This window comes from Homalodisca vitripennis, unplaced genomic scaffold, assembly GCF_021130785.1.
Source record: "Homalodisca vitripennis isolate AUS2020 unplaced genomic scaffold, UT_GWSS_2.1 ScUCBcl_2328;HRSCAF=6962, whole genome shotgun sequence".
Taxonomy (NCBI): Eukaryota; Metazoa; Arthropoda; class Insecta; order Hemiptera; family Cicadellidae; genus Homalodisca; species Homalodisca vitripennis.
Genome location: NW_025778451.1, coordinates 2614 through 127235, shown reverse-complemented (window position 1 = coordinate 127235; position 124622 = coordinate 2614). Strand labels below are relative to the sequence as shown.

The following is a 124622-nucleotide window of genomic DNA, read 5'->3' as shown; positions in this document are numbered from 1 at the left end:
TAACAGTAGTCCAATTATATAATCTTCATATTTATTTTGTTTTTTCCCAAAAAAATATGTTCACTAGCCCTATTTATATAAAGGCATACAAAGTCAAGCAATTTATTTGCATATGTTTCGAAGGGGTAAAACAACAATTTAGGAAACTACACCCCATGGTAGCCTTCTCCACATGAATAACGTATTGTATTTCTAGTGTGAAATGTGTTTTTAAAGAATATGGGATGTAAAACATATTAATTAAATTTACAGTAACAATCAGCACATTTCGCATAATTAGCTGGTGATGACGAATCGTTGGCCTGGCATTTTCCACACAGTTACATAGTGATGAAACATCGTCACTGTGGCACCCAAAGGGTTAAATTATTACATAATTTATATTTACATTATTTTTGTCTTTTTAATTTTTTCAAGGTGGAGGCATTGACATATTATGTTGTTATAAAACAGTATTTCCGCATACTGCTAATTTTCTTTTAGCCAAATAAACAAGAAATATTCATTACAACAACAAAAATAAATAAAAATAAAGTAAAGCATAGATAAAAATTTTTAACAGGTTTTATGCTTGTAAAACATTAATTTTATGATTTTGTCTCAGAATTTTAAATAAAATTATGCTAGAACAAAAATCTCATTGTTAGCCCACGATTTGTCCCTGTATTTTTTGCTTGAATATTAATATAAATAAATAGCTGTACTACACTTAATAAAAATCAAATGCCTGTACTTTTTTTGTTTCTCTTTTTGATTGTATACGTATACTAAAAAAATTATTAATACCATCACGAATAATAAATACAGGGACAATATACATGTATGTCCTTAATTTAGACAAAAATTTATTAAACATTACTACTACTACCTTCTATGTTTTTGTTTGTTTAAGTAACGTTTTATAATCATTAATTCTCCTTTAGATTACTGTAATTGCTTTTTTCTAGACAGAAAAACAAATATTGATATAGAAAGCTTTTATGGATGATTGTATCTGGAATAGAACAAAAGTGGTTACATTTGGATTGATTATCTAACTGATTAGAGTGGATGAAATGGTTACACTTGATAAGATTCTTATCTATCTGGATGTGGTCAAGGAAGATGTATGTGGACTATTAATATGAGTCTAGTTAGAATAGTTTGAGTAGTACAAATACTTTCAAACTGTTCCATTTATTTTATAAATACAAAATTAACTTTGAGTGATAACTAGCCTTTATGCCTTAAAGGAATGTTTATATTTAAGTTTATAAACCACAACAGTATTTTAGTTAAGATTGTTAATTTTTGAATGCCAATCAGCTAAAACTGCTGCAATATGAGACTTTTGAATTTTCAAAGTTAAAAAATCATGTTTACTACTGATTATTATTGACCCAAACCATTGTTCATTCTTATCAACTTACTTGAATTTCAGATGACTAATTTGTGAGAAAGTATGAATTTGTAACATCTTTTTATGCTCTACTTCGTGTGAGATAATACACCACAAGTTATTCATAGCAGTTGTTTGTGTTCAGATAATCTTTATTTTTTATTGCTTTTAATAGTCTGTTTGATATATTGCATTTGATTCGTAAATTTAGAACAGATGCAAACAAATTTCGAACAGAATGTAAATTTAGGTTAGATTTGAAAATTCATAACCTTAACGTTTGAATTTTTATGAGATATTTGAAATTAACTTTACCGATAGAAAATATGTAGTATTTATTATTTAAAACACTATTGAAGGAAACAGCATTTTCTGGACAGTTGCCATTGTTCAGTGGTACAAAAAAAATCAGTTAATACTTAATCACTGAGTTAGTATGTATGGAGGTTTTGGTTCCTGACTGTATGTTATAAAACTTTGGTATGATTTGTTTATTATTTAACCTAGATTGTGTTTATGTGTTGGGTTAAATATTCACCTGGGGAAAAGATCAGATTGCACATATCGAAATTTAATGTAACTGATTGTTTTAAAAATCCTGTTTCCTTCACAACCCTTGCATCGTCAAAAACAAACTTCAAATTGAAAATGCTAGTTTGATAGTCATTCTGATATAACAAACCTATTGAAGGAGGAATAATACTACTGTGATAATTTTGTATCTTTGATGCGTACCATGGGTACTTGATGGAAATCAAGAAGTGTATATATTTTATGAACATTGTTAACAAATTGTTAATTATGTCTGCATAGAATATTCATAATACTGCAAATTTGTTCTTATTATTTTTTTAAATGAATTTCTATCGTTAAAGTGTACTTAAGTTTAGTATACTATAATAATTTATAATAATGAAATTAGTGAAAGAGTGGAGCATGATGCTCAGTAGTGATGACTTGTGCATTTGGTGAAGTACTCTCCACTTCTCATCGGGTGAAATCACTGTGACCTGGCTTCTGACCTATGCCCAGTCTATTTCATTTTAAAAACTGTGGTTATATGTATTTAAAAAAATCAACTTTTTGAAAAAAACTGCTAATGTTTTCATTAAATTTTTATCATTAGATACATAACACAAATAAAGAAACCACAATGTTATAAAAAATTATTCTTTTAGCCGTTTTATTTCCAAATATATTGGGCAGGTCACGTCACATAATGCCAGAGTTCAGTTGAGCGTCTGCAGGCTTAGCCGCTGAGTACATGTTGCAGTAGTGCCGGAGCAACTTTAAGAGCAATTAAGAGGAGCAATTATGTTATGACACCATAGACATAAATTGTTCTCATTTTGTTATCTTTTATGATAAAATAATAATTTTGGTTTCATTTTGTTATTGTTAATAGGAGAACAATCACATGCAGTGGAATTGATGAAATGTTAATCTTAAAAACTTTTATACGTTTAAATATTTTTTTATTTTATAATTTAAAGCTTATAAATACTGAACAAATTTTTGTATTGCATTGTAATATATTCAATTGGTAAAGTCCTGTGTAAAATAGGTAAAATAATACTAACAATTTACAGATTTATGCATTTGTTAGTAAAAAAAGTACAAAACCGACTGACCATGAAAACACAAATGTTGTTAGATAAAACATTTTAGTGTATATTATTATTTTGTTTGAATGTAATACCTGTATGAATGTCAATACAATGCTGTTTGCTATAATACATTTTATATAAAATCAGAAAATAAACAACTTTATTTATTGATCAAGATTGAAATAAAATCAAATTTTTATGTTTTAAATGTTCAAAGTGTTAAACTTAGGTTGGAAAAACAATATCTAAGTATTTTATCCGAAATAAAAGAAAGTACAGTATTGGATGACACCTTTTTTAGAAGCTTTAAAAGTATAGTTAGTGTGTAAGATAAGATTACAACAATACTAATGGCTGTGGGTGGTTATCATTTAACCTGAAAAACCACTGCCTTAGGAATAATGCAACTTTATTAAACATTAAAAATATTATTAAAATGGCATAAATATAACAAGTTATGTTGTATTATTGAAGCAAATATAGTTCTGAATAAATCAGTACTAATTTTATTGATATTGATCAATAATTTCTATATATATAGGCTCTTGGGGGTTTTCATCACCAACCTTAGCTTGAGTCTATATATAGGATCTTGGTTTTAAAAAGGGTTAAAAGTTAACAGATTGAATTTTAGTGTTGTTTTGAAGAGGTTATACTGTCAAAACAAGACTTAAATCAATTTAAATAGTTAACCATCAAATAAAAATGTAGCAAATCATAATAAAAGCGGAGGTATGAAAATAATGTATGTATGTTTTAGTCAGGTTCTAGTTTTAAATTTTAGGTTTTTAAAGTAGATACACAAAATAGTCTAAAAATATAAATATTGTAATTTAATGTTTTATCAGGATTTTGAGGACTGGGACGATGTAGGACTGAACATCCCTAAGCCAGCCGAGCTGCTGCAGCTGTACAGGGACGCGATGAGACAGCCGGGACACAGCGCGCCCATGCGCGACTGTGGGAGTCAGGTCACGCTGGCGACAGACGAGGAACTGGCACTGAAGCAGCAGGTTATGTCCCTAGTGAGTGTTTACCCACTTTGTTGTACTGGAGCAGTATCGGCATATCAGACACGGTTTAAAATTTCATAAATTGCCGCCATTGATTGGCACGACGATCAGTATTTAGACGATATTTAATATACTACACAGTTGAGATACTCTAGGAACTATATATCTGCATTTAATATGTTTCAATGTATTGATTAATACCTGTTTTACTCCTCGTAAGTCTTTGGAGTGATAATTAACTATATGTTGGTTATGGTCTGTCAGCTGATGAATTCTTTAGACGTGAATTATGCATTGAATTATTAAATTATGTTTTGATGTAAAAACAAATCATAAAGCAGTGTTAAATATACATTTATTAGTGTAATAATATCAATACTGAGTTTGGATTTTTCCACAGTAATGAGATTTTGTTTGTTTGATTTTCTTGCAGTATTGATGGCAAGTGCATTAAATTTTGACAATCTGTTGTTGTCAGTAGTTTATATCGCAGTAAAATATAGTGCTCTACATGAATTTTGTTTACAATTTCATGTACTTCACGTGGTATAGCTAAACAAGTCCAAAAAATAATACATATAGACAATTTTGAAAGAAATTTAAAAACATTTTGTACTAACACATATTAAAAATATATTTTATTTTATTTTTACCATAAAAATATACATTTTATTCTGTAATTTATTGCCAAAAGTAAAAAATAATAATGAAAGTTTATCAAGTGGCTATTGAACAATAATTTTTTTAAACTTGCATTGTACAAAAATCAAGCCGGCAATTTTAGGGAGTAACATAGCAAAGTAGCTATGGCATTCAAAGGGCCAATGTAAGGTTAATAGATTTTTACAGATAAACAAGTTAACCCATAAAGTTGTGGCCTCAAATGTATTTGCAGGTCATATTAAAAAACCAGATGTTAAAATGGCCATCAGGTATCTGAAGCATGGCATTTCCCTATTCTGAAATGTGCATGAATAAACCTGTTCTTCAGAAACAAACAATGATCAATAACCAGCCACTATTGTTTTGTTTGGTTCACATCACTGATACTGTGTGTTGTCTAATTGGATGTATCTTCTATGACTCCCAACTAGTCATGCATTGTTTACTAATGTTCACTATCCATTCTGATGAGTAATGTGTTATTTATAGATTCTGTTATCATAAGTTTGTTTATCTATTTTAAAATCTGTGACCTTTACCCTTGGTTTCATCTGAGTAACTCAATGGCAAATTTCAAGACTTGCTTTTACTTGAGACAATGTATTTTGGCCAACTACTAATTTATTGTAATACAAATTCTCAATACGTGACAAAAACGTTTTTCCTTATATGATATAGAGTGTATTTTGCTGTTTCTTCACAATACGATTAATGGATACGAAAAGTCTGATTGCATTGATAAAGATTAATCTGTATGTAACCATTTTAATGGTCCACTAAATATGGATTTTAAACTAAGAAAAGTTATTAATGTAAAAATAATAATATATTGTGTTCCTTTGTGAAGAAAAACATCAGCACAAAAAGTCAATAATATATTATAATTTAATTTATATAAGCAACCAGTATTGACAATATGGGCATCAGCTGTTCACCTACAGACTTAATCAGGTTAATTTAGAACAAACCTAGAGGACCAAATTGAAATAAAACAAAACCCAACAAAGCTGTTACTGATGTATAGGTTAATTTTCCCATCTCTTTTATAAAAAGCATTTTTCATTTTCATATGTATTTGCAGGAGATTGGAGAAATTACGCTTTTACAAGTCGCGTAAATAGGCACATACAACATTCGTGCCCATGTAAATGCGGCGTGCTCACTTACGTGACGACTTTCATGCATCATGTCACTTATAATTTTTTCAAAAAAAGAACTGTATAGGGGAAAACCGTGAATGGCAGTCTAATCTCAATTTTTGTCCACATCAAACCTTCCTTTTCGCGCTTATTCTGTTTCATCTGTGCTTGTATTTGTTTTTAAATATATATTATGTTAAGTATGTGTCTATACCTCACCCACTTAGGTGTGCACAATCGTTTTATGTCCATTTCATTAAACTCCAATAGGAACAAGAACCAGCAATAAGAATCATTTGATTAAAGAAGGCATTTTAACCAGTAAATTTTATTCAGCAGGGATCACTTCTGGCTGATTTATACCTTCTGATGTGTCACTTAAATCTGGACAACCTTATGGATGTTCAGGAGCAGCACATCACTAACCGCAAATGTCGATATTCTGGGGTGCAAGGGTAGTTCAAGGATAAGTCTAGGCTACTGCGGGATATGACTGTTGGAAGTTGATGAGGTTCGTTCCCTAAGTGTCAGAGGTTCTTGCTAGCCTCAACAAGGGTGTGCCACCCCCTTGCCTGCTTTCACTGGAGAGGCTGGTTTAGAGCTAACATCCCCTTCTTTCAGGGGGACATGACTGAGATTAGTGCCCTAATTCTTCCTCATGGATCTTGATGAGAGACAGCCCCTACCCCACAACCTTACCCATCCTGAATATCCTGTCACTCCGGAAGCAGTTCTAAGGTTCTTACAGGACTAAGTGCAATTTATAAGCTTCTTGTCCTGAGAGAACAAATAAAAAAAAGTAAATTTGTTTAACAAAAATTTCTTTACGATTACAAATGTTTATTCATGGATCTTTTACAGACAGTGGAGTTAGAGGAAGTCAGAACTCAGTTGGTAAACCTGGAGAGAGAAAAGGCTGCTGAACTTACTGCTAACATTGAGAGGTATGTGTCTTTCTTGTACAGTAGTTTTAACCCTTACGGACATTTTACACGCTATCTTTCTGCCATGTAGAGTATACAGTTCAAACTGGCCATACGACAATCTGGACAGCTTGTGATCATTGTACTGTGATGAGCTAGCTGGCTATGATACGATACTCTTACGTAATATTCTTGCTATATGGTTTTTAATAATCAGTAATTGCATGTTCAATCATAATATATCCAGCAAGTATTTTTTGTTGATTTAGATTTGATTTAACATTAAAAATAGCTTATTGGCTGAGCATTAGTGAAAACTATCACCTGTGGGGTTGAAAATATTTAATTTCTGTCTGTCTGTTCGTATGATATCTGGAAAACGTACTGATGCATAGACTTGAAATTGTGCATGAAGCCTCATTTCTATATTAGGAACTCTGAGTTTGATGATGGTGCATGTGATGATGAGTGTTAGCGAGTGTTTTTACATCAGGGTATGGGTAACCATGATGGCAACGAGAAAATATCAGAATAAATAAATTTGTAAACAAACTCAATACACCCAGCTGCATCGCTGGCCATCTCACCAACCATCCGTTTTATACGCCGAAGTCGTTTTTCTGTTGGAATATCGTATTCTTCTGATTTTTTGTTGCAATTTCTATTGCCTCTTCCACAATGTGATCCCGTTTTTCTTCGATATAGAAACGAAGTGCATCTATTTTTGTAGCAGTTTCGTCAACAGTCGGAAATCCCCGAATTATACATAGCTCAGCTCTATGTGAGAAAAGTGGAGGAACTCTAGTGCTAGTGGAGGAATCCCCGTAAAAGAAGTTTTGTGCTAGCGATTTATTTTTGTTTTGTTTGTACATTGAGACACTGATATGCAACCCAATTTAACCCTTTGAGTGCCACGCGAAGTGGTGGAGGTCATCGTTTGTGACAGGCCATTCCCCTCAGTGCCAAGCTCTATTTTTATGTTACTGCAGTATTTTACTAAAAAATTAACACCTTCCTTAAAGATTAACATAATGGGACACTTTTTGCTTTATTATTTAGGGCAAGATACAGGCTACAAATTGCTATATATATATTTTGACCAAAAATTAAAAAACAATATTTATATATGTGTAAACAAAAATACAAAAACAAAAAAAACCACATTTTTTTGTTTAAGATATAAAAAGTATTTATTTATTTTTGTTTTATGTGCCAATTTTATGTTCCCCATGTTAGTTGGAATACATGTACCAAGTTTCATAAAAATACATGTATATATAACTGAGTTTTGAATTTTTTTTATATATTGCTGCAAAATGCTGAAAACCTGCCCCAACATGCACGCTTACTCTTGTTCTCTTGTTCATGTAAAATATATTTTACTAGTTTTAAGAAATTAAATAAAGGTAGATTATACAACTGTTATTTATTTATTAATAACATACTTAAATTAATTACTTGGGGCTTATTTCATTAGGCCTATTATACTAAATCCTTCAGATGAAATAACTGAGTGAGTGTTTTTATCATAAGAATGAATTAATGTATTTTAATGTATTTTCGCGGTCAGATTCCGTTATATGCCCCAAACGCTTAAACTTTTTCAATGAACTTAGAACGTTATAAAACAATAGTTGAGTAACAGAACTAACATTTCATCAATCAACAAGCATTTCCAGGTATTGCGATCGGTATTGTTGTCGCTGTTATCTTATCTTTCTCGAGAATCCCGATTACGGCAGGCCGCGCAGCACCAATTGTATTGGCTAGTAACCAATTGTAATTCATTATAATCATCCGTAAATGAAAAATTAGCGTTGGGGGCATAATGTTAGTTCTGTTACTCAACTACATTGTGTTATAACGTTCTAAGTTCATTGAATAAAGTTTAAGCGTTGAGGGCATATAACGGAATCTGACCTATTTTCGCTTAAGGGCGATCTGTTTCCTTTTCGGCAAACTATACCTTATTCAATAATGAAATTGAACTGAAGTAATAAAAGTAGGAAACTTTTAAAACATTAACCAAAATGTCAACACAGCCACACTAGACAGCTAGCAAAAAACAACTGAACGTAAACAAAACGACTGCAGCGTGACAACAGACGGTTCGCGAAACAGCCTTCTAGATTTTTAAGGAACAGTTTGGAAAGCCTTTGTGCTGCCTTTCCCATCACTTATCACGTCAAAAGTTACAAAATGGTGCTACAATATATGGACTGATCACTAAACCTAAGTATTACAATAAACCTACTATAGAAGACTATAGTTTTAGCATTTCAACATCTGACAGAAGACTTCATCAGAAGAGGATTGAAATACCTTATATGCCCACCTATGGGTTGTACTAAAGACAAAATTTCGCCAAGTGTTTTTGCTGCAAACATAATAAAATTTCAACAACTTACTGGAGCTTCTATTCGAATAATCACATATAATGAACATTCTAAACAAGAACTAAGAAATGGACTTCCATACCTTGACTTTGTGAAGACTCTGAACAATTTCATTCCTCACAACTTACAGAGTAAGATACCTGCCGGCATTGTTGACCAGCCAGCCAACTTCTCATCCATGATGGAGTTTTCCACCCTTACTTCCCTCGAAGGAAATGTCTACCAGCTACAACCAGAGTGTGAAATCAAGTTTCAGTGAGAGTGTCAATGTGAGTGAGGTGGTTAATCAGAGCCAGAGTGAAGTTGTGCCTCATTTTTTATTCCAAACCCCTCCGCAAAGGAATCATGTATAGACTTAACAACAACCCAAGAATCGTTTCCAGAGAGCATTTTGCACAATGCTACATGTTGTAATAAGCTAAACAATGTTACTGGTACTGAGATCAGTATTAAGAATACTCCTATTGCCTTAAAATTATTCCACCAAAACATACATTTTTTATCCGCAAAAATTGACCCGTTGGAAGTTACTCTAGATGATATAAAACCAGACATACTAATCGTTATAGAACATAAAATGAAAAAAAAGATGAAATTATCAGGCTTAATATTCTAAATTATAGCACTCACTTCTACTATGCTAGGTGCAGTATTAATGGTGGAGGTGTAATTATTTTGGCAAAAAACACCATTAACCCTTTGCGATCGGATGCAGTATGTAATAGTATGTCCTCTACGATCGCGTGGCCAGTGTGACGGGCCACAGCCATCTGCGCATCAAGTCGTATTAGTTTTCACTTGAGTTGTCCCGGCGGCGCTCGGATGGCCAGTGAGACTGGCCAACATAGAATTCCTTCAATGGTCGGATGGCCAGTGCCACTGACCAAGAAATACATTCTGCATTTAGAAATACTTTATCAGCGTTAAGATGGCTATAAAGTGCTGAAACCTATCGAGTAAACATTGAACTAAATGAAACATCTGTTTCATTACATTTAACCATCTTGGATTTGAGGAATACTAGAAATAAACAGGTGTTTGTCCAGTACCATTTGACAGTGGGAGCATTTCAGATTTGTTGAAGTGTCGTAAATATTGTGATTAACCTAGTTTACTTGTTATTGTGTTAGATATCGTGCAGTTATTTATATTTAGATAAATGCAATTTATTAACAGTTGTCAATATGGATAAACCTTTAGTCCCTGACGATTTTGAAGAGATACTGTTTAATGAAAATAGTGATGTTGACTCAAATCATGACAGTGATGTACAGTCTAATTTCAGTGGTGATTTTGATAACTATGTAACTGTTGAAGAACTATTTGAAGAAGATTCAGATTATATTGAACATAATGATGATGTAGACCAGACAGACAATGCAAATATAGTAGGCCTAGACGAGACAGACAATGGAAATATAGTAGGCCTAGACGTGGCTAGAGAATGGAAAGAATGGTCTGAAGGTGATGGAAACTTTTACAAATTTATTTGGACACAGGTTAGTGGTTTTCAACTTGCAGGTAATGAGAAACCTTCAACCCCTTTAGAGTTTTTTCAGCTTTTCTTTACTGATAGCCTATTGATAGAAATCGTAAAAGAAACAAACAGATATGCTATTGAAAAAATTCAGAAAAACACACCTTTACAAAAGAAATCAGTATGGTGGTCATGGGTAGAACTAACACTTTCAGAATTGAAAGCTTTCCTTGGAGTTATTATAAATATGGGAATGAACGGCAAACCAGAAATGGCTGACTACTTTTCCACAAATTGGGTAGACTACCAACCATTTTTTAAGGATGTTTTTAAGTAAGGAAAGATTCTTACAAATATTCTGGAATTTGCACATATGCCCACCTCCTTCTGGTCCTGTCGCTGGGACATTGACTCGTTCCGGTAAGGTAAGAAATGTTTCTGCGTATCTGGATAAAAAGTTCAGAGAATATTATGTCCCACAAAAAGAAGTCAGTGTTGATGAAAGCACCATAGGCTTCAAAGGACGTATAGTCTTTAAAGTCTACAATAAAGACAAGCCAATTAAATGGGGGATTAAGGTGTTTGTGTTGTCTGAGTCCTCAACTGGATATATCTGCGCTATTGAGCCATACTTTGGTAAAACAACAACTGACCGCTTGAATAGGCCAGATTTAGGAGTTACAAGCCGCATTGTCCTACATCTTGTAGCTAAGCTTAAGGAATCTTATGGCAACATTGAGGGCCTCCACGTCTTCACTGACAGGTGGTATACAAATATGGATCTGGCAGCAGAACTTCTAGAGTGGAATGTTTATCTAACAGGTACTGTAATGTTAAACAGAAATGGCCTACCCGCAATTGTGAAACCACAAAGAAAAAATGCCAAAAAACAGACTCAAAAGCTTAAACTGAAACAAGGGGACATAAAAACCTTCAGGAAAGATGAAAAGTTTTCTCTGTTACTGTGGAAAGACAAAAAGGTAGTGTCAATACTAAGTACACTGTATGGTGATAACACTACCGTGGCAGTTTAGGCGACAGCAAAAAGATAACGTAGTACAAGAGGTGAAAAAACCGACTGTAGTTTGCAATTATAATAAGTACATGGGGGGAGTTGATCTTGCGGACCACTACATATCATCATACTCTTTTACCAGGAAGTCGATCAAGTGGTGGAGGAAAGTTTTCTTCTGGTTGTTGGAAACCGCCATCGTCAACTCATTTGTACTTTACAATGCCAATCAAGACCAACAACATCAAGTTAGACAGAGAAGTTACAGAAAAATGTTGATCACAGAATTAGTCGGGGAAGTGCGGAATATGAAGAAAAGAGGAAGACCGTCTAACAGTGTAGATGATGAAAGACTTAACGGAAAATTACATTTACCCTATCCTCTACAGACTGGCAAAACCAAGGACTGCTCTGTTTGCAGTGACAGAAGGCCGGGGATGCAAAGAAAACGAACAAATTTCTTTTGCAAAACATGCTCCAACAATCCAGGGCTCCATATCGGCGAGTGTTTTGAGAAATACCACTCAAGCAAAAAGTTAAAAGAACAATGAAACTAAAGTCGGCCACAGTGATAGCATAAGTAGCAATATAAAGTTTTAATTTCTTTCATTATTCAATAAGTATCTAATTCCAATTTCAAATTAATGTAAACCAAATGTATATTTTAATTCCATTAATGTGTGTCTGTATAAGCAATAAAACAATTGCAGTAAAGTAATATTAGTTTTTAAAAGAACAATGAAATAAAAGTCGGCCATAGTGATTGTATAAGTAGCAATATAAAGTTTTAATTTCATTATTCTATAAGTATGTAATTTATTGCACTTTCAAATTACTGTAAACTAAATGTATATTATAATTCCATTAATGTGTGTCTGTATAAGCAATAAAACAATTGCAGTAAAGTAAATATTAGTTTTTAAAAGAACAATGAAATCAAAGTCGGCCATAGTGATTGTATTAGTAGCATTATAAGGTTTTAATTTTATTATTCTATAAGTATGTAATTTATTGCACTTTCAAATGTAAACCAAATGTATATTATAATTCCATTATTGTGTGTCTGTATAAGCAATAAAACAATTGCTATAAAGTAGTTGGTTTTTAATTATTTAAATTTTAAATCCCACATGTAAACATTGCAGGTTTTACTACGAAATAATTCCGAGTTGGAGGAGGAAGGCCGCTACGATGAATAACAGCTGACGCAGAGATCGCCGTGGGCAGTGACACTGGCCACCCGAGCGGCGAGGACAACTCATGTAGTAGTCATTCTGAGCTGTCTTAGAGTAAAACTTGGCCAGTCTGACTGGCCATCCGATCGCAAAGGGTTAAAATTAAAGAAATAATGTTTCCTGCAATAAAAAATTTATTATGTGATCAAATTTTTGAGCTATGTTTGGTTGAGGTTTATTGGGGTAATTTAAAAATATTATTAGGCGGTATCTACAGGTCTCCAATCAATGTAAATGTGAATATATTCCTGGAAAATCTGAATTCTGTTTTTAGCATTCTAACCAATAGGTACAAGTATATAGTGATATGTGGAGATATTAACATCAACACCTTGACAAATAATTCTTATGTGAAAAATCTAAAACACCTATTAAAACAATACAATATGAAATACTTAATAGACTTCCCCACTAGATCAACCGGCACTACTCAGTCAGCAATAGACAATATTATAACCAATCTCAAACAATCACAAATTCAAGTTGAGTGTGTGAATACAATGTTGTCAGATCATGATGGCCAGTTAGTTACAATATTCGATTATGTATCTAACTCAGTGCAACAACAAAATTATAAATTCAAGTATTTCAGGGTTTTTCTGATGAAAATATGAGAAATTTTAATCTAGCATTAAGTTTAGAAACATGGACACAGCTTTATAAAGCTCCAGATCATTTAAAATATGACACCTTTATCCAAATCTTTTTATATTACTTTAATACTTATTTTCCAATTGTAAAGGTCAGAAATTACTTAGGTAAAAAACCTTGGGTTAGCGAAGATCTAAAACTAGAAAAAAAGAAACTAATTACTGAAAGTAATGCTGCCCGAAGAACAAAATCGCAAAGAGACATTGACAACGTAAAACTTAAATATAATACTTTTAAAAATAAAATTATTCAAGAAAAACAAAATTTACTATGCTAACAAAATTAAAAGATCTAAAAATTGTCAAAGAGACACTTGGAAAATCATTAACTATGAAACAGGTATTACTAAACCAAATACAAAAAATATATACATCAGGCACAATAATAAAATAGTATCAGATCCTGGTAAAGTTAGTGACATTTTTTATAATTACTATGTAACTTCAATTGAGGATAAAGCAAAATTTAACACATCTCAAAAAAATCTTAGTTTTAATGCTTTTAATAATTTTTCAGATATTAATTTTCAATGCAAACTAATTGATAGAGATGATATTATTAGAATCATCAGAAGTCTAAAAAGTAGTTATAGCACTGGATATGATGACATACCAGTGCCAATATTAAAATATGCAATGGAATTTCTAACTGACCCACTGCTTCATATAGTTAATTCATCTTTCCTCTCTGGGCAATTCCCTGAAAAACTAAAAATTACAAAAATAAAACCTCTATTTAAAAAAGGCGATCAGTTTGATGCAGCAAATTATCGGCCACTTGCATTGCTCCCAGTTATATCCAAAATATATGAACATGCAATGTCTAACCAGCTGGTTGACTATTTAGAAAGAAACAAATTACTTGATAGCATACAACATGGGTTTAGAAAAAGTAAATCTGTAGTTACAGCTGCCACTGATTTCATTGAGTCAGTGATTGATTCTGTGGATAGAGGGGAAAAGGTAATAGGAGTATTTATGGATCTCCATAAAGCATTTGACAGTGTTAGTCATGCTAAGTTACTAACTAAGTTATCGCAGTTTGGTATCCATGGGAAGGAGTACAACTGGCTAAAATCATATATACAAAACAGACAGCAGTTTGTGGAAATACATAATCTGAATAACAAGAACAATTTAACTAGTAAATATAATTCTATTTTAAAACAAACTTCTTATGGTGTTCCTCAAGGATCCATTTTGGGGCCACTTCTATTCCTCTGCTACCTAAAAGGAATTCCAGAGCTAGATAAATTATGTTTATACGCTGATGATGCCACTCTAAGAATTACTGCTTCATCTAAAGAGGAAATAGAGGAGTTTGCTTTTCTCAGCGTATCAAAAGTAAATAAGTTTTTCAAAGAAAACAACTTAATTTTAAATCCAACAAAAACAAGCTATATGGAATTTTGTACCAACCAATGCAGAAATAAAATTAATCCTCATATAGAAATAGATGACGTGGCTATAGTTAAAGAAGAAGAAGTAAAGTTTATGGGTTTAACGTTAGACAGTTCACTGACATGGAATAAACATTCAGAAAAAATAGTTTCACAAATTAACTCTGGTTTATATGCTCTTCGCAGAATGTCAAAATTATGCTCACAAGAAATTCTAAAAATGATTTATTTTTCACATATCCATTCACATATTATATTTGGTATCTCATTATATGGATCCACATCAATAAAAAATTTAAATTCAATTTTAGTGATACAAAAAAAAGCAATTCGTGTCATTTTAAAACTTAAATGGAATGAAAGTGTGAAGGATCACTTTCCTCAACTGGGTATCATGACGGTTTACAGTGCATATACAGTAAAAGCCCGCTAATTCGGCACTTTCGGGGATTGAAGTGTTCCGGATTATTGAAAATTCCAGATTACCGAGCGTCATATGAAAATGCCGGAAAATTCGGTTTTTAGCCGCTAAAATCGTATCACACTAAAGTAAAAGGAGTGACATCAAGTGATATTAACTCAGAAAAGCTGAAAACCCAGCCCAAATACTATCACTCTTTAAAAATAGTGGCTGGGTTTTCAGTCCCAAAGAGATAATGTACAGTAGCTTAATTTTACTTTTTCTACTTTAGCGATGATAGCGGGCTAAAAATCGTCGTCTAAGTTTCAGAGTGTGGCTTTAAAAAAAAAATCACTCTTTACGTGTAAACAATTAAAGAATTACTAAGGAGATCAATAAAATTAAACAAACATTAGTTTGAACACAAAATGAACATTTAATGCCTAGAAAAACATTTCTAAACTTAGGTTAACTTAGATGTAGGCTAACTAGTGCGTACATTATGTAATAAATATTATGGTAAACATAATTTTTGTGTACAGTATTTTATTTGGAAAAAGACCTAATGTCTGTTTGTTTTTTTGTATCATGTTTCTTCTTTAAAAAGTCATTTCTCAGAACATATAAATTTACAAGCTCTGAAGCATTGTAGGAGCTGCTGCGTTCGGCAAATCGTATAAACGTGTCGATAGTGGCACTTGCTTCACTCCACGTAGGCACGGGTGTTGGATCATCATCTGCTCCCTCTTCATCATCTGATTCGGACTCCACAGGATGAGGCTCTGACTGAGGTCCAAGTACACTTTTGATGAGCAGTTCAACCGTAATTTCTTCTTCAACTGGCTCGTCGCAATCAATGTATATCCACTCCAAGATTTCTTCTTGTGGCACTTTCCTTATTTCGTCTTGGGAACTGTGGGCCACCAAGTCCAGTATTGCTTCATTGTCGACTGAAACAGCAATGTCCTCTTCTTGGTAGGCAGCTGGCCATAGTTTTCGCCAAGATTTCTGTAGAGTGGTGGGCTTGACCTTTTTCCATGCCAAGGCGATTCCGAAAATTACATTTTTTATTTAGATTTTTTTCTGAAAATCAACCACCATACACTCTGAGTTTATCAGGCCTTGAAGAAAGGACGCTCTGTAAAAACATTTAAAGTTCTGAATCACTCCTTGATCCATTGGCTGAATCAAGGACGTGACATTTGCCGGGAGGTATGCAGTAAAAATGTTTCCCGATATCAACTCAGACGCTGCAGGGTGAGCTCTGCAATTGTCTAGGATGAGCACAACCTTGCTGTCTTCAGGTAAGCCACGGTTTTTCAGATTGTCTTTTACAGATGGGACGAAGTGGTGGAAAAACCAATTTCTAAATAAATCAGAGTTCATCCACGCATTGGATTGAGCATCGTATATTACGGGTAGGTGGGTAATGCCTTTCAGAGGTCTTGGCTTTTTTGCTTTTCCGATGACGAAAGGCGTGAACATGTGGTCCCCTGAGGCATTGCCACAGAGCAAAATTGTCAAACGGTCTTTGTTTTTTTAAAGCCTTTGGCACATTTCCCATCCCCTGCTGCCAAAGTCGAATTAGGCAAACAACACCAAAGTAGGCCAGTTTCAACAGCGTTGTAAATCCGGCATGCTGACAAATCGTAGTCTTCAACTAGATTTTCAAATTCAGCTTCATATTCTTCAGCCGCATTTTGGTCGGCTGATCGGAGCTCCCCAGCTACATCAAGCTTCCGTATTCCGTGTTGATTTTTAAATCGGTGCAGCCAACCATCAGAAAAGGCACATTCTTTCTCATCTATTTTTAATTCCTCACGGAACTGTTTAGCTTTTTCCATGATCATGGGCCCAGTCACAGGCTTCCCTTCAGACCGCTTAGCGCTAAACCATTTGAATAAAATTTCGTCAAGTTTAGTTTTTTTTTTAATGTTTGTCGAGACTGCATGTCTTTGACATTTGTAGTTTGAGACTTAAATTTAAGTAACTTTTCTTTATTCTTCTTGATGTCATACATTGTTGATGAACCAATGGTGAATTCTTCCATTAGCTTCATTCTACTCTCACCTTTTTCTACACGTCTTATCATTTCTAGCTTTTGTTGAATGGTAAGTGTGACATGCTTACGTTTATTTCCAACTTTGCTGGTGGATGAGCCGGGCTTGGAAAACATAGGGCACAACTTTGAGAAAGTTAAAGCACAATATGAACGAGCACAACACTCACGACTGCATTCGAGTACGAACTGACAGTGACTGAGACTGAGGCAGACGCTAGACAAACACGTAACAGCGGACACTCGGAAAGTGGCCCTGAACCCCCTCACACACAGCTTCTGCGTCACATACGATCCCTTCCGACTGAGCGCGAACCTTTCCGAGCGCTCTTGCGAACTGTACGTTTCACAGTGCGGTTAAAATATGAAGATGCCGGATGAATGAAAGTGCCGAACCATTGGATGCCGGATTAGCGGGCTTTTACTGTATATATGAAACTATAATGTCAGTGATGAACCGTACTCATAGCTTAGGCAAGAGTGGTGAGACCCATAATTATAATACAAGAAATAGAAATAATATGGCAGTAACTCAACATAACTTACACTTTTTCTGTAAAAAACCAATATACATAGGAGCTAAATTTTTTAATTTGCTGCCAAGCAATATAAAATTAATAGAAAATAATAAATTATTTAAAAATAAACTTAAAAGCTATCTGACTGAAATGCCGTTGTACCCCTTTTCTGAATTTTATACAATTCACAATAGTTTTTACAATCATTAAAATTACATTGTATTATATTTGGTTAGATACTAATGTAAATCATATTTAGTAAACGTAACCATTTACTTTCTTAATCATGTGACGCCATTCATGTACACCATGTGTAACAATCGAATAAAGATTTTTCTGATTCTGATTCTGATATCAGCTACATAAAAATGTTGTATACTATATATACAAACTATCACTACGTGAATTATGTTGTACATTTCTTGGGCTTTAATTTGATACGTTTTACGATATCATACGTCAATATTTAGCAACAGGATGACCAATATTGGAAAGGCCGATCTAGTCAGTCCTTGGCAATTTTCGTCAATACGATCGGGCCGATTACATTGTTTGTGACAGGCCATTCCCCTCAGTGCCAAGCTCTATTTTTATGTTACTGTAGTATTTTACTAAAAAATTAACACCTTCCTTAAAGATTAACATAATGGGAAACTTTTTGCTTTATTATTTAGGGCAAGATACAGGCATGTATTTTCCTTGGCACTATGTGGAAACGTTGCTAGGCCGATTAAATCGGCCCTTGGCACTTAAAGGGTTAACCCATTGGGAAACTTGCCTGAGCATCTCTCGTTGCGGCCGAGCGGGATTGAATAATCTTGCCTGAGCGGCACTTGTTGTGCTCTTTCTAGACGCTAATGATCACGTATTTCTTTGTTTTTTCCTCTAGATCGCAGTTTTGTAACCTCCTGCATCTCCATGAGCAATCATTCCGTTTTAATTCATTATGTTTGCACACTGGTACCACAACTAAAAGCTTGTTTTGTTATTGTTTACATTTTGCCATACACTAATTTTCATCACTTCAATGTTTTTCTTACATTCAATGTATCATGGTGTTTAGTGTTTAACTGTTTATAGTTGTTGAATGAGGTTTTAGTTCTTCTGCTATCTCATAGGACAAAAGAATTTGCGTATTTCAGAAGTAGACAGATACTTGGACAGAGATATTGAGATATCAAAGATACTCAAAGACTGACACACAAGTGAATTATAAAAAGTAAATGAATGGCCATTGTATGTAATGTAAATATTTTATTTTAATTATCGTTTTAATTGAATGTAACAAACATTTTTATCTCATCTCTCAGTCAACTAATTCAGGAGCTTGTTACAAAATCATCAAAAAGTGAAAAAATTTAATTGAATTTTGATTGTTTTGTTATTGAAACAGATAAACAAAGTAATAGAATATTGACAGTTGCTTTTGATTTTTTTGCTTTTCTTACTAGAACATTTGTAAATATATACTAAAAAAAAATTAAATAAAAATATTTAAAGAAAGCAACAAACAGTATTGTAGAGCAACCTATAGGCTAAAATGTCCTGAAAAACTGACTAATTTCTCTGTATCGAAACTCATTCAATATTCTAGTACACACAAGCATTTTTGCCAAAACCATTTCAAACATTCAGTCCTAGAGAGGCTAGGTTAATTGCTTCTTTAATGGGGTAATGAAAAAGAATCTGAATGTATCATGTGGCAAGATATATAGAGAAATATTTCATATATAGACTTAAATTTTGTTCGAAACTTCATATCTATAAGAATGAGTTCTATGATGTGTCATTTTTGGGTCAACTTCTTTTTTGTGTGGTTTTATGTCTGTCTATATGTCCACAGAACACATTGAGATTGAAATGAGCTATAAATTTGAAGTTTAGCAGCAACCTGAGCAAAGTCTGTTACGAAACTTGGTGTAGCGTATTTATACATTTATACCTTGTTAATAGTTAATTGTATGTTTACAATGCCATTATAAGTATGTAATAACTTATCTATTTGACGGTAGTTGTATATATTGAGTTTAACTCAAACCTATTCTAAATATTTTAAACTGTTCATATTAAAGACACTTATCAACATTTATATTTAAAGAAAATTTAATAATGGGAATTATACATCAAATTTGACGTCTTATTTCTTTATGTATAAATTTGTTTGAATATAGAAAATGTACTTTTTAATATGTAAGAGGTTTAGGCTGTCTTTTTGTTTTGGTATAAATCATATTTGCTTCTTATTCTATTGTGCTATTCGTTCTTTTAAATGTTCATTTTTGACAGGACAGATATTCTTTGTTGACATCAGAAGAATTGTGGAGGAAACAGGATTTTTTCAGTAGTTTGCCACCGTTTGGTTGTACAATAAAATTACGTGTATTTTATTGATAAATTAGTGATTTCTAGTATCACTAAACAATGGCCAATGTCCGGAAAATACCTGTTTCCTTAGCAGAGATTTTTCAGGTAAAGATGTATCTGGAAGTGTTCAGCTCTCTCAGTGAGATTGATTTCAATAAATTTCTACTCCAATTGGAAGTCTATTACAAGAAACAAATATTTCTGAATTCCTTCACTTGATTGGTTATCAGGCTGTCGACAGTAGAAACAGTGCCGACACACTACGCGACAGAGACAGTGTCAGTACGCAGCGCGACACCGGAACACTTCGAGATGATAGACGCAGCGGCACGACACGGCTCGGAGAGTGGGAGTGGGATGGAGCGTCTCTGCGATGACAACGACACCTCCAGTCTCAATGACACCGAGTGGACGCGTGTTAATGCGTGCATCGACTCGGAGACCGGTAGCGCACTGGGTAATCACTTTAAATTTACACAACCTTATGGATGTCTAGGAGCGGCACACCACTAACTGTAAATGTTGAGATTCTGGGGTTCAAGGGCAATTCGATAGGTCTAGTCTACTGTGGGAGATGGCTGTTGGAATTGGTGGGGTTTTGTTCCCTAATCTCAGAGGTTCTCGCTTTCCTCAATAAGGGTGTGCCACCCTCTGCCTATTTTGACTGGAGAGGCTGGTTCAGAGCCGGCCTCCCCTTCTTCCCAGGGGGACATGACTTTGAGATCTAGTGCCCTAATTCTTCCTCATGGATCTCGATAGGAGGCGGCTCCTACCCCCTAACCTTACCCTTCCTGAATATCCTGTTACTCCGGAAGCAGCGCAAAGGTTCTTATAGGACTAAGTGCAATTTATAAGCTTCTTGACCTAAGAAAACAAAAAAAACAAAAAAAATCACCTTAAATACACAATTGGTTTATTTTATAAAAATCTTAATAAGGTATTTTTCTTTAATATGAAGGTTAATATGTGTAGTGTTTGTTGTTGTTCCAGCTGTTGTATAAAATTTTGTAAAAAAAAATTAAAACATGTCGGCTTCAAGATTAAATCTTGTTTATGAGAGCTCAGGGAATTCATGCATGTTTCTGTACCTGATCTTGGAATTTAATATTAGTAAAGTCTTGTATCAAATTTGCTTACTGATTCATTTCATCAACATTCGTATGAAGAAAAGAGATATATATATATATATATATATATATATATAAACTTTTAGCAGAAAGTAGAAGCTTAAAGACTTCACTGTATCAAACTCATGATTGACGCCCACTGTCGTCAGGATATTCCCATACTTCTTATCATATACAGTGTACAACTAATATGTAATATTCAATAAGGGTGGATATGGCTCCTATACAATTCCTACACAATATGGGCTTACTGCTTTCACTTACTTGGATGGAATACCATAGACTTGTTGCGAATTTGTTAGTTATTTGTCTGATCGGATTTTACTAACAGATAGAAAAGTAACTGTTTTTTTTTTACTTTTGAAAAAAGATTACTATTGTAGAAATTGAATTTAAGCGTGAATAAACTTGCTTCCACTACCCATGCCAGTAAAATACTTGTTAGTTTCATCTGACAAAAAAGGCATATCTCAACAGTGATCAAGTATGATATACAGGGTATCATGAGCTTCCTCACTAGGGGCTATGCAGTAACATTGTTGATTCGTTTTGCACGTTATTTCTAATTATATATCTGTCAATAAGTCTTGTGAGAGTACCTCATGCAAATGACATTACCGAATTAATGTTTTTCATGACACAAAAGGTTAAGTAAATATAAAATACAAAAGGCATTCAACTCTACTACTTACAATAGATTTGCAAATCGTAATATTGTTTACTTATAAAATATCTTATAGTAGATTTTTTTCTCTCACTTTGGTTTAAAAATTCTTTTTTTTTATGAGAATAACCTATATGATTAGAGAACAGAGTAGAAATAAAACATATATATTGTTGTGCTAGAATCTCTGTATGAGTCTTGTCTATTGATTATTTTTGATTACTTTTTGCTACATTGAACAAACTCTTGGATGGTGTGGTTAGATGGTCAAGCTAGAATCTAAAGAAAGCCTTGTAGTTCTTCTTTAGAAGTTTTCTTGAGGATTATGACAGAGTGTAGAAGAATATAATCTAAAGAAGCCTTGTAGTTCTTCTTTAGAAGTTTTCTCATGATTATGGCAGAGTGTAGAAGAATATAATTTCCCCTATGTGATATATAGATTTGTTTTCAAAAATGTCCAGATTGTGTTAATTAAGGATGAATTAGATCGTTTATGGTGTTGTAGAGGTTTATATCCAGTTCTTTGCTTGCTCTGTTCTTATTGGAAATATACTTTTCTTTCATTTAATTACTGTTAATAAATATTAAATGATTTGCCTTTACAACTTATATTGATAATCTGTATAGGTTTTAAAGTAAGCATCTTCTAAATATTATCCTCCTATATTGAGCTAAAAAATCACGTTTTTATTGTAACACCTACGTTGGACTGGTATTACAGGTCACTATCCTGAAGGCTCTGGTCGGCCTGGAGATATAGAAGGCGGATGTGAGGAGAGAGAGGAGCCTGCAGGAGCGGAGGATCCCCTCCCCCTGGATCTCCTGTCCCCCTCCGTCACTGCCAACAGGTGATGAATTGAAATGAACAATCTGTTATAGAGGCAAAGTAATTTCCTCCACCTAACCTCTTATATAATCTATATGGAATGAGTTTTATTTTGGCATTATATAGAGTTTGTTCAATCTGACATGTGTAGACATGTTAATGACATAATTCCATGTTAAAATGTTCACACTGTATTAGATTTGTTTACAGTGTTGAATATTTGAGCTTTTATTGATTATTTTATATATTTTTAACTAAAACAACCAACCATCACTCATTGGCAAATTTTAAGAATGACGCTTTGCCTAATAGTATTACATTCCAAAAATAGAAAATTAAAAGTTTAAAATCAGGAAATTTGTGTAAAAGTATTTGGAGTTCTTAAAACAAATTTTAGAGTTATTTAATATTTTTATTATGGGGTTGTAGTATTACAGTATGAATTAATGGGAGTGCAATAACATAATTATTGTATTAAGTGGTTGGAATGGTGACAATCACTGTATTATTAGGCATGCAACAGAAATTAAAGCTATTGAAAGTGGGCTGGACTATTGAAATTAAAGCAGTATAATGTTGTAATGTTTTTTTAAACAAATTGTACAGTATACAATTCTGGCTAGTATTCTTTCAGTGTTTTGGTTCACTCTTTCTTTCATTAATTGTGTTCTAAATGAGCTACAGCGTGTACAAACAATTAAATAAACCATTCAGTTTGTTCTGTGTTGAATTGTATATTAGAAACAATAAGTTTATTTATTAAATAATTTTCTAAAAATTATATTCAGAAATAAATTTGATCTGTGCCTTTTGTACTTGTTAAAAAATTACATCTTCAGTGGTTGATTCGGTAAATCTAAAGGTCAAATGTTTTTTTCCAGGTTTGTATATTTAAAATAAAATGAAACGCTTTTGGAACACAGGAACAAATGTATAATAAGCTCATTAGCCAAAATAAATACACACAACACAACAAACATTCCCGTTGGAGAATGTTCTTAAGAGTGAAGACATGAAATGACAGTACTCTTTGGAAGTGATATTACAATACCAAAATTCTATCTTATGATATGACAATGCTGACTGGTTAGGACAGCATCTTCATTTACGTCGTTAAAATAAGCCAAAACTGAAAGTGACATACTAATTGGTCCAACACTCTATTTCTACTGATATAAACGGTTTTAATATTGATTTTATCAGAGGACCATAATTATTTGACGAAATCACAAATACGATGAAGATGGAACAATCTGGTAGTTAACATGTTACTTAGTGTTTTATGACAATGCAGCTTACAATATTATTTTTTAAACATGCCTACCGAAACAGCAAAAAGAACCAGAGAAACAATAACAGTGTTTGTTTAGGTTAAAAGCACTGCTGTTCTTCTTATTCTTCTTCTAAAGCTACGTTTTCCTAGCTCCGCGACTGGGCTTTTTGCGCAGCGTGCTCCATGCTCCGTAACTGACGAAACCACCGGTTCTCTGTAAACCAATGGAGGTGTCTTCCTAGCTACGTGTTGCGTGCTTAAGCCTTAACCGCGCTGCGTGGTCTTTGCTGCGCGACTGGGAGCACTGCCTCGAGAGCATTCAATCACGCACCACGCAGCAGGGCTGACGACTGTGTGTATATTATTATTATTATTATATACACTTTCATGTTAACTTGAACAAATTTAGATGAATCAAATTAATGCTTATAGTGAACAGATGAGATAATGTACAAGTTCTACTGATGGTAATACAAATCTTTAAATTTGACGTTTTCAAACCTGAGGTAGTGAACATTAAAATAAATAAACTCTCTTCCCCTAATTACTAAGCTACAAAGTTTGCTCACATTACAAAGTTTTTTTCTGATACAGAGCTTTTATTTTATTTGAGTAGTAAGCTCCATTAAAGTAATTAGTAAAACTGCTTACTTTAAACTCTTCTGCTTTAGCATAGCCTCTGGCATAAGCCAAAGGAATCATGTTTTGTGTAGGAAGTTCATGCTGCGCATGAGTCACTAGTCCTTTGGGGTTGCGTGCTATAAATTCATCCCTGATCCAGTTATGAAGACAGCAACTTAGGAATATGACTGTCGACTGTTTCTGGTATTAAGTATCTTGATGTAAAACAAATTCTGAAAATGTGACACAATACAAAATGCATTTTCAGTTACTCTTCTAGCACAACAAGTGGCGTAGTTAAAGTGTCGTTTATGAACATCTGCGATTGTTTGTTTGTGCGTGTAGGGTTTCATGACATGATTACCCAGTTTAAATGCTTCATCTCCTACTGCAACAAATGGTAGCTTAATTTCAGAAGAAGGTAGGTTTTCAGGAGGTGGGAAAATAGTTCCTTCTTGAATCAATTTCCCCATTTTAGACTTTTTTTAAGATTCCAGCATCTCCTTCTTTGCCGTATGCTCCGACATCGATCAGTACAAATTTGCAGTTTGCGTCAGCCATAGCAAACAATACAATGGAGAAAAAGTTCTTAAAATTGTGAAAAAGGGATCCTGAATGAGCTGGTGCAACTATCCTCACGTGTTTTCCATCTATTGCAGATATACAATTTGAGCCTCAGTTGACCCAGAATTCTTCGGCTTTCTGTTTCCAATCAATTTCCGATGGTGGTGGCAAATGCACATGTTCTATTTTGTCCTTGATAACTGTCGAAACGTCTGGGACAAAGTTTGATATTGTTGACGCAGAAATTCTGTATTGGAAAACCAATGATCGGTATGATTCTCCCGTACCCAGAAACCTGAAAAAATAGAATTGTATAAAATTTTATAAAAGAGTAACGGCAATGTCGACATCCTCGTCCATTTCCTTGTCTGCGAAGAGTAATAACTATGCCAAAACATTCCTTTTCCGGTCCATATCAATGAAAACTGTATATTTCTTCAAAAGATGAAACTGGACAAGGAGAGAGTTTAAGTCGCGCGTTATGCTGCGTAAAATAAAAAATCCTAGGAAAACACATTTGCGCTGCGCAGTATTTAAGTGCGCTTCAACTAAACACGTTGCGCACTTGGCCTTAATTACGTAGCACGCCGCAAGCCCAGTCGCGGAGCTAGGAAAACATAGCTTAAGGGGCAACCTGTTGTCATGCCCTTAAGCATCAAGGGCCTTTTGTGCACCCTGGAAGTATACCATTAGGCCAACCAGTTTATGGTTTCACCAGTTCTGCAAACTGCAGAGAACAAATGATCAAGTCCTCCTGGGGAAGTTCACCACCCTTGTCTAGACTACTAAAAATGGCCTAGCACTCTGTTGCTATTGCAGGAGAGTCAAAGAGCAGGTCAAACATTCTACAGAGCAGATCCTCCTAAAGAATATTGATTCTGAGAAAATCCTCCACAGTTGATCATGTTCCGTAATTAGACCCTTCACATGAGAAGACACCGATCTATTAAGGAGTGAAGGTCAGACGCACTCTGTTACAAACGATTGACTCATGTGGTGGCCTAAAACTGATGTTTATCCTCTTGTAGATCCCTGCCACCTGAGTTCCAGCGAGAAGTGGTCTGTCGATGTTTTGTCAACACAGCCCGGGTGGGGGAGACACCACTGCTACACGAGTTGCTACACGAGGGGATCAGTCTGGCAAGGTTAACTCATGTGGTGGCACTCACTCTTCCAAGAATCATACCAAATGTTCTTATCAACAAACGAGAGGTAACATCTGTTGTCAGACAAGCTATTTAAGTCTCATAAAAATACAAACATAATTTTCACTTAACCCTTGTTATGTATTGTTTGCAATAGATTAAATATTTTGTTTGCAACTATAAGTATTATCAGCTGCAGAAGATTGCGACACTTATGAACACCTTGTATATCCAAAAGATTTTGAATGGTGGTGGTTTTGGTTTGTGGAGTACATGTAAAAAAATAGTTTTTCTTCAAAAAAGGTTTTGTAAAAAGCACTTTTACTTGAATTTTGGCTATGCAGGATATTAAGTTTCATTTGCTGTTCTCTCAAGATTATTTTTGTTATTGTATAGTTTTATTGTCATATTGTTACATTTTAGTTTATAGTAGTATCTATACTTAGTTATAACTTACAACATTTTCTTGCTAATATTTTGCTTTTTAACAAATAGTTACTGCAGAAAGTAACGTATAAGATTATGGTTTTCCTTTAATGTTAAACTCATAATTTTTACTTTGTTCTTTTGAATATTAATTTCTTTAACCTTATTTGGTTTCGTTATTTGTATAAGTTGCAGTAAATTTCCAAACAAATTGTACTCTATTGTAAAAGTTTACCATAATTGTGGAAATAAGAATCATTTATCATTTATGATCAGTGAAGTTATGCAGTTTTTTCGGTAAGTGCTACTACATAAGGACAATTTAAGGGCAATATAAGGACAATTGCAATAGAGGCTGATTTTGTTGAAAAAAATGTAAGACTTTGAATAATTATTTAAATGATCAATCATTAGTCGATTTTTCTCTAAAATATGAATTTGAATGTTGGTCTCTTTAATATTGAATGGTAATAGTTTTTTTCTAAATTGCTGTAATATTACAATCTAGAGATAGTTGTAATCCAAGAGAAGTTAATGTAACTGTTTTCCAGGAACTGATACCTCTATTGGTCTGTACAATTCACCTACACCAAGACTCTGCTCAGAGGGATACTCTGCTGCAGTGGCTGTTCAATCTCAAGAAAAGACCGCAAGAAGAAGAGAGAAGATGTATCCTAGCAGGTGACTTTTTAAGTTTTTCATATGACAACATTATGTAAAGTTTCAACAAATTTGGTGTGGATGCCAATCTATAAATGAGAAAGAAGATGCTCTATGTGCCCTGAAATAGATTCACCAATGACTTGCTGCAAATTCTGCTCTAAACTTGTTTATTTATATCTTTAGTGTAGCATGCAGTAAAGATGTCTTTAAAGTACTTGTTTAGGCTAAATTAGTGGTTTAAAGTAAAAATGTACCTTTTACATCATCAAATAAAAATATCAATACCAAATAATTAATGACGTATTTACTAAAAAATCCTTTCAGTTGAAATTCTTTTAAATAAAATTCTGAAGCAGAAAGTTTGTAAACTATTGTTTGGCACTGAAATCACACCAGCAAAGCTAATCATGGGGTAAATTAGTTAATTGATGTGCTGAACGAGTATGCTCTGTATCTCAAATAAGATCAAAGATATGCAGAAACTGACATTAATTTATAGTCATGGTCATAGTCATAGTCATAGTCATAGTCATATTTCTTTATTAACATATTCTTCAAGAACAGTAATAGAGTCACAATGTTAACAAATTACATAATTGATATTAATAAATAATCAATACAAGATGTCAGAGCCTCCAATCTTCCTTGTTTACTTCTGTGAATTCTTCGATGGTGTATATTGGGTGGTCCACCAGGAAGTTGTGAAGACATCTTCTCAAGGCAGCTCCCTTGAGGTTTTTCACAGCTTGTGGCAGGAGGTTCCTCAGCTTCCTACCAATGTAGGATGGTTTTTCCTCGAAAAGTGATGTCCGATGTAGAGGTAGTGTTATGGATCTATAATCAGAGTCACAGTATTTCAAGGGATCTAGTGACGTTCTGCCAATATTGACTCTACTGTCTTTTCTTCATTATACAACTTCATGTATTGTCTTTTAATCTTTCACTAGAAACGAATATCAACCATTCTTTTTGACACACTTCGTTCTATGACACACTTAAACCATCAATACCCTCCAGCATTTTCTCCCCTGCTTTTCCTCCTACTCATTTTTACATCATGAGAGTTTTGATGCGAATAGTTGTCAACATGCATTCTCGTCCTTGTTCTCTCTCCATCTCTTTAAGATAATAAAGAATACTCAATGGGGTTTGCTATTGGTATTTTGTTTTGGCTGAAAAGAGATCGGGGTTTGGAATATTAAATGGGAGGGAGGCACACTACAAATGGTATAGACATTATTACTTTTGACACCAATGGTGTGTGATTTGGAGCACAGTGGTACAAAAACCCCACACTTGGTTAGGTGTAGAAAGAGCATCATGGCATTGCAAAAGAACTGACTTCTTCTTCTTCTAATGGGCGGCTTATTACAAATGCACTTAAGCTTCAAGGGCCTTTTGCGCACCTCTAACAGTATACCATGAGGTCAAGCAGTTTACGGTTTCAGCAGTTCTACAAACCGCAGAAAACAACCTATCAGCCTCCTGGGGAAATTCACCACCCTTGTCCAGACTATCAAAGATGGCATAATGCTCCCTTGCTATTGCAGGACAATCAAAGAGCAGGTGTTCAGCAGTTTTCTCTTGCACGTCACACAATCTACAGAATGGATTCTCCCAGAAAATATTTGATTTATTCTTAAAAAGAACTGGCTTACTGATGAGAATTTTTTCATGCTTCAAGCATAACTGATGATGCAAACAATTTCGTTGTTAATTTATTGTCTTGTTAACCTACACAAATCCCAACTCTTATCGTATTTCCATACCTGAATTACAACACTTACTGTTTGTTTATCAGTTAAGAATTGAATGTACAATCCAATGGCTGAACAAAATCCAAATTTTCTAATTTGAAGAAATGCTTATCAGTGACATTTACTTCAAACTTCATATCGCGCCTCTCTTTAGGGTATTGCCAGTTTTTTGCTTACCTCCTTCTCATCTCTGTGTTGAGTCACAACTCTCACATGTCTGTGCAGGTATGGTCAGCCTCGCTCGAGCCAGCAGCCAGACCGTTATCGAGTCTGAACTACTGCCTCACTGCTGGGAACAGATGAGCCACAAACACACGGAGAGGAGACTGCTGGTTGCCGAGGCCTGTAGTGCACTGGCTCCATACATATCGGTGAGTAGCTTCTGTAGACTACATTCTCTGCTCGGCAAGCGCCACGTGGTTAGTAGCATCATCTAGTAAGGTTTAGGGTTACGCAGTCTCAGTGTTGCCCAACCGATGGACTGAACCTGTAAGATCCCTCTGTCGGCTTAAGTAGGCACCCTTTTGAAGTAATGCAGAAAGCAGTCCCAAAAAGGAGTGATGCCTGGACGTGTTGGGTTTTTAGTGAGTGCGATTCCCACACACCAGTGGAATAAGCATTTTCTCTATCGTCACAAAAAAGGTTGTGTCCAATTTAATTCATATTAATCTTGCTGTGAAAGATTTTTTCATAGCGGATTCATACATAAATATATAATTTGTCCTCTTATTCAGAAAAAAATGCATGTGAGGCAGATATGGAAACACTTCCCACTTAAAAGTATCCAGGATTTCTGAGTTCGATTTGCTGTGTGTGATTGGTACCCATCTTGCACAAAATTTATGGTAACCTAACTTCTACGTAACTGGTTCTTGTAACAAACGCCTTGAAATTTGAGGAAAACTGAGTGAGGGTTCCGTTATTCTGAATCAGCAGTCTTCTTTAATCTTCTCATCGACTTTAGAGACGATTCTGTCACAATGCTTGGCTGTCCATTTCGTTGTGATCATGCACATTAGTTCGGCCATTTTTAAATCTAATTTTAAATCTAATTGGCGCATTCCATCTTCACTAATCACATCGTTCTCATAAACTTCACAGAATTGGTGATAAATCTTAATTAGTTTATTGTGCTTAGCCAACAAAAACCGTATTACTGACCATGCTTCACAACTTGTGGGATTTAAAATTGTATCACACATTTTAAACTGGTATTGTAAAACACGGAGCAACATTAGCCGCTCACTAGCACGGCTGGATAGGCACTGAACAGAGAAACGCCCTGACATCAAAATGGCCACGATGTCCTGCCACTAGCGGCTACAGAGCTAAACGTAATCTATTTTCTGGATAGCCCTCGTAGCTTCAACGCTCCTGGCACACTATTTCACACTTATTGTACATTATAATAATATTTAGTTTAATCCTATAAACTGAATTGACTAACATTATTATATTTCGACAATGTATAATGATAAATGTATAAAACAAGGTATAATGAAACCGAGCTGCTTTGAACAATATTAAACATGTGTTCTAAAATGTTGAAACAATCAGCTGATTTAAGTCATCTGATTGGTTGAAAAATAGCCAGTTGATAAAGAAAACGCATTTAGAAATAAAACAAAGAACTGATATTATGTCTTCTGTCTAGTGAGACAAAAAACAACTTTGACTAAAGCTGATATATCACATAAGAATATTGTCTACACAAAAGTATGAAATGGCGTTCACATGAAATCATTGTATCACACAGGTTTGCCAAGCGAGACTTTTATGTGAAAACGTTGAAGGGGTATTACCTGTGCAACACACAAAAAACAATCTTGGATGTTGCAGGCAGGTCTGCGTAACTCCTTATTGCTGTCCATACTGCAACAGCTACTGGGGGAGGACAGGGAGGAAACTGTTCGTGTGTCCTGCGTCCGCAGTCTTGCCCTTATAGTGGCAGTGATGGCTGACACCGACAAGTACACTCAGGTAAAGTGAAAAATGGCATTAGGTCAATAAAATAAATCGTCTTCATTTGAAGCAAAAAATTCGTGCAATAAATTTAGAAAAGATTATTTCATTGGTTTCAACGGTTTCTTTCAGCGATCAAGTTAAAGTTGGAACATTAAAACCAGAGAAATAAACTATTTTTCTGTTGCTTTTGATCTTAAAGTGTAGTATTTAAAAATGTCTTGACATTTGATATTTTTATTCCAAATCCAACTGGTAGGAAATAAAACTATTTTGGCTCAATTCAAGCTAACAGAAGTTAACCCTCGAACTGGTGGTGTCTGGTCCTGTACTGGCACCTTATTTTTAGCCGTTTGTAAGAATGAAATTAAATTGTTATATACCTCTCAAAAATTGTCAAATATACAACGTATTATACATAATTGTTTTCAGAATATTCCAAATAATAATAATAAATAATATTCATTAATATTTTCTTATGTCAAAAAAATATTTTGGTGTTTGAATGTGCTTGATATTTTTTTAAAATATTTTATAAATTTACACTATCTTATCATATATGTATGGAATATTTTTTGAGTAAAAAATAAGCAAAAAAAGTGGATTTTACCCTTACTCTTACTCTTACTCCCATGGCCATGGATACCCTAGGTGGTATTTGGCCTCGCCAACCAGCTGCCTCCATCTCTCCCTGTCTTCACAATCCTCCTGACCCGCTCTCAACTTCCTCAAGTCCTTCTCCACCTGGTCCTTCCAGCGATTTTTGGGTCTACCTCGAGGTCTTCTTCCAACTGGATTGTGTTTCCAAACCTCTTTAATCAATTTATCATCCTCCCTCCTCATCACATGGCCTGCCCACCGAAGTCTCTTGCTCTTTGCTTCTCCTACAACGTCTGGAGATTGAAACATCTCTCTGATTTCTTGGTTATGCCTGATTCTCCATCCATCTCCATCTCTAATAGGTCCGAAAATTTTCCTCAAAATTTTATTCTCGAATGTAACCAATTTCTTTTCTGCCTGTTTATCTATAATCCATGTCTCTGCTCCATAAAGAAGAACTGGTCTTATAACAGTCTTATATATTCTTAATTTTATATTCTTAATTAAGGATTTTACCCTTACCCAATATATATATATATATATAAGTAGATAGTAATATGGGGTTCCTGGCGCACTTTCGGAGCCGACCGAAAAGCAATGTAAAATACTGTTCAATGTACCATAAAGGAAGCTGAGAAATAACACAGCAAATCTCAATGAAAAATTAACCGAATCTACAGTCGTTCGTCTCCAAAAGCGATCGGTACATTACTATCTACTCTGTGGAATGAAAAATTAACCAAATCTACAGCTGTTTGCTTCTACTTTCTTAAGCTGTGCTTTGTAAAATGTTGTCAAATCTGCTACGAATAAAGGAAAAATCTTAATAAAATTTAATCAATTTAAAACATTTTTACTAAAAACATACTGTACTTTAATAAAAAACTTTTCTACTAAATAAACAACATGAACTCACCAAGCTCTCTTCAGTTTCTAGCATTTCAAAAACTTACAAAGAAAGACAATTTTAACGAGTTCAACGAATTACCAAAACATTTTAAAGAACAGTTGATACTTTCCTTAAATGATACAGAATTCAAAGAACTTGTAAAGTCTTTTGCAGAAAAAACGTCAAATGGAGTGTTTTACTATCGGCAAAAAACTAAAAAAGTAAGGGATTACATATTTAATATAATTACGAAAGATATTGAAAAGAAAGTAAAAAATAAACAAACAGAGAGTTTTCATCGTTTTTTTATGACATTTTTCCCATATTATACGTCCTTTCAAGATAATCAAGACTTAATTGATGAATTTCTTAGGAATTTTTGTAAGTATCAAGATTTATCAACACAATTCATTAAAGAGCATTATAGAATTTTTCTTATAGAATATAGCCACATTTTGTGTGAAACAAAAGGTATTACTGTAGATAATATTCCATGTGATTCCTATGAAGAAAGACACCAACTATGGTTATCAAAACAGTACTATGACGTGGGGAGGGACTGCAAGTTTTAGAGTTAAGACTTTATTCTACAAAGTTAATTGTTATAATTTCTTTATCTTTAATAGTCTTCTTTCCAGTAACAACCAAGTGTAATTTTTCATTTTTGTTTAATTCTTTAATCTTTTTCTCATCCAAAACAGTCAAAAATCTGTTCGGTAAGTGTACTTTACAATCTTCCAACTCGGCAATTATTGTAAACCCGAATTTATCTTTCATTTTCTCCAAATTCATGATTTTGTACTTCTTTTTTTCTTCTAATTCATTCAACTTCTTATACTCTTTAAACTTGCATTCACCAATATCATTTAACTCTTTCAAGAACTCCATTTAAATAGAAAAAATTTAAAGACGGAAAAAATGAAATTTGCTAACAATCACTCGAGAAGTCGAGGGAATTGCCAACATCTTCATTGTTTGACGAGGTTCTTCATTTACTTTCTCCAAATGTACTATAAAATCATCAAAGATTTCTGGCTTAAAATCGTAGACAAATTCAACATCCAGATAATGAAAAAATACAGGTAATATCTTTTCATAATAAACGTGTGTATCGATACCTACAAACCTAATGTATTCTTTGAAAAGGAAAATAATTTTGTCAATGGTTCCAAGAGATAAGTAAAAATTTTTATTCTGTTTTCTAAATTCTGTAACAAATTTTGTTTGCTTCTTGTCTCCGTATTGTAATTTCATAAGCAGATTATTCAAATGTGTTAGTTTATTTCGAAATTTCTTAGGTTTAGGTCTTTCGTACAAAATTAAATTACAATCTCTACAAACTAAATATCTTTTATCGATAATTTCTCCTCTATTAGAACACTTGTAACAGTTGGCATTATACTCTTCCATTTAAACAGAAAGATTTTTTGTTTAAATGGAGATTATGGAACTAACTCTGCCGAGATATAAATTTTTCAGCGCAAATGTTTGTGTTTACATTTCTACAACAGAGATAAATATAAATAATTTCATTCTATTGTACAACTATTTAGGATATTTTGTGTACGATTATAAAGATTATTACGGGAGAAATCGGGATTTTTCAGTGGCGAAAGAGTATATTTTTGAAATATTAGAAGGAATGAAAGAGAATAATATGAACATCATTAACTACTGAATTTCTCTAATATCGTTCTTAATCACATCATAGGCTAAAAATTTCTCAGAGACAACAACAACATAACAAATCGCGTTTGTAACAGCTTTTTGAAAATCCATATTGATAATTATATCGTTCTTTGAACCAGAAATATTTGTCAAACTCTTTGTTGTATCAATGACATAAATAGGTCTATTCGCTAAAAATTCTTTAGGATTGTAATACATTTCCTTATTATTACAGTAAACTTTCTTAAAATCTTGATACATCTGATACATGATTCTGAAAAGACCTCCGGAAATGTTTAAATTTTGTAATTCATCTGGATAATAAGAACCGTTCAATTTTACTCTGATATTTTTTACATCCAAACTATCAAACTTTGAAGGATTTTTTTCTTGATTATTCTGTCTATCTGTTTGAAAACCGATGATAACGAACTTGGGATTGAAGATATTTCTATAAATATTTGTGATATCGAACGAATAAGTTGTTCCGGAAATACCTTTTTGTTCAATACATTGCCAATCTAGAAAATTAAACATAATGTTTTGACTTTTTGTAATTTCATCAATCAACCTAATTTTACTCGTGGTTTTATAATCAATCATTGGAACTCTAATAAAAAAATCTGTAATTGTTATTTTTCCATCAACAGGCATAACATTTCCAGTTGCAGTCTTCAGAATCACATCATCGTCTTCTGCTCTTATAAAACTTAGATAAAATCCTCCTTTATAGATCGGAATAGTAACATTTTCAAAAAATCCTAATCCAAAATGAGATAAATTTCCAGCTGCTTCAAAAACACCAAATTTAAAATCTGATTCAAAGCCATTAGAAGTTTGAGAAATAACATCACTTTTTGAATACGAAATAGTTCCTTTAATTGTGCTTAATTGGCCACAGTTTTCGACTTCTTCTATCAATTTATTGTGTTTTCTTACTTCAATCTTAGAAAATAAAAACGGTATAAAATTATCGATTAATCTAACATTATCAGTTCGAAGATATGCTTGACCATCTTGTTTTGTTAAAGTTCCAGAAATATAAAACTGGAAGTTAGACGAGCAAAAGTTATCTCCAAAATCAATATTAAACTCAGTTCTTTTATTCGGTTCATTCAAATGTTGTTTACTAATTGGATAGAAATTTTTAAACTCCGCCCTTTCAATATCACTAGCATATTTTCTGTAGTCCGCCATTTAATAAGAGAAAATTTAGAAATTTTAAACATCGTGTATCATTTTTTCATCGATCTAATGTACGTTTTTTATAAGAAAAGATATAAATTTTAGTAAAATAATTAAAAAGATTAGAGTCATTTTTAATGATCTACTTCGTCATATTCAGGATTCTCTTCCTTAAATTTTGCGATCTCGGTCACATATTTCAATAAAATCTGCACAGGATAGTAACCGCTATCTATAATATTGTTCCAATCAACTGTATCTTTATTTTCATCCAAAAACTTTATACTCAAGTGTTGATAGAGACAAAGAACAGACATATGATCTTTTAATTGATAATGTATATTTTCTTGAATGAACTCTGATGATAAAGTTTGATATTTAGCAATGTTATACCAATTCAATTTGTTTACGTATAATCTCATCATATCTTCGGATAATTCATATTTTTGAGAAATGTCATCCCAATGTTCTTTTTTCAAATCTCTTTCGTGTTGCATGATAAAAAGATCGAAAGCACTGTAATGTCCCGCCATCTCTATTTATTAGGAAAAAATTTCAAAATCAAGTTTTTATAAATTGGCTCTTTTTAGCGTAACATTCAGCACATTTTCCAGAAATTCTCTTAACTCCATTGATGTTTGCATAGTATTTTATATCATTTGTTGCAGTTTTTTCTTTACATCTCACACAATATATGAGCGCCATTTATATAAGGAAAATTAGTCATCATAGCCGCCTACTCCATTAAATCTGTTATCAATGTTTTCAAAAGATTTATTAACATCTTCTTTAAATTTATTAAAGTTTTCTTCTAGTTTATTTACTTTATCGAGATATAAAGAGTATCGATCATCTATTCTTTTAAGTAATTCATTATTATGTGTTACTTTCTCATTGAAACGTGTACCAAAATTTTCAAAAAAGTTTACTTTCTCATTGAAATGTGTATCAAAATCTTCCAGAATTTTGTTAATTACTTCACCAACTAATACATTAACATCATTTTTATATGTATTAAAGTTTTCTTCTAGTTTATTTACTTTATCAAGTAATTCACCAACATCGTCTACTGATCTTTTACTTCTTTCATCAAGTTTTTCATAGACTTCTGTTGTAAAATCTTTAACATGCTGTTTATGATTCTCATAATTTTGTTTTAGTTCATTAAACATTTTAATAGGATCTTCTAATTGAATCATTACAACAACATCAAATGGATTAATTCCTTTACTAACACCGCTAATTCTTTTTCCTTTAAAATCTAAGGCATTTTTAACATTCGGATCATGTAAATCAACAATATCGATGTTTTCTGATAATTTTAGAGGTTTTAAAATTTGTTCTTTAACAACAACATCATGTTTGTCAATACCAGGTCGAACACCGACAATTCTTTTTTTATTAGCTAAACTAACATAATTCTTTTCAACTTTGATCGCTTCAGTAATTTTATCAGCTTTTTCGATATGAGACATTAAATTGGTAAATAATTTTTTTACACCATCATCAACTTCTTTTTCCAATGTTTTTATTTTATCAGCAACTTCATTTGAACTCATGAAATTTGCAAGTTTGTTATCATATTCTGCTTTAAAATCTTCAATCTCGACAGCAAACATATCTGAATCTGGAAGGTTTTGTAATACATTTTCTAACTTGTTATCAAACTCATTTCTCAAACTATCAAAATTCAAACTATTATCTACATTTTGAATAATTTGTGTTCCAAATACGTCAAAAATATTTTGTGAATCCATATTTATTAAGTAATAATTTGTTAACAACTTCTTTAAAATCTTTACCAGTACTCAGTTCATTCAAAACAAAAACACATAAATGACCACAAATTGGGGGATCTTTATAGTCTTGAATCTGAGAATCATTGTAGTAGACGCTTGATTTTTTCAAATATTTAATCAATTCTATAGGTGGTTTGTCCTCAATTCTTCCATACGAATCAAAATAACATGCATTCTTATCATTTTTATAATAACAAATCCAATGCGTTCCACTTCCCATAATCGAGTCTAAATTCACAATTCCACATTCAAATTTCTTAACTTTTTCAGGTAATGTATCTCTCATGAAGATTCCTCTAAAATGTTTAATATTTTTGCAGATTTCTTCCAATTCCCCGAATGTTAAAGGTTTAAATTTTTTTTTCAATGTTTGATTTCACGTAATTCAAAGTTTTTTCATCTAATCCAGATCCTGTAACATCTTCCAACTCTTTATCTAACCAATTTAAAATGTTTCGAACAATAGGAATCACATCTTTTTTAACGATTGGAGCAGCTTTACGAACATAAGGAACAACATTTTTAACAACTGGAATATTTTCTCCAAAATCTAATAAATCTTTCAAAAGTCCACCATTTTTAAGTTCTTTCAACTGATTATAAGAAAATTCTATTCTGGTTCCTTTATTGTTTTTCTTATGTTTTTCGAGTTTATTGTATTGTCTATTTGTTAAAAATATCTTATCTTCTCCATTTTTTAGTTGATCTATTTTAAATTGAATACTAACGGGTATTTTCTTCTTAAAAGCGGATTTTATTTTTTCTTTCTGATTTTTGCTGAAATTTACATTCACCTCCATTTATATAGTTAAAATTTCAAGTTCTCTTCGATTCCTATTCCTAGTTTTCTCTTCAAAAACATTGCTCCAGCTGTTGGAAGCGCAACAAATCTTTCACCTAAACTAGCATCTTTTGATAAAAATCTATCCATTGCCTTATCTTGCAAAACTTTATCTGCGATATGTCTGGAATTTGTGTCTCTATGTTTTGCATAAAAAATATCGTGTTCCATAGCAGCTTGATCTAATTTATTTATACCAGGATCTCCTCTTTTTAGTCTTTTTTTCGAGTTTTGTGCCAGGCCCCAGATACTGATAAGTTGGTACGTGTAATTCAAAAGGTAAATTGTTGATAAAATCATTCAAAAGTCCACTACCCTCAATCATAGATGAACTTATTGCCGGCAAAACTCGTTTTAAATATTTAATTCCATCAGGTTTTTCAATCATTTCATCAAGTTTGTTCGAAATAAAATCTTTAATCGCTTTCTTTTCGTTCAAAAAATTGTTGTTTCCAGCCTTTTCTTGAGCATAAATATAATTAATAATTCCATCGAGTTTTGTCAAATCGTCGATATATCTGTATTCAATCTTATTATCACTGTATTTTCTTACACCTGATCCTTCGATTCGTTTTTCCCAAATTGGTTTAATCAAATTGAGATATTTTTTACCTTTACTTGACTTTGGTTTCTTAGTTGATGGATCATTATTTTTGTAAATTGAATCAGATTTCCATAAAATTTCTGTATACTTTTTCAAGTCTTCTTCAGAATATAAAACCGTCTTTTGGAACATCAGTGCCTGTTAATAATCTCCATAAACCTTGAGTTCCTTTATATGTTTTATCTTCAATAATTATATCATTATGTTCAAAATTCACGGGCAAATTTCCAATCATAAAACTTTTCTTTTTTCTGTCCCAATACAAACCAAATTTATCATCCTTTGCTCTAGGAAGAAATTTTTTACCAATTTCACCAATTATTATATCCGTTGTTCCAGGACTTATTGGTTCAACTATGGTAGAGTCTTCAATGATTCGAGGTCTAAATGGTGTTGAAGATGGTAATTTTGGCAATTCAAACTCAGATTCTGGTATCGAAATATCGGCAAATTGTCGTACAACTGGAACCAAATTCATCAAATTTTGATTATCGCTTAAAACATTTTCAATTTTGCCCTCAACATTTTTTATTGCAGATGTTACAGGTTGATTAATTTTTTGAATAAATTCTTGTTCTTTTTCATCAATTCGAATCTGTTCTTTAAATTCTTTGATTAATTTCTTTTCTATTTGATCAAGTTTTTTTGCTTCTTCTGAAGTTACGTTCGCCATTTATTTAGGAAAATTTTGAAACGTAAACGTGGAACGTGGAACGTGAAACACGAACGTGAAACACGAACGTGAAACGTAAACACGAACGTAAAACATGAACGTGAAACGTAAACACGAACGTGAAACATGAACGTGAAACATGACCGTGAAACATGAACGTGAACGTGGAACGTGAACAGATTTACCGTTTTTCTGTTATTTTCATAATGTAAATAAAAATTAAAGATAATATAAAAATAATTGTAACAAATATTTTATCAAGTAGATTTGTCAGACCACTGAGCAGCATTTATATTAGAAAATTTATTCAGATATTTACCATTTTTAGGCTTCAAAGTTAGATTAATAGTTAAAAATCCGTAGTCTTCCTTCCAAATTTTATCACATAATTCATTAAAGTGGTTAAAACTCATATCAGATCCCACATAATTGTTGTAAATCTTTCTCGAATAGTGATCGTCTTGCTTAAAAACACACAACATATTCAAATTATTTCTAATAACTTGTTTATCAACCTTTGAAAAGCATTGGGAAAGATAGATACAAGAGATATTTTTGTGACAAGACATTACGAAATATTCCTTAATAACGTCTTGATTTTCCAAAATACAATCATCAAAAACGATTAAAGAATTCGGTTTACATTCGCTTAACGGAACTATGTCCTCAGAAGCATTATAAAAATGTGATATTTTCTTACTTAAGTTCTTCTCAATGTTTTCAAATCTTTCTTGTAATTTTTTATAGGCGTCCTGTTCTAAAGATTTACTAAAAACATACAAATTGGAATAAGGAATCAACCTATTGTAGATAAAATTCAATAATAAAGTTGTTTTTCCACATCCACTTGAACCAACAATTAACAATCTGATTGGTTGATCTTTCTTATTTTCTTCAAACGTTTGAAGTTTTATCTGATCTTTTTGCTTTAAAAATTTCTCCATTTAAATAGAAGATTTTCATCTTGAAGCAACGCTTGCGAAAATGAAGCTGTTCAAGTTGACTTCAGAAAGCTCTAAATTAGTTTTAAACTTGGAACATCCTATACACTTAGAGGAAGAATCAAATTATTTTATCGGTTTAAGCGGCTTTTATTCTGATAATTTTGTAATAAATATTAGTGAAAGTTCTCCTTATTGTATAGGATTTAGTGAGAAGAACGTAACAAAATATTATGGTTTAAACAAAGGATATTATACTTTCGATCAAATAAAAAATTCCCTTAAAAATTATCTGAAAACATTCAAACAATCAGATAAATCTTTAAACTTTGACGAAAACAAGTTTGAAATGCAAAAAAATTATCTCTCTAATAAAATTCAAATAAAATCACCAGTAAGAATAATGTTTTCAGCAATTATTGTAGATTTGTTAGGGTTTGTTCAAGAAACTATTGAGCCAAATCAGGTATATTTAGGAAATAAAACGCCAAAATTTAGACCGTTCGATGTAATTGAAGTGCACTGCAATCTCGTTGAACCTAGTTTTGAAAATCATACCGAACATTTACACAAAGAATCGGAAATTTTGTACACTTTTTTCCCAAATGTTGCTTATGGATCAAAAATCAGTGAAAAACCAAATGAAATCGATTATATTCCAATTAGAAAAAATATTAAAAGAATTCAAAAAATCGTTCTGACTATTCAAGACTCTGAAGGAAATCTATTAAAATAATGAGAGTAAAACAACAATATATTTAAGATTGTCGAAAGAATGATGAATCAAGGGGAGCTATTGAATAGCTTACCTTCAAATTTTCAAGAAAACAACTTTTGAATGTATAAATTACAAGAGTCTATGCCATAGACCCTTTCAAAATCTTCATCCTGACACTGTTTTTATCAATGAATCTGGGCTTTATTCTCAAAATAAAAATTACTAGTTAAATTTTTTTTTCTATCTAAATGGAGTCAGTTGTGAATCTACTCAAATTCAATAATAAAGAAATTTTAACATTTGTTGACGAAAATAATGAATTTTGGTTTAAGGCGAAAGATGTTGCAGAGGTGTTAGAATATAAAGATACGAAGAAAGCAATTAAAGAACATGTCAAAGAAAAATATAAAAAAAGCTTCGAAAACATACATTCTGAAGGTAGGGGTGATTCGCCCCCGCCTTCAAACTTTCAAAAAAAACACTGTTTTCATCAATGAAGCAGGCATATATTCTTTAATCTTGAAATCTAAAATGAAAATAGCAGAAATGTTTCAAGATTGGGTTTTAGAAGAAGTTTTACCAAGTATTCGTAAATTTGGTGTGTACAAACTTGAAAACGAAAATAAGCAGTTAAAAGATGAAATAAAACAGTTACAAATTTCAGGTCAAATGAAATCCTTGAAAATAGAGAATCAAGAATTGCGAATGGAATTAATGAAGAGAGATATGGTATGTAAAGATTTTGATAAGAAAAAACACCATGTTTTTGTGTTAATTAAGAAGAATCACATGTGGGAATGGCCTTATTACGTTATCAGAGCTCAGAAACGAGAAATACCAAACCGATTAAAACATCTAAAAATAAATTATCCTGAATTAGAGATTTTGTTCATTGATGACGAACCAAATTCTATCAATCTGTATAACCAAATGAAAGAATCTTTGAATATTTTATACAACGGAAATCATTTTACTACAAATATGGCAGAATCTCGACTGATTTATAGAATATCTAAATTACACGATGAAAATGTTTCTAAATTTTACTAAAAACTCTCGATTTATTATATTTTGTTTGTAAATGTTTAGCATAACTAGGTAACCATCGTAGAATTTTTTTTTCATATTCACAAGGCATTTCGTTTTTATAACTTTCGCTGAAAATGTTTTTAGCACAATCTTTGCAAAAAGCATCTTTTCTATCTTTACTATACTGCCAGTTATTAAATTCAGAAATATTTTTAATTTCTTTACAAAAGTAACACTTTTTCTCTTCTAAAGTTAATTTGTTCATTTTATCATATAATTCCTTACAATAACAGTCTTTTCTATTCTCTTCTTGACACTTTGTACATTTCTTTTGAGACTCCATTTATATAGAAAAAATTATTACACAATGAAAATGTTAAACTCTCGACTTATGATATTTTGTTTGTAAATGTTTAGCATAACTAGGTAACCATTGAAGAACTCTTCCACATTCGCAATGAGTCGGTTTATTTTGACTTTCTCGGAAATTTCTTCTAGCACAATCCTTACAAAAAGCTTGTTTTTTATCTTTACTATAATGCCAGTTGTGAAATTCTGAAATATTCTTAATTTCTTTACAAATACAACATTCTTTCTCTTCTAAAGTGAATTTTTCTATTTTTTCGTATAATTCTCTCTCATATTTACTACGACAATCCTTACACATAGACCCTAATCCTTCTTTTTTATTCTTATTTTTATAAAAAGCTTCAAAATCCTTAAATTCTTGACACTTTGTACATTTCTTTTGATGCGCCATTTATATATAGAAAATTTATATTACAGTTTTGACTTCTTCAATTCATATTCATAAAACTTTCCGGTTATTTCTTCATTATTTAAATCTTTTATACTATAAGTTACAGGATCTGTGTTATTAATTTGATAAATCACAAAGATTTCTCTTGACCAATTGTTCTTATATTTGTTCGAAAATGTTTGTTTTTTACTAACAATTCTTACATGATCATCGACTTTAAATTTAGTTTTCGTGTGAATTTCAGGTGGAACATACTCGAAAACTGTCTCTAATAACTCCTTTTCTGCATCCTTATCTACGTCTTTCGGTTTCATTTTGATTGTGCTGTGAACTGTATCGTTATAATTGTTTACGATTTTTTGAAGAATATCGATCCATTTAAAGTTGTTATTAATCTCAAAAATTACTTTCATTCTCTCATTTTGAGTTCTGTTATATCTCTCTACAATACTTGATTTCTCTTCGTTTTCAGTATGATAAATCTTAATTTTGTATTTCCTCAAAACATCGTTAAATTCTTTATTTTTAAACTCTAAACCCTTATCTGTATGAAGTAGGTTAGGAGGTTTGTGATTGATCCTTATGGCATCTTTTACTATATCTTCGAAAGCTTTTGAAATATCCTTGCCGTTTTTTCTTTTGATAGCTCTTGACCAAGCATATTTTGAGAAAGTATCAATAACATTTAACATATACTTAAATCCATCATTTTGATCTGAATAGTTAGACATTATAACTAAATCTGCTGCCCATAAATCGTCAATTCCTAATGTTATAATTTTTCTCTTTTTAAACTTTTTTCGTACTGGTGCATGAATTTCTCGAGCTTCAATCTCTATCTCATCTTTAGTCTTCAATTCTTGCTTAACAGGTTTTGGATTTGGATTCTTTATAAACTTACTCTTGTTTGTCTTACATTTTGAACATTTTGCAGCAATTCTATACAATCCATTTTGAGTTTGAACGATTTTTGAATCTATATTTTTCGTTTTCTTTTTACACTTGTGACAGTGAATTAAATCATCTTCCATTTACATATCAAAGTTTCCAAGTTTATTTAATTCGTCTAATATATCAGATTTTGCTTCATTTTTATAGCCATACGGTACTGAAATGAAATGAAATGAAATGAAATGAAATGAAATGAAATGAAATGAAATATAAATTTATTTCCACAATCTTCTTATAGGTACAGAGATTACAAATGCGTTTGCAAATTTTTTTTTTAACAATGAAATTTTAAATATTGTAATTTCTTAATATATATTTGTAGGAAATTAGCCTACATGGGCAAGCAGCCTGTGCGTAGGCTAGAGACGCTATCTTTTACAGAAATTAATGTTAGTTTGTTTTGCCGGGTATGGTTCAGACGCAAACGAAAGAGCAACAATAACAATAATAAATTAAATTATACAAACCGACCAAAAAATTTATATATAATTTATTTGAAATAGTTATCACTTTGAAATGTAGATGAATGACAGATGATATCGGAGGGGGGAGGGGTGAGAGAAAGGACCAAGGTCAAGCCCGCCCATATTCTGATAAGATTAGGGCCTCGGCTCCCTCGAGGCCAATCTGTAGAAGGAAAAAAATTAACGTTTTTCTTAAAAATTGAAATTGAAGTTGATTCGAATAATTTGAAGTGACTGAAGTTTTTGCAAATGTTTCTGAATAATACATGGGAAATATAAAAGGAATTTGTTATTGAAAATGATTTAACTAACCTTGTAACAGGTATACCGACATTAACTGCATGCCTGGTATTATAAGAATGTGATGTTTCTGGGAAAATTATGTTGTAATATTTATAAATATGAATTAAAAGATGCTTTATGTACAACTGTCGCAAGGAAAGGAGTGAAGATTCGTGAAAAAGAGTGTCAGTAGGATAACGCTTATTTTTCCTTAATCCTGCTTTTAAGATACATTTTTGTGTTATGTAAAGGGGCTCCAAAACTGATTTTAATGCACCGCCCCAAGCAATGTTACCAAATGTAAGAAGAGATTGGACATAAGCGCAGTACGTTATTTTAATTTCCTTTTCATTTAAAACATCACTTAATCTTCTGAAAGCGAAAATATATTTTCTTACTTTTGCTTGAATATAGGCTATATGATCAGACCATTTAAGGCGATGATCGAAAATTACACCTAGATATTTGTAACTTGTAACACGTTCAATACTTTTACATCCACATGTTAAATTTGCAGAATTGCCGCATTGATGAATTCTCAAACTATTTAAATTGTAATCTGAATTATTGTTCAAAGAAATAGGTAGAAATTTTGTCTTAGATATATTTAGTGAGAGAAAATTTTGATCTAACCATTTTTTCAAAATCATTAAGTCGTTTGTAGCCTTTTCCTGTACTTCCATCCAGTTGTTACCAGAAATAAAAATTAAGCTGTCATCCGCAAACAAAAAGAGTTTTCCATACAGATTTAGTTTAGAAATATTGTTTATATATATTAAAAACAAAATAGGTCCCAATGTACTACCTTGAATCACACCATAATCCACATTTTGAGGATCACTGTTCTCTCCGCAGATGGACACAACCTGTCGCCTCTCGCTCAGGTAGCTGCGGAACCACGCTAGCGCAATGCCGCGGACTCCTATCATTTCTAATTTTGTTAACAAAATAGTGCGATCCACAGAGTCGAATGCTTTTTTTAAATCCAAAAAAACAAGCATGCACCTATTATTTTTTGAAATACTTTTGTTTAAATCTCTGTTGATATCAAATAATGCGTCATTGATACTTTTGTCCGGCCTAAATCCATACTGACACTCACTTAAAATGTTATGGTTTTGTAAAAATGAGACGAGTTGATCCTTAACTATTCGTTCTAAAACCTTAGAGAAAACGCTTAACAATGAGATGGGACGGAAGTTGTTTTTGTTTGTAAATTCATTAGATTTGAAAAGAGGAAAGATTTTTGCTAGCTTAAAATTATCGGGAAATACACCAGTTGAGATACTTAAGTTAATTAAATGTGTTAACTGTTGAGAAATAACATGGATATTAGCCTTGAAGAGGTTAGCCGAGACCCCGTCCATCCCCGGTGCGGAACCACCCCTCAGGCCATTGACCTGGCGTATTACGTCATGTTCAGTCACAGTCTGTAGTGAGAATTCAGTGTTCAGCCAGTAATCAGAGTCACGTACCACCGGATCCCCCCCTGAATCAATCTCGTCGGCCAGGGTTTTGCCAACAGCCGAAAAAAAATCATTGAAATCATTGGCAACCTGTTTTAAAACCTCCTTGCTCAATATAGGTGCACCTGGTAGAAATCTTTGAATAGGAAAGTTATCCCTACATTTATTCCTCCCAATTAATTCGTTAATAATTCCCCAAAACAATTTAGCATTTTTTCTACAGTCATTTAATTTCATTCTATAGTAATCCCGCTTTGTAGATTTTATTGAGTTGCTTAAATCACGTCTTAACATATTATAATAAGTTCTAAGATCACGATTAAAAGGTTGTTTTTTTAAGATTTTACTAATTTTATCCCTTTTACGAATCAAGTTTACTAAGTCATTGGAAATCCATGGCTTAAGTTTTTTCTTCCGTGTTGTGGGATGTTTTATTTCTTTTTTAGCGATAGATAAAGATTCAGTAATCACGCCCGAAAAATTGGCTGAACATTCGTTGACATCATAACAATTCAGGACGGGATCCCAGTTTGAGGTGATAAGACACTCGGTAAACAGTTTTTCGTCAGTATACGTAATCGGTGCTAGTGGTGTGTCAGTGGCAGTCGCGTGGACCGTGATCCTGAGGCCGGTGCTGTAGTGGTCAGTGACGGCGGTGTGCAGCACGGCGGCCTGCACACTCTGCATGTCGTTGTATCTCACAAACACGTGGTCCAGGCAGGTCGTGCTGTGCTCCGTCACCCGAGTCGCTTTGTCCACACATTGTACAAGTCCATGACCAATAAGGCAGTTTAAATATCTGTTAGTAATATCGTCAGGTGCAAAAAGGTTAATATTCATGTCTCCTAGTAAAATGCATTTTTTATTACGTTCTACATTGTTATAATAGCTGTCGAGACCATCTATAAAACTACCAACGTCACTGTCAAATGTTCTGTATAGTGCCAAAATGTTGTAATGAGTATTTAGGTAAGTGAAGTTAAGTGAAATGCCGTAAACGTCACCCAAAGTAGCTTGTGATGTAACTGCAGAAAGTCGCTTATTTACATAAACAATGACGCCGTCATTCTGGTTCCGTAATTTATCACTCAGTACAAGGTCAAACCCCTCAATGTTCACTCCCTCCTCCCCCTCCTTCAGCCAACACTCCGTTAGAACAATTACATCTACATTGCTAACTATCAAACTCAAATATACCTTTAACTCATCAAAGTTTTTAGAAAAACTTCTAATATTAGAATGGAAAAAGTTAATGTTACTACTGATAACCCTGTTACTCTCCGTAAAACTGTAGAAATCTTTAAATTTAAGTGGGCTATCAATCTCTAAACATTCCTTTGGTAAATCATTATCACCACTGTCATCAATCATTATTATCACAGGCTGCCTGCCCGCCCTAATATGATTATAAGTTTAAGATAGCAATATTATCATATTATATTATATTATATCATATAAAATAATATAGGATAAGACATTGAAGAAAATTTAAAATAAACGCTGTTGGTTTACAACAGTAATAATCATCCAAATTATAGCTATATACATAATAAAACAAATATATACACACATCTACACTCACGAGCACACTCACACATACACAAACGTACATACATATGCACATACATGTACATATTGTCAAAATAATATTGATTTGTTTTTAAGATATTGTAACAACTCCTTCAAACAGTATGAAAATGAAGACTAATATTTTAACTTACAGTTCAAATGTTCTAACTACAGCAAGTAATCTATACAAATAAAATTGTGAAATAACGGTTTTATAACTGCAAAATTTAAGTTATTTTATTTTATTTAAACGGAATACATAGCTAAAATGAAGAAAAATTACTTAAATAAATGTTGTATCTTTGTAACAGTGACAAGCATACAATCTATAGCTGTATACATACACGCACGCACGCACGCACGCGCGCACGCACACACACACACACACACACACACACACACACACACACACACGCACACACACACACAGCCATACATACACCTATAGACACACTTATAAGTATACATGGTTTGTTAATATTTTCAAAACAAATTTAATTATATACTAATATATAATTATAAACTCTATAAAAATTATAATTATAATTATAAACTCATAATTTACCTGGTATAATAAGGAAAAGTAAAATTTTAACTTTTATTACGAATAAAACTCTACAATTATTTTAATCAGAAGATCTCATTAATCTTTTAAACTTAACTTAAAACAAGGTCTAATCTTGACTACAAACAACATTTAAAAATAACGATTGTGATTGTAATAAATTATAATAAGTATTGTTAAAAAAACTAACTTAAAAACACTTCTTCTATTTAAACTGAAATAAACTTCTAATTGATATGAACCTATCATGTTAAATAGGTATAGACAAAGATGCTTTAGTTTTATAAATTATTGCATTGACATTTTACTAGCTTATATATTATTTTATTATGTATAAATAACAAGAAGTAATTCTAAATGATGTCAGGACAGTTTTGTTTCTATTTAATTTTGGTATAATGATCCTTTAAAATGTATAACAAGAAAATAAGTTTTTAACTCATCTCATTATAGATAAAATGAAATATTACTTATATTAAAATGAAACAAACTTAGCCTATACTATTTCCAACTTGTTTTTAATGACATTAATAAACACCTTTATTTGGAAATTGTTAAACTATTTAACTCTGGTATTCATAAATGTATCTAAATTTTTAAGAGAACAAAAATGTAGCTTACAGGAAAGATATATTTTTACTTGGTGTCGCTGTGCGGAGCAGGCTGAGCCTGCGGGTGGTGGTCGAGTCCATCCAGCTCCTGGATGCTGCGGTAGATCCGGATGGCACGTGAGTCCTGCGTCACCCGGACGAACACCTTGCCGTCCTTACTCCAGGCGTAGGCCAGGGATTTGGCTCTGACTCCAGCCTTGCAGTGCTGCAGCAGGGCCTTGTTGTGCTGAGTCAAGTGTTCGTTGATGAACACAGGTCCCGGGGTAAACGAAGTGTACAGGTCTGTCGTCTGGATCCTCTTCTTCTTGGCCGAGGCCAACCAGTCAGCTCTTGTAGTTCGACGTGCAAACTGGACCACGATTGATGGGTGGAAGCGACGATCTCTAGGTCCCGGAAGACGGTGAGCAATAGAGATGTCTTGTCTCTCAAAGGGAACTCCGAGCGCTCCAGATATTGCCTCCAGGATGGCGTAGACGTCCTCTCCTCCCGTCTGTGGAACACCGCGGATTTCAAGATTCCCCATTCTAGAGTATTGATCTTGCTCGATGATACTCCACTCGGCGTCCCTCACCCTCTTCGAAAGTTTAGAGTTTTCACTCCTTAACTCTATACACTGTTCTTTAAGAATTTTATTCTCTTCTTCGACCACAGACATTCTAGCGGTCACCGCGGCAAGAGAGTCTTGGATCACGGACATGCTCCGCTCAAGACCACTGAAGCTCGCCTTAAACATCTTATTGTCTTCTGCGATCTGATTCTGTATACTCCTCAGTAGACTGAGCATAGAGGTGTCCTCAGAGTCCGATTTACTTCCCACGGATGCCGTGTCTTTGCTACAGTCTTCACACTGCCACACAGCGCCACTCGCGATCAATCCTTTAAGTTTAGCAACCGTGCGAATTCGGCAACACCCGGGGTGAAATTCGGCTTTGCACTCTGCGCACTTTGCCATTTCCGAAGGCTTCGAAAATGCCTCGTTACACTTTGAACACACCATTATAAATAGAATGAAAACCACTCACACTCCTAAAATCGCAGAACAAGTAATTCAGAATATAAATAATAGAAATATATTACACCCAAATGTTCGGAAGTACAGATATCGAGGCAGACGCTCGCAGGTCGGAACGGGCGGGCAGGCAGGCAGAAACACGGTCTACTCTAGCTGTACGGAGCGCTTATCTCTGCGACCTTCCAGCTCGGCTGACTGATAACGACTGAATTTCAGTCGTCATGTACAAGTCAAGTACAAGTCATGTACTGTATCGATCTTATTTTCTAGGACAATTCTCTTATCATCTTTAGCGTTCAGTGCCAGCTTGTTTATGGTAACAGTGTACAACTCATGTTTATAACTTTTGATGACTGTCATCTCCCTAAATTCTTCTTTATCTTCGAACAAACATCTCTTCAAGTTTTCGATATTTATTGTTTTATTTACAACGCTTCTCTTAATTCCTTTACACCTAACTGGGTTTTTATCTAGATATTTGTACGAGTACATCTTAGACCTTAAACCACAAAATTCTTCTAAAACTTTGCTATTTAACTCATCTTTGAATTTCCCTATTACCTTCTTATTTTTAGTAGTGAAACATTCATGATCTTTTGGATAATCACTTGTATCAAAGTCATCTATATTTTCTTTAATAATCTTAAAAGGATCTCGTTTCAATTCTAGAAAATAACTGTCTGTATCCATGTAACACAGATTCAAATCTGGATCAAAACTCTTTAATTTTTCATAATAAAATTTATACATTAACAACTTTGACAAATCAAGTACTGAAAACCCTATGTAAATCGGCTTGTTAAATTTTACTTTCTGTTTGTACATGTGACTCGCTATACAGTTGTCGTCAAAGATAGTGAAGCTTTTGAAGTTCGTTTTCTTGGCCTGTTTCATTGAAAATTCTTCATTTCCTAGTCTAATATCGCATCTATTTCGCACATTTTCCATACTTTTTCCAAAAACTGAGTTGTTCATCAGCTTATAAAAGTCCTTTTCAAAGTCGCTTGTAGCTTTGGTTCTCATGTTTGTGTTAAAATCAATGTATTCTTTCATAAAAGGCTTCTGATCGAATGCAATAACTCTATTCACATGTTTCAAAATCATACCTTGTTCCAAATAGAACTTCAAATTTCTCGAATGAACAACGTATTCAGTTTTATCCAGTAGAGTTGTGCAAAGTTTGTTTTTATAATGTTCGGGAGCAAGAGGTAAATCCTTGTGATGTTCGTGTAAATTTGTTGGATATCCAAGATCAACTTCGAGAATATAGCCATAATCTTCGTCGCCAGTGAGTTCCAAAATTGTTTCTTTCCATTCTGCAGTTGTGTAAGTTTTTGGATCCATCCACTTGATATCACTAAACGGCAGTTTTTGCATTAGGCCATACCCATAAAGGTTATTAGCATCAACGTATAACAAATAGTTTTCGGGCTTTGTCTTATCGAAATCTTTCAAATATTTGTTATTTACTTTAACATATCGCTTAATACACTGAGAAATGCCCCCGCGAATGCCTTTTTCAATCATCAAATACATATTATAATCGTTAATTAGCTGAAGCTCAATTTTCGTTAATTTTAACATTGCGTCCCATGCGAGACTGGGAGCTGTTAGATAGTGTGCCGGATCGAGTTTATAACAATTAAGGCAAATGTTTCTGAAATTTTCGAATATATCAGCAAGCAATAAAACATCTTGGATATTGTACAAATCAGAGTAATTTCCAAGATTTTTCTCTTTTAATTTGTTCCAAACGCTCAAGTAGTGTTGATAATCTTTCTCAGATATGCTCTCGTCTGTCAAAAGTGAATAGAAATCTTGAATTTTCAGCTGTTCTGTGTAATCAAGTTTTTCAATACTATCGATAAATTCGTAAGGAAATATGCCTTTTCCAGATAGAATTTTAAAGATTTCTTCTTCGTCATTTGGCTGTCTTTCTATTATCTCATTCAGTCCATCTTGTATAAAATGATTTGTATGTTTGAAGTCTTCTCTCTTTAGATTTTTAGCTAACTTTTCTATAGACGAGGCCATGAATCTGAACGTGTCTACAAACGAAAACTTGATGAATTTTCTTGGCTTATCACCTTCGAATTCATAGCCATATCCAGAATTTACAGAATAATTTATATATTTTTCATCGGTGTTTGCAATCAAATCAACATTTCCATATTGTTTAGCCAATTCTTTTATGTACAAATGAGTATCGTAATTTGACATATTGTGGCAGAAAACGGGAATATTCTGAGGAAATTTCAAATTTAGATTGCAACATGCATGAGCTGCGCCTCGAAACTTGCCGGTTAAATGACAATGATCTCTCACTTTATTATAACTCTTATCTTTCCAACTATCAGGAGTAAAACCATACTGAATTGACCCAACATCATAAGCAGACCATTCACAGATATGACAAACGTTTGAATTTTGATACGAAATTTCTTCTTCTTCTGTCAATTTCATAGGTTTCATGTTCTTAGAATTATATTTTTTCGCTATGTATTTCGATAATTTATTGAGTTCTTCAAACAATTTTGTTGGGACGCTTTTCAAATCTTCTTCATTTTTGGCACGATAACATATCGGTTTGTACATGCGATTGGTCACATTCGACACTAAATATAGAGTAAAACCATAAGGAATGTGCCTCTGAATCTTGGTTGTAGTCGATCTTTGTGGATTGTTCTTGCATGTGGGAATCTTCTCTAATATGCTTTCAAAATCCATATAAATTACGTAAGGATGGTTAAATTTCTTTTGATAATTAGTAAATTTAGTTGTTTGACCTGGAAATGGCATAATTGGCTTACAAACTTCATGATTTTTACAAATTTCTAAGTGATCTGTTAAATCTCCAGATTTGTAAAAATGGCTTAAACATCTTCTACACAAAAATTTTCTTTCTTTATGTTTAGACAACTGCGAAGAAACAAGCTTATTTAAATCGGTTATCAAAACATAATGAGATTTATCATCTTGTTTAACATACAATAAATCAATGTTTGTTTCAGCGTCATATTTTTCAGAAATTTGTAACGGAACAATGTTAATATTTTCATCAAAACTGTAGACATTGATAGACATTGTTGGATACTTATACTTGGAATTGTAGCTTCGTTTTTCAAATATTTGTATATCTTTCAGAGACATTGGATACTCAAAACCTGAAAATATTTCGTCATTCACAAATTTTTCGTATTGCTTTACACGTTCACAGTCTCTTTCTGGTTTTTCAATAGCACATCTTATTGAGTAAATAAAGCAAAAATCATCTCTATTTTTTATATTTATACAAGCTTTTTTATCTTTGATATTCTTTGGTAAATCGATGTATGATCCTGCATTCATCATTTCGTGTTTGTTAAGGCTCAAAACTAGTTGTTTACAACTTTTAAATGTCCATCCGGAACCTTTATTTGGATTATTCGTTTGTTCTCGATGTGTTAATTTATTAAATTGCTTAGTAATAAAGTCGTTTACGTCAAAGATTTCGTCTGCTTTGATAGTAAAATACATTAGACATGTTTGCGGTTCACCATTCACTAAAGTTCGTTCGTATTCACATTCCAAAGAGAGATAGCCCTTCATATTTTTAACATTTTCTTGAAATTTCTCGATTAAACTTTTAATTTCTGACCGTATAATTGAAAGATATTTGTAAATTGACATGGAATTGTCGTTCAAGTTTGTTAAAATGTATTGCTTGAAAAGACCGTGTATTGAGGATAAAACTTCTACATCAATGATATTTTCGGATTTTACTTTAAGAGTTTTATCAATTTCTTCGATCATTTCAGACTTGGTTTTATCGTTAGTACCGATAGCCAACTTTTCAGCTATTGAATGAAGTTTTTCATCATTAAATAGGTCGAGATTTTTCTTTTCAACTTTGAAATTTCTCTTTAATTCACGTAATTTCTCAATATTAAACATGTTTTCGTGATCGGCAATTTTATTTTCTCTAGCCCATTGTCTTAAATAATTTAGTTCATTATCGTAAATTTGCTTGTTTTTTTCGTGACTTTTAGAATTATAATGGCGATCATAGTTTTTTCTTAACATTTCTTTTTTGCAGAACGGACATGATATTTTTTCGCGCTCCATTTAGATAGAAAAATTTATTTAACTAAATGGTGCTTGTAAACCAACGATTGCGCCTCTCACGGCGTGATATCACTACGGATATGACGCAGGCGAAGCGATTATCGTGATGGTCGGTCTGTAGTAGCACACCTCGACTGTCATTGATACACACAGCGCAATCTTTCGGAACTAAAATGTCGGTAATGCAGATTTTCTTTTAAGAATAAAAATTGTGTTCCCGTTTTACTATTATAACATTTTCTTTTTCAAAATGTTAGATAATTTTACCTATTTTAAATATGCGTACATTTTGTTACTTGTAATTTTCAAATTATATTTTAAATTAATTTCTTAAATTTTTACTTCTCGATGGGCTGTTGTATTGTGTTGCTGAGTATATATGTCCGCGAATTCGGTTTGGTCGGTTAGGAAGTTTACTTCTGAACTGTTTCAATGCGAGTGGCCATAGCGGAGAAACACCAAGTTCAGAAGTATTCAGATCGTATTCCGGAACCATTTCTCTATCCGTATCTCGCTCTTCTCTCTCTCTCTAGCCTGAATATAGATCCTAGCCTATAAACGGCAGAAGTGATCGTGTCATAGGCATAAAAAGAGAGGGAGAGAGAAAGAGACAGAGGGAGGAGAAAAGGTCGACCGAGAAATGGTTTTGCACTTTTTGACTTTGAATTTTTTCTATTTAAATGGAGTTCTTGAAAGAGTTAAATGATATTGGAGAATGTAAGTTTAAAGCGTATAAGAAGTTAAAATGAATTGGAAGAAAGGAAGAAACATAGAATCTTGAATTTGGAGAAAATGAAAGATAAATTCGGGTTTACAATAATTGCCGAGTTGGAAGATTGTAAAGTACACTTGCCGAACAGATTTTTGACTGTTTTGGATGAAAAAAAGATTAAAGAATTAAACAAAAATGAAAAATTACACTTGATTGTTACTGGAAAGAAGACTATAAAAGATAAAGAAATTATAACAATTAACTTTGTAGAATAAAGTCTTAACTCTAAAACTTGCAGTCCCTCCCCACGTCATAGTACTGTTTTGATAACCATAGTTGGTGTCTTTCTTCATAGGAATCACATGGAATATTATCTACAGTAATACCTTTTGTTTCACACAAAATGTGGCTATATTCTATAAGAAAAATTCTATAATGCTCTTTAATGAATTGTGTTGATAAATCTTGATACTTACAAAAATTCCTAAGAAATTCATCAATTAAGTCTTGATTATCTTGAAAGGACGTATAATATGGGAAAAAATGTCATAAAAAAAACGATGAAAACTCTCTGTTTGTTTATTTTTTACTTTCTTTTCAATATCTTTCGTAATTATATTAAATATGTAATCCCTTACTTTTTTAGTTTTTTGCCGATAGTAAAACACTCCATTAGACGTTTTTTCTGCAAAAGACTTTACAAGTTCTTTGAATTCTGTATCATTTAAGGAAAGTATCAACTGTTCTTTAAAATGTTTTGGTAATTCGTTGAACTCGTTAAAATTGTCTTTCTTTGTAAGTTTTTGAAATGCTAGAAACTGAAGAGAGCTTGGTGAGTTCATGTTGTTTATTTAGTAGAAAAGTTTTTTATTAAAGTACAGTATGTTTTTAGTAAAAATGTTTTAAATTGATTAAATTTTATTAAGATAAATCCTTTATTCGTAGCAGATTTGACAACATTTTACAAAGCACAGCTTAAGAAAGTAGAAGCAAACAGCTGTAGATTTGGTTAATTTTTCATTCCACAGAGTAGATAGTAATGTACCGATCGCTTTTGGAGACGAACGACTGTAGATTCGGTTAATTTTTCATTGAGATTTGCTGTGTTATTTCTCAGCTTCCTTTATGGTACATTGAACAGTATTTTACATTGCTTTTCGGTCGGCTCCGAAAGTGCGCCAGGAACCCCATATTACTATCTACTTATATATATATATATATATATAGTTTTAGTGGCTTTACTTAAATGTTTACTTTTTAGCAATTTTTGTTCACATAACATTTAGCCTAGAACAAGCCTGATAATGATGCTGATCCATTGATTTGTTCCTAAAATTAAGTATGACTTCATCAGCCATATTACTAATAACCAAAACAAAACATAAACTAAAAATAAATCAGTTAGACAGACACCAAAACACAACGACAGCAGACGTAACTAATAAGACAGTCGGCCCAGTCAACTGGTCACAGTCAAAACAGTTGCTCGCACAAGATGTCTCTTCTAACCATACAAAAAGGAATTAAGTTTGATTCATTGAGTAATAATGTACCTCAATCGATAGCTTGATTATTCTGCCAGTGATTGATATTTGGTTTTAAACCGAAACATCACAAATAATAACCGAAACTTTGCTTGGTGCCGTATACATGGCAGTGCCAATACGCGAGCGGCCTAGCTTCCGTATATACACGGCAGTTGCCAGTTAGAGAGTTAAACAAACTTTAATGATGTCCTTGATTACCACTACTAATTTCTTTAATTTAACTCAGTTTGTTCCTATTCCAGTGTGAGGAGTTGACACTTATTGCTCTCCAAGACAGTGCGACTGCGGTGGCGGACTCTGCAGTTCACATCCTGCTGCCTATCCTCGCCCAGTGGTCGCTGACTCTTCACTACCTACAGGATAAGTTGCTCACCAGACTGCTGTCATCGCTTCACGCTGCTCTCAAGGTATATGGAACTTGATATATTTACCAATGGAGGCACGGAACACTTGGTGAAGTTCAACTGTAAATATGGTGGCTACATGTTCATTAACCCTTTACACTCGAAAGGCCAGCAGCACTAGCTACACCAAGTTTTACCGTAGTTAATCCTCGCAACTCGTATGGCAAGTACAGATGGCCACGCTACTTTCATTGGCAGCGGCCATATTTCTTGTTTGCCTCACCAGATCGGAATTATTTTTGTATATTCTTCATGTTATTTGCATAGTAATTTAAAATGTTTTAAGAAAAAATGAAAAATAATTTTTAATTTATTTTTAATGAATTCTTCTAATACAAAGATAAACATACGTTTGGAAAATTTAATTATTACATGTATATTGTTAACAAAGAGGTAAATAAAATGTTATAAAGTAGGCATTTACTGTTATGTTATACACAGACATGAACTATTTTAAATTTTTCCATCTTTACATTTTTTATGAAATAAAACTTTATTTCATAAAATACATATATATTAATAGTCAAAAATAGTTTGCACTTGTCAAACTTGACATTTTCTAAGTTTCTATCACTTCAGTGTATAGGCCAACTACGCACCATTCGTCTTATTTGCACAGTCAATGTTTAGAAAAGAATTATAAGCTAATTTAAATGTACTACTTTACCTAAAAATTTCTTTAAAATAAAGCTGCTCGATAGGTTTCAGCACTCACAATTCATAATAAAACAAAGAGAATATTAGAAGATAATTGCTATGTTTAGTGGGCAGTGGTGTTGGTCTTACAAGCTGTGGACGTATTATATCTAGGCTAGCACAGCTAGATATACAAGCTGAGATCACATTATGGCAAACATTAATCTGCGCTTCTGACAAAATGGCAGCGGCCAGTAGAGCTCCAAGAACAAATTATGAATATTTCTTTTGAGTGCACAGGGTTAAACAGGAGAGCCAGTCTTGTCAAATAAACACACTCAATTTACCTCGTGGTTTTAGATTTTGCTAAAATGTTGTATACTCATCGTGATTCAAAATATTTAAATAAATGATTATGACTGTTGTAAACTGACTCACAACTCGGCTGTGTTGTGTTTCAGCGCAGTGGAGGTGGAGCTAGTGTGCTGCTGCTGTCAGCCGTACGATCGCTCCTACCGTACCTGGTGATGAGTGTGGCCGCTGTGGAAACAGTCACCAGTAGAATACTGCCAGGACTACCCCTAGCTGAGCCACGTACGTTTTCTCACTCTTTTATGACCATGTAAAAAAAGTATGTTTTCATTCACTGTAAATGTGTGTAATTAAGCATCAGGAATGACCAAACAAATGGACCAGTTAGACTGATTTTGTATTTCTTTTTTAATCTTAGTATCTTAATTTTCTACCTCATTACCTCATTTTGTATTTGCCAAATAACCACAATTGTCCACAATACTAATTTTTGTGATAAAAATAATTATTATAACCATTGTCTTAATGTTAAGCAAAATACATTACTTATAGTTTAAAACTTTTGAAGGATTAAATTTTAATTTCAGTTAAAATGAAATTGCAACTTATAGAGAGATGAGAGATTGTTTGGTTTGCATTAATCTCAATTATGTCAGTCTAATTCAGGAATTTTTTCAGGGAATCTTCAATTTCAATGTATTTTGACTTTTAACCCTTGCCACACCATAGACGGTTATATTAGAATGGTAGTCTTTGACAAAAACGCCAAACACAATTATATCTGATATTATAGATTATGTCTCTTGGAGAGATTTTTAGTTTACAAAAATCCTTTGAAATGCCCGGTGCAAGCTCCGTGCTTATCGTGGTTCTTATTTATTATAATTATTTAAAGATATAATTGTATCTTTAAATAATGATACGCATCTGAGAATGCTTATTATTTTTTAAATAAAAAAAGATGTTAAGGAAAAATCTCAAAAACTTTTGCATTTTATTGTTTAAATATTCAAAAAGTACATCAGAAAACTAAACAGTGCTTTTGGATGTGTATTAATTATATCTTTACATTGAGACAGCTCCCATCAAAAAGGGCGTTGGGGTGTATGAGGTTTAACATTGTTCTTATGGGGGAAACCTCAAGGTCATTTCACTACAGCCGACTCTGAACTATTCACAAGATCTACTTAACACATGATGAATACAAAGCTACTAAGAACAAGTGCTGGAACATGTGTAAACAGCTGTACAACACTACAAGTATAAACATGACAATGTATTAGCATATTTACAGTAGTAAGGAATATCCCAGGTTTTCTATATTTAACATCTGAATTTGATTTTTAAATAGTAGCCTCAGTGAGTTTACAATAAAATGCATTGATTTTTTTTTTAGGTTCAGGGTTTGCGGACTTGTGTCAAGGTCTGGCCAATCCTGCAATATTCTACAACGGAGAGTTCACGGTGGGCTCGGTGATGAGTGCCTTTGACGTCGTTGTAAGAGAAACTCGGTGGTCGGAACTTGACTGGGTTCTCAACACAATGTAAGCTCTAAGTTATAAGAGAAACTCTGTGGTTGGAACTTGACTGGGTTCTCAACACAATGTAAGCTCTAAGTTATAAGAGAAACTCTGTGGTTGGAACTTGACTGGGTTCTCAAAACAATGTAAGCTCTAAGTTATAAGAGAAACTCTGTGGTTGGAACTTGACTGGGTTCTCAACACAATGTAAGCTCTAAGTTATAAGAGAAACTCTGTGGTTGGAACTTGACTGGGTTCTCAAAACAATGTAAGCTCTAAGTTATAAGAGAAACTCTGTGGTTGGAACTTGACTGGGTTCTCAACACAATGTAAGCTCTAAGTTATAAGAGAAACTCTGTGGTTGGAACTTGACTGGGTTCTCAAAACAATGTAAGCTCTAAGTTATAAGAGAAACTCTGTGGTTGGAACTTGACTGGGTTCTCAAAACAATGTAAGCTCTAAGTTATAAGAGAAACTCTGTGGTTGGAACTTGACTGGGTTCTCAACACAATGTAAGCTCTAAGTTATAAGAGAAACTCTGTGGTTGGAACTTGACTGGGTTCTCAACACAATGTAAGCTCTAAGTTATAAGAGAAACTCTGTGGTTGGAACTTGACTGGGTTCTCAACACAATGTAAGCTCTAAGTTATAAGAGAAACTCTGTGGTCGGAACTTGACTGGGTTCTCAACACAATGTAAGCTCTAAGTTATAAGAGAAACTCTGTGGTCGGAACTTGACTGGGTTCTCAACACAATGTAAGCTCTAAGTTATAAGAGAAACTCAGTGGTTGGAACTTGACTGGGTTCTCAACACAATGTAAGCTCTAAGTTATAAGAGAAACTCTGTGGTTGGAACTTGACTGGGTTCTCAAAACAATGTAAGCTCTAAGTTATAAGAGAAACTCTGTGGTTGGAACTTGACTGGGTTCTCAACACAATGTAAGCTCTAAATTATAAGAGAAACTCTGTGGTTGGAACTTGACTGGGTTTCTCAAAACAATGTAAGCTCTAAGTTATAAGAGAAACTCTGTGGTTGGAACTTGACTGGGTTCTCAACACAATGTAAGCTCTAAGTTATAAGAGAAACTCTGTGGTTGGAACTTGACTGGGTTCTCAAAACAATGTAAGCTCTAAGTTATAAGAGAAACTCAGTGGTTGGAACTTGACTGGGTTCTCAAAACAATGTAAGCTCTAAGTTATAAGAGAAACTCTGTGGTTGGAACTTGACTGGGTTCTCAACACAATGTAAGCTCTAAGTTATAAGAGAAACTCGGTGGTTGGAACTTGACTGGGTTCTCAAAACAATGTAAGCTCTAAGTTATAAGAGAAACTCTGTGGTCAGAAATTTACTTGGTTTTCAAAACAATGTAAGCTCTAAGTTATAAGAGAAACTCTGTGGTCGGAAATTGACTTGGTTTTCAAAACAATGTAAGCTCTAAGTTATAAGAGAAACTCTGTGGTCAGAAATTGACTTGGTTCTCAATACAATGCAAGCTCTAAGTTGTAAGAGAAACTTGGTGGTTTGTAACTTTTGTTTGGTTCACTTCATTTTAATACAATGATATTACTTCGTAGTAGTTGCTGTGACTATTTACTTCTTTTTATTCACCTCACCCATTGGCTACGAACAGTATGGCTCCCTTTTACCGGGATGGCTTGGGATTTTAAGTAACACTTGAAAAAAATATATACTTCAGGTAAAAATTAAAATTTAATTATGTATAATACGCTGAAGAGTTCATATGTTACGGTATCAAATCAATGAAGAATCAGCTAATCTCTGAAAATAAGTTGTGTCATCAACAGTATTATTACATTTTAATTTACTCATTTTTTTCTTCAGGATACCAAAATTGTTGGACAGTTTAGACCTAGTGGACGTAACTAATGAAGATTTACTGAATGGTTTCATCGCATTCTTCAAATCTCTCACGGCTGGTTTCGGAAAGACTGTCACTGTCAATATGGTGAGTAGTGTTCCGGTTTTATTTTTAATATATTATCGAAAAGTGTGCTGATTAATGTTAGTCCAGTGGAATGTAGATATTTCAAATGGTTTACATTTGATCCCTTGATTTTTGTATCACGAATGGTGTTTAAATATAGTGGTTAGTTCATATTTTGTTAGGATAATTCAAATTATTTGTGTCCATTGTATATTATTTCTGAGCTAGAATTTCTAAAAGTAGACGAAGGAGTATTAACCCTTTGCCCACCTTTCCATTAACTTTCCTATTAATTTGCCTCACCACTGTCCAGATCACTGTAATGCCTCCTCAACATGTCTTTGATTAGCCATAGCCATCACTGTATGACACATGACAGTCTGCGTGTACCGATTTATCTTTTTGTCATTGTGTGTTACAGTGTATTAAAATAGTATTATTATTATAAAGACAAGTCGCTAGGCACTGTTTCCCACCCACCACTGGCAACCAACACTGGTCTGTTGTGATATAACTCTGCTATTTTTCAAAAAGAGTTTTAGACTCTCAAAAAAGGACAAGATACTTTTTAGTATCAAGAAATAAACTGTCTAATTAGTATCTTCTGTCAGAAAAGAACCCAAAAATAAAAGATGTATCATTTATTTTTATGTTGAAAAATAAAGTTTTAAATGGTAAGAATAGGAGTGGCAATTTATATTTTAATTTTTACCATCCTTATGTTTTTGACTTTTCTTGTATATTTCATGTATTTTGATAGCCTACATACCATAGTAATGGGAACTAGAACCTTGAAAACTACAGAATATTACAATACAATTTCTAATTTTAAGGTGGTTTTCAATTATTGTGTTTAGAAGTGTTTGATTCCATGGAAAGTTTTCTTTTACCTGTCTATGAAACATAAAAATAGATTCTTATTGCCTAAAAATAGATATGTTTAACTACAAAATGTAATTTATTGTGTTACCGATTGTTTATACAATAATATTAGGAGTATAAATTATTGGCTAAAAATTACTATTAGTTCAGCCTTATATTTTTTATTAGAACAAGTTAGTATATAATAATTGGTTTAAAAGTTCATACATCAAAACTATTATTTATATTCCTTTTTATACAGGACAGTTTATATTTTGGATTTTCTTCAAAACATTTTTAATTATACAAAAAATATAGAATTTTTATGGTAAATTATTAAAACAAATCTTTTTACAATGCATAAAGATTTGTGTAGCATTTATTTCAACATAATATTTATATATATCTTTTTTAGAAAAAACAACAAATTATAGGAGATACTGTAGGTTTGATGATTTAAAAAGAAATAAGTTTGCTAAGAGCAAACGATGTGACAATGTTAGACGTATACCATTGCACAGATCTAAGGTTCAACATGTTCAAACTCATCATGTACGTTTTATAATTACTGTACGTAATGTTTCAGATCAAGCCTATATTCTCTGAAAGGCTGAACATTCTGGAGTCTAGATTAGTCAATTTGGACAAGGACTGGCCTAACCTCTCACTTATACCTGTGTATCTTCTGGCAGTGGTCGCTCCCGTACAGGTGGGTTCATTGCAGCAAAAATTAAAGTAGATTTCTGTAAATCCGAACTAATAGGGATCAAATGCGTTTTAGATTATTACATTTTCTAACTGGCCGAAATAGTTACATATGCACAGTCGAGGATGTTAAATTAATAAATTTAGTACTGTTATAGTAGTTTATATTAAATAATTGATGAATTTGATATCTAGGTATAATGAGCATCTGGAAATTTAGAACAGAATGAACATATAAAATAGAGAATGCATAAGCTTCTACGCCAATCCTTTTTTATGGAAGACTACTAGGACGCTTGTCAAAAAAGCAGTAAAGGAACTAGTAACTGTCAAGAATAAAGTTTTAAGTAAAATATGTGGACCTATACAGAGAGCCATTGTAGTAAAAACCATTTTCTTTAAGTGGGATAGTCCCAAATACACAGAATAGTTTGCATGATTTAGGTGCATATCTCATACAATGATATATATTTTTTCTTATCTCACTTTTTCCAATTATAGGAGTAAAAAGTCAACAGAGTAAATTCTTACAAATGAACACTTTGCTATCTGTACTAATGTTAACGTCTATGTTGGCAGAGTGAGGTGGGAGAAGTTGGCAACACTGTCCAGAGATTCCTGTTGTCCCTGGCGTTGTGTGGCGCCCCTGTAGACTGTCTGCAGGTCAGCGTTTCTCAGCTGTCCAAAGTTCCAGCTTTACACGAAACCCTCATGACCGCGCTGTGGGAAGGTACTTTGTATAGTTTGATATTTATGTTTATTAGAACTACGCAAGAAACAATGTAAGGTCTTTTTGCTGTTTTGGTGTGTTTTTATTTCTACCAACCAACAAATTAGTACTGCATGTACTAAATGTAAATTGAAATCACGTACATGCCGTCCAATGTCACTAGCCAAACAAGACCGAACTTAATTAGATCTAAATCACAACTTTATTTTGATTGTATTCAAGCTTTGTGCCTACAGGAGTGGTACACCCTCGGCCCTCCGTGCGAGCAGTAACAGCCACCATGTTTGGACACGCCATACGCTGTGTAGGAGAGTCCATGACTACCAACCGCATCGTCCCTGCTCTCATCACATTAGCAAGCGATCCTGACATGTGAGTATCAGCTGGATAGTTCCTTCTCCACCATTGGAACAGTCACATTATGTGGTACATCCTCTACGGATCAGTAGTTGGATAGAGAAGTAAGGCAATTTTCTTATACGTGTGGTGACCGAGCAGTAGTCTGTTTTAAGTCTACTGCTACCAGTGCAGCCTATAAATCAGCAAGTTAAAGAAAATATATTATTTATTCATGACAAAATACTGAATAGAAGTGGCTGTGGTATAATTTTACATTAGAAAATAACACTTTATGGTTCTTACAGTGTCAATATTTTATGTGAGGTTTTTGTTGAGTTTTTTGCTCTATAATTCAAGAACTGGAATCTGTTCCTTCAAGTGTCACAACAAAACCTAAGACAAGTTTAAGCGTGTAGACTCTTGCTATAGTCAAGTTTACATTGGCTTGTCCATTCCTGCGTGTTGTTGGTTTGTTAATTATTTTTTTGTGCATGCCTAACCTTATGTCTTTGGATTTGTAAATCTGAAGGTGAGAACAAATTCCAGTTTTTGAAATGGAGTGTTTTATTCTTGTAATATAAGAGTGACAAATGTGTGAAGTTCTGTTATCTTTTTAAAGTGAGTTGGTAAAAGTTCGTTAAACACTCGGGATCGGTCTAACGATTTTTAGACAGCCATTATTTATGCGAAGGAGACTTTTTTAATACTCGTCATGAAGTAATAGATAATGTCAGTTTCCTTTCAATATTAGTTATCGTTATTCGGATAATTACATCATTGTAGTAAAATGTGTGTGTAAACTTTTAAGCGTGTGTAGTTTATGAGTAATAAGTGTTTACAAATAACCAAATAATGTGCTAATAATGTTATGGAAAATAAATAATGATGTTTACTCCATTAAAAAACAATGATTGTTTGTCAACAAAACATTTTATTTAAAATAAAGTTGTTGTGATTGTTTTTTCAGATGCAAAATATTACTTTGAACATAAATAATGTACTTAAAACATAAATATATATTGGATACAATGTACATAGTTATATTACAAGTCCGACTCACTCAGATTTTTTGACCTGAACCTCAATGGGATAAACAATATTAAACTGTATGAACCACAATGTTAAAGTTAATAGTGTTAATAGGTTAGTAGAAGACAAAGGACAAGGATTCTACCCAGTGTTGTACGACACTTTGTGTGCAAATGGTGTCAAGAGTTGTATCGTCTTTTCTTTTTAGGAATGTATAATAATATGCCAATCCAATAGAGAAAACTGGTAGAATGGAATAAGATAAATATTGTTTATGTGTCACAATTAAAGCTGTGTACAAACATTTTGTTGTATCTGAATAATGATAACGATAATTCTACTTTACATTTCCAATTTAAATCCTGTAAACTTTTCTTTACAGTACCGTGAAAACTGCAACCATTCCAGTCTTTGGGACTTTGATAGAATATTCAACAAATAAAGAGGTAATTCAGTAGTTAATTTTTATACACCAAGTAATGAATTTTGACTTTTGGTTAATATTCTGTACTGTATTTGCTATTTTTTTTGGTAAAATTTGTAAGGGTGTAAGTGTAGATCGATAGTAGTAGTCTATTGCAGGAGATAACTGTTGGAGTTTGGTGGGGTTTCTTAAATGTTAAGGGCTGTTGCTAGCCTAGATATTAGGGTGTGTCACCCCTTCCCGCCTTGACTAGAGAGGCTGGTACAGAGCTGGCTTCCTCTTCTTCAAACGAGACATGACAGATAAATTCCCAAAATTCTTCCTCATGGATCTCCACAGGATGCGGCCTATACCCCAACCTTACCCATCCAGAATATCCTGTCACTCTGGAAGCAGCGCTAAAGTCCTTTTAGGACTAAGTGCAATTTATAAGCTTCTTGTCCTAAGAGATAAAATTAAAAAAAAACTTTCTTACTTATTACTCTTTTACTCCCAGGGCCATTTATATCGGAGGTGATATTTAGCCGCACCAACAAAACTCCTCCATCTTGAACGGTCCTCTGCATCTTCCTCTGAAGCGACCATCTTCTCCATATCAGCCTTCACCTGGTTCCACCATCTCACTTTCGGTCTCCCACGGGGCCGTCTTCCTTCTGGGTTACCGTACATTACCCTCCTCAGTTTGCACTCCTGTTCTCTTCTCAAAACATGGCCTGCCCAACGGAGTCTTCTGCACTTTATTTCTCCTATTACATCCGTAGTATTGTAGAGCTCCCTGATTTCTCTATTATGTTTTCTTCTCCATACCCCTTGTTCATATGATGGCCCATAAATTTTACGTAAAATTCTATTCTCGAAAACTAGAAGCTTTTTCTCATCCTTCTTATTTAGCCTCCACGTTTCAGATCCGTACAAAAGCACTGGACATATAATTGTTTTGTATATTCTAGTTTTAGTTTTGTGAGAGAGAGATTTGGTTGAAAGTATCCTATTGCATGCATATACACATCTATTTGCTGAGTTTATCCTATTTTGTATCTCTGGTTCATCTGTGTTTTTATTTGATATTGTGACCCCAAGGTACTTAAAGTTCTCCACTTATTCGAAAACATGCCCATCAATTTGTAGGGGTCCTCCTCTTTGATTTTGATTCCTTCTAAATGTTGTAAAAAAGATTAGGTCAATATCTTTTGTATTTTTGCATATGAGAGACTGTGTCCCCCTTGATACCATAAAAATTATTTATCATGCATACGTAGAGTCAATCCTGAGATACGGTATAGTTTCTGTGGGGCCAATCCTCAAATATCAAGTATGTTTTAAATATCCAAAAAAGAATAATTCGCATAGTTACAAACTCCAACCCACGTAGTTCATGTAGAACTCATTTTGTAAATTTAAAAATTTTAACAGTAATAGGATTGTACATCCATGAAATTTTAACTTATATTCACTTTGAAAAAAATGCTTTGCCAGACCATCTCAGGTTTCAGCATAATTATAATACAAGAAATGGCCTCGTTTTAAGATATCCATCCCATCGCTTAGCTCTTTTTCAAAAAAGTCCTATATATGCGGGGTTGAAGCTGTACAATGGTTTACCTGCGGCATATAAGGAAATGAACCAAAAAGAGTTCAAAGAAAAATTGAAAAATGAACTATTGAACACAGCATTTTATTCATTACAAGAATATTTTGAAAGTGATTTGTATCTTGGTTTTTTAGGATAAGTATTTTATTTTCTCTGTAATTGTAAATTAATACTAATTGACCTTATTAAATTTTCATAAGGTTTGACGATGCACCTGTTTTCTATGTGTATGTACATATTGTAAACGTCTTGTGCAAATAAAGTATGTCTATGTCCCAAAAGGTACACAGTCCCGACCATTAATTCTTACTGAGCCTCTTGACTCTGTGACACTCATCTTAACTAAGTTTATTAATTTTCTCGGGATGCCAAATTTATCTAGTTGTGTCCACAACTCCTTTCTGATTATGCTATCGTATGCTTTTTGAAAGTCAATAAATATGGCAAAAAATTCTTTATTATATTCCCAGTATTTAGCTAATATTTCTTTGAAAATGAAAATCTGATTTGTGGTTGATCTGCCCTTTATGAACCCTGCCTGTTCTTCCCTGATTATTTCATTTGTATAATGTTCAAGTTGGTTTAATACAATTTTGGATAAAACTTTATATGGGATGCTGAGTAGTGAGATGCCTCTGTAGTTACCACACTCTTCTTTTTCACCCTTCTTGTGTATATGTATTATTATTGCTTCTTGCCATTCAGCTGGCATTTCTTCTTTCTCCCAAATACGAAGTATTAGTTTCCATAGATTTTCCACTATTATTTCTCCTCCTTTCTTCAAGAATTCTGCTGTTATTTCATCCTTCCCAGGAGCTTTGTTGGACTTTAGCGCTTTGACTGCATCCTTTACTTCTTCTATGGTTGGCGGTTCTATATTTGGTTGAACATGATAGTATTCACCAACTTGCTCTTCGTCCCTAGTTTGGTCCTCTACATTTAGTAGCTCGCAAAAGTATTCTCTCCATCTTTCTATAACTTTTATACTTTCTGTCACCAACTCTCCATTTCTGTTTTTACCCCATATGGGGTAAAACCTCTTTTGAAGAATCTTATTTTCCTGTAGAAGTCCTTTGCGTTATTTGCTGTATTATCTTCCTCAGCCTTGTCAAGCAATCTATGCAGATACAGTCTTTTTTTCCGCCTCAGCAACTTGTTTGCCTCCCTATTTGCTTCATTATAGCTTTCTCTATCCTCTACCCTGTTACTATTCATCCACGTTATTTTCCTTTTAACTCGGTCTTTCAGAGCTTGCTCGCATTCCTGATCAAACCATGGTTTTTTGTTTCTCTTCTTCCTACTACCACATACCTCTTCTGCTGTGTTCAGAACTACTTCCTTAAAATTAGCCCATTTGGCATCCATAGTTTCACTGTTCTCCATGTCTTCCAGGGCTTTAAATCTATTCTCCAGTTTCAGTTTGAATTCATCAGCATTATGCTTAAGCTCAAGTCTACCCACTTCTATTCTTCTTTCTTGCTTTACTTCCTTTCTTCTCTGGATTGCTATTCGCTGACACATTCCGCACCCCTAATGCTTCGAACATCAGTTATACTACTTTTGTGCCTTTGGTCTGTGATCACGTGGTCAATTTGGTTTTTTGTTGTTCCACCAGGTGATGTCCATGTATATTTGTGTGTATATCTTTTCTTGGGAACATCGTGCTTACTATTTTATATTCATTTGCAATTGCAAAACTTGCCAGTCTGGTTCCATTGTCGTTTAATTCTTGGTGCAGGCTCTCTTTTCCAATAGCAGGTCTCCAGACTTCTTCTCTTCCTACTTTGGCATTTGCATCCCCTAAAATAATCTTCATATCAAAACTTGGTAACCTACCCACCAGTTCGTCCAGATCGTCTTTCTGTTTGAACTAAGAAAAAACTTTCTTAGTTTGATTATTTGTCAACATTCACTTTGTACTGTATTTACCATTTTGTTTTGGTGAAAGTTGTATGTATGTGGTACAGAATAAATTGTTTGTAAAAGTATTTTTGATCATACCCTATATAGCAAATTGCAGTGCCATCTGCATATGCCTCGATACCTGCATACGAGATTACCTGCCTCTTAAAATTGACTGTACTTAATATGTCATTACGTATATAAATTATACAAAATGATGCTATTTTATATATTTTAAGGAAATATCTGTATCAAATTATGTTAAGCTATTTAGTAAAAGAAGACATATAGCAAAATTTCTTTAATTTATCTTGTGGACAAATAAATCTTAAGGTATTATTAAAAATTAAACAGAACGAGTTTTCTTTGATAAGACATATCTTTGAGGAATTTACAGGTTGAAATATTCTGGTAAGGTAAATTGAGCTAACATAAAGAATGCTATGTAATAACTTATTTTTGTTCTTGTCACTATATTATGTACACAGTGTAAATTGTCCAGAAAGTAGATTACGTTTTGCTCTGTAGCCGCTAGGAGCGAAACTATCACAGCCATTTTGATGTCAGGGGGTTTCTCTGTTCAGTGGTTATCCAGCTGTGCTATTGAGAGGTTACTGTTGCTCCTTGTTTTACAATAGCAGTTTAAAAAGTGCAATGCAGTTGAAAATCTTGTGAGTTGTGAAGAGTGGTCGGTTTCTGTTCAGTGGTTATCCAGCTGTGCTATTGAGAGGTTACTGTTGCTCCTTGTTTTATAATAGCAGTTTAACACGTTCGCTGCTGCAAAACGGACAACCATACACGACGAGTGCTGAGAGCACACTGACTGGGTTTCTAAACAATGGCGCTGTGCAGTAGATCTACGTCATGCGCGCCTGGCGCGAGGCAGCCGTGCAGTAGATCTACCGCAACCGCATTGAACGTGTTAAAAAGTGCAATGCAGTTGAAAATCTTGTGAGTTGTGAAGAGTGGTCGGTTTCTGTTCAGTGGTTATCCAGCCGTGCTATTGAGAGGTTACTGTTGCTCCTTGTTTTACAATAGCAGTTTAAAAAGTGCAATGCACTTGAAAATCTTGTGAGTTGTGACGAGTGGTCGGTCTCTGTTCAGTGGTTATCCAGCCGTGCTATTGAGAGGTTACTGTTGCTCCTTGTTTTACAATAGCAGTTTAAAAAGTGCAATGCACTTGAAAATCTTGTGAGTTGTGAAAAGTGGTCGGTCTCTGTTCAGTGGTTATCCAGCCGTGCTATTGAGAGGTTACTGTTGCTCCTTGTTTTACAATAGCAGTTTTAAAAAGTGCAATGCACTTGAAAATCTTGTGAGTTGTGAAGAGTGGTCGGTCTCTGTTCAGTGGTTATCCAGCCGTGCTATTGAGAGGTTACTGTTGCTCCTTGTTTTACAATAGCAGTTTAAAATGTGCAATGCAGTTGAAAATCCTGTGAGTTGTGAAGAGTGGTCGGTCTCTGTTCAGTGGTTATCCAGCCGTGCTATTGAGAGGTTACTGTTGCTCCTTGTTTTACTATAGCAGTTTAAAATGTGCAATGCAGTTAAAAATCCTGTGAGTTGTGAAGAGTGGTCGGTCTCTGTTCAGTGGTTATCCAGCCGTGCTATTTGGAGGTTACTGTTGCTCCTTGTTTTACAATAGCAGTTTAAAAAGTGCAATGCAGTTGAAAATCTTGTGAGTTGTGAAGAGTGGTCGGTTTCTGTTCAGTGGTTATCCAGCCGTGCTATTGAGAGGTTACTGTTGCTCCTTGTTTGACAATAGCAGTTTAAAATGTGCAATGCAGTTAAAAAATCCTGTGAGTTGTGAAGAGTGGTTGGTAATATGGTTTTTTATTGGCTAAGCACAATAAACCAATTGTAATTTATCACCAACTCTGTGAAGTTTATGGGAATAGTATAGATTGAGTGCGTCAGTGATGCATTAAGTTTAAAAGTAGCAGAACTAATGTGCATGATGACAAATGAAGTAAACGGCCAAGCATTGTGACCGATGAAATTGTCTCTAAAGTCGATTAGAATATTAAAGAAAACCGCTAATTCACAATAACAGAACTCTCATTTAGTTTTCCACAAATTTTAAGGAGTTTGTTAAACGAAATTGTTATGCTGAAGTTACAGTACCATTAATTTTGTGTAAGACCGACCACACACGGAAAACCAGACTCTTGGATGCTTTTAAGTGGGAGGTGTTTCCATATCCGCCTTACAGTCTGGTCCATGCTACCGACTACCACCTGTTTCCAGCAATGATCTGGCTTGCGACGCTATGCTTTGATGTCAACATAGAACTGTAGGAGGGTGTGACTACCCGGTTAAAGTCTCAGGCAGCAGAATTTTATAACGCTAGAATTTAAAAACTAGTTCACTACTACGATAAGTTTCTAAATTTGTGAAGTGACTATGTTGCAAAATAGTATTTTGGTGCCACTTTCAAATTTATACAATACTACTATTTATACAATGTAATCTACTTACTGGATAGCAATTGGATGAATAATGAGATTTACCTTTGAACTTAGTTGCAAGGTATCTTTCGCTTCCGTTTATTACTATCTATCTCTCCTTACCTAATAAAGCATTTTAGGATTGTCAGACATTGGCAAGCAAATCCTGACAAGACTTTACCTTCGTTTGACAGGTAGAGGATAAAACGTACTTTCAACTGCAATCACTTCTCAGTGACCCAACGGCCCGAGACAGTCACCCGGCACTGCTACAGCTGGTGGCAACACTGGGTTGCATCGTGTCCCGGTGTGACAGTTGGTTCCGAGACGATGGTGAGTAACTAGTAATTATTACTACATAGTACAGGTGGTGGCAACACTGGGTCGCATCGAGTCCCGGTGTGTGACAGTTGGTTCCGAGACGATGGTGAGTAACTAGTAATTATTGCTACATAGTACAGGTGGTGGCAACACTGGGTCGCATCGTGTCCCGGTGTGACAGTTGGTTCCGAGACGATGGTGAGTAACTAGTAATTATTACTACATAGTACAGGTGGTGGCAACACTGGGTCGCATCGTGTCCCGGTGTGACAGTTGGTTCCGAGACGATGGTGAGTAACTAGTAATTATTACTACATAGTACAGGTGGTGGCAACACTGGGTCGCATCGAGTCCCGGTGTGACAGTTGGTTCCGAGACGATGGTGAGTAACTAGTAATTATTAGTATATAGTACAGGTGGTGGCAACACTGGGTCGCATCGTGTCCTGGTGTGACAGTTGATTCCGAGACGATGGTGAGTAACTAGTAATTATTACTACATAGTACAGGTGGTGGCAACACTGGGTCGCATCGTGTCCTGGTGTGAAACTTGGTTCTGAGACGATGGTAACTATTAACTATTTGCTACAGAGTACAGCTGGGTTTGTTGCGAATTCTGATCAGAATTTTTTTATAATCGTCTCAAACCTATTGTGTCATGGAAAATTAAACAAGCTTTTAAAATTTTTATTGTGATCCAAATCTAGAACTTTTATTGGATACTTTGACTGAAAACTGGTACTTTGGAATGATTTGCATGTCAGCAATAATTTAATGGGTCACTTAATCAATCCAGGACAAACCATTGATATTTAAGCACAGATCAGTTGCTGTTGTTAAATTAAAATTTGTATTCCTCCCAAAAAGTGAGTGATTAGCATTTCAGCTTATCACTGGAGTCAAAGCTCTGTTTTGATTTTGGTGTGTTGATATGCTAAACCTTGGAGGAATTCATGTCTTCGTGTTTTTTTGGTTCATGTGACAAGCAGAATCAGTGGAGAATAGTAGAATAGTTCCTATTGACTGAAGCATTGATGTGTGTATTATACTGATTATTAAATATCTATGTAGCAGAACAAATCTTGTGAGATGAAAGTTTGTGAAGAGATGCAACTAACTGAGAACAACTACAGAAAAACTATAATCTTTTTCTAGACATAAATGGTTTATGCCACACTTTTTAGATCACATTCAATTTAGATTTAAGTATTGTGATTGACATTGGCTGTGTTGTCACAGTTGTGGTACCGCAGCTGGCAGCTACGGCCCGCGTACACGCTACAGCTAACCAACCAGAGCCGGCGGTTGGACCTAGCGTTAGCGCTGGTGCAAGCCTTCAACAACGCAGTCTACTGCTCGCTCTCCAAGAGTACCATCACGACAGCTCTCATACCTGGTCTCAGGTCAGTGGCCATCTAGAGGTGTAGACCACCCTTGTGCTCACTGGCTAAATATAAATATTGAAAAAATTAGGCATAAACATTTTAAATTGCAAAATGTGTTGGATGTAAATAATAGTAAAAATTAAAAACAAATTGAAGTTCCCCTTTGATGTGCATAGAAGTATCATCAAAACTCTTATGATAATTTATGAGAAAATTCTTTTTTCTCAAAGTAGGTTGCTTTTTTACGTAGAAATACTTTTAAATTTAAAATGTCAAACATATATTTAATAATTATCAAGGTATATTAGCAGATAACATACACACACAACAAATTTAAGTAAATGATTGGAGTGGTTAAGCTTGTTTGTATGTAAACCAGGCATAATTTTTTTATCTTGTATAGCGAAACCAGTTGTAATAAAATTTCAGTACTACCAACACACAGTTTGGTGTGGAAAGAAAATTAATAAGTAACGTTCAAGAAAGAGGTTATAACAAACCTCTTGTTAATTGTTAACAAGTTGTGCCTCAATTATCAAATATCAATTAGTTCAAAATTAAGGATAAGACATGAAACCAACAATATGAGAAAATAGAATTGTTACAGAACATATTATGGTTTGTATTTTACTACATTAAAAATGTAATTGATCCTTTACGATTGATGACATTGCCAATTAAGTAAAAAATGGAAGTATGCATGGAAATCTTACAGAGCATTTGAATTTAGGTGACATTTGTGCAAGTTGGATTTGATGGCTGTTGGCAAATGATCAGAGGTTGTCAGAAAAGACATTTGCGAAAGGTTTTAAAACTGATTCCAACCAAATCAAAATCATTTATTTGTCATGGATATTTACGATTATCAAGAATAGTCAGAACTGCTATATATAATACAACTAAATGCTAAACGTAATCAAAAAATGTGTTTATATTATCAGTGTGATAATTAATCTGACTGACTAGTAGAAACTAAGCAACAGATTATAATGTCAATACTCTGGATGTGGTTTACTGGTATGGGTGGGTGGGACAAAACAATTCAGAGTGAATAAAAAAAAAGTTTTTTTACAAGGAAATTTCTAAGCTTATTTTTAAAAGATGAAAGGGAATGGCTGGGTTAAAAATAATCTTGCAATATATTATAAACTTTAGGTCCTAGATATTCTACTGATTTTTGGAACATGTTATTATTATGATGGGGTACAATCAAACTGTTTTTATTTCTGGTAGAATATATATGACTGTGGCTAGGAAAATCTTGAATATGTTTAAAAGTGTAAACTTATACAGAGTAGATCAAAATGGAGAAAAGGTTATGACACGTTTTTCGGATAGTCACCTACCGACAGCTCTCCCTGCTTTCAAGGCAAAACACAAGACGAATAGTCCTTTTTTGCAATTTGAAGATCCTTTTTAACAAAGGAGGTGAGGCTGTTACCCATAAAATCACGTTGTATGACATCACAGAGGAAAAGTAGCCATGGTATAATACCATTTTTAGTGTACTACAATTCAGGAGATTGGAAAGATACCCAGTTGAGCTTAGAGCAAAGGGGTTCGACATGCTGACTCAAAGAAAAACTCAGTATCCAAATGAAAACTCAAAAAATTGACTGAATCAACCTGAGTGATGTCAACCTCGTGTAAAGCAACAACGCTCTTAGAAACTGCCTGAGATCGAATGTGAAGAACGGAAATGTTTTCAACGTTGAGGAATAAGTCGTTACTAATGAACCAAGAATTTATTTCGTTTATTATAGAGTTAATCCTATTGAAGAGTCTGCCTGAATGATGATTGTAGTATCATCAGCGTATTAAGTAACGCAAGCTTCAGGGGGACAAGAAGTGTAGTTGTTCACATTTAATGCAAAGAGAAGAGGCCCCAAAATAGAACCTACAGGAACACCCATGGAGACCTCAATGAAATCTGACTTTGCTGTGGCAAAAAAGTTAGCAACCTGAACACTCCGGTAACGATTTGAAAGGTAAGACTTCAACCACTGTAGTGGACAGCCTTTAACCCTGGAACTGGCCATCATTTTTCCCAAAATGGCAGGCACTTTTTCGTGATTTTGTAAGGGTTTTGTATTTTAATCACTGCTCATCTATTTTTTAAGATAAAAACATTTTAAAAACATCAATGTCTTTAGAAATAAATGCAGTTTCCCAAAAAAATATTAAAGATTGAATCATTTAATATACTTTTATTTTTTTACAGATTATCGTAAAAATATTAGTACAGAATAAATTTTTCTCAAAATGTATAGCACCCTCTCAGGTAATATGAAAGTTTTTAGAATAATTTTAAAATACACAAAAGTTTGCTTATGTACCTCAATTTCAAATTACAAAAAAAATATTTAGGTAAAAGAAGTTTATTGGTACTTTTGGATAATATATCTATAAAAAACTACAAAAATCTGAAAAAAGTTTGTATAGCACTATTATGTATACCATTGTGACATTTTGGAATTTATTGGATGAACAAATATTTTTTTCTAAGAGATAAACATATGTAGAAGAGGAAAATATGATATTTATAGAAGTTTACATTGTATAAGATATATTTATATATGGCAAGAAACTTTTTTTTAATTTTTACAAAAGTCAAAATTGTGAAATAAATGCCTAACTTTTTTAGCTAACAATTTTCTTTTCATCCAAATATTATTTACAAAGATAGTACGTTTATTGAAGTTTAAAAAAATGTACAACAATGTATTTTTATCTATTTTTTTGTTTAAAAAAATAAAACAAGCTATGGTCATAGAAATAAAACGCTAATACCCTCAGAAAAAGTAAAAAAAAAACTTTTTTACTTTTATAATAAATACCTTTGCATAAATTTAAATCAAAATTTAATTTTAATTAAAATTAAGTTGTCTACAAAATAATAAAACACTGAACCTACGTGAACATAGGCTTATTATCAGTTTCACAAAAATCCAACCTATTTGCTAAAACTTAACCTAACCTCTACATTTTTCACTTCACTAATTAAAAAAAAAAACAATAAACAAACTTTTATTTATACACACTAAATAAAGAAAAGTCTAAAATATCCAAATAAATAGCAAGCGATACACTAATACCGGCAATGGCGCAATAACAACAAAGAAATCAACACGGCAACCATGCGATGCGCTGTTCCTCTCTACTGGCTGAGTCGGTGATTGCGCAACAGAACAAAAATAAAATACTAGTTCATAGTCTTCGTTGTCTATTATACTGTTGCTTAGAGCAATTCTTCTTCTTTGTTTTGGTATGATTTTCACTATTTCCAGACAACAATAAAGTAACAAAAATAACAAAATTTAATGAAGCTATTTTCGACGCATTAGGCATTTTGGGATTTTACAAAACACGAGCTTTTTCAAACGCTTATTTTAAAAACATTTATTTTCCTACTGGCTATAAAAGATGTTCATGAAAGCCAAGAATACACTGTTTTCAATGACGACACTTACGATCGTGTAGACCGTAAACTCACGATAGGGAATTTTTACAAACATACGGTAATTTTAGCGTGTTCGGAAATTACGCAAACAAATGGCAATCGGAAATGTGAACATCCAAGTTTAGAATTTTATAATGAAAGATTTAACTTAACTATAGAGCGTTTTATGATATAATATGAAACCTTGAATCTTTATCTTTAGACTTACGTATGTTTTACTTCAAACAAAGTAAAAATAGACTTGCTGTGAGAGATCATATTACGACATAGTTAATGCGTCGAAAATAGCTTAGTGCCATTTTGAAACTGCAGTTAATGCGTCGATAATCGCTTAAAGCCAGTTGCAGGGTTAACACATTCACGACGTAGGTGATAACTACCTTCGTAATTAAGTGGCGTGTTGATATCGGTAAAATCTGTCAGAAATGCGTATTTTGTTTTTTTGCTTAAATCACTCGACAGCAGTTATAAAATATGTGCAAAACTATCAAAAACGTAAATTAAACCATTTTTTGATGAACTTTTTATACATATATGTGCGTGTACCACGTGTGTGGTACACGACGCGCTGAACTAATAAGACATTAATCTACCGCGTCGTGTACCACACGTGGTACATGTGTTGCTTCTAACCTGCGTCTAGGTCTAGCTAGACATTTAGCGAGCATCGTTTGGCGCGCTTTTGTCTTTCTTCTGTCAGTCTGCTTCGTTAATTTGTAGGTTACCACTGCTAGTGACTGGGTTGTGTGTTGAATTGAAAGTTATTTTTGTGGTCGTTTCGTAGTGGAAATTGTAATAAAATGGACGAAACAAGAGATCGATGATGCTCTTGAAGGCCACAGTGATAGTGAACTTACTGATTTTTTCTGTGTCGGGGAGCGAATACTTACCATCTGAAGCAGATAGTGAGGATTCAATGCAGACGGTAATGATGAGGAACTTGATGCAAATGAAGTAAGTCATGCATTAAATATCGAAGAAAATGTAATTGTTACTTCAGATGACGTAAGCCTTCAGAATGCAGTTCTTTATTTCTCACAAAATATAAGCTTAAGTGATGAATTAGGTTTAAATATTTATGAAAATAATACAAGATCAGAATTAGAAGAAAACCTTATCAGGAAAATAATGAAACCGCCAATGGCAATGTGCCCGAAACTGATGATGGGCCAAATGGTGAAACTGAAACAAGTACCGGTAATGATGACGATGGTAATGAGTGGGATGACATAAAGAGTACTGTTAGACAATTTCCCTATACTGACAATGAAGGGTTAGTATATGATTTTGACATATCAAATCCTGTAACAGTATTAGAGCAGTTTTTAACAGACGATATTATTAACCTCATCGTAGAAGAAACAAACCGATATGCCCGGCAAGATATTTCAAACAATATCCCCAAACAGAGGTCTTTTATGAGGCAGTGGATTGACTGTACTAGTGGAGAAATAAAACAATTTCTAGGGATTTTGATTGTGATGGGGAATGTGCCCTTTGCCTCAAAATAAGGTTTTACTGGTCAAATGACACCATGTTTAAAAATGACTTCATAAAACAGGCTATGAAGAGAGAGCGGTTTGAAATGCTTCTTCGATGTCTTCATTTTCATAATAATGAAGAAGCAGTAGGTGAAGAACCCAGGATGAAAAAGCTCCAAAATCTGCAGGTCATGTTAAATTGATAGATTCAAAGCTGGTCAGGATTCCAGGTGAAACTGTAGTTATAGATGAGACCATGGTCCCGTGGAGAGGCAGGCTTAATTTCCGGCAGTACTTGCCGGACAAATCACACAAATATGGTGTGAAAATATACAAGCTTTGTTCTCCTGATGGCTATACCTGCAAGTTCAAAAATATACGTAGGTAAAGGTGACATTACATCTGGAAAAGGCCACAAACAAAAAATAATGCTGCATCTTATTCATGATTTCTTAGGCCACGGCCGTTTGCTGTACGCTGATAATTATTACAACAGCGATCGAGTTAGCTGAGGCCTTGCTTAAAAGAAAAACTTACCTTTGTGGTACCTTGAGAAAGGATTTGAAGTCCAATCCGAAGACTGTTATAAGCAAGAAATTGAAAAAGGGTGAAGTGTATGCGCAGGGAGAGAACAAACAAGGTGTAAAAGTAATCAGCTGGGTCGAGACAAGAGGCGAGTAAACTTGATAAGTACTCGACCTGAGGATGGGGACAACTTATTGCCAGTAAAAAAAACCAATAGAAATAACGAACCAATCATGAAACCTAGCTGTGTTTTAGCTTACAATGATGCCAAAAAGGGCGTAGACGTATCAGACCAAATGAGTTCGTATTATAGCCCATTGAGAAAAAAAAACATCTAAATGGTACAAGAAGGTTGCACTAGAGTTATTGCTGGGTACATGTGTTGTGAACGCCTTTGTGGTATTCAACAGTGTTAGGGAAAAGAAAGCTAAATGGGATATGCTAAAATTCCGATCTGTTTTGGCAAGAAAGCTTGTAGAGGAAAACAGTAAACTGTAATCCTGCTTCTAACCAACTCTCAACACCTCCGATTTCAGGTAATCTTATTTATAACTAGTGTATTTCATTTAAATTATATAAATCTGAATCCGTATTGTTTTAGGAAAACAGATCAAATAGTTTACACGTAAATTAGGCCTCAAAGTCTGTACAAACAATTTTAATTATAAGCTTCTTGAACATTTGACTTTAACCATATTTTCAACATTTAATGTGCTGTTTTCAGCAAGACGATTACCTACTCAAAAACACGAATTAGTTAAGAGTGATGGCCTTGCTAAGCAATCAAGAAAACGATGTTTACCTTGCTATGAGTCTCTAGTTGCCTGTCATGGAACAACAGAAGCCAGGAAAAACGTTGCAAAGAGAGTTACAACTTTCTGCAAAGACTGCACAGATAATCCAGCGATGTGTTTGGACTGTTTCAATAACAAACATTAGACGAAAAAATGTCATGTAGATTTAGAGTTTTTTTAATACTTAAGTTATTTTCATTACTTTATTTCAATTTACGAAGTATTTGTTAGGTTAGACTTGTCACTTTCTGCAGATTAAACTCATAACTTATAACGTGAGCAACTTTTTTAATCTACCCGTAATAATAACTACTCTAAATGTATGAACATATATTAAGTTTAAGAACATAAAGGTTTACAGGTTTATCTTTGCTGATAGGCTTATTAGCTATCACAACACGGCAAACAAACTATTCAGATACTATGCAATTTTTTTACACCAATTTTGGGAAAAGAAAAAACGAGTTTGCATTGAATGAAAAATATTATAAGAGTTTTTATAGATGGGCGTTAGACTGAAATGTAGAACCTTCTAGGCAAACGTTAGTTTCAGAGAGCCATTTGAAAATGCATTGTTCGTGTACCACGGGTGGTACATGACGCGCTGCTGTAATGTGGGCCGTGCGCCACACGTTGGTACACGACGCGCTCGTGAGAAGATCGCCGTGTACCACACGTGGCGCACGTCGTCGTGAATGTGTTAATGCCATAGATCTCCGGCTTATTAAGAAGTTTCAGATGGTTAACTGTGTCGAATGCTCTACCAAGATCGCAAAAAAACACCAGTTACGTGATTTTGATTGTTGACATGGGAAAAACATATTTAGAAAATTGAGCGACAGCATCAGTGCTAGACTTAAATCCAAATTTAATGTTACTCAAAATGGAATTCCTGAGTAAGAAGTCAGTGAGTCTGGCATGAGTAAGACTTTCAAAGACTTTACTGAAAGTTGGCAAAATAGATATGTGATGGTACTCTTGAAGAGAAGACCTACATTCTTTCTTGACCGAACCGGGATGACCTTAGAGAGCTTCATATCCATCGGAAACTTTCCTTGAAGGGAAATTCCCCAAACCTGAAATTCTGTGTACCCTGAGGTTATCATTATCATGACCGCTTTGCGTAAGCACTTGCAGGTTATCACAGAATTATCAGTTCTCAAGACATCATTATTGCCAATACATCAAATGATGGCCAAACGATAAAAATACGAAAAACCACTGCAAGATGGATACACAAAGCAAAGAATGTCATCCAATTATATCATTTGAGACACTTCGCTGAAGGAGGATTAAGTTTCATTGAGTTTTTTTGGGAACAATGCTGCTTCAATTAATCTTGTAGAAAACCTCTGTGAAAATGAGGAAATATATTTAGGAACCTAAATTCTAATGAAATGTTCCACACCCACAGAAATGCATAATGTACTAAAACATGATTTCTTTGCAGGTACCTAGAGCAGGTGTGCAGTCAGTCGCTGACCAGTCATCACGAGACAGTGCTCAGCATGATACAGGAGGCGGAGTCTCGCTCTGATACAGCCAAGCCCATAGAGAGGTGAATATATTCAGTTGTACTATCTTTCCACAGAATATGCCGTTTTCATTATAAAATACTTGAGAAGCACATGATTTTTACAATAATGTATTATATGTCCAATAATTACTGGCTCTGGAAATCTAGGCAGATTGAATTGTCGAATCCTAGACAATATATTCTCAAATCCAAATCTTTTTTGAAGATTTATTGGATTTAAAATTGAGCTTTGACGCATTCATATAGGAAACATCTATTCTCGTATCATCATATATTTCTTGATCAATTTAAATATTGTTTTAGAATATTTGGTATCAAAAAGTTTGTTACAAAATTTTAAAAATGTCGAAACATTCTTTAACAAGTGATTTTTTTAGTTACAACACTTCTTACACCTCCCACCTGAGTGTAGTAATTAACTCGTATAATTAATTTTGTATACTGGGTATCTATCTTGAATCACTGAAAGTACTTTAAGTACCTTTTTCCTTAATATCTACAGAGAATAAATAAATATATGAATAATTTATTTCAGATCCAGCAGTACACTAAGCCTGGCAATGGCCACATCAAATGTTGGGCAAGGAATGGAGGACGTGAAGAATAGAGTTACCAAAATATTCCAGACGCCCATCTCCAGGCCTACCAACCTTCCCAATCTGCAAAGTATAAATAATATCTTCCGTAAAAAGTAATTCATGGGTGAAAACCGAAGTTAGTGTTATAACTGTTACTCATGGTTCTGATTTTACAACTTATTGTTTTCTCTTATCCAGACGAGACTGGTTTAGTGTAAATCCTGTAACTGTCCTGGGTTGTGATAGCCAAAGTTGGGACATTTTAGTATAACGACTTATTTTAATGTTTATAAAGTGAAAGGTTGTTTAGTATTGCACATAGTTTTTTTACTACTTACGCAACGTGTGTGTCAGTTTATTGTAACATATATTCAGTTGTACCGAAAACAATAAGTATGAATTCCCTACCGATTTAGCCTTATTTACTATTCAACTGGTATCCGTTTAGTTTTGATGGTGGAGTTAACTGCTTTTTAGAACACCAATATCTTAATTTAAACCTATAAATTGTTTGTGTGGTTCTGTTCGTCAAGGTTTCCATTTTCACTGTCATGCTAAAATGGGCAGTAAAAGATCGTCTTAAAAAGCCTTTCCAGGAGAATTGGGTTTATGATGAAATGAAGTCAATGCTATCTTTAGACAACTTTCTTCTGCAAGCTCTACCCTTTTTGTACTGTGCAATAAGAGGACATTTGCAGCAAAAATACATTTTTACCTTTCTTTGTGCTCTCAGATCTGCTTTTAAACCCTCAGTTTTGGACCATCAAGAATGGTAAACTGGAAGTATTGAGTGTATCCAACTTGGCTATATTCTTGCCCAACTTTTCTTGTGTGCAATAATTGTTATTTGCTGGAATTTGGAATGATCCAGAAAAAGGACATAGACCTGGCTAACTAAGTGGTTTCAATTACTAGACCTGGCTAACTAAGTGGTTTCAATTACTACTTTAAGTTTATTATCTGTCGGCTAACTGACTACACATGATCTGCTGGAATTTATCCTTTGCCTCTGCTCTTTACTTATGCTTGGTGCGTTTTTTGCAAAAAAAACAGGATCTGCAACAGAAGACTTCCATATCCTTACCAAACCAGCAGCAGCACTTTTCTAATTTATCCTCCAACAGTGAATTAATGTCACTGCAGAGGTCAAAAAATTTGCGGCCAGCTTCCACAGAGCTTGGTGTGCATCGGACTATGGGTGAATTCAGGGAAACAACTGTGTTGAAGCCAAATCATGGGAGTAATGGATAAAAGCATCTCATACTATAATGGTGGGCAGATGGTTTAGAATCTTCCTCTGAACAAGAAATTACAAAACAATTTGGATCATTTCATACAATATTTACATGTTCTTATTGTATAATTTACCTGAAATCCTCCACTCTATATCATATTTAGATTTGAAAGCACTGGCAAATGAATACAAATTTTCCAACATTAATTTTATTATTGCAAGGCCTTTCGGAATCAATGATTCCACTATGAGGCATTTCTGAAGTTGCCTGATAATGGAATCATTGATTCTAAGAAGCCTTGCAATAATAAAATTAATATTGGAAAATTTGTATTCATTTACAAATAGTTTTTTGTAGTGCTTCATTTAAACTTTTTCCAATGCTCCAAGGTTCTTCATATTTAGATTTCTTAAAACTAATAATTTAATTGTGTTGACATGTTACCTATACACTTATACTAAAGACAAAGTCAGATAAGATAACCTGAAAGTTTAAAACATGGTTGAATTTTATATTGCTTCTTTTTGTGAAATGTGATTTATTTTGTATTAAAAACGTGTTTTTGGCGTTTCCTTTGCGTAGAAAGTTAACTGAGAAGTACTGTGCTCACACCATAGTACATAAGAATGACTGACACTCATGTATACCATGTTTTTAAGCGATATCCAAGATATTCGCTTCAAAACACAAGGACATAATAAGGCATTTTAGTAATGTTTTCAATGGATTGTTTGGTGCTGTTCCAAAATTACCTTCGGCCTTACTCCATCCACCAAAACCATATCGGCTCTCTCCTTTACTAGGCAAGGCCTACAGTACTCAATTGATCTCATTGAGCTCTTAGAGCAACTAAAATTACACACTAAGGAAGTTTTTACTTCAAAAAATATTTTACTTGAAAACTGCATTTCATTGTTTCTACACATTTCGAGAGTTTTGAAAAAATCTAGGGTTTTGGACACGACATGGATTCTTTTAGTTTCAATATAATTATAATCACAAGACCTCGTTTAAGAATCGTTAACACTATTTTAAAAATAAAAAAAGAACAAATATTTACCAATTGGATAATGCACGTCAAATGTCGTCAAAATTGTTTTTCAATTTGTTTGCTCAAGTCATTGCTTACACAGTCTAGCACAGTGATGGGCATTTTTTTGCAAAAACCTCTGTTGTGTTCAGAATGTCTCAAAATATACTTCCACTGAAAACAAAAACACTATCTCTAGATCACAAAAATAATTTCTCCTGTACTGTGTTGTATTAGTAGAAAATTAATAATATAAATATTGACAGACTGAAGTGTTACACCCCAAAGAATTATTTTTCAAAACACTGAGCGTGCATGCAACACTTTGCAACCCCCCACCTCAATTCTGCCCTCAATTCAGGGGCTCATCCGAGGAGTTGCCTCAAACTGTAAAAGAATCCATTGCTTCATAATTCCATTGTAAAACTGATTAGAGAATTAAGAAAATGAGGTTGATATGGAATTGTTTGTATAGTATGAACTAGATGTTCTTTTCTTTGAGGGTTAATTTGAATTGCACTCTCTAGTCCATAGATTCTTACGCATTTCCAAGTGCACATGGTAATAATTTCATACATATGTTTTACCATTTTTATGTTTTTCTTTTTTACTGCAAGGGCCATCCAGAAAGTAACTTTTGGTGTGGCAGGAGAACGGGAGGACTACTACCTTTTTGTCTTCCCTGCTTCGGTAAAGCACAGCAGTGCACGATTCTCCCTGCTTGTGCATTGTTAAAAATGTGTGCTGTCATTTAAAATCCCATCAGTTATTGAGTTTATGGAAAAATTATGAGGGATTCGATTTTTGTTGAAATTTTTTGATTTCTTGAAAATTTGAAGAAGTTTACTGCACGAGATTGTGACAACAACTTGACAATCACAATCGTCGTGCCAGATTGAATCAAAGTCTGGGTTGAAGTCACAAACAGCAAAGGTCTAACAACAGTGGGATTGAAAAGTTAAACACTCTAATAAAAGTGCCTCAAGGTGTCTCATGTGGCCTCAGTGTGCTCTGTATGGCTTCAACAATTCTGTATACTGTATAGAAAAATGGCATTAGAGTGAGGCTACGAAACATATTACAATTTAGTTCATGTTTTTGTTGTGTTCATGTTGTTTGGTTCATGTATTGTTACTTTCTGGATAATCCTACTACATAATAATAGTACATGTAATAGTGAGAATAATAAAGACGTGTTATATATGTGTTGAAAGATATTGTAAATATTTTGAAATATCATTCTAATAATATAGCTTCTTTTGTATATTGTATAATGAATCAATATTTTTATAGAACATCAATTAGTTATTGGACTTGGCAGCTCATGCATGTTATAAAATGAATATAAAGATATTTTTTATTCCCTTTTATTACAGTAATTATGTACTTAATTGTATATTTCAGTATTATATTTTTAATAAATTGTTGTGTTTTTTAATATGTTGTTTTATTTCTCCTAAAAGAATACCATGTTTACATATTAAATAGAATGAATAGAGATTTTGATGGTACTTTTTCTCGTATCAAAAATTTGTCAAAAAGTAATTGCATCTATTTTAAATATTGTAGTACACATAAAATGTAATCTAATGCAATCGATTGAAAAAAAGTCTTATCTTTGGTGTATTAATAAGCCCTGCAACAGGCAGGCATATTTGGGGAAGAACGTAAACATAATACTCCTTGTGACGCAAAGTTAGTTATATGTGTACTTAAACTAACAGTAAAGTTTTGAAGAATACATGATATTAAGTAAGTCATCTCTGTCATTTTGTTTTTAAATTTTCACAAAGACAGTAAAATAATTGTAACAATAAAAAAGTTGTACTTTTGGCCTCAAAAGATAGTACATTTTAGGAAAACTTCAGATTATGTATCATATGAAAAATATATTACTGAACAGTAAAACTGTATTATAAATATATGTATCTTATTTTTGGCACAATAATTTTTTAAAATTTTTTTATAAAAATCTACAATGAAAAAAATTATTTTCATATTTTAATGCATTACAGATTTAATTTTTAAGAAAAAACTAACCCTATTGACAATGTGTTTTGCACTGTACTGTGTCTAATGACAATACAGAATTTGATTTGATCTGAATTGTGGCAGCGCTCATTAGATTAAATTAAATTTGAAAATAAAGCGCCATTAGGGTGAACATTACCGATCTTGCCACTCAGAGGGTTAGTGGAAATTAAAATTTCCTGTCACATTTCCAGTTCAAAAAATTTTGCATGTGATTTGGCTTTTTGAAGATTATTTTGATTTCATGCCTACTTAAAACACTTTTTAATCCTAAACTGGCATGCTAAATATGCCTTAACAGGTGCAGATTTGGACCTCTTGTGCAGAGTTAAACAAAAACTTTACTGCAAAAGCAGTTACTATGTAAAACACAAAGTGGATGTATAAGTACACTATTTGAGTCCTCCTCCGTAGACTAATGGTTATAGTCTCGGCTCTCTAACCGAGAGATCACGGGTTCAAATCCCGGGGAAGTCCAATCATGTACTTTGACAATGAAAAAACCAGTGCACTTCGAAGCCGGCATAGCTAAGACGCTGAGGCTTCTTTTTTTTTTTTGTTCTCTTAGGACAAGAAGCTTATAAATTACATTTAGTCCTGTAAGAACCTTTGTGCTGCTTCCGGAGTGACAGGATATTCAGGATGGGTAAGGTTAGGGAGTAGGGGCCGCCTCCTATCGAGATCCATGAGGAAAAAATTAGGGCACTACATCTCAAAGTCATGTCTTCCCAGAAGAAGGGAAGGCCAGCTCTGAACCAGCCTCTCCAGTCAAAGTAGACAGGGGGTGGCACACCCTTGTTGAGGTTAGCAAAAACCTCTGAGGTTAGGGAACAAACCCTACCAACTCCAAAAGTCATCTCCCACAGTAAATTAGACCTATCGAATTGCCCATGAACCCCAGAATCTCGACATTTGCGGTTAGTGATGTGCCACTCCTGGACATCATAAGGTAGCCCAGATTGAAGTGACACATTGGCTTTTGCTGCGTCTAGTGTGGGTTCAACTGGAAGGTATAAACCAGCCAGAAGTGATCCCTGCTGGGTACACGCTAAGGTTTAAATGAGATTAAAAAAAAACTATTTTATTATAAAAGAAATGAAAATTGGGTTTACCTTATATTCATGGATGTGTGATACTGCTCCCAAGTAGAAACTTTTATTTTCTAGTAACATTTTTTTTTATTTTCTGCAGCCCATAGAAATCAATACTTTCAATTTAAAAATCCAAAATATACAATAAATCCAGGTTGTTATACTGATCAGGAAAATGTCTTCATAACACAGAACGAAAACAAAATAAAACTAAACAAAACAGAATCCAGCTGTCTTGAACAGTAACAGCTGTTAAACTTCACAGCGTGTCAGGCATCTTTAGCTTTTGACAGACAGTAAAATATAAAGACACGTTTAAGTATAAAAGTGAGTACATTAAAAGAAAGCATGGAATCGGCCAATTACAGCGATATAACTTTTATTACGATTTGAATGAAGTTGCTAAAGGCAACGTAATTAGCAAATGATTTGTACTCAAATTACGACTCTGCCAGTTCACGGTAGGAAAACGTGTTATAAATTACAACTATGCTAGTAACAGGGTTAAGGACTCTCGAGGTAAAAAGAAAGAAACGTGTGACTACTTTTAAATATTTTTATTTATGGAGCCTAACAACGTACAAATGGGTGTGGCTAATACAAACAGGGCTAGGATGGGGTGGGGAGGGGAGGGGTATGAATGTCTTACTAACACCAAATAAACCATATATTGCTTATTCACAGGGGCAGGGGAAGACCTAACATCGGAGACAATATTTACAGAAGAGTAACAGAAATGTGAACAGTCCTGTTCCTACTCGACTCGGCATACGGTTCAGAACTAGCATCTAAGCATACGACTTAAATTTTTGGTGTTACTAACGATAATATGTTGATGCATATGAGATTTTGTACACTACTAGAAGTAAGCATTGCTTTAAGTACTAGAATCAAACCGGGTGTCATCATGGGTAGCGGTCTTTACTACAACAAACCAAGTGAATACTGTGAAGAGAAAGCAAATATAAATGCTACCAAGCGGTGATGATAAATAATACGTACAAGTGTTTCAGATTTAACAAAAATAAATGAGACAATTCATGTCCGTACGAGTTATTTTAAGTGAGGTACTCTTACTCATTATGATTGGGTTAAACACTATCTACATGTGGACTACAGTTATCTTGCTCCTCATATAGGACAATATGAAACTACACAAGTATATTCTGAAAAATAAATTAAGGTACAGGATCATCCTTTGTACAGTTTTACATGCCACTGGCAACGATACTACCTGATGTCGACACTCAATCAAGGCGATGTAAAAGTAATAAAAACAAACTGTAAAACTACGTAAAGATGAGTTGCAATATATAAAACGCGTAAAAAATACAGAAACAAATAAAAAGTTCAAACAACCGAAGATATGCTTATTCGATATAATTAATTATTAACTATTTCTATTACCACAAGTAAGAGTTAAGCTCATATATCTCTTTACGATTGAGTCCAAAAACATAAACAAGTTTTTGTATTTCATAAACACTGACACTTGCTACAAAATTACAGTGGAGTCGTCAACAATGTATTCTAAGGCTACGGTTAGTTAAATTACGTGAGTAGGCTATGTCACTTCCTAACATTGGCTTGAGTATAAACTAAACAGATGGAACAGAAAAGGCATTCGTTCTGGTTATGACAAGAGGATGATAGAAATAGTAGCTTATCGGTCAGACTTGTTGGAGATCTCTGGAAAAACAAGTTTTTGTGAGGTCAATGACCACTTTCTTCACCAGAAGAAAATGGATTGAAGCTCACAAATTTTCAAACATTTCCTGTACATATTTATCTCTTATAGTGTCTCCGAATATACTTGTGAAGGGCATTTCTGAATTCTTACCTGATATTTTAATAGTTTATTCCTGAAGACATACAAAAAGACACTTAGTGTGATAATTTTGCATGGATATACATGCGATATTAAGAATTAACTTAGAGCTAAAATATAGAATGGGTTGTCTAAAAGTCCCAGGATGCCTTGATGAAGTTTTAGTAGTCAGTTAAAAAAACAAAACTCTGCAAATCAATATAATTTAGAATTTAAAAAAAAATGTTGTTTATGCCATCAGGGTCTCTTTCATCTCCTTAAAGTAGATGTTATGTAAGGAGTCGATTAAAATTTATTTTATTTTAGCAAATTTTATGAGGAAGACAATGAAATAAAAAAGTAAAATTTTAAGTAACCATTAGTGGCTAATTTTAATTTTGAAATGCTGCAAACCAAATAATCTGTGATTCTGAACATGTAATTTCATTTTAAAAATAGATTTTAAAACAACGAAAACTAAAATATTTTGTGTCATACAAATTGTAGTCCTCTCAAAAAATATAGGTTTAAAAACAATTTTGAGAGGGTGATGGTTCTAAAGTAAAAACAATATTTCTGGGATTTTATATATGACAAATCTATTTTAGTCTTCTGCATCCAAAATTAATTTTCTCAGTTCGCCTTTTTAACAAACTTGATGTATTAAATTGCACGAATATTTAGTTTACAACGTTAAAAAAAAACTTAAAAATAAATGCTGTTTTGTTCTTGGTTGTCCATATTAGGGGTTTTCCTCACCAAAACTATTCAAAATACCTATACTCAGACTAAATATTTTCCACTTAAAACTGAATTTAAACGCAACAATGTGCTGAAGACGTGAAGCATCACTGATGGTAGTCCTAAATGAATGTGCTAAGTTTCATTTTATTAAATCTAATCACAAAAAAGTCTAACACTTTTGGACAACCAGTTGTGCAACCTAAATGTACGTGTTTTGTTTTTACTGGGATTCAAATGGAAAATTTGTTGGAACTTTTTTTAAGTGTCAATAAAAATCAATACAACGCAAAACAAAAAAGTGCTCCAAAATAATTGAGAAAATGCTTATTAACTACTGACTCGACCAACATTAGGTTGCAGAACAGCAATAAAATTTATTTAATCAATTATTTTTAAGCAAATTTGATTAAAACTAGTATTGATTTTTGTCAATAACACAAAAACAAAAAAATGTTTTTTGTCGTTAATTTTTACCATAATTTTGGTTAAGTTTTCTCTATTAAATTGGTCTTTATAAACTGCCTTAAAACATCTAAAAAGAATTTGAACACCCTTCACAAGTAAGCCTATAACTATCAATCCTCTTTAACCGTAATAATAAGTAGAATACAATAATAAAATATAAACAAGAGTCAGAATTAACCCCTTACCTACAGGTTTTGTTAGCCCTGCGACGGTGAGACACAGCATGTGTGTTTTTATCTAGCATGATTTTATTACAGTAACTGATGAAATAAGGTTCAAGTTGCCCGACTAAACAGAGCATAAAAAGATTCCGCAAAACTTCTTGGTTTTCTCATTAGTCCCTCCACGACAATTTTAAGACACAAAAAATGAATTTTACTGCCAATGGATCTTGTTGAAGAACTCGTTAGAGCATCACTAGGTAGCAGCACCAAACAACCAATATCGGACAGTTATTGCATCATGCTTATTTTTCTTTTGCAGCAATGACTTAACAGTTCGGTAAACAAAAACAAGAACATTATGATGCAAACATGAAGTTTCATGCGTAACACTAGAGATTCATCGTGATGCCAGCAGTAAGGGGTTAACGTTTACATATTGTGATCTCATATACTCACGAGTAATAAAATAAAACTGTACAATAAGTAAAAACATCAAACCGAGAGTTGTATTTATGTAGCCTTAATCAACATAAAAAATCTAGAAGGCTTTACATTGAGAACATAATTATGTAAATCCAAACCTTCATATTATATTAATGTAAAAGTCTTAAATTTACATTGTTCTACTCAGTTGGATATTTTTATACCATCAGAAAAAGTTAAACTATTTTATTTTAAGAAAGTAATTGTACTTGGGTATTTCATTCATAAAATAGATACACTGTGTGTGTGTACACATGTGTTTAAGATACATTTCCTAAAGTGTATTTAAATTGTCTCTAAATTCTTACTATATTTTAATCAATGCAATTTCTTCTTACAATCGCTTCTAATTAAATAATTCATATAAAGAACTAATCATATTTTTGATAGCCTTGCCTTTTTCTTTTAAACGGAATTGTTTTTAAAACTGTTTGAGTACTAAATTTGCTTTTAATAAATACATTTTAATTTTATAGTATTGTTTTCTTATAATTTCTCAACTTATTATATTACAATATTGTTAAATAATTACTATAACAATACAAATAAAAATAAGTGTAGTACTGATTTGAAATCTTATACAGTAATGTCATTATCTTAAAGCTTTCTGAAAAGCCTTAAAAAATTGTAATACTATTCTCATTGCCAATAAATTAATTTTACTTATACACATTTGTATTGTATTTTGAGCATAAACGTTCAGAATAATTATTTTAAATCACAGCTCGTATTAATATTTTTAAAGAACAATAGTCAATTTTATGAATTTTACTAGAAAACTGATTTCTATCCTTTTTGTTTTCTTACATTGTGTAAAAAGAATCGATAGATTTCGTACGCTACAAGTTAATACATTAAGATATAAATAATCGGTTTTCAACTAGACACAACTACATCTAAACTCATAAACGTAAGTAAGCTAAGACATATCTGACGTAACAGGTGTCCTATGAGCATCAATAGGTACGACATGGATACAATTAGACACTTACATACAGTACTGGTTTAATTATTTAAAACAACTTAGGATAGAACTTGTGTTTGTTAGATTATTATGCACATACGACTTTAATGTTACAATATGGATTGATACTTTCTTCTTGCATAGTTAAACACATTTTCAAATTTCTATAGGAAAAACTCCTATTAGAGCTAATAATGTCTTACATGCACAATAGAAAAACAAACACACAGCCTAGTGTTTATAAAAAACAAACACAATACTAACATAACCTTTACTAATGATGAGTAGTACATTTTAAGTAGTGGATTGAAAGATTGTCTTAATTTAGAAAGTCACTTAAGAGCAAGCAACTTAATTACTAATTAGTTACAAATGTTTTTAGACAACTCACTACATCAAGAATATAACCAGACACGTAACTAACATAGGAAAACTAAACTATTCTAGAATTTAATCCTAAGAAATTGGCTTACATTGGCTCTTGTAACGTCTCATTTAGCTTTCAACTGTTGAAAATTCAATCAATAAGTCTGCTGATCTATTTAAATAGCTTTGTTTTTGCAAATACTATAAAAAGTTAAATAAAACTACTTTAATCAAATCTTCAATCTTAATTCGTACTTAAGAGTTTGAAATCCAAAACCATATTCCTATGGTGTAATGATAAAGAAGCATGTCTGCAGTACAATTGCAGGGTACTTTATTATCTAAAAAAGAGACAACATCTAAAAGAAAATGAAAAAGTAAAAAACATCTCAAAGACCAATTTTATAAAATTAACTTAAGCATTTACTATGCCAAAAATGGAACTGTGTTTGTCATACACTTGTTATTTGTAACTTATCTAGACATAGGCCCTTTAGCACAATCCACAGATGCGTTTTACAATGTAGGCTATTCTAATTAGTTTTAATAAAATCGCATTTTGTTTTATTCTCTTGTTTTACTCCTTGAAAAGTGTGGACTGAAGAAATTGTACATTTTTACTTACTCCACGATTATTTTTAACCTAACTTTTAAATGCCTGTGGAGAAATCATCATGAAATAAAAATGACGGAGTAACTAAAAATGGAGACCTCAATAATCAGTCAGGATGAAAGCTAAGTGAAAGGTAAAGCTACAACATTATTATCGGAGAATCGGCAGCCAAGAAGTCTGAGGGAAGAAGTTTCGTAAACCTCAGCAGCTGCTAATCACCTGAAAACACAACATTTCCATCACAAACCAAAGTATTCCCCACTAATTTAAACCTAAAATACTCCATGTGCACAGTTTTTTATAGTATACTGACTGGTTTAATAATATTTTTATGGTTTTGCTCCGATGCAAATATCGATATTAGCTAGTTATGGAAACTGTGAGGATGAACTTATGAAAAATATTCACTTTTCGGGATGTGAGACCATAAAATGAATATCCAGAATTTCACCGTCACAATCTCATCTGATTCTGACGGGAAGTCTAAGACAGAATGAAAAAAGCTGATAAGTTGAGAGGAAGTGGAAATAATTAGGGAAGTGGCGCTTAAAATAGCAGCTAACTGCGGAAGAGAAGCTAATTATAGGCATGGTGGGTGGCATGTGACGCACTCGATGTACACATAAATAAACATCACTGACCACCCAACTTGGCCGACAGTTTGATAACAAACCGTGTACATTGAAATTTAGTCTAGGTTATGGAATACAAAATAATGCACCGAGGAATATGTGGCTAATACAGTCAATTTTGTTAAGAATATTACAAAAGAAAACACACTGTACAAAAATTACATTTTGTATTACTTGAAACATTTAATTTAAGTAAAACGTCTAAAATTATATTTTTTAACCCCAAAATTGAAAGACTGAATCCCCATAAGTTTATTTGAATAAAGTTTTGTTTTTAACTAACATTTATCTTTAATTTTTAAAACTTGTTATGATTACCTCCATGCAAAAGTAATTTTACTTGTTTGAGTGTACAATGTATTGTGCAATATAATCAAACCAAATGCTCAATAAATATGTGAACATCTGTAGGCCGTGCAAACTTGATCAGTCTTTTAAGCAGACGGTTACAAGATCATAAAGTTTTAATATTAGTTGTGTTGTTAATCGGAAGCGTATATAAAAAAGCAACTAAATGTGGTACAACACAAATTTATTCACGGACATTGATTTGCCTTATGATTTAAAATGTAGTGACGATAATTAATTATACTACTATCTTCATATGTATAACAATTTGTTTGAAGAGCTGTTGAGTTTGGCTAAGGCTTAGAAAAAACCTATTAGGAAAACAAATGCAGGATGCTATTAGTGAGGTTACTTGTTTAGGCTCACAAGACAATACGATGCATTTTGTGCAGTATATTGAAGATTTACATAGAAAATTAGGTCCAACTTTTAGACCTATTTGAGGGCGGAAAAGTGCCTTTAACTGGAAGAAGGTGTCACACACCTTCTAATCTTTTTTAATCATTATATAACACATACTTATTTGCATCCTCAACCCTCCAACTGATCACTGATGATACGGACATTCATGTGTACTGTTTGTGAATGATAAAAATAGTACAGCCGTCAGTCATCTTTCTGCTACTATCACGTGAACATCACTTAAGTTATATAGATGTAACTTGCACTAATGAATTCCTCTACTGATGAATAATAATTCATTTCATATAGTTTATCAGCTGACATCGATCCAAAGGTCGCATGGCATGCAGACAGTGCCGCGTTGTTGGTGCCTAAATCACTGTTGACATTAATTGTTGCTAAACTTTTATGTAGTTGTTTATAGTTGATTGTTTTGTTACAAAATGCAACACATAACCCAAACAACATGGATGATGGTGATCATTAACTTGCTTATTTTTCTGGAAAAACTAAAGAGTTTGTGTTGTTTGCGTTGATAACCCAAGTACAAAAAGAAATTCTTTCTGGTCTCCCAGTTGCAACTGAGGCATCCACCCTACCATAAGTTGGAGCCCTACCCTAGGCTTACACATTCAGGAAAGGGGAAGAGACCTAACTACAGTGATGACTAAAAAAAAAGGAATAAATACTTTCAATTGTTATAAAAAACTTATTTTTACTGTCAATAAGTGTATATATGTTATATCTTTTGTTCACCACAAAACTGTGTACATTTAAAGTATCTTACTATGTAAAAGCTACAATAAGTGAAACTTGAAAAAGAAACACCTTCCAATTTATATGAAAAAAAAAAAAAAACAAGGCTCTGGTAAATGCATATATTTTTACTATTTTATATTAACTGTGGTTTATAACAAAAAGTGTTTTATATATTATATTATACTTATTAGTTACGATTTGATACATACTTCTTTACGTATCTGAAAAATATGGTACGCAAGAACAAAATACCAAATGCATAGTTTTGTGAGTTTACTAAGTATTAGTCGGAGGGTTAAAACATGTAATTATATATCAATAAACATAGAAAGAAGTCCTGAATCTTTATACAAAATTTCGTGTCACAATGATTGTTTACGCTAATCTCCAAAGCCACTAATCCGATTTCAATGAAATTTTATAGATATGTATTGTTTGGTCCATCTTAGAAGATAGGATAGTTTTATCTCAATTAATAAACATCAATTTTTTTATTGGTTTTTTATAGATAAAGGGTTGAATTCTACTTGAAGTTAATACAATACATAATAATGCATAATTTGTACATAATATTAATCGTATAATAACCAAGCCACAGCAAACCGTGGCAGGGTCAGCTATTATTATTATATATTTGGCTTAATTTTACAAATAACTTTATTGCCAATTAAAATTTTAAACTAAAATTGAGACAAATAAAAGAAGCTATGTATAAAAAATTTGTTATTCATTTAATATAACATTTTACATAATTAATAATGCATAACCAAGTTGAGTATTTTATTTTCAAAAAGTTATGTTGATATCCAAGTGTTCTGTCTTCAAATATTATAACTTTATTCAACATCTTTCTACAGTTTAAAAAAGGTTTCCATTCCTAAATGGTGGATGATACTGAACATTTCATAGAACTGCCTCTAATTTGTTCAAGTAAATATTTCTACTTAATAGTCAACACAAGCCAATATACAAATGAATATTTAAAAATTGCAACTACCCTACAAGCCTCCTACATATCTGAATCAGTAAGGATTATAGCATTCATTTACACCTTTTAAGCAACTCCCCCGTGCCATGATTCTTCAAATTTCGAATTGACCCTGAATTTTAAAATTCCCTCCCCACCACCCAATCTCTAGTGAAAACTACTTCAGTCGAGTACACAAATTAATTTATGCATTATGCATTTTTTTATTAAGAAACTAAAAACAAGGGTTACTATTCGAGATATCAGGTTCCTAATTCAATTTAAAAGACTAAATAGTTTATATGAGAATAATTAATGGAAACAAGAGACCGTTAGTTGGCAAAATGCCTGTGACCGGGAGCCAGACAGCTTCTTCAGCCAATTCCAGATTTATAAATAAGTGTCTATCCGGCTGTGTGTATCCACATGGTTTACAATTCTGCAAGTTTACCTTATTGTAAATAGGTACTTTTACGTAAGTGAAACGACCACTGATGTACTGCATGTGCACCAAGCCTTGCAGCCTGCAACCTCTTCCCTCTCGGTTTCTAAATAGAAAACACGTTTTAAAGCCTATAATGAAGATAAATAGGAAAATGGAATCGTAGAATAATTTCAAAATTACCCACCTTTCCAAACTAAAAAAATACAACTATCAAGATGTATGTATTATTTTTAATAAATATTTTACGATAGCCTCGTTACAGACTAAAGATCGACTGATACTTTGTGCACAACTACGACAGCTCTTGCCTGGTCCTTCTGACACTGTACTTCACAGAGACGCATCAGCCTGACCCCACAAGCTCATGTCGGCCTGCAGCCTTGAAAAGCTTCAACATTTTGGGTTGGCCATAAATCAACAGGTGTTATATATTATTGGTCGTGATACACTAGACCAATAAAGCTTTTATATGGACAACTCTAAATGAGTGTGGATGACCCATCGCTCAGCTTCCTAGACACTGTCAATTACAAGAAAATTAGTATAGATTACATTTATACTGACTTACCCAATAGAAAAATTAAGAAATTTTATTTGTGTCTCCTTTTTGGAAAAATTAACATAGAAACTTTTGACCACTGAAAATATTGAAATAATGGACAAGTCCACTGTAACATGTACATTTTTATTTTTATGAAATGCTCCATCTATAATTATAACACCTACAACATCACGAATACATTTATTTGTATGTTCGAGAAGACCCCAGACCGTTGGTCACCACAACATTTGTTGAGTAGATTAATACTAACCCGGCAATCAACAGATCAACCTTTGATTTGCATAGTTCACTGTTGTCTCTTATTATAGTACTCATACAGTTGAATAACCATGTGATTTATTTATCCACCTATGTTAATTGTGACACCAATGACAGTCACCGAAAACAAATGATGATCATTTTGTTATCAGTGCATTGTAACTAATGCTAATTTGCTTTTTTGTTTAAAGTTTGTTATTAACTATGGATGGTTTGAAAGGACAATAGGATTACGAACATTTGTCACTGTTATATGTTACTAAAAGTAACATTACATTTCATACACACAGTGACATTGAGGCCAAGGACCAAAACATAAGCCGGAGGCGGCTTCCTTTTACGCCTCACCATCCCAACCATTGCCATCCTGTTCTCTCTGTTTCGGATGATCTGCTGTGATACCACAGGAAATGCAGACATTGACATCCTTTTCAGTGTTCCATCTTCACTAGTTCGGATATGACATGTTTGTGCTCTTGGCTCCTATGCAGTGACATCGCTTTGGTTCATTTCCTCCAACTGGACTTCATGCCGTTTGTCTACAAGCCCGAAGCCCGGTATCATCTTTGAGTGGCAGTCCGTTGCCGTATTTTTTAGTTTATAGTTTTTTTTTTTTTTACACCAGAAGAAGAGATTCCTGAAGAGTTAAATTCTAAAATGTAGTGTTATAATTTTTGTAACAGACAACGATGACAAATATCCTAAATCGTCCTAATGCTATTTTGTCGGCAACACCTTGTCTTGTTTACATAGTTGTTTTGAGGCGAATATATCTTGTTTAGTGATCTATTTTATTGATATAGTAATAATAAGTACTTAAGAGTCTATTTCATGATAACAAGTAATATAAGTTTATACACTAATAACAAGTTTAGGCATACAGTTACAATTTAAATCTCAACTAGCAATCATCGGAATACCCGTTATATTGCATAGCTCGAGGCTTGTCACTTATTATAGTACTTATACCGGTGAATGTTAATATGATTTATATACCGTTTGAAACGAGAATAAACAGTGAATATCGTAATTTTTTTTCTCTATGTCAATTTTATGATGTCACTGAAATACGATTCAAAACTTAGTTGAAACGAATGGTCACTCTCATTCGTGCCATTTCAGGTTGAGTGAATCTTGTTCTTGTTTCGGTTATTGTTCGATTTTGAAGGTAAAATGGGCTTCAGTAGTAATTATTATGTGTTGAAATGAGTGTAGTAAAAATGAAATTACAAAAATAATGTTTTGTGATACAGTTTGTGCAATAATACTGTTTAGATCAATACTTTTATTTGTGTCTTTGTAGGCTAGTCAACTACTTGTAGACTAGGTCAGTATTAGTACATTTATTAGGCATTCACTGTTTATAGCTATAAATAAATAAAATACTTATCAAAAATCTATTTATAGGTTACTAACAATGTCAGATAACTATTTTGACAAGTCTGATGACTTGATATAAATAATTGTTTAATCTATATCTAACAATGGGAGCATCAAACATGTCAAAAGAGCTGATGCCCTTGAACTGACAAATGTTTGTACTCCCGGCTTGTAAGAGTGCACCTTTAAAATGGTCATGCTCGCTTATGCGTTGATTGTAAAAAATACTATTGGAGTTGTGATAAAAATTTGAAAATAGTCGGTACCTAGTATTTTTTTTATAAAAATCTTAGATTACTTTATTTCACTAAATATTTTCAACAGACACCATTTTTTTAATATTAAAGCAAATAATATTTTTTTAGTTTTCCTCTTATTTTTTATGACGTATGTGCAAAGTTTGGTATCTGTAGCTTTACTAGTTCTAGAGATAATAATTTTTTTGTAAAAAAATACAAAATGGTGGCTAGCGGATAAACAACAAACTCAGCTCCAGAAGTTTTTGACATCCTTTTCTGAACGCGCTGTACAGATTAACATTTAAAATTTTAATTTTAACTTTTGTTAAAAAAAATTATATATTACATATTATAAATTATCATGTACTACTTGAGATATCTTAAACATATTTTAGAAGAAATAATGAATTATGAAAAGAAATCTAGGATTTAACGGGTTTGTAATTAATAATTTCATTAACTTTTGCACAATCTTTAATAAATGAATTAACAATTTTAAAAATAATTCAAACTATAAAATTACTAACAAAAATTAAAAAATTATTAATAGTAATAATGTGTGAATACAATTTAAATTTTACTCTTTGCCCTTCTCATGTAAGTTTTCCCTTTCAATTCCTTCCGGAATAACCAACCAACATTGTACATACCAAACCACAACCCACTAAAACGTGACCACAAAAATAAACCTAAAGTGATAAGCTAGAAGAAAAGTTTTGTGTAAAGTTTTCCTGCTGGATTACAATAAAATTATTGCAAATCTAACATTGAAAGTAAAAGAAAATATTAAAATCTGTTGACTGCGCATCATGTACTTTTAAACAAACAAATCATTAGTATGAATGTACAAAATTAATGACACAACTTCTGTAATCTTACTACAAACCAAAATTGTCTGATCTTCAGAAATATTATTTTGAACAAGTTACTGACACTTCAATAGGAGCTGTGTTTCAAAACACGCACATCGTATTGATGTAATCATGCATAATGACACTAGTCAAGCAGATGAATAAATATGTGTCTGCAACCATTTCTTATCAAAGACACATGCATGACTTTTGGTCAACATACAATATTCTCCAGAGAGTACTGATCACTGAGCTTCTGATGTTCAAAGGACTTTTTCAACAAAGTTGGCAACACTGTCTTAAGGACAAATGTGATGGGAGTAGAATTCACACTTGTTGGTCCAACCAGTTACGAGCTGAGGGAGTTAATTCCGTTTCTTTCCACACCATTCCAGAGTTTTAACTAAACCAAAACTGTTTAGGTATGTGTGTTAAACCAAACTGTTATTTCAGAACAAAAAAAATCTCCTCTATCATTATTGACCTATGGGTTGAGAAATTGGTCTCATTGAATTTTTGCCCCAAGAAAAACAAACAGACGTCTAGTATTGCTAAACTCTAAAAAAGTACAGAGAAATTTTTGTGACTCAATTTTAAAAACAAAGTCATGCCAATAGTTATGAAAATTATTTGAAGTAATACATGTGGTTGCAAATTATTGAATATGTGTACATACAAATAAATAATATTTAAGAGTTCATCTATTATAGATTACAATAGAAAGCATATAATTTGTTTTTGTTTTTTTAATAGACAGAAAGTAGAAGGTGATTCAAAAGGAGTTGGTTTTGAAATGTCTGGTAAAATTTGGTTTATCGGTTGGCAACAATGTTTGACCTTGTTTCTATTTTCGGGAAAATTGTGATTGTTGACACAGCTGGTATTCCTCTTTTTCTTGTATTCTGTATGTAACCATAGAGTAGTTTAATTGCGCACGAGTTAAATCGTCAAAACATTAAATCAATACATCGCCGTTTTCAATGATTGGGTTTAACCTTAGAACTGGTAATTTACATTTGAGTTGATTTATGGATGGCAATCGCATTATGTCGGTCTGACAAGCACGTGTTTTGACAGTTCATATAATAACAGTAAAACCTCGTTAAAACAGACTAGCCGAGACCGATCCAATGAAAATCTGGGTTAAATAGAGAATAATGAAAAAATAAAGAGCAATATGTATAAACAATACATTATTTTGTTTATTGCGAAAAAACACTTAAAATATACACCTATATAAAGTATAATTTTTGTAGAGAATTTTTGTTAATTTGAGTTGCACTAGCTTTGAATGCCGTTACCGATCAAGCATCCTTTTCTCAAGATGAAAAGTTCAGCCGGTTTTGTCTCTTCTAGTGTTCGAAATAAACCATTAACTTGCCCAAATTAGATGCTGATTCGGCATGGTTTTTATGACTGTGATACATTTTCAGTGTTTTCTCAGTATCCTGCCTGTTATCGGCATCTTTATCGCAACAAGTCGCAATGCATGTAATTATTGAGTTCTATGAACAGTCTACTAATAAACGAACATCAGTCCAAGCTCGGCAGTCTGAGCGGACGACAAAAAGGTAATTTAAAATTTTCATGAACTGATCTGGGTTACCTGTAGTCCAACATAAAGGGGTCCGACAACGAGGTTGCACTGGGTATACATCAACACTACCACCATTATTTATACACCATTTCAAAGAGAATTGCTGATTTCAATGGTGAAATTTGTTTTGTTGTTTTAGCAAAAGTGATGTAATAAAACTTGCCAGAAAAATCGTCTTTCATCTAGCCATTTTGAAAATTAGTGATATATCATGGGTATGGTTAATTATGTTGGTTTATAGCTTGTTATAGCTTTGTTTTAGGCTATACTATGCTAAATTTTGGTACATTTTGGAAATATTTAGTGTAATAGTTATATTTTTTTGTTGATTTTAAAATAATCGTATCCATAGTAACAAATTTAGGTTCTACCATTACTTTTTAAAAATTAAAAAAAATTGATATTGGTTATTAATTTATTGTTTTGTAGTGTATATGATTCTCTTAATTTAGGTGACATTTAGTGTAAGAATTATACATTGTAGTAACAAATTAGCCATTTGAAATTTTGCAAGCAATCTCAGTGAAGCATGTTACGCTTCATGTTGTGTAAATACAGAAACTAACTGTAATTCCTTAACCCTTTGAGCGCCAAGTGCCGACATATCGGCAAGCAGAGTAGTTACGAATATGGCCAACTGCCGAGGTATCGGCAAAGGGCGGTACACGTGAATACGGCCAAGTGCCGATATATGGGCAAGTAATACTTTTTTATTTATTGATCGCGTAACAAACTAAATACTATCAATATTGGTACAAAACTAAAGCTTTTGAATATAGCTGTAAGAATATGTATTATACATGCAGTACTGAAGCGGTGTTTATGTTACAAAACAAGCGAGAAGTTGCGTGATTCAGAAGGCTGTGGCGGCGCTCTCAGCTGATCGCTTCCCGCGTCACATGGTCATTACTTGTTGTTATTTCGCGCCATTTCGCTATTGTTTGTTTACAGCTAAGGTTATTTGAGTCTTTGGTGAGTTGTTGTGTATAATTCTTCTGTTTAGTATTGTTGGATGTGAAATATGAGTGCTCCCAGTAAAAAGAAACGTTGTCAGTCTCCTGCAAGTGAGAATACATTAGTAAGTGGTTTACAACGTGAAGGAAATGCAGCTTTTATTGATAACAGTGATGATAGTTTTCAAGATGACACTACGAGCAGTAGTAGTTCATCTTTGGATGGTGACAGTGAAAGTGTTGATGACACAGACGCTGACCCGGACTTTGAGCCGTACCCGTCAACATCGGGACAAGGTAGGCCTAGGCCTAATGGTAATTTCCACCTCCCTCCAACCCCCAACTTGTATGAATCGTCATCGGAAGATGAGGCCCCACAACATAGCCAGAATGCTAGAGGTGGTCCAAGACCAAGAATGAGAGTTGGTCGTGCTCCTGTTCGAGGAAGAGGTGGGGGCAGATGTCGACCCGACCCAGAACCAGAAAGTAGTAGTTGGGATGAGCTAGCAGAAGAAATTGATCGTGGGTTCGACCATCAATTTACTTTTGAGGAACAACCTGGCCCTAAAACATTGCCCTCCGGTAAATTCCAGGCCTAAAGATTATATCAATCTTTTTTTTACCGCTACATTTATTGCAACACTGGTAACAGAGACAAACCGCTATGCAACTCAATTTATGTTGGCTAATGTCTTATCTCCTCAAAGTCGCATGAAGGATTGGGTCAGGGTTACTGTAGATGAAATGAAAGGGTTTTTGGCTGTCATTATAAACATGGGCATAGTGAGAAAGCCTAACATTAGAAGTTACTGGGCTAAAAATGCGGCTCACTCTACACCTTGGTTTCGAAAAAATGTTTAGCCGAAACCGATTTGAGTTAATTTTGAAATGCTTTCATGTTGTTGATGGGAACACATTGGCCAGAATTGGTGAACAAAACTATGACCCCTGCGGTAGATTCCAACCCGTCATTGAACATGCCAACCGACTTTTCAAGTTTCACTATACCCCCTATCAAAAAGTGTCCATAGACGAGTCATTAGTTGGCACGAAAAAAACGAACAGGTCTTACTCAATATCTGCCCAAGAAAAAACATCATCGCTGGGGAGTAAAACTGTGGGTACTGTGTGACTCAGTTACACACTATTGTTTGTCTTTTTTTGTTATAAAGGGGCACAATACGCAACTGATAGTGCACGGAGAGAAATTGAACGCAGTGGCTTGAGCCATTACGTAGTAATGAAACTACTGCAAATGGGACACCTTCTAAACAAAGGATACCATATTTTTTTGGACAATTTTTTTACCACTATTTCACTGGCCAGAGAATTATATTCAAAAATGACCTGGTTGACTGGTACAATTCGGAAAAATAGAAAGGGAGTAAGAAAACCTTTGCTTGGAAAGTATGGTGTTGGTCAAAAAAGGTATCTCAGGAAAGGACCCATATTGCAGATGGCATGGCGTGAGAAAATAAGCAATAAATCACAGTTTATTTTAGTTTCTTCTAAAAGCTTGGCAAAAACAATTCAATTTACACGCATGAGACGGGGAGAGTTATAATAAAAAGAAAGCCAGACATAGTTCATGAATACAACATGGGTATGGGTGGTATAGACGGTACCGACCAGATGTTATACACATACTTGGATGAAAGACGTAATATGAAAACATGGAAAAAAGTAATCTTCAACATTTTTGGTCGTATGGTACTCAACGCCTACATCTTATATAAATTGAACACGACAGAAAATGTACTAAGTCGGTTTGAATTTTACAGTTTCAATTGTCGACGACTTAGCGCTCCCGTGGCTGATGACCAGGACCAATGTAGAAGCTGAAATGGAGAGAGCTGATGGTCCAAGGAGACGGGGTTTACAAAAATTTCCAAATGGTAAGGAAAAAAGTTGTACTGTATGTAGCGGCCGCAACAATCCTGAAGGGAAACGCCGGAGAACACGGAACATGTGTCTGAACTGTGAAGCCGGTGTTCACCCTGAATGTTTCATGAAACATAACTGCCCATAAAAAACCTGAAGGACAAAACTGTAAATATGTAAATAAGTGTTTTTTTTCGTGTGTTAATTTTTGTGTGTGTTTTTGTATCTCATTTTATGATTCAGTGCTTATTTCCACTTCATTGGCCAGACATTTGGCTTCACCAAAACATATATGCCTAAGGTATGTAAAAGTAACTATTTGTACTTATGCTGAATAATTAATTATATCATACATGTTGTTTGAGATATTTCTTTCAAACTTTGTATTTTTATTCTTAGATAGATATGAAGTAACATGGCATATATTAGAAATGAATTAAATTGTGTTGAAATGTCATTATGTAGCTGCAAAAATTAAAATTTTACTAATAAAAAAATATATACAAAATGTAAACTAAAAAATTAATATTTTGCAAAAGTATGAAAAATATTTAAATAGCACTTGCAAATAGGTCAGATTATTACCTGCAATAACAAAAAAAACAGAACTCATTTATGTTTATTTACTCAATTGTTATAGAATTTACCGTGAAGGTCTACAAAAACACTGATTTAGGACTGGCCATATTCGTATGTACCAGGCGTAATTGGTCTGGCCGTATCGGGTTCGCCCCGCGCTAGCTGCTTGGCGCTCAAAGGGTTAACTAGTAAACTCATGCATTATTTGCAGATCTTGTAAAAAACCTAAAACGGTGTCATCTGTTTGGACAAACACCACACTACTTCTTAAGGGGGGAGTTCACGCCAAATCAGTAAAAAATTAATTTTTTTAATATTTTGGTTCTATATTCAGTTCTGAACATAAAAATATAAAATATAAGGTCCTACGATTTTTTAAACTTTAAAAATAATATATTTGAAGTTCATAGTTTAGGATTGATTTTTCGGTTTTATATGTGAAAGTAGCACTAGACAACATTTTGTGAGCATTTCTTTACGATTTGTTTTTTATTGTATCAAAACTATACTGTAATTGTAATTATATTTAGTACTATAAACCATTGTGCCAGCTTATTATAGTTATTGGCTTTGTATTTGGAAAAGTGGTACAAGACAACTGTTTACAAACTAAACTAATCACAGCTGATTCTCTCTGCAGTTTGTTCTTCTGTATTGTAAGTGCTTTGTTTTACATCACATAGTTATATTCATTGTGTTCAGTGGCTGTTGTTATTTGTGCTAAAAGCTAAATGAAATCATCAATTATAGACTTATAGTGAACAGTTCATAGATTTATGTTATTGTTTCTTTGACTCTTCAACACAATACAACATAGCCTAGGTTATGTTATCATAGTTTTTTACTGGTTTGTAGCTAGTTAGGTTATGAACTATGGGTCCAGTAAAGCAAAGAGAGGTGAAAAGACTAAGTAGTAAATCTTTAAAAACCAAAGCTAAATCAAAGGCTAAGTTAGCTAGTGAGAAACGATGGGTACACTGATAAGTACACTGTTTTGGTTTTTGTCGGTTTCCGAAAGTTGTATTTTTTTACCTTTGAAATTACACAGCTCAGCTTCTACAACAGATAGAGTTATGATTCTTTTTTTGTTTTATTTATTTGGTTCCCCTCTGTGATCTGTAGGATGGATAAAAAAAAAAAAATAATCGGATCATATTTTAAAAATTAATTGATTATAATTTTTTCACGGAAAAATCAAGCTTTACATTTAAAGATAATATACAAGACTATTATTTACTATGATACAATGAAACCCATCCTACAGATCACAGATTATACCTTTAGGAACACTTAGAAAAAAACAGAAATTAATTATCATAAATACATTTTTATCGGTACGGGATCTAGAAAACCCTTGAAAAATATGGAAAACCAACCCCCCCCCACTCACCACGGGGGTTAAAAAAAAATTACCAATTTTTTATTTGTTTCCATGTTTATATGTAACAACCACACACAGTATAGAAATTTTAAGTTTATTCATGAACTCCCCCCTTAATCTTTTTCTAATTACAAAAGCCAATTATCATTGGATTCAGTGTAATTTAATACAAAAATTTACTTATTGCAGTACTTTTGTGAAACGGTTTACTTTTTGAGAGTCATAGTATTTAGAAAACGCAACAGATATCTACAGCTTTGAAATTAGTAAAGTAAGCTCAACCTGAAGTTTGTAACAATACACCTTGCTGGTAGATTTTGACATACTTTGGTTGATATCAGTTGCATGTTTTGTAAAATAATTCTTAAAAAAAACAAACAGATGGAAAATCAACAATAGTTTTTTTTTTTTTAACCTCAATAACAATTTCCTAAAATATTGGAAAAAAGTCCAAAAAAGGTCCTTTATAAGTCTATTAATTAATTCTTTTGGAATTAAGTCCACTTCCAGAGAGGGGGCCTCTTGACCCTCAGGCTTCTATAAGATATTCCGGACCACTCTGGTAGTATGCCCCTTCATATTTTTATTCATGAGCCCATACAAAGTAGTAAATGTCTTCCAAATAGGATAGAGAGGTATTAGCTAATCAGGAACTTGGTATTCAAACAGTATCTTGACTCGTGTATTGCCTCTATTGATATACATCTTGGTAAAATAAAACTAACCAGAGTTGAACTTTATACTCCACCTGATTTGTTTACAATTTTGTAAACCTACTTTGAATAATTCTTTGTCGAGCATTTTCTCCACACTCTTAAATGTCTTCACCACATTTTGGTGTCTAGGTGGGAAAAACCATCAAATGTCTATTTAATAAACAGAGAAATTTTGTAAAGATACTTAGAAAACTCTCATTCAAGGAGCTCTTCTTTATTAAAAAAAGCTATTCTAGTAGAATAAATTACGCAGACTTTTAATAGTTTTAATTTTATTTATTTATTATTACACCTACCTGGAAATTGTATCTATGATATGAGAAGGCCTTGTGGTATAAATTTAAAATCATTAATTTACATAACTTTTCTATGAGAATACTTACAAAAAGTTAACATGTTTTTGGGAATGAAAGTAATAGGTTCACTACTGGTTTACCATTGGTTTAAACAGGTGGCGTGAGACTCCAAAAAGTTAAGTAAACAGCAGTGATATAAACAATTATTTTTACAATATGAATGGATTCTACACATAATGTAGATATGGTGGAAAGGGTTGATTCAATGTGAGTGTTATGTTTTATTCAGTTCACCTTCCGATTAGTGCAGTGTCTGAGATCTGACACTCTCGTAGACTTGACTCCTCACAACGAATCCTTTACACCATTTTAACGTCAGAGACACCTAGACAATTATGCACCTGATTAGACAATAAGAACACTTCTTCACCTAGATTAATTTGATACTGTAGTCTAGGTGTCTCTGATGTCGAAATGATGTAAAGTGTTCCTTTGAGCTTCTTCGTCACAGACTTTTGGTTTGATCTGTTTAGACGGGTATGATTCAAGATTCTAGGAGTCAAATCAGCGGTAGCGTCAGATTTCACACATTGCACTAAGCGGAAGATGAACTAGAGCTAAACCCAACACTCATTATAAAATCAACTTAGATTGTTAAAGCTAGGTAAAGTGGCATCATGATAAAAATAATTTTAACAGTTTTTTTATAAAGTACACTCTCCACTATTCGTGGCCGGTTTATCTGGCCTGGGAGTTGTTAATGCAACAGTAGCAAAAAGATTTATGTTAAATACTTTTAAATGTACTCAAACAAAGTTTCAAAACTTTAAAAAATATGTTGGAAATATTTAAGTGATTAACATGTTTTTGAAATAATACAAAATATTAAGTCCTCAGAAACAAAAGAAGAATAAACTGCTGACCAATATAAAATGGCCATTAAGTTGTTTAGCACCTACAGTCAGGGAACATTGTTAATTATCCGTAAAATTAGCTCATTGGCATATCCGAGGATAATTGGGTTTACTGTAGTGTAAAATGATTATTACAGCTGAGTAGGTTATAAAGCAAGATGATGGCTCGACTGTTTCCAACAATCCAAAAGAATATTAATATGAACTTCTACTTCTGTTAACAGATACCACTAATTACAGTGCCACAAATGTATCATTTTGAGACTTACCAGTTCATACTCACAATAAGAAGCATACTGATAAAAACTTGTACAACAATTTTCTTGCTAACTACAAGGTCTAATACATCTCCTTCCTAATCACCTGGTATTTCTCTCTTCTCCTATTTTTTTTTACTTATGTCTTATTTTAATTGGATGAAACATATGACAGCCCACACCTTTTAAGGTTCCTGAACGTGTCTACAAAACTTGTTTTAAGCAATATAACTGGACGTTACTGGGTGAAATGTTTGGCATCGGAAGGAAACAACAAAGAGCACCAGAAGGACTCAATGTTAAATCATTTAGCAATACAAACAGTGGTTTGTAAAAACTACAACCACATTTCAACGTTACGTTGTGGTCAATGATCAAATTAGACTGAACTTATAGTTAGTCAAACGAGAAGTTCAAGTTATTTAAATGACTGACCTCTATGACCCATGGCAAAACTAAGAACACAGCCAGGAAAAAAGTTTGGGGAGGGTCCAGACAACTTATATTTTCCCCTAGTGGACAAAGAGTAAGACCCCATTTTGTTCCTTAAAATGTTTTTGATCCGTTTCTTTGTTGAGAACGATCTTTCAGCAGTACATGTCAGTAATACTGAATTATTAAAATAATAATAATTGTTACCTAAAAAAGTAATTGAAAAAAATGAAAATTTGATCGGGGAGTCCGGACCCCTTGGATCCCTTCGCTGGCTACGTCCTTGTGCAAAACGTAGCGTAAAAAGCTGGTTGTAGTGTTTGCAACAAATTGGAACTGAAGATAAAAGGTAATTGAAAAACAATTGTATATTGCCATACCATTTCACACACAGCAACCAAACTGACTAAAATAATTAACGATAATTTCAATTCTCGATACTTTGAACAACATAATATTATATCAATTAAATTAGCTTTCAGTTTATATAACTCAGCTGTAACAACAATAAATAAAAAGGTGTGCCAACTTACTTGGAAGGGTGAGTTTTCACTGTAACACATATCTGAGGTTGGATTATTCATCGTTCTTCTCCCCATAAGTGATAAGACTACCGACTGCCTGCACACACATATAATATATATAAAGTTGCACAAATAAACCAAATTTATTACAATCTAATTTGTAAACTCCAATAGGAACTGAAACAGGTAGCTGGCAATGAGGCCTGAGGTAAACATATGTTCTATAAATAAAGTAAAAATTACAAATTTGCACGCTACAATTTTTATTCTCTCTAATATTATACACTAACTATTCTACTACTTAAATTGATGACTAAATTAGTATTCAGAACAAAGAAAATAATATTTCAAGAGAAAAAGGCCGGGAGTCAGCCGTATTAATTTTATAATTCACACAGTAAAAGACTAAATAGCCTAGTCATTACTATATAAAATAGAACCAGTTATTAAATTAAATATCCAAAATGGAAATATATTTTGGATATTTAAAATATATATATAAAACCATTATATATATATATATATATATATATATATATATATATATATATATAATGGTTCACTATTAAAAATGTTCTAAAATATAAGACAAATAAGAGCTTACCATATTTATGGTAAGCTTATAGATATGTATCTAGATGCTTAAATTTCTCCCCCCTAGTATTATGTATATATCTAATGGTTCACTATTCCAAAGGTTCTCAAATATCAGACAAATAAGAGCTTACCAGATATATCCAGATGCTTACATTTCCCCCACTAGTATTATGTATATATCTAATGGTTCACTATTCCAAAGGTTCTCAAATATCAGACAAATAAGAGCTTACCAGATATATCCAGATGCTTACATTCCCCCCTAGTATTATGTATATATCTAATGGTTCACTATTCCAAAGGTTCTCAAATATCAGACAAATAAGAGCTTACCAGATATATCCAGATGCTTACATTTCCCCCACTAGTATTATGTATATATCTAATGGTTCACTATTCCAAAGGTTCTCAAATATCAGACAAATAAGAGCTTACCAGATATATCCAGATGCTTACATTTCTCCCCCTTGTATTATGTATATATCTAATGGTTCACTATTCCAAAGGTTCTCAAATATCAGACAAATAAGAGCTTACCAGATATATCCAGATGCTTACATTTCCCCCACTAGTATTATGTATATATCTAATGGTTCACTATTCCAAAGGTTCTCAAATATCAGACAAATAAGAGCTTACCAGATATATCCAGATGCTTACATTTCCCCCACTAGTATTATGTATATATCTAATGGTTCACTATTCCAAAGGTTCTCAAATATCAGACAAATAAGAGCTTACCAGATATATCCAGATGCTTACATTTCCCCCACTAGTATTATGTATATATCTAATGGTTCACTATTCCAAAGGTTCTCAAATATCAGACAAATAAGAGCTTACCAGATATATCCAGATGCTTACATTTCCCCCACTAGTATTATGTATATATCTAATGGTTCACTATTCCAAAGGTTCTCAAATATCAGACAAATAAGAGCTTACCAGATATATCCAGATGCTTACATTCCCCCCTAGTATTAATTATATATCTAATGGTTCACTATTCCAAAGGTTCTCAAATATCAGACAAATAAGAGCTTACCAGATATATCCAGATGCTTACATTTCCCCCACTAGTATTATGTATATATCTAATGGTTCACTATTCCAAAGGTTCTCAAATATCAGACAAATAAGAGCTTACCAGATATATCCAGATGCTTACATTTCTCCCCCTTGTATTATGTATATATCTAATGGTTCACTATTCCAAAGGTTCTCAAATATCAGACAAATAAGAGCTTACCAGATATATCCAGATGCTTACATTTCCCCCACTAGTATTATGTATATATCTAATGGTTCACTATTCCAAAGGTTCTCAAATATCAGACAAATAAGAGCTTACCAGATATATCCAGATGCTTACATTTCCCCCACTAGTATTATGTATATATCTAATGGTTCACTATTCCAAAGGTTCTCAAATATCAGACAAATAAGAGCTTACCAGATATATCCAGATGCTTACATTTCCCCCACTAGTATTATGTATATATCTAATGGTTCACTATTCCAAAGGTTCTCAAATATCAGACAAATAAGAGCTTACCAGATATATCCAGATGCTTACATTTCCCCCACTAGTATTATGTATATATCTAATGGTTCACTATTCCAAAGGTTCTCAAATATCAGACAAATAAGAGCTTACCAGATATATCCAGATGCTTACATTTCTCCCCTAGTATTATGTATATATCTAATGGTTCACTATTCCAAAGGTTCTCAAATATCAGACAAATAAGAGCTTACCAGATATATCCAGATGCTTACATTTCCCCCACTAGTATTATGTATATATCTAATGGTTCACTATTCCAAAGGTTCTCAAATATCAGACAAATAAGAGCTTACCAGATATATCCAGATGCTTACATTTCCCCCACTAGTATTATGTATATATCTAATGGTTCACTATTCCAAAGGTTCTCAAATATCAGACAAATAAGAGCTTACCAGATATATCCAGATGCTTACATTTCCCCCACTAGTATTATGTATATATCTAATGGTTCACTATTCCAAAGGTTCTCAAATATCAGACAAATAAGAGCTTACCAGATATATCAGATGCTTACATTTCTCCCCTAGTATTATGTATATATCTAATGGTTCACTATTCCAAAGGTTCTCAAATATCAGACAAATAAGAGCTTACCAGATATATCAGATGCTTACATTTCTCCCCTAGTATTATGTATATATCTAATGGTTCACTATTCCAAAGGTTCTCAAATATCAGACAAATAAGAGCTTACCAGATATATCAGATGCTTACATTTCTCCCCTAGTATTATGTATATATCTAATGGTTCACTATTCCAAAGGTTCTCAAATATCAGACAAATAAGAGCTTACCAGATATATCAGATGCTTACACTTCTTCCCTAGTATTATGTATATATCTAATGGTTCACTATTCCAAAGGTTCTCAAATATCAGACAAATAAGAGCTTACCAGATATTTCAGATGCTTACATTTCTCCCCTAGTATTATGTATATATCTAATGGTTCACTATTCCAAAGGTTCTCAAATATCAGACAAATAAGAGCTTACCAGATATATCAGATGCTTACATTTCTTCCCTAGTATTATGTATATATCTAATGGTTCACTATTCCAAAGGTTCTCAAATATCAGACAAATAAGAGCTTACCAGATATATCAGATGCTTACATTTCTCCCCTAGTATTATGTATATATCTAATGGTTCACTATTCCAAAGGTTCTTAAATATCAGACAAATAAGAGCTTACCAGATATATCCAGACGCTTGCATTTTTTTTCTAGTACTATGTATATATCTAAATGATTCACCATTCTTGGATAAGTCTTTGTTTTTCGGCAATCAACTTTTAAATTGATGGGTTATTCTAAAAAAAACTTGAGTGTAGAAAAACAGTGACAGCCGGCGCTCCATGTTTACATTACATTCACCCATGATGACTCCCTCCATCTGCAATGTTAATTCAATATTACTTAAATTCTTGAATTAAAACAATATAAATATTTGTAATATGTAGAAAAACAGTGACAGCTGGCACTCCATGTTTATATTACATTCACCTATGATAACTCCCTCCATTTGCAATGTTAATTCATGATTAACTAACTGATTGCATTAAAACAATATAAACATGTGAAGGGAACACAATTTTTCTGGACATTTGCAATCGTTCATTGACACAAGAAAATTAGGAACACTACATTCCAAGGTCTCCAGTTTGATCTCATCATAAGTTATTTACCTGAGGAGGAAATCAGATTGCAGATCTCAAAATAAAATCATTTATTTGTAGTTTTAAATGTTATAAGGTTGGAGCTTTGCTTCTGTAGTATATGACATGTCAAGGACATTAAAATATGCTAAAACTGAATGTAATAATAATTTATGAAGTGTGTAAATTTTCAGTAGAAACAATTAACTCTTCAAATATTTGTATATCTCATTAAAGTGATACTGGAATTATTTTGAGAAGGAAGAAGTGAATTGAATTCTTCAACTTTTTATATAAACACTCTGTTGTGAGTGTTTAGGTCAGGAATGAAACAAATTTGTTGAAACTATCTTCTTGTTTTATCTTCTCACGCAGTATATTATATACAATATTGGTTTAATAAGTCTGGTAAAAATAGAATAAAATATTGTTTTTAAGGCAAAAATTCACTTTATTTCTCAACATAGTCTCCTTACTATATACTCTATATACTTGGCTCATGTCAAGCGCTTTTGCCATTGCGATAGCTGCTGTGCGGGCTGGAGTATTGTCCTTATAAAACAGCACCTTCTTCCATGCCAATCTTGCATGTTTTTCAGTGAGTTCCTGTTTCATACAATCCAGCAGAGCAGCATAATAGGGCCCAGTTGCTGGATCTGCCTTTTTCCAAATAATTATCAGGATTATACCCTGAGATTCCCAAAAGACAGTGGCCATCATCTTTCCAGCTGACAAAACAGTCTTCACCTCTTTGGTGCACTCTCCCCACTTTTCGTCCACTGTTTGGTCTCCCGAGTGTAATGATGGATTCAAGTTTCATCCACAGTTACGAATCTGCGCAAAAAGTCCTGTGAATTGCACCTGAAAAGTGTGAGATTCTGAGTAGAAATGTTCTTTCGTTTCCGTTTTTGGTCCAAAGCGAGCAGACATGGCACCCATCGCGCACAGAGCTTCTTCTTGGTCAGTTTTTCATGGAGGATGGAATTCACTCATTCAGTTGAGATGCCTACAATGTTAGATATCTCGCAAACTCTTAATCTTCGATCTTTCATTACCACATCATGAACCTTATAGATGGTTGCCTGTGTTGACTTCAACAGGCCGACCGAAGCATGCTTCATCTTCTTTGCTTCTCTGACCACGGTTAAACTCTTTGATCCAAAAGTAAATGGTCTTGAATGTTGGTGTAGAACCCACATGGACTTCATCCAACTCGGATTTTACCTCTATAGCTGTTCAACCCTTCAAAAGAAAATGTTGAATGACCACACAAAATTCGTTTTTCTACATCCTAAGGAACTAACTACGCAATTACCGCTTCAGCTGGCTGCCAACAACCAACTAAAAACAGCTGCCAATTGAAATTTGTTGTAATATGTGTGGAAATATCAGGCTTATCAACAACAGTGCAGGTTCCAAAAATTTCCTGCTCTTTAATACAAATTTACCAGATTTAACAAACCGCCCTCGTAGTTTAATTCACATGTAATATCCGGACCTTTTTCAAACATAGTCAGGCGATGAATTGGGTATTGATACTTTGTTTTTCAAGTGTTGTGCACATAATAGGTAGAGTTTATGTAAACAATTGAGATTTCCTAACATTAAGATTTCTAAAATGTATAGGAATAGTATCAGTTTTGATTTAATATTTTGGGGGAGGTCATTTATGGAAATGGAAAACAAAATAGGACCAAGTATAAAGCCCTGCGGCACGCCAGCAGCCACCAATCTCCAGTCTTAAAAAAAATGTTTACCCTGAGCATCTGTAATTTTTACCTTTTGAAATCTGATTTTTAAGTAGAACTAAAAATATAAATATGATTTGCCAGTAAATCTGAAATGATTTTAATTTCATGAGTAAGAGAGACTTTTGGAGTGTTTAAACTGTCTCAAGGCTCTGAACAATGAGCCAAGTGCACACTGTGATACATCCAAGGCCTTCATGATATTTATGACCAGATCAAACACTGCCATTTGAGTCCATCCAAATTGTTCACAGGATAATAATTAATATTCCAATATTTTAAGGGAAACTGCCTTCTCTATTACTATAGAAGAAGCTGGAAGCAGGGCTATCAGCCGATAGTTTTCAATCTTCCCAGGATTACCCTTTTGGCTATATGATAAGACAATTTCATATTTGTAAGGAAGACTCCAGTAGAAAAAATTGAATAAGCAATATTAGTTGATGGCTTAGCTATACAGGGACTTCCTAACTTCATGATTGATATGAGAATTTCATTCCAACCATAAGAGTTTTTATAATAAATTGAACTAATGATATTCAGAACATATTTTTAATCTATTATTCCAAAAACAAACCCTTCTGATATCTTTTCTGAAATTTCCATTTAGTTTTCTGAAGTAGCTAGGTTAAATGAAATACATATCGAATTTCTAAAATGGATCTATTGAAATATTTTGAAATGAGTAATAGATCTTTAATGTTATAGCAATCAATATTTATTTCTAGGCAATCGAAACGGTGTTGCTGATTCTTATACCACTGAATGATGGCAAATGTCCGTAAAAATCCTGTTTTCTACACAACCCTCCCATCGTCAGAAACAAACTGAAAAAATATAAACAGAATGTACAGAAAAATATATACAGAAACACAAAATATGTACAGAATTGAGTCAATTTATAATTACTCTGGTATACAGCAAATATATTGTTCTATAAATGTATAGTCTAATTTTAAATTAATTAAACATGGGGTGGTTAACAACAATGTTGACCATCAAAACTCTGGATAGACTACAGACTCTGAAATTTACAATATGTGCTCATACTTTAGCTGTAACCTACACATACCATGTATGAGTGGAACAATTACGTCTCTTACAAAGCTTATAAAATATTAAAGAAAACATTGTTCTGGCAAACTTATCAGGTTAAACATTTGATCATTCGATTTATGTGAATATAAGAAATGATGCAAATGCAAATTAAATTACCTTAATCTTAAAGAAACTCTTAATAAAATACCAACTTTATCACTGTTAAAAATGGAAAATCTGTCTATTTTATCTTACACGAATAAGCTTATATTTGATAAACTTTTATTTTTAGTTGACATCCCTTAATACCTTGTGGTACTCTAAAGGATCACAATAACACAAAAAAAACTGACCACATCTTAGAGCACTAAAACACCCTGTCTCAAAATAAGGCTACTACAAACATATGTTATGTTGATATGCATTAGTTGTATAGAGTAGCCGCTACCTCATTATTAATGTTAACACACTTGCATACTGGTGCAGAAAGCCAATTAAATGTTTTTTTTTTTTTTTGAGAGAGAGAGATATTTGAAGATTTTTGTGTTTTATTTAGTTCTTTACATAATTTATACAATAAAATAAATTGTATCATGTACATTTTTTTAATATACATTTTGAATATCCTAAATGTTTGTAAAATGGTCACAAAAACGCTCCTTAACCAACTGGTGAAAGTCAGATTTGAAAAGGTTGAAGAGCGCTAGTAGCCTTATTGTTATAGGGTTAATACATTTCCAGAATTTGGCAAGTGTATTGAATTAATGCATGTCTTTTCTTTCTCTACCAGCAATATTTTGGTCAGAGAATTAAGTGTTATAGTTAAAACAGTTTCAACTTCTTACATTTTGCCTATCACAGGATTTTAACCCAGGAAAGCTTGTGCCAAAAGCTTAATATGATAACACTAGGTCACACAGAAACATGAAATGTTCTTGAACATTACATATTCAAACAAACATATAAACATATTCAAGTAATGACAGTACTATATTTCATGGCAATTTCTATATATCTTTGCTCATTGATAATCAATTTCTATATGTCTTTGCTCATTGATAATAAACTCCAAAAATAAAATTCTTATTGTACACAACATAGTGTAGAATAATGCATTTTCTTACTTGTTACAGAAGGCAATTTTTTATGGTTTAGAATTAAAAGTGAGAATCATGCTAATATTATTAATTCAATTTTGTTAATTTAACCTCAGTGGTAATGAAGGGTGCACCTTTAAAGAATACTCTCTTATCTTTAGACATATAAATTAAACAAATTTAAAACAATTCCTTTATCATTTGTGTTTTATATGTTGATCACCAATCTATTTTGAAACACACCAGTTCATTTTACTATCACCAAACACTTAACAGAGAGTGGGAAATTTTAAATGAGAAACATTTAAAAGCTCTAATTGCAATCAAATCATAATTGTATCAAATTATATGGTCTTTATTTAGTATGTATCGATGTACAATAGTGTCAAGTACATTAAAACTACTATTAACAATGTTACTTCATACTGTAAAACCCCATATGATATATAATAATAATTGTAAAAAAACCTTAAAAAACACTACTGTATGTTTGAGTTATACTGACTGTCCTAATGAATATAATTCATCTAGTGAATAAAGAGCATGTTTCAAAAGTAAATCTTTTACTAATAGTTTGAATTTTTTTAAATTTATTTATTTCCCTTATTGCTTTGGGAATATAGTTTAAAAATTTTATTCCAGCATAGGTGGTGCCTTTCATAAATTTGTCTAGGTTATGATGAGGTAATATAAAGGTGTTTTTGTCTCTGGTATTGTAAAAGTGTACCTCTTTAAAAAAAGTTTTAAAATTGAGTTGGGATTTTTTTACATAAACGGTTGTATTAAAAATATACTGGCTACACACTGTCAAAATTTTTAAGTTGGTCAAATGTTCCTTGAGTCATCACTTCTTAAGCGCAGGATTGTTCTCAGACCCTTTTTTTAAAGACAGAGAATTTTATTTAGATTTTGATTTGAGGTCCTGCCATAGACACTTATTGTCCATAGGATACATGTGACTGAATATGAGCATGAAATACAGTTTGAAACACTGATAAATTACAGAGAAATGATATTCGTTTTAGAGCATAAATACTTGAGTTAATTTTATAAATTATATAATCAATATGCAAGTCCCATGTAAGATGTCTATCCACATGTAGACTTAAAAATTTGATTTTTTCTGTATCACTCTACTTAATTTTGTGTACAGGTCATTTGTAAACATTCCCCATTTTTTAAAGTAACAAGTTTTACGCATCGACCAATTAAACTTTAAGAGATTAACCATATCATTTTTGGACATAAATTGGCTGCTACAGTTAAACTGCTACTCATAACAGCAGTAGCAGTTTTTGCTGGTGTTACTTGCTTTAACTTCAGGAGCTTAAAATTGATTTTTGTAAATAATTTACATGTACGTCATCCACATACCACATTGAGTATTGGTCTAAAATGTTAATAATAATTATGTTTATCAATCAAGATCAACTGTAGTGTTGAAAATTAATATTATCATTGTTTTACTCTACCAAAAATCTTTAAGTTGATAAAACTCAATTTCATTATAGTGCATCGCTTTACACAGCCTACGTTAATACAGCATAGCACCATGGACAAAGAAAACCACCTCTGATAACAGCATTATGTAGGCAGTTCACTCCTTTGTCAAAGTTATAACCTAGTTTCATCGTTCGATAAATTAGAGCAATATGATGCACACTGTTATCGAATTGGTGAGCAGTTCAAGGGCAGTTGTACGATGCAAAACCTTGTACAGTACGTGGTGATAAAATTCTTTTGTTATCTATTAATATATTACACTTACCAAAATATGAGCTTTTAACATTTTCAATTACATTAAATTAATCTACCAGTTGTAATACTGAAGTCACTGCACAATTATTTATTAATTATTTGTTATCTATCAGTTGTGTTACTGAAGCCAATACATGATTATTTATTATTTGTAATCTAACAGTTATGTTACTAAGTTGTATTGCTACAGCCATAACGCGTTTATTTATTTATTATTTTAAATCTAACGGTTGTGTTACAGAAGCCAATATATAATATATATTATTTGTAATCTAACGGTTGTCTTACAGAAGCCAATATATATTATTTGTAATCTAACGGTTGTGTTACAGAAGCCAATATATAATATATATTATTTGTAATCTAACGGTTGTCTTACAGAAGCCAATATACAATTATATATTATTGTAATCTAATGGTTGTGTTTACTGAAGTCAATATACAGTTATATATATTTTTGTAATATAATGGTTATGTTACTGAAGCCAATACACAATTATTTATTATTTGTAATCTATCAGTTGTGTTGCTAAAGCCATAACAAATTTGTTTATTTATTATTTGTAACAATTTATTACTCAGCAGTGAAACTAACATTAATAAAGAATTATTTAAATATATTCTGTTTAATTTGAGATTCAATGTAAGTCCAAATATGTAGCTAAAAGATGTTTATACTTTAAGTAATGATATAATATAACAATAAATTCTTCCCTTTACATACTGGCTAGGCAATGAATTACCATTGTCACTAATAATGTTCTGCAAAGTCTCGGTTGAGAAATTATTTTGAGTTCTTATCTGTAATTCAATTATTGAGATTCATAAAAGCTTTCAACCGTACTTTTACATAAAATAAGAAATAAACCTTTTTTAATTTCAATGCAAAGTGGTTTATGGCAAATTTAAATCATTCATAGGGTAGTTTTTAAACCAGACATTATGTTTTAGTTTCAAAGTTTCAAAAAAAGTGTTGACATAATAATGTGTACTAGAGATATTTTATTGTTATGTTATTCACACTGTAAATTCAATACCCATACAAACCAGATAATCAGTTTCCATTAAATAGTACTTTGCACAAAATTAAAAATGCAACCTGTATAATGTAATTTTTAAATCAGAAATTTTAAAGATGAAATTTTTGTTAGGAATTATTAGTGTTTTTTTTAATAAAACAGATCTTTTTGATATAAACTGTTTTACACTGTATTTGTTCAATGAGTAGAAATTAAAATAAAAAAAGCACACAAATCCGATAGACTTTAATATTATTTTGATTAATTTAGGAACGTTTTCCTTCTACCTAATTAATGTTTTATTTAACTCTATGTATGAATACACAAAAGACATATTGTATTATGTGCAAGAAAAAACTTGATTAACTCTCAAGTGCCTGTAGAGTACTGCTACCATTATTTTTATTTTATTTTAAAAATTTGCAACCTATTGAACTCCTGTTATGCAATGATTCCATAATAAGTATAAATAGTTTGTAATATTTTAAGAACCTTGTTATGCACTCATACATTAGAAATGAAATAAATTGTATTGAAAATATATGTATTGTTTTGTATCAGAATAAAATTCTAAGTCATCATATTTAAATTAATACAATTTTGTTCTAGTTAGTTATGCTTTTCGCAACACACAAATGAATGTGATATTTCACCCTTTACAACATTTTACACTATGTTTGGATGTTTTTGGGGCCACTTTAGCTTAATCTATAAAGCTAATAACAGATTACAATAATAATTCTGTTATTTGTGTAAGTGGAAACCAGCACTTGTGAATAAATACCAGATTCTATGCCTTTTTGTGGTGGATTTTGACATCTGTTGTTATATTTTTAACTAAGAACAGTTTGGAATGTAATGTAAAATGCAGACTTAGTCAATTAAAAATAACTGAAGTCTAAGAGTAGTAATGACAAAATTAATTAACTTTAAAACAATATAAGTAGGGTTAGTTACCAAAACAATTACCTTTTTCCCGAAAAATTTTGTAGTTTATAGTACAGTGTAAAATTGAAAACAATTGAGATATTTGAATAAAGTAGGTAACATGAAAAATTATGATAATTTTTGTTTTTTAAAATGTCTCTGTTCCTCAAAAAGTAATTTTAAAAATTCTTAAAATTCAACCCAGGCTTAAAAATTACATCATACTCATGGTTTGTTTTATTAATTTTACACATACCGCAGCCCTTGAAATTGATTTTAAAACAAATATTTGGAAAATTAGAGAATCTTGTTTAGGCATTTTTCATGGAACCCATCTGTCGAAATATTAAGGAGCCAATGGGAAAATATTAAATTTGACGAGAAATGATAGTGATTTTTTGGTTACCATACATGTTGTGTACATTATAATGTAATAATTAAAAAATCATGATTAAATAAGAACATATTTATATTATTAAGGATTTATAATCCTTTGATCGTTTATTAAGTAAGCTCATTTATCTCAAAACATACATTTATGAATATTAGAACATTATAAATATTAATTAATTCTTTCAAATAGGTAACAACTGTCAGTTTTTAATGTTTGATTTATTAGTCAATATAAAGGCTAGCATTCATAATTCATAACTCCGTGTCAGAAACAAAACAACATCAAAACCAACGTGACATTCCTATTGAAATATTTCAACATTATTAGTATTGTAGCATTTACTCTCTTTTTTATAACACACTAACTGCAGCAGGTGCATTACTATTTTCAGCTTTGGAACCTTCTGCAATGAAGGTATCAATACCATAAACACTGCAAATAAAATTACAACTACCAATTATGTTATACGTACACCATGTATTTGTTATATGGGTACATATCAGACGTTTTACCATTCTTGTTCAATTAAACATTTTTGTATATAAGTTCGTACAACCAAATAATAAATTGTTTTACAGTATAGGACTTTATTAAAATCCGTTATGAAAACATGACCAATATCACTGGTGTGAAAAAATACAACAGATTAAGGATAAATTAATTGGTCCTAATTTCACAATGAATATAAATATAGTCATTCAATGATTGGCAGTTTTGTCACTCTAATATGATAAAAACTAACAAACTGATTGCACAACATCATTGCGTAAAATGTGACAATGACAAAACTACTTGTGTTACTGTACAAGTGACGAAACCTTAGTCAAGGTCATCTATTTGTTTTCAATAATGCACTCCAAGGTCAAACTGGGCCAAGAAAATCAGTTAAAAATTTTGTGAATATCAGATTGAGGCAAGTTTTTGTATTAAATCAAAAAACAATTCACGGGGTCACGACAAAATAGTGTGACCTTGAACAAAGATTGACATATGCCATAGTAAGCCTTGTACAACACACAGGCTTGCAGTGCCAGTGGGCAGGCCTTCTGTCCGCCTGTCATTATGTCCTATTTACATGTGGTTGGCCACAGCTCAATACAGTAAACAGCTGAGCAGACAATGCACCGCACATCAGCTGGCTTGGCTTGTCCAACAATGCGTTTACTAAACACTAGAAAATTGCAATAGCATTTGCTACAAATGTGCAGCGTAATAATTGATGCCTCAAGTGTTACAACTCATGTTCAAAATTATAATACAAAATGTTTGTCTTGACTTTTTTTCTATAAAGTATACATGGGTGGAAAAGTGTTGTTTTCATTAAACTTATTTTACAAGATGTTTAACAATTTTAGAATACGCTACCTGATATAAAAAGTGGTCCTCATAGAGAGATTTTATACATGTTGTAGTTTATACACTGAACAAATTTTATTAGATACACTATTACCTATCAAATTTGGGATATGTATTTGTTTACCCAAAAAGCAAATTATTTCCAAAGAAATAAAAATTTCCAACAAAATAATTTATTTCGTATTTATTGAATAAGAACCTCAATAATAGGTCAGTTGGCACAAAAATTTTAAAAATTACAGCTCTCTAGACATATTTGTTCAAAAGCTATAAAATATTGTTTTTTGTATTAAATTAAAGCCATAAGAAATCAAATGGCTATTATCAGTATTATGAAATTTGGTAAGTATGTAATGTGGCGTATCCACTGTTATCATCCCAGACTTTAAAATTTAAACTTTGATTCATTTTATTACCGTACAACTCATTACATTATTAAGCGTAAAACTTAATTTTACTTTTATAGATCAAAACTGTTTTAAATTTGACAATGCTGGTGATGAAGATGTTTAGTAATAATACATAAATTATTCTGTTTAAAAAACATACTTGACAATAAGAAGTTATGTATAATTTAAATACTGCATGTAACATTAAAATTTAAAACAATTAACTACCGTGATCTATACATGAATACACAAGATACACTGCAATGTTGTTAACTTGTTTTGGATGAATATTTTGGGATAATTCGTAACTTTACATTTATTAAAATTACTGTAAAAATAAAATTAGTACTGGCCTTTTGAATTAAACACTTGAAAATATTTGTATATATCTGTATTGTGCTATCAGGTTTTTTTCATTTATAAGCTCTAAATCAAAATAACCAGAATTATTAAAACATTACATTTTTATAATACAGAACTTTGATTTACATCTCAATTTGAATTATTTTCTCTAAGTCAAAATGTAAGATTCAATATTTCTTTAATCACAGAAAAGTATAGTTATACGGAAAAATATTTATAATAATTAGATGGTTAATTTTTATTCAAATTTAAGTTCATTTTGGGTACTTCCAAATGATAAATGTGTGAGGTGAAATATGATTTTCTGCTGTTTTCATATTGTTTTCCACACATTTAACACAATAAAAGTTGTATAAGTATGATTACAAATCTTGCCAGCAATCTTACATTTACCTTTCTTGATCTAACAAAGACACTTTGTATGAATTGTTGTGAATAAGTGTCTTTGTTATAGTGTAAAAGAAATAAACTTAGTTCAACTGTGACATAAACTAAAAATGGAAATCAAACTGAAAATGTAACGACATACCTGATATGTAAAAACTCCCAAAAATAAGTGTCCCACGAGGATCAGTGCTAGTGTCTTTCTTATTTTTATTCCCATAAATGGTTTTGCTTCTCTATTATGTTCTGAAAAATCCCTATTATTGGGCTGATGACACAATGTTTATTATTCAAATATTTATGTAGTTATCTTACACAACTACTTCTAGCGATGGAAGTAGCTGCTAATTGGTGTGTAGATAATATTTGATTGTTATTGTAACAAAACAAAGTAGTACTCTTTTCTCCTTACACAACACAATATTATGTAATTGGAACCAACAAAATAACTTGGAATATATATTGATTAAGGTTTGTGTTGGGAAAATTTTACCAATTATGTTATAAATTTACTTGAGGTACATTATTTGTAGTAAAAGTTAAAAAATATATGCAAAGCGAGTTATGTATTTTCCTACTACACTTGCTCTGTGATTAACATTCCACACGGTAAAAATGGGAACTCAAGCAAAGTATTAAAAAAAAAAAAAAAAACGGAATAACTTTACATTTATATATTTAGAATTTGAATCCTTTCCTTAACTAGGAAACAATTTTGTAATTATAAATATTATGGCATTATTTTCGCATCATCTTGAATACTCCAGTTGTCCAAAGTCGGTACATGACTCGTGTCGTCACAGTGAATGTGTTAACTACGTATTCTGTATAAAGAGATGTATTATAGTTCAACATATTGACTGTGGTGGACACTCCTATCGACTACTGCGGCTGTCCTAAAATCGGTACATGACTCGTATTGCACTTACTGAGTGTGTGTATAATTTATCTATCACATTAAATTTTATTTTATTCTTACGATAGTTATTTTTTGTGTTATATTGACAATGTATCTGTTCATTTGTAATGTATATTGTGACATGACTTACCACAATACATAATGCTTTATTTAATACATTATTATAATATAATGAAATATAATATATTAACAGCATATAAAATATACTCTATAAATAATGTGTTATGTTATATATTAATGAAAGGTTATCAAAAGGAAAATATCTATTTACTATTGTTCAAGAAACTTGAAATAAAGACCCTAACGAATATATATGTTTAATAAATGTACAAAATGATTTTACAGGGTTATATTTTAGTTTTTTGTAACCTATAGAATAGAATGATTTTATTATTATTATAACAATGGAAAATGTCTGAAAGTCTATTATCCCTTCAAATCACTGATCATCAATGAAAAAATTATTCTTAATTAGTGTTAAAATTTTGAGTTTTACCCTCTGGAACATCCGTGCAGTTATCAGTCGTCTTTGTATAAAAGTATTGTAAGTTTTAATAATTACTTTATTTAAGTTTTTACACCACCTTTAATGGCTATAGCTAAGAAGTTATGTTTGCAAAAATTGCTTTAAATAGTATTAGTGCAAAAACCAATTGTTATTTAGAGAACTAATTTTAGTATCACTGATTAATAAAATTTGACTGATACAATTTGAGTTATACACAATGATGGATTTTGTACTTTTGAGTGGAAAGCAATATTTAAAAAAAACCTATTGCGAAATTGTGGAACTGTGAATTTTGCATCAAAAAGCATCAATCAAGGGATGAACGAATAGCAGAGATTAAACCTTGTCACACAGGGTTGTA

The 124622-nt window shown here is 32.9% G+C and overlaps 1 protein-coding gene and 1 long non-coding RNA gene across 2 annotated transcripts; one reads left to right on the top strand and one right to left on the bottom strand.

The window, feature by feature from the left end:
• Nucleotides 1-3833: 3833 nt before the first annotated feature.
• On the top strand, nt 3834-81267 carry LOC124371964 (RAB11-binding protein RELCH homolog; the record flags this gene model as incomplete). The annotated part of the gene is made up of 20 exons (XM_046830332.1): nt 3834-4010; nt 6662-6744; nt 20465-20691; nt 22747-22873; nt 26338-26521; nt 27432-27561; nt 29526-29671; nt 31140-31280; nt 56495-56659; nt 57754-57886; nt 59001-59148; nt 60968-61091; nt 62518-62640; nt 63216-63366; nt 63603-63738; nt 65117-65180; nt 71287-71425; nt 72652-72815; nt 80508-80615; nt 81130-81267. Coding segments are annotated over 19 exons (2649 nt in total), but the record flags the coding sequence as incomplete, so codon positions are not given.
• A 10175-nt stretch (nt 81268-91442) lies between these two features.
• LOC124371965 lies at nt 91443-100907 on the bottom strand. Its single transcript, XR_006923290.1, has 2 exons — nt 100615-100907; nt 91443-92384 (listed from the first exon to the last, which is right to left on the bottom strand). It is a non-coding gene; the product is annotated as an uncharacterized LOC124371965 (long non-coding RNA).
• Between the last annotated feature and the right edge of the window lie 23715 nt (nt 100908-124622).